The following is a 131,980-nucleotide window of genomic DNA, read 5'->3' as shown; positions in this document are numbered from 1 at the left end:
TTTTTAGTAGAGATGGGGTTTTGCCATGTTGGCCAGGCTGCTCTTGAGCTCCTGACCTCAGGTGATCTGCCTGCCTCAGCCTCCCAAAGTGCTGGGATTACAGGCATGAGCCACCGTGCCCAGCAAATAGTCCTTATCTTAAAGGGGTTTTATGGAGATTGAATGCGATGACTCATGTGAAGTGTTTAACCTCGAACCAGCACATAGTAGGTGCTTGATGCAGTTTAGCTTTCACTGTGATTTATGGATAACTGTTTTACTAGGTTGGCATCCAATGTGGGGAAGCTGGCCACAGGCAGAACTGCTGAAATGATGAACCTAGTTGGAGCTAGAAAAGTCCAGCTCCACGGGGCGTGTTAGCAAAGGGTTCTGGACTTTGAAAGGTTGTCCTGGAGTTGAGTTTGGGAGAAAGAACTTGAGAGAATGTAATTATTCTGCCTAACAGAGTGAAGAATTTGAAGTTTGTAGGAAGATGAGAGCAGGAGGAGGAGGATGTAAGAGAGGGATGGTAGGCATTGCTTGGGGGTGGGTGGGGTAAATCTGTAAAGGATTTTTGGAAATGGGATGTCCAAATTTAATTTTAAGTTGTTAGTTTCACATCATTTATCTCTTCATCTTTTGTGGCTAACCACAAAGAAGGCCTTGTATGAGTAAGTTTTATTTTGTGTGTGGAAATTATGGAAAGGGGATGAGATTCACAGTCTGGACAGCACACATTGGTGTATTTTTTTTTTTTTTTTGAGACGGAGTCTCACTCTGTCATCGGGGCTGGAGTGCAGTGGCGGATCTCAGCTCACTGCAAGCTCCGCCTCCTGGGTTCACGCCATTCTCCTGCCTCAGCCTCCCAAGTAGCTGGGACTACAGGCACCCGCCACCTCGCCCAGCTAGTTTTTTGTATTTTTTAGCAGAGACGGGGTTTCACAGTGTTAGCCAGGATGGTCTCGATCTCCTGACCTCGTGATCCGCCCATCTTGGCATTCCAAAGTGCTGGGATTACAGGCTTGAGCCACCGCGCCCAGCTACATTGGTGTATTAATTACCTGTTGTACCATAACAAATTACCCTAACATTCAGCAGCTTAAAATGACAATTTCTTTGGATTAGGAATTCGGGAGTGGCTCTGCTGGTTCAGTCTGGCTTGGGGTCTGTTATGAGGTCACAGTCAGATGGTGGCTGGGCCTGATGTCACCTAGAAGGCTTCTTAACTCACACGTCTGATGTCTGTACTGGGATGCCTTCAACCGCTGGGGCTGGAACAGCTGGAGTTGCTTGGACAGTTCTCTCCTTTATCCCTTTGTGGGCTTTCCATAAAGTCTCTCCAACATGGTGGTTTCAAGGTAGCTGAACATCCTCTATAGCAGCTCAGAGGCAGTAGGAGAGCACCAGACTGAAGAGAATTGCCTCTCAGGACCTGTCCTTGGAAGTCATGCAGTGGCACCTTCACTACATTGTTACTGTTGAGGCAATTACAAAGGTCTGCCCAGGATCAAGGGGAGGGAACAAAGACCCCACCTCTTCAAGGATGAGTGTTAATGTCACTTTTTTTTTTTTTTTTTTGAGATGGAATATTTCCCTGTTACCCAGGCTGGAGTGCAGTGGCACGATCTCAGCTCACTGCAACCTGCTCCTCCTGGATTCAAGTGATTCTCCTGCCACAACCTCCTGAGTAGCTGGGATTACTGGTGTGCACCACCACACCCGGCTAATTTTTGTATTTTTAGTAGACACGGGCTTTCACCATGTTGGTCAGTCTGGTCTTTAACTCCTGACCTCGTGATCCGCCCACCTCGGCCTCCCAAAGTGCTGGGATTACAGGTGTGAGCCACCGCGCCCGGCCAATGTCACATTTTAAGAGAATGAGGGATAAAATTTATTTATGTATTTATTTATTTCTTTTGAGACAAGGTCTCCTCTGTCACCTAGGCTGAAGTGCAATGGTGGAATCTCTGCTCACTGTAGCCTCAACTTCCTGGGCTCCTGATCCTCCCACTTCAGCCTCCTGAATAGCTGGGACTACAGGCATGCACTGCTGCACCCAGCTAATTTTTTATTTTATTTTATTTTTGAGACAGAGTCTTGCTCTGTCGCCCAGGCTGGAGTGCAGTGGTGTGATCTCGGCTCACTGCAACCTCCATCTCCTGGGTTCAAGCAATTCTCTTACCTCAGCCTCCTGAGTAGCTGGGATTCCAGGCGCCTGCCACCACGCCTGGCTAATTTTTGTATTTTTAGTAAAGACAGGGTTTCACCACGTTGGCCAGGCTGGTCTTGAACTCCTGACTTCAAGTGATCCGCCCATCTTGGCCTCCCAAAGTGCTGGGATTACAGGCGTGAGCTACCGCGCCCAGCCGTGCACCCAGCTAATTTTTTATATTTTGTAGACACAGGGTCTTGTCATGTTTCCCAGGTTGTCTTGAACTCCTGGACTCAAGCAATCCTTCTGCCTCGGACTCCCAAAGTGCTGGGATTACAGGTGTGGGCCACTGCACCCAGCCTGGGGATACAATTTTTATTATTGATGCAACCACCTTTGGAAAATACATCCTGCCACATTTGGGGTTATAAACTGAACCAAACCAGTTTACAGCTGGTTTGTAGCTGAAGCTTAAAGCTGGAGCCAATCAAGATAAATTTCAGGCCGGGCGCGGTGGCTCACGCCTGTAATCCCAGCACTCTGGGAGGCCGAAGCGGGCAGATCATCTGAGGTCGGGAGTTCGAGACCAGCCTGACTAACATGGAGAAACCCCATCTCTACTAAAAATACAAAATTAGCCGGGCATGGTGGTGCATGCCTGTAATCCCAGCACTCAGGAAGCCTGAGGCAGGAGAATAGCTTGAACCTGGGAGGCAGAGGTTGTGGTGAGCCGAGATCACGCCATTGCACTCCAGCCTGGGCAACAAGAGCCAAACTCTGTTTCAAAAAAAAAAAAAAAAGATAAATTTTAGGGAAGACTTTGGACCACAAGACATGGACTGGAGGTTCCAGCCAATTGCATATAGGTGTTTGTTTGTTTTTGGAAACAGGCTGGAGTGCAGTGGCACAATCTCAGCTCACTGCAGCCTTGACCTCCCAGCCTCAAGCGATCCTCCCACTTCAGCCTCCTCAGTATGTACTTGGTGCATAGGACTCTTAAGGCACAGGGAGACCCTGAATAAGTGGAGGGTCATGTATCTACATTTCTGTATAATAAAACTCCATGTTGGCTGGGTGTGATGGCTCATACCTGTAATCTCAGTACTCTGGAAAGCTCAGGCAGGAGAATCACTTGAGGTTAGGAGTTTAAGACTAGCCGGGGCAACACAGTGAGACCCCTTTCTCTACACACACAAAAAAAATTAGCAGGGCAGTGGTGTCTCCCAGCTACTTGAGAGGCTGAGGTGGAAGGATCACTTGAGCCCTGGACTTTGAGGCTGCAGTGAGCTATGATAGAGCTATGGCATCCTAGCCTGGGTGACAGAACAAGACGCTGTCTCTAAAAACACAAAAAATAAAAGTAAAAACGTAAAAACAAATGGTCAGTCATGGTGGCTCAGGCTTGTAATCCCACCACTTTGGGAGGCCAAGATGGGAAGATCCATTGAGCTCAAGATTTCAAGACTGGGCAACATAGATGTAGATATATAATATTTGAAATCTATGAAAATAGATTTGAAAAGTATCTATTTTGAATAAAATAATCTATTTTGAAGTAAATATTTGAAAAGTATATATAGTTAGTTTATGATAAAGGTTAAATTCAAGAGCAGTGAGGAAGGGGTAGACTAGATGTTGAGGTAATTGGCCATATATTCAGAAAAAAATTCAACTCAGATTTCTGTATCAGCATACCAAAATTATATTCTTGAATAAATTAATTGAGGGCCTATATATAAAGATAGCAAATTATAAAATGCCTAAAAGAAACTTTATTTTTACTATTATTATTTTTTGAGACGGAGTTTTGCTCTTGTTGCCCAGGCTGGAGTGCAGTGGCGTGATCTTGGCTCACTGTAACCTCCGCCTCCCAGGTTCAAGCAATTCTCCTGCCTCAGCCTCCAAAGTAGCTGGGATTACAGGCGTGTGCCACCACTCCTGGCTAATTTTTGTATATATATGTGGTTTTTTTAGTAGAGATGGGTTTTCTCCATGTTGGCCAGGCTGGTCTCGAATTCCCAGCCTCAGGTGGTCCGCCCACCTCCACCTCCCAAAGTGCTAGGATTACAAATGTGAGCCACTGTGCCTGGCCAAGAAATTTTAAAAATAATTTTTTTGTCATGGAAAAAACACTTCTGGGCAGTACACAAAACCTAAAAAAGATCAGAAAAAATGCTTAAAGTACACTTTATCACACTGTTTTTACACTTTATCACACTTTTTTAGGTTTTTTACAATAAAAATTACAGATAAAATTAAAAGTCAGAAAAGTGGAGAGTCATATATCTACATTTCTGTATAAGGAAACTCCATGTTGGCCGTGTGGTGACTCACACCTGTATTGTTATGTATATGTACAATTACATATATATTACATATACAATTACATATATAAATAAATATGTATTTATATAGTATATATGATCTAAATTATATAATTTACAGTATACATTACAAGACAAAGCATTAATATGGAAAATATACAAAGAACTCTTATAAATCAATAAGACAAGCTCTATGAAACATTTAAAAGAATATCTGGCCGGGCACGGTGCCTCACGCCTGCAATCCCAGCACTTTGGGAGGCCAAGGCGGGCAGATCACCTGAGGTCAGGAGTTTGAGACCAGCCTGCCCAACATGGCAAAACCATGTCTCTAGTAAAAATACAAAAAATTAACTGGGCGTGGTGGCGGGTGCCTGTAGTCCCAGCTACATGGGAGGCTGAGGCAGGAGAATGGCATGAATCCGGGAGGCAGAGCTTGCAATGAGCTGAGACCACGCCACTGCACTCCAGCCTGGGTGACAGAGCCAGACTCTGTCTCAAAAAAAAAAAAAAAATTCTAATTCAAATATTCTACAAACTTTTTAGAGAATAGAAAAATAAAGAACCTTCTCAAACTCATTTATGGGGCTGATATAAACTTGATACCCAAACCAGTGATAGGCAGTAAGACAAAGGAATATTAAAGGCCAGTCTATTTTATGAACATAGATGCAAAAATCCCATATAAAATATTAACAGATTGGGCTGGGCGCGGTGGCTCACGCCTGTAATCCTAGCACTTTGGGAGGCTGAGGCAGGTGGATCACCTGAGGTCAGGAGTTCAAGACCAGCCTGGCCAACATGGTGAAACCCTGTCTCTACCAAAAATACAAAAATTAGCTGGGCATAATGGTACACATCGGTAGTCCCAGCTATTCAGGACACTGAGGCAGGAGAATTGCTTGAACCTGGGAGGCAGAGGTTGCAGTGAGCCAAGATCACACCACTGTTCTCCAACAGCAGCAGAGCAAGGACAGAATGGTTTGAAATGAGAAAATCTATTAATGCAAAGAGTTTAAGATCATATCAAGGACACACACAAAAAAGCAACTCAAATGTCTGTTTTTGCTCCACCTACCGTAGTAATTTTTTTCCTGTAGGAACAAGCCTGAAAATGAGGGCCTAAGAGGCCAGGTCCTGGACCAGGAGTGAGCATAGACACGGTGCCCTCCCTAGCCTCATCCCTTCTCCCAAGCAACAATTTACAGAGCCTGGACATACCCTCCTACGGACTAGAGCAAAAAATAGGAAGAAGATAAATGTCCCTTCTATTTCCTTTTCATTAGAATTAACTCAGGATTTCTTTTCTTTCAATACAATTTTAAGTTGTAGTCATAGAGATACTTTATATTTGAACAGAGACCGAATCTGTTTCATCCCCTGTGCTCCCCAATTACAGAAGTCCTTTGATTTTGTTTTAAAGAGACAGGATCTCATTATGTTGCTCAGGCCAGACTGGAACTCCTCGGCTTAAGCAATCCTCCCACTTCAGGCCCCTGAGTAGCTGGGACTACAGGTGTGTGCCACAGAATCAGCAAGTAACAGATTTCACTGAATCAACCCCCAGCACACACTAGGCTAAGCCTTACTTAAGGACCTTCCCTAACTGCGCCCTTCTCTCTCTGGGACAGGTTCTCAGAGCTCAGTTTGGAGCTCATGGACTAAATCCTCTTACACCTTGCCAAATGCACCAGGCTTACATCATTTCCTTGATCATCTTCCAGAATCTCTCTCCTTGCTGTTCTGTTTTCCCTCCCCTGACCCAGGATCCAAGTTCTCTGCCAGTCTTCCATCCAAACCTTCCCATGGTGTCTTCTGGGACATGGGTTCGACAATCAGCCAGCCTCCTTACTGTTCTCAATCTCCAGGAGCGTGTCCTCTGCCTCCAAGCCACAGAACTCAACATGATCCCTGACAACAGTCCTCCCCTGCAGCCCTCTTACCCAGAGGCTGATTATCCTCTCACACCACATTCCTCAGGGACAGGGGGTGGAATCAGTGTCCACATTGATTCTTGTTAAAAATTCTATAGTTATTTATTTTGAGACAGGATTTCACCCTGTCACCCTGGCTGCAGTCCAGTGGTGCCATCAGGGCTCACCACAGCCTCAACTTCCTGGGCTCAGGCCTCCCAAGTAGCTGGGACCACAGGTGTACACCACCACACCGGGCTATTTTTTATTTTTTGTAGTGGGGCTGGGGGCAGTCTCCCTATGTTTCTCAGGTTGTCCTCAAATTCCCGGACTCAAGCCATCCTCCTGCCTCGGCCTTCCAAAGTGCTTGGATCATAGGCGTGGGCCGGACTGCACCCAGTCTCCATATTGTGTCTTTAGATATTTTTCCAGACACCTGATTATAGAAAGCCCTACTTGCTTAGGCATATACCAACTGGTTCTTTTTTTATTTTTATTTTTATTTTTTGAGACAGAGTCTCGCTCTGTCGCCCAGGCTGGAGTGCGGTGGCACAATCTCAGCTCACTGCAACCTCTGCCTCCCAGGTTCAAGCGATTCTCCTGCCTCAGCCTCCTGAGTAGCTGGGATTACAGGCATGTGCCACCATGCCCAGCCAATTTTTGTATTTTTAGTAGAGACGGGGTTTCACCATGTTGGTCAGGCTGGTCTCGAACTCCTGACCTCAAGATCTGTTTGCCTTGGCCTCCCAAAGTGTTGGGGTTACAGGAGTGAGCCACCGCGCCCTCCATTATACCAACTGATTCTATCATCCCTCCTCCTTGTTGCCATCATCCTCTTTTCCCTGGGTCACTGTTTCTCACTCACTAGTGATTTGGGTGCTTGGATCATATCTTCCCCTCCTCTCAGAATCCTGCCATCACCTGGTGCACTTCAACAACTTCTTTTTTTTTTTTTGAGACAGCATAGTGGCATGATCTCAGCTCACTGCAACCTCCACCTCCTGGGCTCAAACAATCCTCCCACCTCAGCCTCCCAAGTAACTGGGACTACAGGTATGCACCACCATGCCCAGCTAATTTTGGTATTATTAGTAGAGAGGGGTTTTCTGCTGTGTTGCCCAGGCTGGCCTCAAACTCTTGGACTCAAGTGATCCACTCACCATGGCCTCCTGAAGTGTTGGGATTAAAAGTGTGAACCACCACACCCAGGCTCAACCACTTCTTTTTTTTTTGAGACAGAATTTTGCTCTTGTTGTCCAGGCTATAGTGCGATGGCGTGATCTCGGCTCACCGCAACCTCCACCTCCCGGGTTCAAGCAATTCTTCTGCTTCAGCCTCCTGAGTAGCTGTAATTACAGGCATGCCCCACCATGCCTCGCTAAGTTTTTGTATTTTTAATAGAGTAAGGGTTTCTCCATGTTGGTCAGACTGGTCTCGAACTCCCAGTCTCAGGTGATTTCGTTCACCTTGGCCTCCCAAAGAGCTGGGATTACAGGCGTGAGATACCGTGTGCGGCCATCAACAACTTCTTTAACCACCCATTCAACAGCCTGTGTTCTCAGTCTGTTTCTTGACGACTTACTTTCTAGGGACCATCTCCTTAACTCTTCTTCAGCAGTGATTTTTTTTTTTTTTGAGACGGAGTCTCACTCTGTCACCCAGGCTGGAGTGCAGTGGCACAATCTCGGCTCATTGCAACCTCCACCTCCCTGTTTCATGCCATTCTCCTGCCTCAGCCTCCTGAGTAGCTGCGACTACAGGCGCCCACCACCACGCTCGGCTAATTTTTTTTGTAGTTTTAGTAGAGACGGAGTTTCATCTTGTTAGCCAGGATGCTCTCGATCTCCTGACCTCGTGATCCGCTCACCTCAGCCTCCCAAAGTGCTGGGATTACAGGGGTGAGCCACTGTGCACAGCCCAGCAGTATTTTTAAGGAAAGCTGGGCCTGGGTTTGGTTTCCTCCAGAAGTGTCTCACCTCTGAAATATTAAAATCAAACAAGAGCCACCATGTAAGACGTCTGACAACCGTGTCGGGGAAAGCACATGGAGAGGCCCTGAGACTACACAGAGAGGGAGAGAGGCCAAGCTGAGCCCAGCCTTCCAGCTGTCCCCACCAAGGCACTAGCCATTTGACTAAAGCCATTTTGAACCTTCCAGATGGAGCAGCATCACCAGCTAAATACCTCCGAAAGCCCGAGTTGACACCACATGGAGAGAAAGAATCACCCAGCCAAAACTTGCCTAAATTCCTGATCCACAGAATAGTGAGGTATTAAAAGATGTTTTTAAGTTTTTATTTTGAACTAATTATAGATTCATAGGAAGTTTCAAAAATAGTACAGAAAGGTGCTACAGACCTTTTATCCAATTTGTCTCAGTGATAGCATCTTTCGTAACTGTAGAGCAATTACAAAACCAGGAAATTGACAATACAATCCACAGACTGTATTCAGATGTCACCAGTGTTACATACATTCGTATGTGCTCTCATGCATGTACAGTTCTAAGCAATTTTATCACATGTGACATTAGTGTAGCCACCACCACAATCAAGACACAAAACTACTCCATTTCCACAAAGATCCCCCATGCTACCTTTTTCTGGTGGCACCTCTTTCTCCCCCACTTGCCCCTTAAACCTTGGTGACCAGTGCTTTGTTTCTATCTCTATAATTTTGTCCACTATGATAATATTACAGAGATGGAACTGTGCAGTACACATCCTTTTGAGATTGGCTTTTTTCACTCACCATACTTCCCTTGAGAAACACCTACCTGTTGAGTGTATCGATAGTTTGTACCTTTTTACTGCTGAGTAGTATTCCGTGGCATGGATGTACCACAGTCTGTTTAACCATTCACCCACTGAAGGATATGTGGGTTGTTTCGAATTTGGGGCTGTTAAGAATCAAGTAGCTATGAACATTCATGTACATATTTTTGTGTGGACGTACATTTTCATTTCTCTGGAATAAATGCCTGGAAGTGCAATTGTTGGATCACATGGTAAGTATATATTACGTTTGTTTCTTTTCTTTTGTTTTTTTTTTTTAGACAGGGTCTTGCCCTGTCACCCAGATTGGAGTGCAGTGGTGCAAATACAGCTCACTGCAACCTTGACCTCCCAGGCTCAAACAATCCTCTCACCTCAGCTTCCTGAATAGCTGAGACCACAGGCATGCACCATCATGGCCAACTACTTTTTAAAAGTTTTTTCTGTAGAGATAGGGTCTCACCATATTGCCCAGGCTGGTCTTGAACTCCTGGGCTCAAGTGATCCTCCAGACTAGTCTTGAATTCCTGGGCTCTAGTGATCCTCCAGCCTTGGCCTCCCAAAGTGCTAGGATTATAGGCATGAACCACCATGCCCAGCCTATATTAAGTTTGTTTTTTTTTTTTTTTTTTTTTTTTTGAGATGGAGTCTCACTCTGTCACCCAGGCTGGAATGCAGTGGTGCAATCTTGACTCACTGCAACCTCTGCCTCCTGGGTTCAAGTGATTCTCCTGCCTCAGCCTCCCAAGTAGCTGGGATTACAGGCCTGTGCCACTACGTCCACCTAATTTTTGTAGTTTTAGTAGAGATGGGGTTTCACCATGTTGGCTAGTCTGGTCTTGAACTCCCAACCTTAGGTGATCTGCTCGCCTTGGCCTCCCAAAGTACTGGGATTACAGGTGTGAGCCACCATGCCTGGCCTATATTAAGTGTGTAAAGAAACTGCCAAAATGTTTTCCAGAGTAGTTGTGCTATTTAATATTCCCGCCAATAATGTATAAGAGATCCAGTTTCTCTATATACTTGCCAGCATTTGCTGTTCTTACTGTTTTTACTTTAGCTGTTCTATTATTTTATTTTATTATATTATTCTATTATTTTATTTTATTTTATTATTGAGACAGGGTCTGGCTCTGTCACCCTGGCTGGAGTGCGGTAGTGTGATCTTGACTCACTGCAACCTCTACCTCCTCTGTTCAAGCTATTCTCCTGTCTCAGCTTCCCGAGTAGCTGGGACTACAGCTACGCCACTATGCCCAGCTGATCTTTGTATTTTTAGTAGAGATGGGGTTTCACCATGTTGGCTAGTCTGGTCTTGAACTCCCAACCTTAGGTGATCTGCTCGCCTTGGCCTCCCAAAGTACTGGGATTACAGGTGTGAGCCACCATGCCTGGCCTATATTAAGTGTGTAAAGAAACTGCCAAAATGTTTTCCAGAGTAGTTGTGCTATTTAATATTCCCGCCAATAATGTATAAGAGATCCAGTTTCTCTATATACTTGCCAGCATTTGCTGTTCTTACTGTTTTTACTTTAGCTGTTCTATTATTTTATTTTATTATATTATTCTATTATTTTATTTTATTTTATTATTGAGACAGGGTCTGGCTCTGTCACCCTGGCTGGAGTGCGGTAGTGTGATCTTGACTCACTGCAACCTCTACCTCCTCTGTTCAAGCTATTCTCCTGTCTCAGCTTCCCGAGTAGCTGGGACTACAGCTACGCCACTATGCCCAGCTGATCTTTGTATTTTTAGTAGAGATGGGGTTTCGCCATGTTGGCCAGGCTGGTCTTGAACTCCCGACCTCAGGTGATCCCCCTGCCTTGACCTCCCAAAGTGCTGGGATTACAGGCATGAGCCACTGTGCCTGGCCTTGTTCTATTATTTTAAATGTGTGATAATGTCTTGCCATGATATGAACTTGCATTCTCCTAATGGCTATTAATACTAAACATCTTTACAAGTGCTTATTTTCCATCTGTATATCCTCTTTGTTTGAAATGTCTGTTTATGTCTTTTGCCTATTTTCTAATTGGATGCATTTGCGAATTCTTTATATATTCTAGATATGAGTCCTTTGTTAGATGTATAGTTTGCAAATATTTTCTCCTATTCTGTAACTTGGCTTTTTATACTCTTAAAATCAGGCCTTTGGCAAAACAAAAGATTTTAATCTTGATGAATTCCAATGTATTGACTTTTTTCTTTTACATGTTTTGGTTTTGGTGTCATGTCTAAGAACTTGCTGAGCCCTATGTCCAGAAGATATTCTCTGTCTTAATAATTCATAGTTTTAGGCCGGGTGCAGTGGCTCACACCTGTAATCCCAGCACTTTGGGAGGCCAAGGCAGGCAGATCACCTGAGGTCAGGAGTTTGAGACCAGCCTGATCAACATGGTGAAACCCTGTCTCTACTAAAAATAGAAAATTAGCCAGGTGTGGTGGCGCATGCTTGTAATCCCAGCTACTCAGGAGATTGAAGCAGGAGAATCGCTTGAACCAGAGAGGCAGAGGTTGAGGTGAGCCGAGATTGCGCCGTTGCACCCCAGCCTAGGCAACAAGAGTGAAACTTCATCTCAATAATAATAATAATAATCTACAGTTTTATGCTTTGCATTTGAATTATGATCCTTTTTAGGTAAATTTTGTATAAAATGTGAGGTTTATGCCATGGTTCATTTTTTTGCCTATGGATATCCAATTATCCTTCAATCACTAAATTATTTTTCAATTTAAATGGATCCCAGTGGTAGATGGATCTCAAGGTAGGCGATTCCTCCACTTTATTATTTTCCAACTGGCTTTAGATATTCTTTTTTTAATTATTCTTTTTTGTTTTGTGGTTCTTTTTTTTTTTTTTGGTTTTAGATATTCTAGTTCCTTTTTGCCTTCCTATGTAAATTTTAGAACAACCTTGTCTGTGTTTACAAACAAAATCTTGTCTTGATTTTTGATAGGAATTGTGTTAAAACTGTAGCTCAACTGGCATCTTTACTATATTGAGTCTCCCAATTCATGGACATGGTAGGTCTACTTATGTAGATTTTCTTTGATTTCTCTCATCAGCATTTTGTAGTTTTCAACATATCAGTCCTGGACATTTTTTTGTTAGTTTTGTCCCTAAGTATAACATTTTCAGTGATTATGATGGTATTTAAAATTTTGTTTTCCACATGTTTATTGCTAATATACAGCAATAAAATTGATTTTTGTATGTTGATCTTGTGAGGTTTTTGTTTTGTTTCGTTTTGTTTTGCCTTTTTTTTTTTGAGACAGGGTCTCATTCTGTCACCCAGGCTGGAGTACAGTGGTGCAATCACAGCTCACTGCATCCTCAACCTTTCAGGCTCAGGTGGTCCTCCCACCTCAGCCTCCTAGGTAGCTAGGACTACAGGTGAGCACCACCATGTCCAGCTAATTTTTTTTTTTTGTATTTTTTAGTAGAAATGGGGTCTCACTATGTTGCTAGGGTAGACTCTGCCAACTCCTGGGCTCAAGCAATCCATCTGCCTTGGCCTCCCAAAATGCTGGTCTAACAGATGTGAACCACGACACCTGGCCATTTCCTGTTTTTTTGATAGCAGCCATCCTAATGGGTGTGAGATGGTATGTCATCATAGTTTTGATTTACATTTCCCTGACAGTCTACCTAGAAGTAATATTATGCCACCTGATATATAATGTAAGAACCTTACAACAGTACTATTCCATTGCCACTCCTCTTGTTCATTGCACTGTTTCGGTCATATATTTTATTTCTCCGTATGCTTTCGAGCCTACAATACAGTATTAATATTTCTGCTTTAAAGAGTTCATTGACTATTTTTAAAGAGAAATAAACAAAAATGCTTTATTTTCATAGGAATCTATAACACTTGTATTTTAAGAATTATATCCCAATAACACATTTAACACTGTCTTCTATTCCCATTTCAGCATGGCTACTATTGGTTTTGTGCTTGCCTGGAATACCATGACTCCTTAAGTTGTTTCTGGAGTCCTCATAAAGGCTTTTTGGGCTACATGTTTTTGTTAACTCAGTATCTCTATGGGAGAATGAAGCCTGGAGCTTCCTATTCCACCATCTTGCTGACACTATTCCCCAAGAGCCCACTGACTTTTAAAGAATTTAAGAAAGTAAAGAATAATATCTTTCACATCAACCTATGTACTATTTCCAGTGTTATTCCTTCTTTCCTGGAAATCCAAAGTGCTATTTGGTGTAATTTTCCTTTAAACTGAAGTCCTTTCTTCATCATTTCATACATTTGGTTCTGCTGGTGACAAATTCAACTTTAATTTATTTGAAATTTCTTCATTTTGCCTCATTTTTGAAATACATTTTCACTGGATATTAAATTCTAGGTTTGCAGGTTTTTGTGTTTGTGTGTGTGTGTATGCTTTTACTTGAGCACTTTATTTTATTTTATTTTTTTGAGAGAGAGTCTTGCTGTGTCACCCAGGATGGAGTGCTGTGCTGCAATCTTGGCTCACTGCAGCCTCTGCCTCCCAGATTCAAGCAATTCTCATGCCTCAGCCTCCTGAGAAGCTGGGATTATGGATGTGCACCACCATGCCCAGCTCATTTTTATATTTTTAGTAGAGACAGAGTTTTGTCATGTTGGCCAGGCTGGTCTCAAACTCCTGGTCTCAAGTGATCCTCCTGCCTCAGCCTCCCAAAGTGCTGAGATTACAGGTGTGAGCCACTGTGCCCAGCCTACTTGAGCACTTTAAAGAAGTTGTTCCAGTGTTGGCTGGGCTCCACTGCTTCTAGTGACAAGTCAGCTATTATTCATACATTTGGTTCCCTGTAGGTCTTTTATCTCTGGCAACTTTAAAGTTTTTCTTTGTTTTCTGAGACTGAGTTTTGCTCTGTCACCCAGGCTGGACTGCAGTGGCGTGATCTCGGTTCACTGCAACCTCCGCCTCCTGGATTCAAGCAATTCTCCTGCCTCAGTCTCCTGAGTAGCTGCGATTACAGGACCACACCACCACGCCCAGCTAATTTTTGCATTTTTAGTAGAGATGGGGTTTCACCATGTTGGTCAGACTGGTCTCAAACTCCTGACCTCGTGATTCACCCGCCTCAGTCTTCTAAAGTGCTGGGATTACAGGTGTGAGCCACTGCAGCCAGCCTAAAGTTTTTCTTTATCCATAGCAGTTTGACTATTACGTGCCCCAATGTGGTGTTATTTGTACTTATCAAATTGTAGGTTTCTTTTTTTTCTTGAGACAGAGTCTGGCTCTGTTGCCCAGGGTGGAGTGCAGTGGCGTGATCTCGGCTTACTGCAAGCTCCACCTCCCGGGTTCACACCATTCTCCTGCCTCAGCCTCCTTAGTAGCTGGGACTACAGGTGGTGGTGCCCGCCACCAAGCCCGGCTAACTTTTTGTATTTTCAGTAGAGACGGGGTTTCACCGTGTTAGCCAGGATGGTCTCGATCTTCTGACCCTGTGATCCACCCGTCTTGGCCTCCCAAAGTGCTGGGATTATAGGCGTGAGCCACCATGCCTGGCAAATTGTGGGTTTCTAATCTTCTGGTCTATAGATTGCTGCTTAGAAAAAATCAAAATTGGAAAATTTCAGCTAGTATTTCCTCAAATATTTGTTGTTCTCCACAATCTCTCTCTCTTATCTTTGTGGAACTCCAATTATACATATATTAGATCTTTTAACAGTGTCCATTAGGCCATAAAGATTGTGATCACTTTTTTTTTTCAATTTTTTCTCCCTCTTTGCTTCAGTTTGGTTGATCCTATTAACTTGTATTTACACTTATGGGTTATTTCTTCAATTATGTCAAATCTACTCAATACATCCAACACATTTTAAATTTCAGATATTGGCTGGGTGCGGTCGCTCATGCCTGTAATCCCAGCACTTTGGGAGGCTGAGGCAGGCAGATCACAAGGTCAGGAGATCGAGAGCAGCCTGGCCAACATGGTGAAACCTTGTCTCTACTAAAAATACAAAAATCAGCTGGGTGTGGTGGTGGGTGCCTGTAATCTCAGCTACTTGGGAGGCTGAGGCAGGAGAATCATTTGAACCCAGGAGGCGGAGGTTGCAGTGAGCCAAGATTGTGCCATTGCACTCCAGCCTGGGCGACAGGGCGAGACTCCATCTAAAAATAAACAAATAAATAAATTTTAGATATTATATTTTTCCTTTTTAGAATTTTCATTTGGTTCTTTTCTACTACTTTCAAGCCTCTCTTGATAGTCTTCATTTTTTTTTTTTTTTTTTTTGAGGCGGAGTCTCGCTCTGCCACCCAGGCTGGAGTGCAGTGGCGTGATCTCGGCTCACTGCAAGCTCCGCCTCCCGGGTTCACGCCATTTTCCTGCCTCAGCCTCCTGAGTAGCTGGGACTACAGGCGCCCGCAACCGCGCCCGGCTAATTTTTTTTTTTTGTATTTTTAGTAGAGACGGGGTTTCACCATGGTCTCGATCTCCTGACCTTGTGATCTGCCCGCTTCGGCCTCCCAAAGTGCTGGGATTACAGGCATGAGCCACCGTGCCCGGCCGATAGTCTTCATTTTTTAAAATTTTTATAAATTATTTTATTTCTTCCTTGATGATTTAGAGGTACTATCTTCAAACCAGTAGATATATTTCATACATAATACCTGGCCATTTTCTAACCAACTGAGTAACTTGTTGCACAATAAGCTACCTCACATCTTTCAGCAAGAAATACATTAAATTTGAATAGTAAAGACATTGCATAATGAGTTAGGACACAATTAAAATTTGCTTTAAATATTTATTTGGGGGAAAGGACACCACACTTCTACTCAGTGAAGAGAAACATTTTTTACAGTCCAGAGGTCTTCTATTTTTTTAACACCTACTATGCCACGAATTCATAGGGAATAGTTTCCAGCAGCTCAGGCTCCTTCTCGTTGGTTCTCACAAAGTGTGCTTCTCTGGGTGGAGCAGGCTGGTGCTTCAGTTCAAGCCAGGTACCTTTCTCTTTGGCTTCTTTCTTTTTCTGATCATTTTTCTTCACATGTTTCAGGAAGCTATCTTGGCTTTTAGAGTGCTTAATGTGCTCAATACACACATTAATTCTCTTGGCAAGAATCTTGCCCTTAACTTGTTTGTTTACAACAATACCAGCAACATGCTGGGGAACATTGTAGACTCTTCCAGTTTTGCCATGGTCACACTTGTGGGACATTCCTTTTTGAACAGTACCCATTCCCTTGATGTCTACAATATCACCTTTCTTATAGATTTGCCTATACGTGGCCAAAGGAACAACTCCATGTTTTCTAAAAGGCCTGGAGAACATATGTCAGGTGCCTCTCTTCTTTCCCTTTATGTTCGTCATTTTGGCGAATTACTGGAAGATGGCAGTTCCGGCCGAAAGGCTTATATTCTTCATTGTTTAACCCAATATAACCATCCTTTCCTGTAGACTCTTAAGGACATTTGTCATGGTTACTTTAAAGTTTTTGATTCTGAATTCTGATATTTGAATTGTCTGTGGCTCTGTTTCTATTGACTTTTTTTCTCTTGCCTAAGGACCACATTTTTTTTTTTTTGTGGTTGTTGTTGTTTTGCATGTCTAATAGTTATTATTGCAAATTGACCATGAATGATACATTACAGAGATAATTAATTCTGTTATGCTCCTCTGAATAGTGTTTTTTGTTTGTTTGTTTGTTTTGTTTTGTTTTTGCCAGCAGTTTAATTACTGGTGGATCATCTCAAATTTGTGGGTATTTGATTTTACTCTTTGTTAAAATAAGTCTACTTTATTTATTAATTTTTTTTTTGAGACAAAGTTTCGCTATTGTTGCCCAGGCTGGAGCACAATGGTGTGATCTCGGCTCATGGCAATCTCTGCCCCCTGGGTTCAAGCAATTCTCCTGCCTCAGCCTCCCAAGTAGCTGGGATGACAGGCACCCACCGCTATGCTCAGTTAATTTTGTATTTTTAGTAGAGATGGGGTTTCACTATGTTGGGCCAGGCTAGTCTTGAATTCCAGACCTCAAGTGAACCACCTGCCTTGGCTTCCCAAAGTGCTTGGATTACAGGAGTGAGCCACCGCGTCTGGCCTAAGTCTAGTTTTTATTTTGCTCCTAGTCATATGCTATATCTCTCAATCTCAGGATACAGGGTTTTCTTCTTAGGTATAGTCCTTTCGGGGTTTTGATGGACTGTCTTTTACCAAGCCCTGATAATTTGGCAGAATTTCAACTTCAAATTGTCTTCCTTGCAGTGAGCAGCAGCTAAAATCTTTGCTCAGTATTTTCATCCTTCCAGCTATTGGTTTCCCTGCTGGAGTCTTATTTGTGTATGTTCGATTCAAGGCTTAGCTGAGGATTTGAGGAAGTTTACGTGCAGATTTTTGGTTATTTTCTCTGGATCTTTTGTTTTTGGGGTTTCTCCCTCAATTTTCAGTCACTGTAACAGCCTGAACTCTATCCTCTTATTTTTTTTTTTTAATTTTTTATTTTTGAGACGGAGTCTCGCTGTGTCGCCCAGGCTGGAGTGCAGTGGCGCGATCTTGGCTCGCTGCAAGCTCCGCCTCCCGGGTTCACGCCATTCTCCCACCTCAGCCTCGAGTAGCTGGGACTACAGGCGGCCGCCACTACGCCCGACTAGTTTTTGTATTTTTAGTAGAGACGGGGTTTCACCGTGTTAGCCAGGATGGTGTTGATCTCCTGACCACCTGAGCCACCCGCCTCGGCCTCCCAAAGTGCTGGGATTACAGGCTTGAGCCACCGCGTCCGGCTTCTATCCTCTGATTTAATGGATAAATTAAGTTCTGAATATCTGCTCGAATTCTAGCTTTCTGTGCTGTGAAAACCGAAGAATTTTCCTTGGTGGAAAATCCATATAAATGTGGATCATACTCAGTGTGGTTGCCTTATTTTAAACACTGAATCTCCTTCCAGCTTATGCCTGGTTTTGGTCACTTTACTATTGGGGAAAACCCCACCCCCAATATTTATCATGGGTTCTTTTCTATCTCCCTAAGCGTCTCGGCTGTTTTAAGAAATAAAGGGAAAGAGTACAAAAGAGAAAAATTTTAAAGCTGGGTGTCGGGGGAGATATCACATGTCAGCAGGATCTGTGATGTTCCCCAAGCCATAAAACCAGTAAGTTTTTATTAACGATTTTCAAAAGGGGAGGGAGTGCACGAATAGGGTGTGGGTCACAGAGATCACATACTTCACAAGGTAATAAAATATCACAAAGCAAGTGGAGGCAGGGTGAGATCACAGGACCACAGGATAGGGCAAAATTAAAATTGCTAATGAAGTTTCGGGCACGCATTGTCATTGATAATATCCTATCAGGAGACAGGGTTTGAGAGCAGACAACCTTTCTGACCAAAATTTATTAGGCAGGAATTTCCTCGTCCTAATAAGCCTGGGAGCGCTACAGGAGACCGGGGCTCATTTCATCCCTTTGGCTTCAACCTTAAAAGGCGGCCACCTCAAGAGGGCTGTCTGTAGACCTACCCTCAGGGCGCATTCTCTTTCTCAGGGATGTTCCTTGCTGAGAAAAATAATTCAGCGATATTTCTCCTATTTGCTTTTGAAAGAAGAGAAATATGACCCTGTTCTGCCTGGCTTACTGGCAGTCAGACTCCAAGTCTTATCTCCCTTGTTCCCTGAAGATTGCTGTTATCCTGTTCTTTTTTCGAGGTGCCCAGATTTCATATTGTTCAAACACACATGCTCTACAAACAATTTGTGCATTTTTTTGTTTTGTTTTTGTTTTTGTTTTGTTTTGTTTTGTTGTTGAGACGGAGTCTTGCTCTGTCACCCAGGCTGGAGTGCAGTGGCCGGATCTCAGCTCACTGCAAGCTCCACCTCCCGGGTTTACGCCATTCTCCTGCCTCAGCCTCCTAAGTAGCTGGGACTACAGGCACCTGCCACCTCGCCTGGCTAGTTTTTTGTATTTTTTAGTAGAAACGGGGTTTCACCATGTTAGCCAGGATGGTCTCGATCTCCTGACCTCATGATCTGCCCATCTCGGCCTCCCAAAGTGCTGGGATTACAGGCTTGAGCGACCGCGCCTAGCCACAATTTGTGCAGTTAACGCAATCATCACAGGGTCCTGAGGCGACATTCATCCTCCTCAGTTTACGAAGATGACGGGATTAAGAGATTAAAGACAAGACAGGCATAGGAAATCACAAGGGTATTGATTGGGGAAGTGATAAGTGTCCATGAAATCTTTACAATTTATGTTCAGAGATTGCAGTAAAGACAGGCATAAGAAATTATAAAAGTATTAATTTGGGGAACTAATAAATGTCCATGAAATCCTCACAATTTATGTTCTTCAGCTGGTCCCTCCGTTTGGGGTCCCTGACTTCCCCCAACACTTTACTGTACCTTAATTCAGTTTTTTATTTTTTATCATTGCCAAATATTTTTACCAGAAATGATAATTGTTATCTATGGAAGGGTTAGTCAGATACAATCTACTCTGCCATTACCAGAACTAGAACTGAGCCTAATTTAGGAACTTAACAAAATTTAGTGAGCACCTTCTTTGTACTACATATGTACAACATTGGACAAAATAGATACAGTCCCTGCCTTCACAGAGCTCACGCTTGGGGTAGGGGTTCAGACAAGACAGAAGTGTACTGACAGCTACATTAGAGGAAACCTGTGGGACTACCGGGACCTAAAGTATATTGATATCAACTCTCTAAGAAACATTTTGGGCCAGGTGCGGTGGCTCACGCCTGTAATCCCAGCACTTTGTGAGGCTGAGGCGGGCAGATCACCTGAGGTCAGGAGTTCAAGTTCAGCCTGGCCAACATGGTGAAATTCCATCTCTACTAAAAATACGAAAATTAACCGGGAGTGGTAGTGCATACCTGTAATCCCAGCTATTCAGGAGGGCGAGAGAGGAAAATCACTTGAACCTAGGAGACGAAGGTTGCGGTGAGCTGAGATTGTGCCATTGCACTCCAGCCTGGGCGATAAGAGTGAAACTCCATCTCAAAAAAAAAAAAAAAAAGAAAAGAAAAAAGAGAAACATTTTGCTAGAGATCCTATTTGCAGCCTATCTCAGAGATCCTTAGCTCAAATAAAAAACCTCCTTGATGAGTTTCAAGTCAAGGCTAAGTTTTAAAAGAAAAAAACCTTCTTAAGGTTTTTGTTGTTGTTTTGTGTCTTTTTCCTTTTTTTTTTTTTCGGTAGAGATAGGACCCCACTATGCTGCTCAGGCTGATCTTGAACTCCTGGGTTCACGTGATTCTCCTGCCTTGGCCTTCATTCCAAAATGTGGGGACTACAGGAGTGAGCCACTGTGTCAGGTCCTTCTTGAGCTTTTCTTTCATTCCTCTCTTCTTCCTCTTCCTTCTTTTCTCTCTTCTCTCTTTCCTTTCTTCCTCTTTCTCTTTCTTCTTTCCAAAATATTTACCAAACACTTTCTCTGTATCTAGGCACTGTTCTGTTTAATATAGAAGGTGCAATTATCCTCAGCAAACTCCTGTTCATCCTTATAGACACCACCTCCAGAAAGTCTCTTCAGGATCAACAAGCTGGATTAACACAGAGAACATGACTGAAAACTATTTTTATTTTTTTATCCTACAAATATTTGTTGAGGACGTTATGTGTCAGGCCTGTAGTGTGAGAAGATAATTAAATGACATCATCATGAAGGCAGCCGCTAAGAACTACCATTTATTATTATTATTTTCATTATTTGGGGACCAAATCTCACTCTGTTGCCCAGGCTGGAGGGCAATGGCATGATCTCGGCTTACTGCAGCCTCCACCTCCTGGGTTCAAGCGATTCTCTGCCTTAGCCTCCCAAGCAGCTGGGACTATAGGCCCACACCACCATGCCTGGATAATTTTTGTATTTTTAGAAGAGATGGGGTTTCACCATGTTGGTCAGTCTGGTCTTGACCTCCTGACCTCAGGTAATCCACCCACCTCGGCCTCCCAAAGTGTTGGGAGGCAACCTCCTCCTCTCAGGTTCAAGCGATTCTCCTGCCACAGCCTTCCAAGTAGCTGGAATTACAGGCACCCGCCACCATGCCCAGCTAGTTTTTTTGTATTTTTAGTAGAGACGAGGTTTCACCATGTTGGCCAGGCTGGTCTCGAACTCCTGACCTCAGGTGATCCTCCCGCCTCAGCCTCCCGAAATTTTGGGATTACAGGCATGAGCCACCACGCCTGCAGTGACTGTTAATTTTGTGTACTGATTTTATATGTCAACTTGACTGGACTAAGGGATATTAGGTGGTAAAACATTATTTCTGGGTGTGCCTTTGAGGGTGTTTCTGGAAGAGTTAACATTTAAATCAGTAGACTGACAGCAAAGAAGATCCACCTTCATCTATTTGAGTGGGCAGCATCCAATCCACTGAGTGCTTGAATAAAAAGGCAGAGGAAGGGTGAATTCTCTGTCCTTGAGCTAGGACATCTATTTTCTCCTCCCCTTGGACATCAGAGCTCCTGGTTCTTGAACAAGTTTCCCTCCCCAACCCCACTTTCAGGCCTTCCACTGGGGACTAAATTACACTACCGGCTTTCCTGGTTCTCAGCTTGCAGACGGTTTATCATTGCACTTCTTGGCCTTTGTAATTGCATGAGCCAATGCCCATAATAAATTTCCTCTTATGTATCTATATATATCCTATTGGTTCTGTTTCTCTGGAGAATCCTGACAAATACGACAATAATGTTTACATGTAAATATTTATATTATAATTATTGTTCATAATAATATTTATTAAGCACTTGCTATATGACAGATATTGTATCAGTGTGGTACATGCATTTTGTGTTTAACTCCTCACAACCACTCAACGAGGTAGGTCCCTTGATTATCCTCATTTTATTTATTTATTTTTAATAGAGATGAGATCTCACTATGTTGTCCAGGCTGGTCTTGAACTCCTGGGCTCAAGTGATCCTCCCACCTTGGCCTCCCAAAGTGCTGGGATTACAGGTGTGAGCCACTGTGCCCAGCCTATTATCCTCATTTTATTTACAAGAAGATTGAAGCTTAGAGGCGTGAAGTGATTTCCGCAAGGACACACAGCTGTTTCCCACAGTTTCTAGCGCTGGATAGGTCTCAGTAACATACATTTCACCCGTTTTCCACTAAGGCCACAGCATAGGGTTGTGCATTTTAGGATCTGCACAAAAAGGGAGGACAGAGGAGTGGGGCTGAGACCCAGCCTGGCGACGTTTGCCACAACATTTTATTTTGTTGTTTCTAGCTTTTCTCAGAGAAGTCTTAGGATCTTCTGTTTAACTTTAGCCCTGGGCTGCTCCAGTTTACACTCCTCAGATCTCTAAATTTATTTGTTTATTTACTTATTTATTTATTTTTGAGACTGGCTCTGACTGTTGCCCAGGCTGGAGTGCAGTGGTGCCATCTCGGCTCACTGCAACCTCCGCTTCCTGGGTTCAAACCTCAGCTCCTGCCTCAGCCTCCTGAGTAGCTGGGATTATAGGAGCTCACCAGCATGCCTGGCTAATTTTTGTATTTTTAGTAGAGATGGGGTTTCACTGTGTTGGCCAGGCTGATCTCGAACCCCAGGCCTCATGTGATCCACCTGCCTCTGGCCCCCAAAGTGTTGGGATTACAGGCGTGAGCCACCACGCCCGGCCAGATCTCTAATTTCTAGCCTTCCAATCTCCCAATCCTTTCTTCCCACCTCCGACAGGAAGGAGAGGTGGGCTGGAGGGCAAGAAGAAAAGGCCCGGCTCCCTTCCCCACCAGCTACTCCTTTAGTCACTCCAGGTGAGCAGTAAACTAGGCTGGTTGGTGCTCTCGCGGCACCTAGTGGTCTTCTGCGGCGGCACACCATGATGACTGCTTGACAAGACGAATTAAAAGCCCCTTTCTCCGGGAGCTCCTAGCGAGATGAAACGCGGATAGAGGCTGATAAAGCACTATAGGAACCCAACGAGGGAGCAATCGTGGTTTCTGGGGAATTAGAATTTAGAATTTGGATTTACCTAGACTTGGATCCATGTTCTACCACATACTGACTGTGACCTTGGGCAAGTTATTTCACCTCTTTAAGCCTCGGTTTCCTCAGTTGTAAGATGGGAGAATATCAGTGCCTCTCGATGACCATGAAGTGCTTAGCACGGTGCTCAGAACGCTTTGGATATTCGTTTTGGGCAGAAGGAACTTTGTTTTGTTTGTTTGTTTGGGACGTAGTTTCGCTCTTTCGCCCAGGCTGGAGTGCAGTGTGGCAATCTCTGCTTACTGCAACCTCTGCCTTCCGGTTTCAAGCGATCCTTCTGCCTCAGCCTCCCGAGTAGCTGGGATTACACGCGCCTGCCACCACACCAGGTTAACTGGTAGAAGGAACTTTGTAAGAAAGGCAGGGAGTGGGATGAATGTTCAGAAAACAGAGTAGGTGACAGATGATCCGCCTTCCCTGCTAGAGAAGAGCAAACACAGCTGGTCAGTCCCGTGGAGCAAGTCGGGGCAGGGGCTGAGTCTCTTAATTACAGCACAGTGAGAGGACCTGGAACCCCTTCCTGGGAACAGCTGCCCATTCTGGGCTGAGCTGGAATCCTAAACAGGTTTGCTCACCTGGACTCCGGCTGCCCTCATATGCCTGGGCAGAAAATACCAACCATCAGTTTCCCACAAGTGCTTCTTTCTCCAGGTAGAACAGAGCTCCTCCAAACTCCTCAGAACTGCCAATCCTGACCCTGGTTTCATCTGACCTCCCACTTGTTCCATCTGATTCCTTCCCAGTGCTGGTCCAACACTGATAAGCTTTAGTGTCAGCTTACATGAACTACACTCTCCTGGCTTTCCTCTTACCTCTCCAGCTGTTCTTTCTCAGGCCCCTTGTAGATTTCTTTTCTTTGCATACCCTTACTTAGCACTCTACAAGGTCCGGTCCTGTCTTCTTATTCTTCATACTCTTCCTGGGCCATCTTATCCATCGGGTTGACTTTACTGCCTATATGTTTTCCCGAGTCTCAGGCCTGCTTATCCAACTGCTTCTCGGATATTCCACAAGCACCACCAACCTGACATGTCCCAAATAAAATTATCTTCTTGCCCACAAACCTGTTCCTCTTCCTGTGTGGCCTACACAGCCAGTGGTCCCACCGTCTGTCCTATTGCATAAGCCAAAACTATGGATGTCATCCTGGAGAAGAGACTTCCCTCTCTCCTCCCTGAGAAATATTATCGCCTTATCCCAATGACTATACCTCATAGGTGTTTAATCCATCCACCTATCTCCATCCCCACTGCACCTGCCTCATTCAGCATACCATCCTCTTTTGCTTGGGGTATTGCAACTGCCTCTTATTTTAACTCCTTGCTTCCAGTTTTGCTCCATTGTTTTCCCTCTGTGTTCCTTTCTGGAGGCTCAAGGAGATAATTCATGCCCAGCCTTTCCCACCTTCTAGAGGCTTCCCACTTTTCTTGGTTTCCTCTTCTTCCATCTTCAAAATCAACAAAGTTATGTCTTACTGACCATACTATAGTAAAATCTCCCTGTGCTTCTCTCTTCTGTCTTCCCCTTCCACTTTTTTTTTTTTTTTTTTGACAGAGTTTCACTCTTATTGCCCAGGCTGAACTACAATGGCACGATCTCGGCTCACTGCAACCTCTGCCTCCCAGGTTCAAGTGATTCCCCTGCCTCAGCCTCCTGACTACCTGGGATTACAAGTGCTCGCCACTACGTCTGGCTAATTTTGTATTTTTAGTAGAGACGGGGTTTCACCATGTTGGCCAAGCTGGTCTCGAACTCCTGACCTCAAGTGATCTGCCTGCATCGGCCTCCCAAAGTGCAGGAATTACAGGCATGAGCCACCGTACCTGGCCCCCTTTCCACTTTTAAGAACCCCTGTGATTATATTGGGCCTATTAGGTAATGTAGGATAATCTCCCTGTCTCATAATCCTTAGTTTAATCAATTCTTCAAAGTCCCTTTTTGCCATGTAATGTAACAGATTCACAGGTTCTGGAGGAATCTTTGGTGGGTCATTATTCTGCCTACCACAGACCATTCTCTGGTCCCAGTACTCATATCTGTCTCACATACAAAATGCATTCACCTTATTCCAAGGTCCCTGAAAGTCTCAGCCCATTACAGTATCAACTCAAAGGTCACAGTCTCATTTACATCTCATTAGCTCAAGAGTTTCAAATTTATCATAGATATTATCTAAATTAGGTATTGGATGAGACTCAGCATAATCTATTCTGGGACAAAGTTTCTCTCCATCTATGGACATGTGAAACTAGAAAATAAGCTTCTGCTTCCAAAATATGATAATGGGTCTAGCGGAGGATAACACTTATAGACATTCCCATGTAAAAGGAGAGAAAGGAAGAGATAGACGGGTCACCAGTCCCAAGCAATTTCAAAATTAAGTTAGACAAACTCCATTAGGTTTCCAAGCCTGGAAATAATACTTTGAGGCTCAGGACTCTGCCCTCTGGTCTCCCAGCTCTGTCCTCTGAGTCATTCTTCCTTTTTCTTTCTTTCTTTTTTTTTTTTTTGAGACGGAGTCTCGCTCTGCCGCCCAGGCTGGAGTACAGTGGCCGGATCTCAGCTCACTGCAAGCTCCGCCTCCTGGGTTTACGCCATTCTCCTGCCTCAGCCTCCCGAGTAGCTGGGACTACAGGCGCCTGCCACCTCGCCCGGCTAGTTTTTTGTATTTTTTAGTAGAAATGGGGTTTCACCATGTTAGCCAGGATGGTCTCGATCTCCTGACCTCGTGATCCGCCCGTCTCGGCCTCCCAAAGTGCTGGGATTACAGGCTTGAGCCACCGCGCCCAGCCCATTCTTCCTTTTTCATGAAAGATTCAGCAGATGGTTGCAGCTGGGTGGTTTTATCAACTTGTTTCCTGCCTGTTGATCTTGGGGGATCTTATAGCCTTCTTTCATTTCATACCCTCTCTATCCCGTTCAGTCCAAGCTCCAGTGTTTCTGCTGGTATAAAATTCTCAAGAACCCTGTGGGTCTCTCATGTATGTCACTCCATTAGACAAAATGCTCCTTTGCAGATCTTCACTTGATAAGCCCATTTCTATTTCTGTCTTCTGTTGAGGTAGCTGAGGGGATATATGAGTCTCACACTTAATCTCTTCAAAAAACCTCTTATGTGACAGAAGACTCTGAACTTTTTTGTTGTTGTTGTTTTTTGATAGGGTCTTGCTCTGTTGCCCAGGATGGAGTTCAGTGGTGCAATCACAGTTCACTGCAGCCTTGATTCTCCAGGCTCAAACAGTCCTCCCACCTCAGCCTCCCAAATGGCTGAGACTACAGGTATGCACCACCTACCCAGCTAATTTTGTTGTTGTTGTTGTTGTTTTCTGTAGAGCTGAGGTCTCCCTATGTTTCCCCAGGCTGATCTTGAGCTCCTGGGCTTAAGCAATCCTCCCATCTCAGCCTTCCAAAGTGCTGGGATTACAGGCATAGTACTCTGATCTTTTGATCTTTCTGAGGTTGTCCAGCCATGTCCTTGGCTTTTTCTCTAAAGCACACTTTCCTGACAGTGAATTTCATCGTCTTAACATCTTTTACAATCTGAATAGGCTGAGAATTCCCCCAATCATCGAGTTCTGGTTCATTTTCTGTTGAACATTTCTCTCAAATCATCTATTTCCTCTCACATTTTACTAGAAGCAGCAAGAAGAAACCAGACCACACCCTTCAACACTGCCTTATTAGCTAACTACCCAATTTCACTGTTTTTTTTTTTTTTTTTTTTTGTTGTTGTTGTTGTTGTTTTCTTTTGTTTTGTTTTTGAGACAGGGCCCCACTCTGTCGCCCAGTTTGGAGTACAGTGGCACGATCTCGGCTCACTGCAACCTCTGCCTCCTGGGTTCAAACAATTCTCCTGCCTCAGCCTCCCTAGTAGCTGAAACTACAGGTGTCTGTCACCATGCCCAGCTAATTTTGTATTTTTAGTGGAGATGTGATTTCACCATGTTGGCCAGGTTAGTCTTGAGCTCCTGACCTTAGGTGATCCGCTCGCCTCGGCCTGCCAAAGTGCTGGGATTACAGGCATGAGCCACCATGCCCAGCCTCAAGTCCATTGTTTATAAGTTCTGTGTTTCACATAACTTCAAGGCATTGGCTAAGCTTTTTGTCACTATGTACCAAGGATCCCCTTTCCTCCAGTTTCCCCCAAAATATTCCCCATTTCCTTCTCAGCCATTACCCATAGCATCTTTAACAGCCATATTTCTTCCAAGCCTGTTCATGTTCTCTAAATTGGTTCATATTTCCTTGACTCTGCTCCTCACTGATTTCGGAGTCCTCCCTGTCCAAGCTGTTAGCGTCCACATTTCTCCTGGCAGTCTATTCAAGGCCATACAGGCTTTTCCCATCATGCCCCTCAGTATTTTTCCTGCCTCTTCCCAAAGTTCAGTTCCAAAGCTACTTCTACATGTTTAGGTATTTGTTACAGCAGTAACATAATCTGTATCCATTTTCTCTTACTGCTGTAAGAAATTACTACAAAATTAGTGGCTTAAAACAATACAAATTTCTGGCCAGGCGTGGTGGCTCACACCTGTAATCCTGGCACTTTGGGAGGCCAAGGCAGGTGGATCACAAGGTCAAGAGATCGAGATCATCCTGGCCAACATGTTGAAACCGTGTCTCTACTAAGTATACAAAAATCAGCTGGGCATGGTGGCGGGCATCTGTAATCCCAGCTACTCGGGAGGCTGAGGCAAGAAAATTGCTTGAACCCAGGAGGCAGAGGTTTCAGTGAGCCGAGATCGCGCCACTGCACTCCAGCCTGGTGACAGAGTGAGACTCTGTCTCAAAAAACAAACAAACAAACAAACAAAAAAACACAATACAAATTTGTTACTTCTAGCTCAGTAGGTAAGAAGTCCGAATGACACCGGGCTAAAATCAAGACGTGAGCAGGGCTGCATCCCTTTCCTGAGGCTCTAGGGAAGAGTCTATTACCTTTCCTTTTCTGTCTTCTAGAGGCTTTCTGCATTCTTTGGCTTGTGGCTCTCTTCCTCCATCTTCAAAGTTAACAATGTGATATCTCCCTGACCACTCTTGCGCAGTAAAATCTCCTTTGCCTCTCTCTTCTGTCCCCACCTTCCACTTTAAAGGACGTTTGTGATTACATTGGGCCAATCTAGTTAATCCAGGATAAACACCTTCTCTCAAACTCCTTAACAACACCTGCAACATCTCCTTTGCCATGTAAAGTAGCATATTTGTAGGTTCCAGGGATTAGGATGTGGTCATCTTTGGGGGGTCATATTTCTGCTTACCACACCCCTCTAAATCTTGTAGTCAATGTGGTCTGTCCAAGCAAACTCAGTCTCGTTAGCCTGCTGCTTAAAACTCTCCAATGGCTTTCCATCGACTCTCGGATGCAGACCAAATTCTTACCCTGGCTGTTATAAAGCAATGTTTGTGTGTTGGCCCTTCTTTCCTGTGGAGCATCATATCTCTCCTTTCTCCTCTCTCCTGCCTCCAGCATCCTACATTGCAGGCATACTAAACTGCCTGCAGCCTCACGGTGTCAAGGCTGCCATCACCTATCCTTTCTAATATTGTTCCTACTTGCTCTTCATCTAGTTCTCTCTTACTTGTTCTTAGATGACATCTAAACTAGACATCCAAGCTAGACATCTAAACTCTTCTGGAATCCTGCCCTGTCAATCTCCCCCAGACCCTCTGGTCCCAGTCTAGCTATGTGCCCCCTCCAATGTGCTCCTGTCAGGGTGTATTGTATGCTACCGGAACGACCCATTTATTTTTCAGTCTCATCTACTAGATTGTAAACTTCAAGAGGGCAAGGACTGTATCTGCCTCACTGCTGTATCCTCAGTTGCTTAACAAAGGGTCCAGTGTGAAATAGAAGCTGAGTATTTGCTGAGAAAATGAATGGGCACGATTCCTTTGAGCTCACACAGTCCGTTCTGTGAACCCTCATTGCATGATTTGCTGGAGGATGATGGCAGAGACGTCCAATGCAAACATCATGATAGAGGAAGTGACTTGGAGCTCAGGGTGGCGGCGGCAGAGGGAGAGAGTCAGGTAGCCGGACCATTGCCTCACTAGTGAATGGCAGTGATTGCAGTTCATTCCTAGCTCAGAAGGCAATGCTTTGAGCCACAACTGTCACAACTACAGGTTACTCCCTAAGGAGATCTTTCCTTCCTTCCTTCCTTTCTTTCTTTCTTTCTTTCTTTCTTTCTTTCTTTCTTTCTTTCTTTCTTTCTTTCTTTCTTTCTTTCCTTCCTTCCTTCCTTCCTTCCTTCCTTCCTTCTTCCTTCTTTCTTTCTTTCTTTCTTTCCTTTTCTTTCTTTCTTTCTTTCTTTCTTTCTTTCTTTCTTTCTTCTTTCTTTCATAAGGTGTGGTTGTGGGAGGAGTTTCTTTTCTATTGATGCAAAACAGACAACTCAGCTCTAAAGACTGACATTTATTTGCTTTTATTTTTTGTTGTCATTTGTAAAAAGCAAAATAGGGGCTGGGCATAGTGGCTTACACCTGTAATCCCATTGCTTTGGGAGGCCAAGGCAGGAGGATCACTTGAGACCAGGAGTTTGACACGAGCCTGGGAAACATAGCAGGCTCCATCTCTACAAAAAATTTAAAAATGTGTCTGGGCATGGTGGCGCACACCTGTAGTCCTAGCTACTCCCTGGAGGCTGAGGAGGGTGGAACAGTTTGAGACTGCAGTGAGCCATGATCGTGCCACTGCACTCCAGACTAGGCAACAGAGCAAGACCCTGTCTCTAAGGAAAAAAAAAAAAAAGTAAACAGTATCTACACTTCCACCTGTTAAAAACACTCTATCAATTTATCCACACACACCCCCACCACACACATGCACAATTTTCTTTTTTCTTTCTTTTTTCTTTTTTTAGGGTAGGGTCTCACTATGTTGCCCCAATGCCCAGGCTGGTTTTGAAATCCTGGGCTCAAGCAATCCTCCCACCTCAGCCTCCCAAAGTGCTAGTATTATAGGCATGAGCCACTCCACCCAACCTTTTATTTTCATTTTTAAATCTTTCTTCACAATTTTTTCTTCTTCAACATATCGTGAATTTATTTTTGATCAGTATATAAAGATCTCTCTCATTGTTTTTTAATATTTTATTTAGAATACATCTATTGTGTATTATAATATAATGTTAAATTTGCATCTGGCTGGAGGAGAAAGGAGGGGAAAGTATTATGCTGGAATTTCTTTCTTTTCTCTTATATATTATATTATATTATACTATATTAGAAAGTAGTCTTCAGACCAGGTATTTCTATCACCCTTTTTTTTTTTTTAAAGAGATAGGTCTTGCTATGTTGAGACCCAGACTGGTCTCAAATTCCTGAAGTCAAGCAATCCCATCTAGGCCTTCCAAAGTGCTGAAATTGCAAGTGTGAATCACTGCATCTGGCCACAATATACTTTTAAAGTCACTTTTATATCTGTGAGTAGCTGATGTGCCCACCAGAATCAAGGAACTAGATGATGAAAATGCAGTTGCTTTCCCTGCTGTCACCCTTCACCCCTATATAAATACATTATTTAACCAGCCCCTATGTTTACAAAAATATGAATAATGCTGTGAAGAAAGTTACAACACATAATGCTTTGTGCGTTTATTAAATCGTGCCCTTTGGATTTTGGATACTGCTAGAATAGGTTCTCAAAGACAAGAATAGGATTTTTTTTTTTTTTTTTGAAACAAAGTCTAGCTTTGTTGCCCAGACTGGAGTGCAGTGGCATGATGACAGCTCATTGCAGCCTCAACCTCCTGGCCTCAGGTGATCTTCCTGCCTCTGTCTCCCGAGTATCTGGGACTACAGGTGTGCACGACCACACCTGGCTAACTTTTTAATTTTTTGTAGCCATGGAGTCTTGCTATGTTGCCCAGGCTAGTCTCAAACTCCTGGCCTCAAGAGATCCTCCAGTCTCAGCCTCCCAGAGTGCTGGGATTACAGCCATGAGCCACTGCACATAACCAAAAGTGTGATTTTTAAAAAAATCATTTAATATATTGCTGGTGTTTTTCAGAAAATAATTTTTAACCAATTTAAACTTCCAAGTAAATGAAAATCCGTAGTTCCTTGTATACTCCACAACATTAGGTATCATAATTAAACTTATTTTGCTGGTTTGATAAGTTTTTTAAAATATCGTTTCACTTATTTTTAATTTTTTTAAAGAGACAAAGTCTTGCTCTGTTGCCCAGGCTGGAGCGTACAATCATAGCTCACTGCAGTCTGGAACACCTGGGCTCAGGTGATCCTCCTGCCTCAACCTCCCAAAGTTCTGAGACTACAGGCGTGAGCCACCTGGCCTGGCTTAAAAATCTATTTATTTATTTATTTATTTATTTATTTAATTTTTGAGACACAGTCTCACTCTGTTGCCCAGGCTGGAGTGCAGTGGCGCGATCTCGGCTCACTGCAGCCTCCGTGTCCTAAGTTCAAGCCATTCTCCAGCCTCAGCCTCCCAAGTAGCTGGGACCACAGGTGCACCACCACACCTGGCTGATTTGTGTGTGTGGTGTGTGTGTGTGTGTGTGTGTGTGTGTGTTTTAAAGCAAAGACGGAGTTTCACCATGTTGGCCAGGCTGGTCTCAAACTCTTTTTTTTTTTTTTTTTTTTTTTTTTTTGAGGCGGAGTCTCACTCTGTCGCCCGGACTGGAGTGCAGTGGCCGGATCTCAGCTCACTGCAAGCTCCGCCTCCCGGGTTTACGCCATTCTCCTGCCTCAGCCTCCCGAGTAGCTGGGACTACAGGCGCCCGCCACCTCGCCCGGCTAGTTTTTGTATTTTTAGTAGAGACGGGGTTTCACTGTGTTAGCCAGGATGGTCTCGAGCTCCTGACCTCGTGATCCGCCCGTCTCGGCCTCCCAAAGTGCTGGGATTACAGGCTTGAGCCACCGCGCCCGGCTCAAACTCTTGACCTTAGGTGATTTGCCAGCCTTGACCTCCCAAAGTGCTGGGATTACAGGCATGGCTCCTGGCCAAATCTCATTTTCATATGTATTTCTTTCATTGGTAACAAGGCTGAATATTTTTCTTACGTTTATTAACGACTTACACTTTTACACTTTTTCTGTGAATTGTCTTCAGATGATTCTTGGGTTTTTGTTGTTGTTTGTATTTTGAGACAGGGTCTTGCTCTGTCACCCAGGCTGGAGTGCAGTGGCACAATCTCAGCTCACTGCAGCCTCCGCCTCCCAGGTTCAAGTGGTTCTCCTGGCTCAGCCTCCTGAGTAGCTGGGATTACAGGCATGAACCACTGTGCCTGGCCTGTCTTCAGGTAATTCTTTGTTTATTTTTTTGTTGGAGGGCATTTTTATTGATTTATAGTATAGCATACACATTTTTAGCGTAGTGTTTTAGGATATTAACAATTCGGCATATTTGTGGTACATATTCTTCCAGCTAGTTGCTTTCCTTTAAATATAATTTATGATCTTTAAAAACATACATTAAGTGTGTGTGTGTGTGTGAGAGAGAGAGAGAGAGAGAGAGAGAGAGAGATTTATTCCATTCCATGGATTTTACGCTTAGAAAAATTTTTGGTCATTTCTTCTACATACTCATCTATTTTTTTCAAATTTATTTTGGTGTGTTTTCAATTTCTCACTATTATAAATAATGTTTTAAAAATCCTAGCTTGGTGCAGTGGCTCACACCTTTAATCCCAGCACTTCGGGAGGTCGAGGCAGGCAGATTGCTTGAGCTCACAAGTTCAAGACCAGCTTGGGCAACATAGCATGACCTCATCTCTGCAAAAGAAAAATAATTTTTTAAAATAAATAAAACACTTAAAAAATCCTTGTATTGAACTATAATTATTGCTTTAGGATAAATTCTTGAAAGTAAAATAGCAAGACAGAGCACACAATATTCTAAGACATTTGATATGTATTTCTGAATTGTTCTCCAGAATTGTGTTAACAAATTACAACCCCCTCCCTGCCAGCATTATACAAGGTTGCCTGCTTTCTACTTCCCAGCCCAGGAAGTATTATAGTTTAAAAATCTTTGCCAACATGGAGGTTGAAATATAATTTTAGGCCAGGTGCAGTGGCTCATGCCTGTAATCCTAGCACTTTGGGAGGCTGAGGCGGGTGGATCACCAGAGATCAGTAGTTTGAGACCAGCCTGGCCAACATGGTGAAGCCCCACCTCCACTAAAAATACAAAAATCAGCTGGGCATGGTGGCATGCACCAGAGAATGAGGCAGGAGAATCGCTTGAACTTGGGAGGCAGAGGTTACAGTGAGCAGAGATCACACTACTTCACTCAAGCCTGGGTGACAGAGCGAGACTGTCCCTCCTCGAAAAAAAATTAATAAACTTATGAAAAAATTTGCTCTCACTAGAAATCAAAGAAATACAAATCAATAGAAGAATAAAATACTATTTCTTTTTCTTTTTTTTTTTTTTTTGAGATGGAGTCTTGCTCTGTTGCCTAGGCTGGAGTACAGAGGTGCAATCTTGGCTCACTGCAACCTCTGCTACCTGGGTTCAAGCAATTCTCCTGCCTCATCCTCCTGAGTAGCTGGGACTACAGGCACATGCCACCACACCCAGCTAATTTTTGTATTTTTAGTAGAGGCAGGGCTTCACCATGTTGGCCAGGCTGGTCTCGAACTCCTGACATCGGGTGATCCACCTGCCTTGGCTTCCCAAAGTGCTGGGATTACAGACATAAGCCACTGCACCTGGCCTCATTTTTGTTTTTCTTTAAAGTGCTTGCTCATATTATCTTCTCTATTTTCCTATTGGGATGTTTAATTTATTAAATTCTCTCACAATTTCATTTCTGTGAATTTTTCTTAGATTATTCTTTTTGCTTTTGGTTGCTGATGTTGCGAAGTTTTGTAACGTTAATGATAAAGCTGGGGTCAAAAATAGGCCTGCTGTTCATAGTCAATAATAACGATAGGTACCCCTTGTTGAGCACGTACAGTATCCCAGGTACTTCTCAGAAACTTCTCATCTGTATAGTTTCTAATTTTCACAACCACCTTTTTATCCACGTGTTACAGATGAGGAAACTGCGGCACATAGAGGTTAAGTATCTTGCCTGAGGTCACACAGCTAGTAAGTGGCACAGCTTTTTATTATTTTGAATCCTCATAACAGCTGGTACTAAATTATATTCTTTTTCCTTTTTTTTTTTTTAGATGGAATCTCACTCTGTTGCCAGGCTGGAGTGTAGTGGTGCCATCTCGGCTCACTGCAACCTCCACCTCCTGGGTTCAAGTGATTCTCAGATTCTCATGCCTCAGCCTCCTGAGTAGCTGGATTTACAGGTACGTGTCACCACACCTGGCTATTTTTTTTGTATTTTTAGTAGAGACAGGGTTTCACTGTGTTGGCCAGGATGGTCTGGATCTCTTGACCTCGTGATCTGCCTGCCTCAGGCTCCCAAAGTGCTTGGCTTACAGGCGTGAGCCACTGTGCCCAGCCACAAAATTATTTTCTCTGCAATCCCAGCATCAGTGTTCCATTCCTTCTAAGCTGACTTGCAGAAGCACCTTGTCCAACATGTTATCTCCAACACTGAGTCAGTTGGAAATGGCAGAGAACAGGCAAGTCAGACAGAAGGCAAAAATCATCTCCCACCTTTCCACAGAGTCAAGGTTGGCTGGGGGGACAGTACTCCCAGGCCTCTCGGAGGCTGTGAGGTTGAATCTCCCACCAGTGAGGAGGGCAGGTGTGTGACCATGTGTTCCCAGTATCAAGAAGCTATGGAGTAGCTGCCCAGCAGAGTACTCTGAGGTCATGGAATAGGTCATAAGATGAAGCCAACAGCTAGACAGCATCAGTGCCAGAGACTAGGCCAGGTGAGCCAACAGAGAGGCAGCTGCTGGTTTCCTGAGTCATGGCCTTCAGCAGGGGTCAGTAGAATACCCAAACAGAACAAACAGGACATCCTCGGGTGTGCCTCAGGGTATACAAGTACCAGACACAGGAATCAGATCAGACCCACCAGATCTTGTTGGGGATTAACAAAGGGTGCACGAGGCAGAGTGCACACCTGAGGTCCCTACTGCATGACACCGTAAAAGCATGATCAGAAGAGGTTCAGGAATCAGTGAGAACTTCCAGGACAGAAGAGGGTGGGCTGGCAATGATGGGTGACCCATCTGTTTCTCAGTAAGAGACAAAACCGGGAGGAAACTGTATTATTGGTGCAAAACTGAATTTGTGTGGTGATTTGCAAATCTGGGCTACTTTCTGTTCAGGATCCAGTTATGTAAATCATATATTTGGGTAAGTAGGGCCCCAACCAGTGAATTCAGGGAAGTTGCCACCTAAATCAACGGCCCTAGCAAGGGCCTATTGTGTCTATTTGGATGAAGATTTCAGGTATGTGGCACCTAAAGGCTTCTTAAACTCAGGAATTAATTGGAAGGAACCAAAACAATACCATTAGTAAGAGGTTTAGTCATGTGAAGAACATTTCTGTATCTTTTTCTAAAGCAAACATTTTAAAATTCTGTTGTTTACTGGGATTTTTACAAAATCATTCCTCTTTGGATTAAGAAACCTGCGATACTATTTTGCCCCATTCTGCTCACTAACTCGTTACAAATAATAATTATAAGCCTCCAGAGTGGAGACTCTGAAGACTCAAAGTCAGGAGCAGATCCAAACAATCTCCCTCCTTACCCAGAATCACAAGGACCTGTCGCAGACAAGAAGTTCCCTTGTGCTTGTCCTACTCTCCTTGGAAAAGAATCCTCTCTTGTTCCATTTTCTGGCGGCTTCTGGAATGCCCCAGCTTTGATGGGGAGCTGGTGGGTCTCTCTTCACAGATGTCCCACTCCCTCCTTTCTCATTATTTGGGAGTGGTGACAGACAGCAAGGCTGAGAGGTTATTGGAGAGAGGAGGGACTCTGTGGCCTGACAAGGAGGGGAAAAGGAGACACTCATCTCTCTTGGCACTTGTTGGAGATTGTCCATTGCAGACATTGCACAAGGAAGGCTGTGGACAAAAAGATAGAATCCCAACTCTGGTCTGAACTCTGTCTTTTCTAGTTAACCTGGATCTAGAGTCTGCTCTGAGTATAAATTTATTCTGGTGATGAATACAGAATACAATGATTAACTCCTTGACTCCTTAAAGAAGTGATTCTTTTATTTATTTATTTATTTATTTATTTATTTATTTATTTATTTATTGAGACAGAGTTTCACTCTTGTTGTCCAGGTTGGCGTGCAATGGCACAATCTTGGCTCACTGCAACCTCCGCCTCCTGGGTTCAAGTGATTCTCATGCCTCAGCCTCCGGAGTAGCTGGGATTACAGGCATGCACCACCACGCCTGGCTAATTTTGTATTTTTCATAGAGATGGGGTTTTACCGTGTTGGTCAGGCTGGACTTGAACTCGTGACCTCAGGTGATCCACCTACCTTGGCCTCTCAAATAGCTGGGATTACAGGGGTGAGCCACCACGCTCAGCCTACTTTCTTTTTTTTTTTTTTTTTTTTTTTAATAGTGACATGGCTTTACCATGTTGGCCAGGCTGATCTCAAACTCTTGGCCTCAAGCGATCTGCCCGCCTCGGCCTCCCAAAGTGCTGGAATTACAGGTGTGAGCCACTGCGCCCAGCCAGATTCTTAAACTTCTTTGGATTATGCACATCCCTGTAAATCTGGGGCCCTCTCTCCAGAAGACTGCACACACCCACACATCCATGAATTTTTATTCTTTTTGTAAAGTGAAAGCAAGTTTATTAAGACAGTAAAGAAACAAAAGAATGGCTACTCCATAGGCAGAGCAGCCCATGAAATTTTTCATACAATTTCAGAGGGTTGATATTATAAATAATACTTACAATAAATAGTGTTGATAAGGTACCAAAGTCCATCTGTGGACCCAGGATAAGATGCCCTCCAAGCTTTAATGATATTTGGAACAGGGTGGAGTTCAACCTCCTCAACACAGCATACAAGGCCTTTCATGATCGGGCCCTCACCCTCTGTCCAACTTCTCCTAATGCTTGCCACACGTAGCCTCTCTAGGCAGCTCACAGTTCTTTCTCACTTCTGCATTTTCATTCATATTAATCTCTCTGCCTGTAATGTTCTCCTCCCTGATTGCTCGGAAAAGAACTCAACTCTGTCAAGGCAGAGTTCATCACTTCTTTCTCTTCTTCCTTCTTTGTTGTTTCCCCTACTCATTTTTAAATATTTTAATTTAAAAATATATATATTTTTGCTTTTAAAGACAGGGTCTTGCTCTGTCATCCAAGCTGGAGTGCAGTGGCATGATCGTAGCTCACTGCAACCTTGAACTCCCTGGCTCAAGCAATCCTCCCACCTTAGCTAGGACTACAGGAGCAAGCCACCATTCTCTGCTAATTTTTTAAAAAGTTTGACAGTGCCTTGCTATTTGCCCAGGCTGGTCTCAAACTCCTGGCCTCAAACAATCCTCCCTCCTTGACCTCCTAAAGCTCTAAGATTACAGGTGTGAGCCACCACACATGGCGCCTCCTGCTCATTTTTGATGGGAAAGGATTCTTTTAGCATGATGAGTGATAATCTCGACCACAATTGATAGATATTAACAATAATGAAATTTCTATGTCTAGGTACTCCCATCTGAAGAATCTGAAAGTTCAAAGACTATGTTTGCAGATGGAGTCAGGCATTTTCCTTGGTCCTGACCACCATGGACTCCATGGCAGACATTGTCCCGGGCTGCCCACAGCCATGTCTAGCACCCACCTCTCTTGCTGCCTCCTGCCATAAGGGCTTTCCTGGTGTCCTTTGCAGTTAGAGGCTGAGTCATGCAACCCGGTTTTGGCCAAGGAGTCTTAAGGGAAAGACTGCTGGGAGCTTTCTGTTTTCCTGATAAAAGAAACAGCTAAGATTGGGGACATTCCTTTTCTCTTCTTCCTTCACTGGAAGATGATGCAATGTTTAGAGCTGTGGTGACTGTCTTGTGACCATGAGGTGATTTGCATGAGCAGCAGTTCTCAAACTTGAATGTGCACCAGAATAATCACCCAGAGGGCTTCTTTATTTTTTTGAGATGGAGTTTTGCTCTTGTCACCCAGGCTGGAGTGCAATGGCACGATCTTGGCTCACAGCAACCTCCGCCTCCCAGGTTCAAGTGATTCTCCTGCCTCAGCCTCCCGAGTGGCTGGGACTACAGGCATTTGCCACCATGCTGGGCTAATTTTTTGTATTTTTAATAGAGATGGGTTTTCACCATGTTGGCCAGGCTGGTCTCAAGTCCCTAATCTCAGGTGATCCACCCTCCTTGGCCTCCCAAAGTGCTGGGATTACAGGTCACTGCACCTGACCCAGAGGGCTTCTTAAAAGAGACTGCTGAGCCCTATCCTCAGAGGTTCTGATTTATACATCTAGAGTGGGCTGAGAATTTGCATTTCTTTCTTTCTTTCTTTTTTTTTAAACAGACAAGGATCTTGCTATGTTGGCTAGGGTGGTCTTGAACATCTGACCTCAAGCAGTCCTCCCGCCTCAGCCTCCCAGAGTGAGCCACTGTGCCTGGCCAGAATGTGCACTTCTAACAAGTTGCCAGGTGACATTGATGCTGTTTGTCTGGAGACCACACTTTGAGAACCATTGAATATCAGGATAAAAATACAATAGGTTGAGGATGGCAAAGCAGAATGATAAAGCCTAGGTGTTGACGGCCTTGTCCAGTAACTGAATCAATGTGAACCACTCCCTTGCCTCTGGATTTCTTGTTCAGTGATAAAATAAACCACTCTTCAAGCACTGTTAGTTGGGTTTCTCTTGATTCTCATTCAAAGGCCTTCTGAACTTACAGAGAGCTGTGCTCTGTAGGAAGGGCACAAGCAGAGAAAAATCCAGTGGGATGCTCATCCGAGGATGACTTCAAATGGAATAAAGACTGCCTCAACAGGAAATGTCTCAAATTGTCTCCTAGAGTCCATGGGGGTTGATAATAGTAAGATTGTGAGGTTTTTTTGGTTGTTGTTTGTTTTGTTTTTCTTTTGAGATGGAGTCACGATGTCGCCGAGGCTGGAGTGCAGTGGCGTGATCTCGGCTTACTGATCTCCACCTTCCAGGTTCAAGTGATTCTCCTGCCTCAGCCTCCCAAGTAGCTGGGACTACAGGCGCCCATCACTACACCCGGCTAATTTTTGTATTTTTAGTAGAGACGGGGTTTCACCATATTGGCCAGGCTGGTCTCAAACTCCTGACCTTGGGATCCGCCTGCCTTGATCTCCCAAAGTGCTTGGATTACAGGCATGAGCCACTGCACCCAGCCAAGTTTTTTTTATATAAGGTTAGTTAATTTTTTTTTAATGAGAATTGTTTTGGATTTTATTAGCTTTAGTAATATAACTTGTGACCAACTAGGTTGGCATATCAGAGCAGTGAAATGAACCAAAACATTGAATAATTTTTTTTTTTTTTGAGACAGAGTCTCACTCTGTCACCCAGGCTGGAGTACAGTGCCGTGATCTCGGCCCTCAGCTCACTCCAACCTCCACCTCCCAGGTTCAAGTGATTCTCCTGCCTCAGTCTCCCGAGTAGCTGGGATTATAGGCACCCACCACCAAACCCAGCTAATTTTTGTATTTTTGGTAGAGACGGGGTTTCGCCATGTTTGTCAGGCTGGTCTCAAACTCCTGGCCTCAAGTGATCTGCCCGCCTCACCCTCCCAAAGTGAGGCCTGAGGTGCACCTGGCCTCATTTGAAGGTTTTACAGATCACCCTTATGCTGATACTGATAAAGAGATTTGTCTCATGCAGTTATGTTTTCCATACTGAAGTAGAATATAAAAACAGTTGGGGAAAATGTTGCTGAGTTAAACATAGTAATATTAGGTTAATGCAAAAGTAAGTGTGGTTTTTGCCATTACAATTAATGGCCATTAATAGAAACGGAACAGAGTTCTATTCTTGCTTTGCCACCTTCAACACTCTTCCGGCCTCCACTCAGCGTATGATAGTGGTGCTTTTGCCTCTGACTAGTTTTCAGAGATAATGATGAGTATCAGTGCCTGTTTACTAAGCATTTTTGTTTTGGTCTTTTTTTTGCTTATTCCTCGTTATCACTATACTATTATACTTTCAATATGTATTCATAATTGTTTATTTTTAATTTTTAATTTTTGTGGGTACATAGTAGGTGTATGTACTTATGGGGTATGCGAGATATTTTGATACAGGCATACAATGCATAATAATCACATCAGGGTAAATGAGGTGTCCAAGCATTTATTCTTCATGTTACAAACAATTCAATTACACTCTTTAAGCTATTTTAAAATATACAATAATTTATTTTTACTATAGTCACCCTGTTGCGCTATCTAATACTAGATTTTTTTTTTTTTTTGCGATAGAGTCTCACTTTGTTGCCCAGGCTGGAGTGCAGTGGCACCGTCAGGGCTCACTGTGCACCCTTGACCTCCCAGGCTCAAGTGATCCTCCCTTCTCAGCCCCCCAAGCAGCTGGAACTATAAGCATGTGCTAATTTTTAAATTTTTTTGGACAGATGAGGTCTCACTATGTTGCCAAGGTTGCTCTAGAACTCCTGGGCTCAAACGACCCACCTGCCTCAGCCTCCCAAAATGCTGGGGTTATAGGTGTGAGCCATGGCACCCAGCAAATACTAGACCTAATTCATTCTATCTAACTATATTTTTATACCCATTAACCATTCCCACTTTCCCCCACCCCCACTACCCTTCCTTGTTTCTGGTAACCATCATTCTACTCTCTATCTCCATGAGTTCAATTGTTTTAATTTTTAGCTGCCAGAAATTAGTGAGAAAACGTGAAGTTTGTCTTTCTGTGCCTGGCTTATTTCACTAACATAATGACCTCCAGTTCCATTCTTGTTGCAAACTAGAGGATCTCACTCTTTCTTATGGCTGAATAGTACTCCATTGTATGTATGTGCCACATTTTCTCTATCCTTTTGTCTGTTGACAGACACTTAGGTTGCTTCTAAGTCCTGGCTATAGTGAACAGCGCTGCAATAAACATGACAGTGCAGATATCCCCTCGATATACTGATTTCCTTTCTTGATTGCTGGATCATATGGCTGTTCTATTTTTAGTTCTTTTTTTTTTTTTGAGATGGAGTCTTGCTCTGTCGCCCAGGCTGGAGTGCACTGGTGCAATCTCGGCTCACTGCAACCTCCACCTCCCAGGTTCTCACCATTCTCCTGCCTCAGCCTCCCGAGTAGCTGGGATTACAGGTGCCCGCCACCACGCCTGGCTAATTTTTTGTATTTTTAGTAGAGACGGGGTTTCACCGTGTTAGCCAGGATGGTCTCTATCTCCTGACATTGTGAGCTGCCCACCTCGGCCTCCCAAAGTGCTGGGATTACAGGTGTGAGCCACCATGCCCAGCCTCTATTTTTAGTTTTTTGAGAAACCTCCAAACTGTTCTCCATAGTGGCTGTCTTAATTTACATTCCCAACAACAGTGTGCGAGGGTTCCCTTTTCTTCACATCCTCTTTAGTGTTTGTTATTGCCTGTCTTTTGGATAAAAGCCATTTTAACTGGGGTGAGATAATATCTCATTGTAGTTTTGATTTGCATTTCTCTTATGATCAATGGTGTTGAGCAACTTTTCATATACCTATTTGACTTTTGTGTGTCTTCTTTGGAGAAATGTCTGTTCAGATTTTTTGCCCATTTTTAAATCAGATTATTAGACTTTTTCCTATTGAGTTATTTGAGCTCCTTATATATTCTGTTTATTAAGCGCTTGTCAGAGGAATGGTTTCCACATTTTTTCTCTCATTCTGTGGGTTGTCTCTTCATTTTGTTGATTATTTCCTTTGGATTGTTGAGTATTTCCAATGGACCCCGTTGTCCATTTTTGCTTTGGTTTCCTGTGCTTGTGAGGTATTACTTAAGAACTTTTGGATCACCTGAGGTCAGGAGTTTGAGACCAGCCTGGCCAACATGGTGAAACCCCATCTCTACTTAAAATACAAATATTAGCCAGGCATGGTGACGTGTGCCTGTAGTCCTAGCTACTCAGGAGACTGAGGCAGGAGAATTCCTTGAACCTGGGAGGCAGAGGTTGCAGTGAGCCAAGATCACACCACTGCACTCCAGCCTGGGCCACAGAGTGAGATTCTGTCTCAAAAACAAAAAAACAACAACAACAACAAAATAAAAATAAAAAAAAGAAGGAAATCTTTGCCCAGTCCAATGTCCCAGAGAGTTTCCCCAGTGTTTTCTTTTAGTAGTTTCATAGTTTGAAGTCTTAGATTTAAGTCTTAGATCAAATTTTGGTTTGATTTTCATATATGGTGAGAAGGGTCTAGTTTCATTCTTCTACATGTAGATATGCAGCTTTCCTAGCACCATTTATTGAAGAGACTGTTTTTTCCCCAGTGAATATTCTTGGCATCTTTGCTCAAAAAGAGTTCACTGTAGGTGTATGGATTTGTTTCAGGGGTCTTCATTTTGTTCCATTTGTCTATATGTCTATTTTTGTGCCAATGCCATGCTGTTTTGGTTACTATAGCTCTGTAGTATAATTTAAAGTCAGGTAATGTGATTCCTCCAGCTTTGTTCTTTTTGCTCAGGATAGCTTTAGCTATTCTGGGTCTTTTGTGGTTTCATATAAATTTTAGGATTGTTTTTCCTATTTCTGTGAGGAATTTTTTTTTATAGGGATTGCATTAAATCTGTACATTGCTTTGGGCAATATGAATATTTTAACAATATTTATTCTTCCAATCGATGAACATGGAATACGTTTCCATTTTTTGTGTCCTCTTGATTTATTTCATCAATGTTTTATACTTTTTATTGTTGAAATCTTTCACTTCTTTTTTTTTTTTTTTTTTTTTTTTTTTTTTGTTGAGACGGAGTCTCGCTCTGTCGCCCAGGCTGGAGTGCAGTGGCCGGATCTCAGCTCACTGCAAGCTCCGCCTCCCGGGTTTACGCCATTCTCCTGCCTCAGCCTCCCGAGTAGCTGGGACTACAGGCGCCCGCCACCTCGCCCGGCTAGTTTTTTGTATTTTTAGTAGAGACGGGGTTTCACCGTGTTAGCCAGGATGGTCTCGATCTCCTGACCTCGTGATCCGCCCGTCTCGGCCTCCCAAAGTGCTGGGATTACAGGCTTGAGCCACCGCGCCCGGCCGAAATCTTTCACTTCTTTGGCTAATTCTTATGTATTTTACTTTATTTGTAGCTATTGTAAATGGGATTACTTTCTTGCTTTCTTTTTCAGATTGTTTGCTGTTGACATACAGAAATGCTACTGATTTTTGGCTGGGTGCAATGGCTCACACCTGTTATCCCAGCACTTTGGGAGACCAAAGTAGGCAGATTACTTGAGGTCAGGAGTTCAAGACCAGCCTGGCCAACATGGTGAAACCCTGTCTCTGCTAAAAACACAAAAAATTAGCTGGGCGTGGTGGTGGACACCTGTAATCCCAGCTATCTGGGAGGCTGAGGCAGGAGAATTGCTTGAACCCAGGGGGCAGAGGTTGTAGTAAGCCAAGATTGTACCATTGCACTCCAGCCTGGGTGACAGAGCAAGACTCCTTCTCAAAACAAAACAAAACAAAAAAACACACACAAAGTGCTCGAATTATAGGCATGAGCCACTGCACCTGGTCTTGAATTTTTAAAGACTTATTTTATGGCCTAACATGTGCTCTATCCTTGAGAATGATCCGGGTGCTGAGGAGAAGAATATGTATTCTACAGCTGTTGTATGAAATGTTTTGTATCTATTAGGTTCATTTGATCTTTAGTGCATATTAAGTCTGATGTTTCTTTGTTGATTTTCTATCTGGATGATCTGTCCAACGTTGAAAGTAGGGTGTTGAAGTCTCCAGCTATTAATGTATTGGGGTCTATTTCTCTCTTTAGCTCTAATAATATTTCCTTTATATATTTAGGTGCTCCAGTGTTGGATGCAGATACATACATCTTCTTGCTGAATTGATTCCTTTATCATTATATAATGACCTTCTTTATCTCTTTTTATAGTTTGTGTCTTGAAATCTATGTTGTCTGTTATAAATATAGTTACTTCTGTTCTTTTTTGTTTTCATTGACATGGAGTATCTTTTTCCATTCCTTTATTTTCAGTCTTTGTGTATCTTTTTTTGTTTGTTTGTTTGAGATGAAACCTTGCTTTGTTGCCCAGGTTGGAGTGCAGTGGCACAATCTCAGCTCACTGCAACCTCTGCCTCCCAGGTTCAAGCATTCTCCTGCCTTAGCCTCCCAAGTAGCTGGAAGTACAAGTGTGTGCCACCATGCCCAGTTAATTTTTGTATTTTTAGTAGAGACAGGGTTTCCCCATGTCCATGCTGGTCTCGAACTCCTGACCTCAGGTGACCCACCCACCTCGGCCTCCCAAATTGCTGGGATTACAAGCATGAGCCACTGCACCCCTATGTGTGTCTTTATAAGTAAGTTTCTTGTATGCAACAGATCACCGGGTCTTGTTTTTTCATCCGTTCAGCCACTCTATGTCTTTTCATGGAGAGTTTAGTCCATTTACATTCAGTGTTACTATTGGTAAGTAAGGACCTATGCCTGCCACTTTGTTATTTGTTTTCTGGTTGTTTTGTGGTCTTCTCTTCCTTCTTTCCTTTCTACTTGTCTTCCTTTTAGTGAAGGTGGTTTTCTCTGGTGGTACACTTTACTTTTTTGCTTTTTATTTTTTGTTTATCTGCTGTTTGTTTTTTATTTGAGGTTACCATGAGGACTGCAAATCATCTCTTGTAACCCATTATTTGAAACTGATGACAACTTAACACTGATTGCATAAACAAACAAGCAAAGAAAAAACTAATACAAACTCAACATTTTATTCTCCTCCTTTTTAAATTTTTGTTGTTTCTGTCTATATCTCATTGGACTGTCTACGTCTTGAAAAGTTGTAGTTATCGGTAAACAATCACAGTACGTGCTTTTAACTTTGTATTACAGAAAGAGGCACTGAACAAAGTACAAAAGACAGGTCTTCTTCTCCTTCTTCTTCTCCTTCTCTTTCTCCTTCTCCTTCTTCCTCTTCTTCTTTTTGAGATAAAGTCTTACTCTGTTGCCCAGGCTGGAGCGCAGTGGCAAGATCTTGGCTCACTGCAACCTCTGCCTCCCAGGTTCAAGTGACTCTCCTGCCTCAGCCTCCTGAGTAGCTGGGATTACAGGTACCCACTACCACACCTGGCTAATTTTTGTATTTTTAGTAGAGTCAACGTTTTGCCATGTTGACCAGGCTGGTCTCAAACTCCTGACCTCAGGTGATCCGCCTGCCTTGGCCTCCCAAAGTGCTGGAATTGTAGGCATGAGCCACTGCACCCAGTTCAAAGGACAGTCTTGAATTGCTGATGGCACTGCTCCCCCATTCCCCAGCAGCAGCTGTGTGATTCAGAGAGAGAATCAGTGTGCTTAGGGGAAGGAGAGCACAGTGATTGTGGGACTTTGCATTAGAACTCAGTGCTGCCTTGTCACAGTGGAAAACAACCCTGAACAGAACTCAGCCAGTGCCCCAGAGGGAGCATTTAGATCAACCCTTGCCAGAGGGGAATTGTCCATACCAGTGGTTGGAAACAGTTCACAGTAGTCTCAACACCCCAGGCCAAAGTGTTCTGGAATTCTAAGTAAACTTGAAAGGCAGTCAAGGCCATGAGGACTGCAATTCTGGGGAAAATCCTGATGCTATACTGGGCTTGAAGCCAGTGGACATGGGGGACACATGACCCAGTGAGACACCAGCTGGGACTGCCAAGGTAGTGCTTGTGCCATCCCTTCCCCAACTGCAGGCAGCATAGCTTGCAGTTCCGGGAGAAAGTCTTGTCTTCCACAGGAGAGGAGAGAGAAAAGAGGGCTTTGTCTTGCAACTTGGGTACCAGTTCAGCCACAGTAGGACAGGGCACCAGGCAGAGTCTTGAGGCCCCTATTCCAGGCTCTAGGTTTTGGATGATATTTCTAGACCCACCGTGGGTCAGAAGGGAGCCCACTGCCTTGAATGGAAGAACCCAGTTCACTCAAGAGCACTTGGGCCCCGAATAATCAGAAGCAGTACCCAGGCAGGACTCACCATGGGCCTTGCATGAGACTCAGAGATGTGCTGGCTTAATGTGTGACCCAGCACATTCCCAGCTGTGGTGGCTACAGGAATGGACTCCTTCTGCTTGAAAAAAAGAGGGAAGAATAAAGGGAACTTTGTCCTGCAGCTTAGGTACCAGATTGACCAAGTGGGCCCTTGAGGTCCTCAATTCCAGACCTTGGCTCTTAGACGGCATTTCGGAACCTTCCCTGGGCCAGAGGGAAGCCCATTGCCCTGAAGGGAGAGTCCCACACCTCGCAGCATTCACCACAAGCTGACTGAAGAGCCCTTAGGCCTTGAATGAACATCAACAGAAGCCAGGGAGTACTTGCCGTGGGCCTGGGGCACTGGTGACCACAGGGAGAGACTCCTCTGCTTGAGCAAAGGGAAAGGAAGAGGGGGAAGGACTTTGTCTTGTGGCTTGGGTGCCAGCTTAGCTGCTATAGAAGACAGCACCAGGTAGATTCCTAAGGCTTCTAACTCCCAGCTTGATTATGCTGTCATTTTTGACAAAGTGTCCATGGGAGATGAACTGGTTAGGATTCCAATAGGAAGCCTGTGGCCAATGCAAAAGAGGCCAGTGAGGAGAGTTTAAAGAAGGGACCATTTTGTAAAGTGTGGGAAGGGTGAAAGAAAATCAACCGAGGGCATGATGTACCTTGGGGCGAGCAAGTGCAGATGGCTGTTGCCCTCAAAGCCTGAAGAGGCCATGGGAGAGAGTATGACCAGAATGTGATGTGAACCCTTGCTGTAGGAGAGGGCCACCATCACAGGCACAAGGGCCACTGTTGCAGACACTTCTGCTGTCCCTGGAGGGGGGCAGTAGCTCTGCCAGTAGGGAGAAAGAGGAGAAAATAAATAATTCAACTTCTCTCTCCTCCTGCCCTCTGATTTCCCACTGTTCTTCCCATTGGTTGAGCACAACCAGAAGCTGGTGTGCAGAGGATCCAGGTTGATGCCGCCCATCAAAGTTGTCTCTTGGACCTCAGAGCCAGGTGAAGGGCCGAGAGAGGACATGGAAGCCAATGGAACACAACCAGCACAGGAGGAAAGATTTTGAAATCTACAGTATGTGAAACTGTCTTTATTCAACACTGCCTCTAGAATAGCAGTTTGGCTGGTACAGAATTCTGGGTTGGCAACTCTTTTTTTTTTTCTCAGAATTTTGGAGGCAAAATTTCATTGCCCTCTGGCTTCCAGTGCTACTGTTGAGAACTCCATGCTATTCTCATTCCTGATTCTTTTTCATGTGATTTGTTTTTCCTCTCTGGAAACTTCAGATCTTGCCTTTTCCCCCAGTGTTCTGCAATTTCACATTGATATGCTCTGGTGTGGGGCAATTTCCTATCATTATACTACAGAGTTCTTGCAGTAGGCCTTGGTCAGTTATACTTGCTCAGTCCCTCGTAAGCACCAAATCCAGAAAACAGAGCATTCAATACAGGAAAAAGAGGAAGGCTATTCCCAGGATAATAGTGAAGGGGAATTTCAGGGTGATGATTAAGCAGCAGGAGCCTCCTCCAGCTTGGAGCGGCAGGGCAGAAGTTTCAGGATGGACAGTGCCAAGAATAATGAAATTTATAGCTTAGCTGATGTGTTAGAACTTACTAAGAGGAAATTCTCTTATGTCAGAGGATTAGATGAATTAATCATAGATTCATAGAAAATTACGCACTCCAAAGTGGAGCAACTATTGACTCCAGGAAAAACAAAAAGTTTAACCGGGGAAAAAATGTAATTAATGAGTACAAAGCACAACATTCAATAATATTAAGTCATAATATCAAACATTGAGCATTAATTTAACAAAATATTGTTATTTAACTATACTAGGAGAATGTGGGAAAGGAAATCTGGGGGAGTATATATAAAGAAATCTAAATTCTCATCTTCCATATCAGGAAGTGAATAAACAAAGCTGGGAAGGTAAATCATGGTGGTATAAGCATGTTATCTGGGCAATACATAAATTGTAGAAGAAACAGCTATAAGAGTGGAAAATGGTTGTCTCAGAGGAGTAGGGACCAGTGTGGGCAGAGATGGGGCAGAAGATTACTGTTTGTCATTATACACCTTGTATAATTACTTGACTTTTGAAACTATGTGCATGTTTTACTTTGATTTAAAACTTAAAAAAAAAAATCTAACATTGGAAGGCAGAGCAAGATGGCCAAAAACAGAAGACCTCACCAATTGTCCTGACAGGAACACCAAATTGAACAACTATCCACTCAAAAAATCATCTTCCTATGAATCAAAAGCACGGTGAGTAATCACAGTAGTTGGTTTTAATTTCATATTACAGAAAGAGACACTGAAGAGAGTACAAAAGAGTCTTGAATTGCTGATGCCACTACTCCTCCATTCCCCACCAGTAGCTGTGTTGATCAGAGAGAGAACTGGAGTGCTTGGGGGAAGGAGAGTGCAATAATTGTGGGACTTTGCATTAGAACTCAGTGCTGCCTTGTCACAGTGGAAAGCAACCCTGGGCAGAACTCAGCCGGTGCCGCCAGAGGCAGCATTTAGACCAGCCATAGCCAGAGGAGGAATCATAAAGCTCACTAAGCTTAGTCTCACTAAGCTCATTTGCATGTGATGAATAACACAGAGCTCACAGTAAAACAGGGAGCATAATTATCCAGTTTTCTAAATGAACAAGTCATTCTATGAATGTTATCCGGAATAGGTAAAGTGACTGGCCAGTGAATCAGAAACTGATTAACATATGGCTTAAGAGATTTTGATCTCTTAGCTATAAGATACACTAATGAGAGTTTCCTGTGGCAATAGTCCAAAAATATTCACCATACCTCTTTCTTGATAGTAATCTGGGCATTTTGCTACTGTGGCTTCTCTAATATAACGGGTTTTATTTTGTTCTTATTTATGTGAGTTGGGGTTTCAAAATACTCTGATTTAAAGAAAAAAAAGAGGCCGAGCATGGTGGCTCACACCTGTAATCCTAGCACTTAGAGAGGCCGAGTGGGGAGGATTGTTTGAGGCCAGGAGTTTGAGACCAGCTTGGGCAACATAGCCAGATCCTATTTCTACAAACAGAAAATAATTCTTTAAAGAAAAATAAGATGGACCAGGCACCAGTGATTCACGCCTGTAATCCCAGCACTTTGGGAGGCCAAGGTAGGAGGATCGCTTGATTCTAGGAGCTCAGGACCAACCTGGGCAACATGGTGAAACCCTGTCTTTACAAAAAATACCCAAAATTAGCTGGACATGGTGGCGTACGCCTGTAGTCCCAGCTACTCAGGAGGCTGAGGCGGGAGGACTGCTTGAGCCTGGGAAGTTGAGGTTGCAGTGAGCTATGTTGGAACCACTGCACTCCAGCCTGGGTGACAAAGTGAGACCCTGTCTCCAAAACAAACAACCAAAAAAATGGTCCAAGACTGTGGATATCCTCCACAGGGACATCAAGGTGCTGAAAAGCTCAATAAGAATAATAACTGGTCAAACAGCTGTCAAAGAAGTATGACGTCTTTTTAGCCTCAGAGTCTCTGATTAAGCAGATCCCATGAATCCTTGGCCCAGGCCTAAATAAGGTGGGTAAGTTCCCTTCCCTGCTGACACACAACAAAAACATGGTGGCCAGAGTGGATGAGGTGAAGTCCACAACCAAGTTTCAGATGAAGAAGGTGCTATGTCTGGCTGTGGCTGTTGGCCATGTGAAGATGACAGACGATGAGCTTGTACATAACATTCACCTGGCTGTCAACTTCCTAGTGTCATTACTCAAGAAAAATTGCCAAGACATTCGAGCTTTATATATTAAGAGCACTGTAGGCAAGTCCAGGAGCCTGTATTAAGCCACATTCTAGGCTCATGCCTGTAACCTCATCACTTTGGGAGGCCAAGGTGTGAGGATCACCTTAGGCTATGAATTCAAGACCATCCCAAGCAACAAAGCAAGACTCCATCTCTGTTTCAAATAATTCTTTAAAAGGCACATTCTAATAAATTCTACTGCTACCAAAACAAAAAACAAAAACAAAACAAAACAAAAACAATAAAGAAGAGAAATTATCTGGAAGCTGACTATGAAATGTGATGTCAGGATTCTTCAAGTCCTTCCAATTTTCTGAAATCCATTAGATACAGTGCAACCAAACTGTGCTCAGTAGCCACTGGGACAGATAGAAAATTCTATAACTGGTCGGGCACGGTGGCTCATGCCTGTAATCCTAGCACTTTGGGAGGCGGAGGTGGGCAGATCACAAGGTCAGAAGATTGAGACCATCCTGGCTAACAGGGTGAAACCCCGTCTCTTTTAAAATACAAAAAGTTAGCCGGGCATGGTGGCACGTGCCTGTAGTCCCAGCTACTTGGGAGGCTGAGGCAGGAGAATTGCTTGAACCTGGGAGGCAGAGGTTTCAGTGAGGCAGGATCGCACCACTGCACTCCAGCCTGGTGACAGAGCGAGACTCAGTCTCAAAAAAAAAAAAAAAAAGGAAAATTCTATAACTAATGTGAAACCGTTTTATGATAAGATAACATGTGCATGATGGAACAGAGTGAACATTTTTGCAAGACTTGTCAAAGCAAAATTCAAGATTTCAAACAAAAATGTGTACTTGCGAAGAGCAATTTGCTTTGTTTATATCCTCAGACCCTGGGCTATGCTCTCACTTTACTCTGCTATTAGTAATGATAATAAAAAAAGCTAATACTTGATGTATCTGTTAGGATAGGCTAGCTTATACAGTGGTAAACAAACAAACAAAACTCAATGGCAACACAATGTTTATTTCTTGCTTATGCTAAGTTATCCTCTATGGGCTGGCAGAGAGCTCTTGTTTATCAGCTACACAGAAATCCAGGCTAATAGAGCAACCAACATCTTCAGCATCGATGGTTGCCATGGCAGAGGGAAAGAGAAGCAGAAGAGTCTCAAAGCAGCAAATAAATGCTTTAGAGACAAAGCAATCCATTCTTTCTGCTCAAACTCATTGGTCTTTCCCAATCACTTGAAAACCAGGAAATAAAATCCTACCATGTGCTCAGAAGGCAAAACGCCAGAAATATTTAGTGAAGAGCACTAATCGTCTATCATTCACTATGTGCCAAGGGCTGTTCTAATTATATTACAGGAATTATCTCAGCTAAGTCTCATAATAATCTTGTGAAATAGGTACTATTAATGTTATCATCATTCCCATTTTATAGATGAAATAACTGAGGCACCGAGAGGCTGAGTAACCTCCTCAAAGTCACATAGATAATAGATGGGAAAAGCTGAGGATTTAAACCTAAGCATTCTTGCCCCAGAGTCTGTGTGCTTAACCACAAAGCCATGATATCTCTCACTAGGTGGAAAAATTTGAGAAACACTGCCACAGGCAATGGAGAGCCACTAAATGATTTTTTAAGCAGGAGAGTGTGAGTCAATCAGATTTGGCATTTAAAAGCTCCCTCTAGAGAGCACAGTGAAGGATTAATTTAACCAGATTTAGACTAAGGCCAGAAGGCTATTTGCAGAGCGAGGAGATGAAGATGGGGAGGGCTTGAACTAAGGTACAATCACCATTCACCGCAATTAACTGTTTTTTTTTGTTGTTGTTGTTTTGAGACAGGGTAACAGGGTACATTGGAGGTTGGAGGGGTGGTTCTTACTGTGTTGCCCAGGCTGGATTCCAACTCCTGGGCTCAAGTGATGCTCTGGCTTCGGCATCCTGAGTAGCTAGGACTACAGGTATGTGCCACCACACCCAGTAACTGGTTAATCTTGACTGTTTCAACTGAAAAATTGTTATGGTAATACCTATTTGGATGGGTTTTCTCAGGAAAAACACCCCAATGAACTTGTGTGTTTTTAAAAGTCAAGTCCCCTAGGCATGGCTACAAGGGAAGAGACTTAGCCAGAAAATTTAATTGTTGTGATTAATAAAGTAATAGAAATGTTTAATTTTCCTCTGATGAGATGAAAGCTTTGAGGGGATCCTGGTCTTGGGAGAAAGTAAAGAAATGGAGGAGAGGGTTTCACTAGAGTTTAGATAACTCTTAGCATCTGCTTACCATCTTCCCCGATTAATTATTTCCATGGCAGCCAGAGTGACCTTTTAAAACCACAAATCGGATCATGGTGTTTCCTTCTCCCCTAGTACAGTGCCTGATACTTAGAAATTTCTCATTAACATTGTGCTTAGTGAATGAATGAATAAGTGAATGAAAACACAAGCCAGATGGCAGGTGGATCCCTAAGGAAAAGGACAGCCAATGAGAAATTATCTGTAGCAAGGGTGGCTTTGTACAACGATGTTTAATAATCATTTTTAAGGAGTTGCCTGTTCTGTGCTATGCTTTAATCGCTGTCCTCCACCCTTCCCAAATAACATTCAGTAAAAGTCTGCCACACAAAGCTCGCTGTTTTGTGAGAGTTTAAGAAATGGAAGAAGACAGCAATGTCTGGGCACCAGGCCAAACAATATCCAAAAAGGCAGGAGTCACAGAGGAGAGCTAATGAGTATTAGTGGGAGCATGTATTCCAAGTGAGAGGTGACCAGAGTCCTCTGAAAATTTGGGGAGGGGGTGACGTTCTTATATCCTGGGTTAGGGGCTTGGACTCTTTTATTTGGCTGTTGGAAAAAACAAGCTGGAGGCCTTTGGAGTATCCACAACGCTTAGGTTACATAAGGATGATAAGTAATTCATAGGGTTGTTGTGAGGATTATATTGGGATAATTCATGTAAAGTGCTTAACACAGTGCCTAGCGCATAGTAAGAGCTCAGTAAATGTTAGTTGTTGTCTTCCTTCACTTTCTTCTATTCCCTCCACTGCCTTTCTACCAGGCTCCATTCATTCTCTTCCAAGGACCTGCAGGAGGCGTGCCCAACCCTTCCCTCCGCCCCCACCAAGCCCCGCCCCCCGCTTCTCCACCGATTGGTTGCCGAGAGGCGGAGCTGAAGGAAGAGCCCAGTGCGGCGCGGTGGGGGCGGGGCGCATGCGCGGGCTGGGCAGGGTGGAGGTGGGGAGGAAGAGCTGCCGGAAGTAGGCGGCGGAGGTGGTAGAGGAGCTGACGGCAGCTGCCAGGGAAACCGAGGCGCGGGACGCAAGGCCAGCAGACAGGCCGGCCAGAGGGTCATTTCTGCGTCCGGCACCCAGGAGGCTCGTGGTCTGCCTTTTTCTGGGCTGAGGGTCTCTAGCCCCGCAGCCTCTCCTGGACGCGGGCCTGTCCCTAAGCCCGCCAAGGGGCTGCGGAGTGGGGGACGGACGCCGCCGACCCGGGAAGGGGCGTCCGGCGGGGCCAGAGGAGAGGGCTCTCCCCGCTCAGGATTTGCCCCTGGGCGGGGGACCGGGAGTCCTCACCCCCGGACTGAGGCAGGGGTCTCTGGGGGCGAGGAGGGCGCGTCGCCCTCTGCCCCCGCCGGCACCCTGGCCATGACGGGCAAGTCGGTGAAGGACGTGGATCGGTACCAGGCTGTCCTGGCCAACCTGCTGCTGGAGGAGGATAACAAGTTTTGTGCGGATTGCCAGTCCAAAGGTAGCGCATCCCACCTGGCGGGCCAGGGGTCCGGCCGCGTCGGGGTGGTGGGGGTGGGCTGCGTGAAGAGGAGGTTTCTGGAGCTTAGGCCGCCCAACTCGGCTTGTAAGTGGTAACGCGTGCTGCGCTTGCAATGAGCCTGCTGGGCTTTCTGCTGCTCGGGGATTGGTGTGGGGAGAGCTTGCGAGGGCGACTGTGTGTGTGTCGGGGAGGGTGGAAGTGATGGTGCAGGTGGAAGTTGCCTGGCGTGTTCAGGTGAGAATGTCTGTATTTGAGGGCTCTGAATGAGTTCTGGGCCGGCTGTCAGTCCAGAGCTCCCAGCATGTCACTTGCAAAGCTGGGGATGAACTGCAGTGCATGCGTGTGTGTGTGTGTGTGTGTGTGTGTGTGTGTGTGAGAGAGAGAGGAGAGAGAGAGAGAGAGAGAGGAGAGAGAATGACGAGGAGGAGGAGGAGGGAAGTGAGATGGCGGAGAGGAAAACTGCTTAAATGATTTTTAAAGGTGGTGATTGTTGCTGCCTGCTCTTTAGTTAGCAACTCCTGTCATTTTGCAGCCTTGCTAAGATCTGACAAGAGTGCTTAGGTGGTTTTATTCCTCCTGGATATGTGCAGTGGGAAACTGCCTTATGCAGTGACACAGTGCGGATTTCTAGACAGCCTAGCCCTGGCTTGTAGAGTGCTTTGGAGGCCTATGTGTGAGTGGTGGCAGAAACTAGCCGATTATGCCTGTAGTGCAGGATCCGTTTAATCGGTGGAGACAGAAAGATGAATTCGATGAATTCGTTGCTTCTATGGTGATTACACTTCTAAAGGTGAAATATGATCATTGTAAATTGGCAGAACCATTTAGTCTTTGTTTTCTGTGCCCTAGAAGATTCATGATTTGATACAATTAAAAGTCTGTACAATAGGAAATCTTGGTTATTAGTGAAATGTTGGCACTTGACACTTATACAAGCTTCTGTGAATCTTTTTTTTCCTGTATTTTCTAATTCTTTTGGCATATAATTGGAGGAGTTGGGAAAATTATTTTCCCTTGGGTTGGGGAGAAATGAATAGTTATAATTTGAGGGCGACTATGCAGTGGATTTGCCAGGGTTGTTTGCCGTATAGCGTAGTGGGCACATACTATAAAACAAAAGATTCAGTTATATTTGTATTTATCTGTTTTGAGAAAGGAAGGAAATACTTAATTGATGCTTTCACATAATTACCTTTTATTTTTGAAGAATAAGGTTATAAAAGGAGAACAGGGGAATGATACAATGTGACACCTAGTAATGTGTTTTAGTGACCTCTACCAATATATAAATGGAAGTGCCATTAGGAAAACAAATTCCTAGACTTATTTCCTGACTTTTTGCGTTAGCAATAATTCATTTTAAAAAGTATTTTAGAATCAATTTATGTTGAGTATGTTAGTGTCTTATAGGTTGATTACTGTTAGATCTTCTGTTAAATCTATTGGAAGAGTCTGTTGATTTTAGGAGCGTATCTTGGCTTTATTCAAATTCCCTTATGTCCTCATTTGACAGATCTTGAGTCACAGTGAAGCACCCACTGGAATGAGCATTGCTGCATTTGGAGAGTCAGATGCCATTTTGGTGACTAGAAGTCCCCCCCCATTTCTCATATTACCCTTGTACTTACTCATATTCCAATAAAATACAGCATATAGAAGAGAGAAGCTGATTCACTACTTCTTCCTCCACATTTCCATTGCTTTTTATTTATTTTATTTTTTATTTTTATTTTTTTGAGACAGATTTTCACTCTTGTCGCCCAGGGTGGAGTGCAATGGCGCAATCTCGACTCACTGCAACCTCCGCCTCACAGGTTCAAGGGATTCTCCTGCCTGAGCCTCCTGAGTACCTGGGATTACAGGTGCCCACCACCATGCCCAGCTGATTTTTGTATTTTTAGTAGAGACAGGGTTTCACCATGTTGGTCAGGCTGGTCTCAAACTCCTGACCTCAGGTGATCTACCTGTCTCGGCCTCCCAAAGTGTTGGGATTACAGGCTTGAGCCACCGCGCCCGGCCGGCCATTGCTTTTTATTAATAAGCTTACTGGGGATCAGGTTATGAAATATCAGTTAATTCTTAATGAGAACTAGTAACTGCTGGCTTGTAAACTTTATTAACTACTGTTGATGGTAGACTCCTGGATCCTCACACAATTTCTTTTCAAAAGTTCGTTTTACATTTTACCAGGTGGCTTCAGTGACTTGGTCATTGTATTGAGATGACAATGGGTCAGTCATCTTTCGATTATGACAGGCATTTGTTGAGGCCTCTGTTTATCCAGTTTATGAATTATCTATCCCATTCCACCCCTCGAAGCCCTCTCACTCTTTTTCCCCTACTATTTTCTAATTTTGGTTGTCATAATGATCATTTGGACAACTATCAGATTGTTGAAGGAAAAGATGTTTGGATCAATAAATTGTTACCTGTTAGTGCTGATAAAAAAACACATTTCATTGGAGGAAGAATTTAAAAAGTGTTGGCTAAAATGAGAATTGGGTTTCAGTTTATTTACCTGTATTCCTGTGTCCTTTCCTAAAAAATTGGAAGTTAACTGTATAGGATATGGTGAGTGATTGCTCATCTATTAATATCCAGTTAGACGATGTGGCGTAGACTGTAGACCTATGAGCAGGTATTTTTGCAGTGTTCCAAAATATAACTCTTTGGCAATGACTTTTATTTTTAAATTCTTATACTTATTTAGAAACATTTATTAGTTGACTTTTAAAGTATGTGATTTAAACTTCAGAATAGAGGCTGGGTGTGGTGGCTCAAACCTGTAATCCCAGCACTTTGAGAGGCCGAGGAAGGAGGATCAGTTGAATCCAGGAGTTCAAGACCAGTCTGGGCAACACAGTGTGACCTTGTGGCTACAAATAATTTAGAAATTAGTTGGGTATGGTGGTGCGCATCTGTGGTCCCGGCTACTCAGGAGGCTGAGGCAGGAGGATCACCTGGGCACCTGAGCCCAGGAGGTCGAAGCTGCAGTGAGTCATGATCGAGTGCCACTGCGCTCCAGCCTGGGAAAGAGAGCAAGACCCCGTCTCAAAAATAAAACAAAACAAATAAACATCAGAATAGAGAATAAGCATGTGTTCTTTTTACTTTGTACAAGTTTTGTTGATCCTGGGGTTTTTAACTCGCTTGGGCACGAGTCTCACCAGTTTCTGGGGCCACGAAGCCATTCCAGTAATTTCAGTGTGGGAAAGGAAACTTCTTTGGTGCTGCCTTTTTAAGAAATGGTATGATTTGCTCTAGGCTCAAGATGTGATTTCTTCATTACCCAAAGCCCTGGGGTTAATGTGACTTTTAGGGTGAACTTTTGGATTGACTTAGGTAGTGATAGAACAGAGGACAAAACTACTGAAAATTCCAGCTATGTGAATGGTAACTCTGGCTGATTTATTGAGGCTGGCTTCCATTTTTGGATATGGGTCATATTTCCTTTGCACTTAGGGTCATACTGGTCCAAGATTTAACTTCTAGCTCTGCAGTTCCAGATTTTATCGGTGTGTCAGAAATAACTGCTAAGCCACCCCTTCAGAGACTATGTTTTAAACTGGACACTATCTTATTTACTATGAAAGGATCTACAGTTGTCCTTTGGTATCCATGGGGGATTGGTTCCAGGAACCTTCTGGGGTACTAAAATCCACAGATGCTCGAGTCCCTGATACAAATGGCGTAGTGCTTGCATATAACTTTTATACATCCTCCATTATACTTTAAATCATCTCTAGGTTACTTATAATACCTAATACAATGTTAATGCTATGCCAGTAGTTGTTACTCTGTATCATTTAGGGAATAATGACAAGGAAAAAAGTCTGCACATGTTCTGTACAGATGCAACCATCCATTGTTTACTGAATATTTTCTTTTTTTTTTTTTGAGACAGGGTCTTGCTCTGCCGCCTAGACTGGAGTGCAGTGGTGCAATTATAGCTCACTATAGCCTCAGACTCAATCTGTCCTCCCGCTTAGCCTTCCAAAGTGCTGGGACTACAGGCATGTGCCATAGGACCCAGCCATGTTTTCGAATATTTTCAATCTGCAGTTGGTTGAATCCACAGATGCAGAATCCATTTCTAACAGAGGGCTGACTATACCTTTCTGATGACCTAAATATTTGTGTCCACTATTGGGACACTCCTTTCTTAGTGTCAAGGTTTGTGAGAAATTAAGAGCTGTTTGATGGGCAAAGATGTATTTATTCATTTACTGGATTATCTACAATTGAGACAGGGTCTCACTATGTTTCTCAGGCTGGTTCTAACTCCTGGGCTCAAGGAGTCTTCCCGTCTCAGCCTCCCAAAGTGTTGGGATTACAGGTGTGACACATCATACCCAGCAGAACAAGGAGTTAAAAAGTACAAGACGTTTGATCATCTTGAGGAATATTTACCTCAGACTGAAACACCAGATGAAATTCTAGAGTCTGACAGAAAGTGTAATAATTTTTTGCTTTTCCCTTCTTCTGCTATATCCCATCTCTGAAATGTTTCACCCCACCCAACACTGCCTGCGTTCCAACTCCTATTGTATATTTTTAAATTTACATTTAAATTTACTTTCTGAAAAAGGTAGCACTTTCATGTAGTTCAAAATTCAAAAGGTCCAAAGGGGAATATATACAGTATAAAATCATTCTCCTGTCCCTCATCTCTGAGCCACCATTTTCCCTCCCTGGAAGTAACCATTGTTGGCAATTTCTTTTCTTTTCTTTTTTTTTTTTTGTGAGACAGAGTTTTGCTTTTGTCGCCCAGGCTGGAGTGCAATGGCGAGATCTTGGCTCCCTGTAACCTCTCCCTCCCGGGTTCAAGTGATTCTCCTGCCTCAGCCTCCCAAGTAGCTGGGCACCCTCTATTTTTAGTAGAGATGGGGTTTCACCATGTTGGTCAGGCTGGCCTCGAACTCCTGACCTTGGGTGATCGACTTGCCTCGGCCTCCCAAAGTGCTGGGATTACAGGTGTGAACCACCATACCTAGCCCATTGTTGGCAATTTCTTACGTGACTTTTAAGAGATAATATATGCGTAGACAAACAACAACATTTAAATATATTTCTTTGCAGTGCTTTTATGCAAACGGTAGCATATTGCCCACAGCTCTTGACATCTGCATTTTTCAATCAACAGAACATGGAGAGCATTCACTTTCCATGCACATTGAGGAGTGCTTTGTTCTTTGAAGGTGTTTTCTAAGGCTATGACCAAGTTATCTTGATTAAGTTGAAAGATATTCTTAAATGATTTGGAAGACACTGCTCTTTTTTTTTTTTTTTTTTTTTAAGACAGAGTCTCGCTCTGTCACCCAGGCTGGAGTGCAGTGGCCAGATCTCAGCTCACTGCAAGCTCCGCCTCCCGGGTTCACGCCATTCTCCTGCCTCAGCCTCCCGAGTAGCTGGGACTACAGGCGCCGCCACCTCGCCCGGCTAGTTTTTTTTGTATTTTTAGTAGAGACAGGGTTTCACCGTGTTAGCCAGGATGGTCTCGATCTCCTGACCTCGTGATCCGCCCGTCTCGGCCTCCCAAAGTGCTGGGATTACAGGCTTGAGCCACCGCGCCCGGCCTGACATTGCTCTTTCTCTCTCTTTTTTTTGAGACGGAGTCTTGCTAAGTGCAATGGTGCTATCTTGGCTCACTGCAAACTCCACCTCCTGGGGTCAAGTTCTCCTGCCTCAGCCTCCTGAGTAGTGGGGATTACAGGCACCTGACTAACTTTTATATTTTTAGCAGAGACAAGGTTTGACCATGTTGTCAAGGCTGGTCTCGAACTCCTGAGCTCAAGTGATCTGCCCACCTTGGCCTCCCAAAATGTTGGGATTACAGGCACAAGCCACCACGCCCAGTGGACTCTGCTCTCTTTGAAGGCATCTTAGAAAGTGTCCTAGGCCCATAGACACATATAAGCCTACCGTTAAGATGGCAGAGAGGCAGAATAATGGAAGAGTCTGTAGACTTGGTGTTGGAACAGCTAAACTCCTTTACTTTGCTTATTGCAGCTTGGTGACCTGATTCCACATACACCTAACTTTCTCAGTTTAATTTTCCTAGTTTGAAAAACGAAAGTGCTTTGTAAGCTAATGTGTTACACAAATGTCTGCATTATTTATTTTCACCATTGCTGATAATAAATTTTTTTATCTTGATTTTATTAGCTTTACTTTTGACTTTATTCCCTTAAGATAGTCTGGTTACTGGAAGCCACAGTTAGAATGACTCACCCAGTAATTCCCTAGTCTTTAAGCCAAAACCATTTTCTATATATGGAGTTCTGGCATTTTTGCAAATGTGCTTTATGGTACCCTTGAGGATGGTCTCTGGATATTTCCTGATTTCAAACTCGTATGAAAGATTAGACCAGGGAATTTCTTTGGGTAGAAATTTTCTCATAGTTGCCTTAAATTTCAACTCATGTACATTAATCTTTAGCTTTGCTTTACATTTGTTTTCTGTTGATAGCCAAGTCACTGCTTGTTAAATATTCCTTAGAAATGAACTTTCCTATCAATTTTAAATTATTTTAGCTGTATCTGTGGCACTTTTTTTTTCTTTTGAGATGGAGTCTCACTCTGTTGCCCAGACTGGAGTTCAGTGGTGCAGTCTTGGCTCACTGCAGCCTCCGCTTTCCGGGTTCAAGGGATTCTCCTGCCTCAGCCTCCCGAGTAGCTGGGATTACAGGCTCCTTCCACCACACCCAGCTAATATTTTGTATTTTTAGTAGAGACAGAGTTTCATCATATTGGCCAGACTGGTCTTGAACCCCTGACCTCAGGTGATCCGCCCACCTTAGCCTCTCAAAGTGCTGGGATTACAGGTGTGAGCCACCACGTCGTCTGTGGCACCTTTTAAAAAGTAAAAATTCCAATGGAGCTAAACAACAGAAGGAGTTCTGCTTCCATTTCTAGTTGTTAAATGCCTTTCTCTAGCCAAGATCACATACATTTCTGGGTTTTTACAGCTAGTGCACTGTAACTCTGACAGTCATGGGTAGATTGATACAGTTTTACTGAAAGTGATTTATCAAAATCCCCATTAGATTGTCTTTTAATGTCAACATATTAAACCTGTTCCCTGAGAGATACTTTCCTATTTGTTCTCCTTGCCCTTTAAATATCATTTGGTGCCAGTGAGATGAAGAATAGAAAATGTAATATCTTTTAGGGGAACTTTGCAAGCCTGAGATCCCCTACTACATATAGTCATTCAGAAAATGTTTCTTAAGCACTTACTACCTACTTTTTCTCAGACATTGTACCAGGATATATAGATTAAAAGAAAGGGTTTTTGGTCTCAAGGATTTTATGGTCTAATGGGGAAGCAGATGTGTACAAATATAAATGATGCAATATAGAAATTATTGTGACATGGTATACAGGGAGAAATGAAAGCACTGAAGAAGGCAAAGAAGTCTTCCTCAGGAAGTCATGGCTTCAAAGAGAAAAGTAGGCTGTGTCTTAAAGGATAAGCATGATTTGCCAAGTGAATTTAGGGAACTTTGCATTCTAGGAAGAGGGAACAGAATGTGCAAAGCCTCCGAGGTGCACTGTTTTGTATGTGTGTGTGTGTGGGGGGGGGGGATTCTTTAGTATATTTTGACTGCATTTTGAGGAGTGATGAGGAGTAGAGTTTGATAGGTAGTTAGGATCCTGTAAGGTTAAAACCTGAGCTCTGTGGTTGACTTGCTCCGTGACATTGAGATTTTGAATATGAACTATGCTTTAGACTTCCTGTTGTGTAAGAAGCCCATAGTATTGTAGGTCTACCTGCTATTCACATGGGGTTATAAATATTGCAGGCATGAAACACTGCCTAATCGCTGAATAGTAAGAAAGGTCTGAGCACGGTGCCCATAAATTCTCCTTTGAAATGTACCTTTGTGGTTACATTAAATTATTTTAGCATAAGTCTAGTGAAGTGCCAGAAGTAGATATTATGTTATTTCTGGAGCTCGTGATGTTGATTTTTGAGGCTGAACATGCTCTTAGGCTCAAGCAGGTCATATTTGGAATACCTGATGTGTGCTCCTGGTTGCTCAGTGCTTAGGATGCATGAACAGGTAGCAGCAGTCTCATCTCTCAGTATATATACTTTTCAGCAAATCTTTTTTTTTCTAGATAAATTAGAAAACTACCTTCTTTCTGCATTTTTCATCTGATGTCATTATGGTATGTAGGTGGCAGCTTTCTTGGGCACAGTTGTCTATATAACTCTTCACCACATGAGTCATTGTCTGTTTCTGTTCTTCTGCCTGAAAATTCCATCTTGGAAATTGTGTCATGCAATCAGTGACTGTAACATTCTACTTGTTATGTACATTGCCACTGGCTTTATATGTTGATGGACTCTACCTGCGCTACAGAGAAGGGATATTGCCACTGGCTTTATATATTATGTTGATGGACTCTACCTGCGCTACAGAGAAGGGATAAAGTGACTTATTAAATTGAGTCAGACTCAGTTCCTCCAAATGGTATTTCCTGTAAAAATGATGCCAAGCAAGAATCTGCATACAACATACATATGCTTTACACTGTACGCACACAGTGCCTATCTTTTGTTATTGTGTCTGTTTAAATCCTTATCACAGTTGTACTCCTGTTTGATCAAGTGGCCAGTTTAACTAGATACTAGCTTTGAAGAAGTTCTGTCTTGGCCCCTGGAATGTGACAGTTCCTACCACATTGAAAAGGTAAGAACCAAGTCTTTGTAGAGTAGAACACCTTAAAGTTAATCCACTTTTATCAAATTCCTCTATTGTTAAAGCAACAGTCCTGTATTGGCTAATTTTAAAAATCGTAATGTGCCACACTTTACCCGTCCCTAGAATGTAAGCTAGGGGACAGGGGTCTATGCCTGGTTTGTTCACTGTAGTATTCCCAGCACCTAGAACAGTGCTTGGCACAGACCAAGCTCTCAGTAAATATTTGTTTGAATGCATGAATTGATTTTGTCATCTGTAAATGTTTTGTTTCATATTAGAAGATACCTTTTCTAGGTTATCTGAATAATTGTTTTAATTCTTAGGAAAGCTATTAATTTTCTGAAAAATAAGTTTTAAAATATGTTTGGAAGGTCCTATGTCAGTCAAGGACCAGTCGGGAACAGAAGCCACTGTTGGTCTTATAAGCAGAGGGAATTTAAAATAGGGAATAGGTTACACAGCTGCTAGAAAAGCCAAGGAGCTAAACAGGCTGGTGAGGCACCCCATCGATTAGCAATGCCTGGGAACTACTGTGCCCACAAGGAAAATAGATGGTACACTGGTGTCACCAAGGGCTGGAAGCCCCTGTGGTCTGGTGTGAGCTGAAGCATGGAAAGAGGAGCTGTCTGGTGACAGCTGGAACTCGGCCGAGTGAGAGAGTGTGTTACCCTGGCTGCTCCCTGCTCCTGCCTCTTATCCTCGTCAGTGCCTCCCATTGATGAAACTTATCCCGAAATCATTTGGCAAAGGGAGCCTGGGAGATGTAGTTCCCTGTGATCCCAGCGCAAACAGGCAAAGACACAAAGGCACTGAATTCTCCAAGATGTAATTTCTTTCCCCTTATAGTATTTGAATTATTTTGGACAAGAGAACAGAAGGTTTTCTGGCAGATACAACGTTGAGTGCTTCTAAAGGATCTTGACTGTTGGTGAAACAATTATTAGTCCCAGGAAGTAATGTAACAACTCATAGTTTATATACTTAGGGGGTATGACTAGGCAAATTGGCTCCTATATTGAAATGTATTTGACTGTTGGCTGCTGCCAGGAGCAACTTAGGTTACTCAGAAAATAAGTTCCCACCCTGTCAATTCTGAGAAGTCTTAGGTATGGTGTATCCACATTGAGTACATCTACAACTGGACAGCTTGAATTAATAACAAAGAAGCCATACACAGAGAATGCTGAGGATTGCAGCCTTAAAACATGGTACAGCTCACTCTTTTTTTTTTTTTCTTTTTTTCTTTCGTTTTTTGGAGACAGAGTCTTGCTCTGTTGCCCAGGCTGGAGTGCTTTGATGCCGTCTCAGCTCACTGCCATCTCTGACTCCCGGGTTCAAGTGATTCTCATGCCTCAGCCTTCCACGTAGCTGGGATTATAGGTGTGTGCCTCCATGCTCAGCTAATTTGTATTTTTGGAGTAGAGACAGGGTCTCACCACATTGGCCCGGCTGGTCTCAAACTCCTGGTCTCAAGTGATCCACCCTCCTTGGCCTCCCAAAGTGCTGGGATTGCAGACATGAGCCACCAAGCCCGGGCCTCAGCTCAGTCTTTTCTTTATAGTTAAGGTGACTGCAGTGTGGCTGTTTTATCTTGTGCTGCATGTCAGTTTGACTAGTCTTACTGATTTGTTTGTTTTACCCCACAACTTCAGATAAGTTTGCACTGGGTGAGGCAGGCAAGATCACTGGGTCTGTTTTCTTCTACCCTGACCTGAAAAAATATTTTGTCTTGTAAGGAATGTTGCTGCTGCTGCATTTAAGGGCAGAGCTTTCCAAGTTGTGGCTACTTGTTTTCTTCTTGATTATAAAAGTGTCTAATGAGTTATATGAGACAAGTTCAGCCCTTTCTAGAAGTGCTTTTTTTGTCAATCAGGTCACCTGCATTTGGGCCTTTGCTGTATTAATGGAATTGGTGGAACTAGGCCAGCAGAGTTTTCAGTGCAGTGTGAGTATGTTTGCTTTTAGGCTGTTACTTCCCACAGAGGCCACAGATAAAGGACTCTCATTGTTTGAGTGAAGTCACCAACTGTAACAATTGCATAGGTTTCCTTGTTTCTTTCTTTTCTCCAAAAAACTCATTTCCTCTTGGCAGGCAGTTACTATAATTCACAGGTGTAATGAAAATGTAATTTGGGATTTGAAAAAGCGTATCAGACTGCTTTCCAGAGTACCGGTTCTTTTCAACTGGTCCATTTCAACTTAAGAGATCCATCTGGCTCAAGCCTGTAATCCCAGCACTTTGGGAGGCCGAGACGGGCGGATCACAAGGTCAGGAGATCGAGACCATCCTGGCTAACACGGTGAAACCCCGTCTCTATTAAAAAAAAAAAATACAAAAAAACTAGCCGGGTGAGGTGGTGGGCGCCTGTAGTCCCAGCTACTCGGGAGGCTGAGGCAGGAGAATGGCGTAAACCCGGGAGGCGGAGCTTTCAGTGAGCTGAGATCCGGCCACTGCACTCCAGCCTGGGCGACAGAGCAAGACTCCGTCTCCAAAAAAAAAAAAAAAATCCATCTATGCATTTTTGAAGCTTCATATTTAATACATATAGTATTTCACTGCTGTGTTTGACTATTCCGTTTCCTACACTTTCTCCTTCCCTACCCTATTCTTCTGGATCCTGTGTTTCCCCACAGGCTTTGTGAATTCCGGTCCACTGATGGCTGAACTGCAGGTCTCTCCCCAGTGGACAGCCCCAGAGATGAGCCAGATCTGCCTCAGCTGTGGCCATCCGTCAGCGTAAGGTTGCTCTGGTGGTCGTCTTCAGTTTGTCCAGCTCTTCCCCTTATCTCCCATCCTCCCTCATGTGTGGCTGAAGCTTGCCCTGGAATCCCTCCTTTGTAGCATGTCACTGGGTAGTAGTAGAATTTTATTATTGTTGCTTTTTTTCATTTTCAATTAACGTTAAGTGATTCTCTGACAAATTTTGTGGACCATAGCCCTCTTTTCCCCTCAGTTTACAGATTTCCTGTAGGAATTCTGGTTTGCTTTTAAATACATATAGAATACAGTTTATTTAAGTTCTGGATTTCATAAGCTCACTTGGAAACTACTTTTTTTAAAAAAAATTTCAGGTCAAAGCTTCCAAGAAGAAATTTCTTAATCTGAAACAATGAGAACTGGGTTCCTCAGGCCTCATGTCATTTCCCCTCACCCACAAACCAAATGTGTAATGCTCTTATTTTATGATGTGTTGCAACAGTGAAGCAAATGCGAGAGGGGGAGAGACCTACTCTCAGCTGTAGCTGATAAGCGTGTCCTAGCATGGTGATTTGAGCAAATAGAGCACCTTTTCTTTTCCTTTTCTTCAAATAGCCGTGCTGTCTTTTGCAGCAGTTGCTGGTGATGGAAGACCATAAATCGCCAGGCTCTGTCTACCACAGAGCTTACATCTTTAGATGTGGGGTTACATGTTAATCCTGCAGTGTTACTTCACCTCATTGGTCCAAAGTGCACACACAGTATATTTTGTCGTTTAACTTCCTCTTTTCTTGTCTAACTGGAAGTCCCCAAATGTGTGGATTTAGAAAATGGTTCTATAGTGTTTCTAGTTTTGAGTTAAGGAAATTTTGTCTGAATATTACTTAGGTGGTTGTTTTTGTTCTATGCCTTCAAAAATAATTTCATACAGAATTTTCTGTGTGAACTGGTGACGTCATATGCTGTAGTGTAAAGCTTGTAGAGAAGGGGCATTGGTGTATTTTTGTTGTTGTTGACACTTTATCACTCCTTGTAACTGACACAAACCCTGAGAAGAGAAACAGGAAGGAAACTCCCTGTTCTTACCATGATGCTTTTGTTCAAAATAGCTGAAAACAGCAGAGCTGACGGAAACCAATTTGAGTGTGACAGCTGATTTAAGAAGGAATGAATTAAGAGATGCAGGCTCTTCTGCTATGATGAAATCATTTTTACTGAAAGATTAGCTGTTTGGAACAGGGATTGACTTTGTCTCTCTGAAAGTAGGCATGAAGAGTTCGGTTAGAGGAACTGTTACAGATGGAGGAGAAACTTGAGGAAAGGTCTTTCCTGTAGTGTGACTACAGTATTAACATTCCCAGATTATATGAAAGAGAGAGGAAGCTTCATTAAATGCAACATTGGAATCAGGAAGACTCCAGCTTGGCTCCTCTGAGCATTCTAACTTGTTCTGAGTCTCGTCTCAACAGAAGTAGCCTGACACAAGTGGCTCAGATCAAGGGTCCATATTATGGGCAGAGTAAAAATAGGTCCCAGTTTCATTAGACTTCTCATACATTTAAGGAAAGAAAGATTTGTTGCCATAGTTTTCTGTCTTACGGGATTTTAGGAGCTGGGGAGATGGGAGGATCCCTGCGCTTATAATCAGTAAATGCTGTTTGTTTTTTTTAAACAACAACAACAACTTTATCTTTTATGATTATGAAACCTATCCCCCATGATAAAAATCATTGGAAAGTGTGAAAAATATAATGATGCTGAAGATATTTTTCATAATTCTTTTTTTTTTTTTTTTTTGAGACAAGGTCTCTCGCTCCGTCACCCAAGCTGGAGTACAGTGGCACAATCTCAGCTCACTGCAACCTCTGTCTACCAGGCTCAAGCAGTTCTTCTGTCTAAGCCTTCCGAGTAGCTGGGACTACAGGTGCACACCACCACGCCCAGCTAACTTTTGTATTTTTAGTACAGACAGGGTTTTGCCATGTTGCCCAGGCTAGTCTTGAACTCCTGAGCTCACATCATCTGCCTGCCTTGGCCTGCCAGAGTGCCGGGATTACAGGCATCAACCATCACACCCAGCCTTATTTTTCATAATTTTTATCACCCATTTACTTGAGCTTATACCATAATGATTTTATATCATTTGTTTTTGCTTAACATTTATTATAAGCTTATTTCATGATGTTAAAAACATTTTTTGTATCCCATCATTAGAATATGTCATTATCTCTTGCCCAATTGTTAATATTTGAGTTTTCAACTTTTCAACAATACAAATAAGGAAGTATAAATTTTTGTGTTGTTGTTAGAGTGATGGGTTATTTATGTGTTCAGATTTGAGTAGTCAAGTGGGCCCTCTAATTGAAAAAGTTACCAGGGGGATTCTCAGAAAAGTTATTCTGAACTGCTTCATTGCAGTAGATGTCTGCTAAGGCAAGGAATGGGGAACTTGGGAGAACCCTGGTTTCTACATAAGGGACATAAGGAACATAAGGGACATAAGGAACATAAAGAACATATCACAGCATATCATATGAACATATCATGACAGCATATGCTGTCATATCACAGCAAGATGGGCCGGCACTTTCACCTTGTATACCTGATGTGCGGAAATACGCTTGTGCCAATGACTAGCATCTTAGATTGTTCATATAGTCCTCATTCACTTAAACTTAGTCCTCTAGGAAGATGGATTAGAGGTTCTACATTAGTAGAAATGAGGTAACAGCTACTGCATTATTATTTTTTTTGAAGAAGGGCCTTAGACTGGAAATGAGGACAAGGACTGTGTTTTCACATCTATGTGCATACCTCATGCACAGTGTCTGGCACAGAGTGTCTGTGTCCCTGTTATGAGCAGCGTTATTCTATTAATATGTGTTCAGGTCATATACTTTGTTTTGTTTTTTGATAGTCACCCTCATACTGTTAGCCCAGATAGCTGAAGATCTGTGACAGGCCAAGAAGCTGAGCAGGTGAATCTCATGGTTGCTTTGTGGTAATTGCTTCTTTGTGCCATTTCATTTCTGTGCTTCTGCCACCTGTGCTGCTTTGAAAGCTGGAGCTAGACATGAAGCGAATCCTCTGCCCTCTCAGTAGGAGGTTTTGGTGTGACACATTGTCTTGGGAAAAATGTAGCATGAAGTGTGAAACAGGAGGCTGAAATAGCAGCCCTTTAGCCCTTTTGTGGGATGGGAGTAAATATTTAGACATTGTTCTCAGGTGCTGTAGAATTTAATAGCCTTGCAGCAGTTTTAGAAACTCTCCTTGTGCCCAATGAAACAGGTTTGCTTAATTTAAAGAATCTTACTTGTGCTTTTTTGAAATTGTGATACCCCTCCCCCCGCCTTTCCCCTGCCCTGCCCCGCCAGACCTTCCCTGGGTTCATCTGCCTAATGTTCCCTTTGCAGGATCTTTCTATTCACATGGCTGGTATCTTTGCCCCACCCCCTTGTGCCATATCTTTGACCTCTACCTCGTTGTATTTTATTCTGAAACACCTAGGTTTTGAAACGTCGTGGTGAATGTTTTCCTTTTCAAAGGGCAAATCTCCATCTTTGGCTCTCCTCCCTTAAGCCAGGGCTGTTTTGATGACTGATATTCAGCACCCACTGGACTAACCAACCATCTGTACTTTGATCCCAGAATTCATTTTGATTCTGCTGTTTGTTTAGAACTGAAAGCTCTCTAGGTTGTTTGGATGTGGTTGTGATTCAGGGAAACTGGCACTGATTTTCCATCTGTTTGCCGTTGGTTGGGACTTCCCCAGTGTGTTAGGAAAGCTGCTGTGCTGAGTTGCGAAGAGAAATTCGCATGTCCATGGTCTTGCACAAGGGCTCATTTGCTCACTTAGAAGGTTTTGTGTAGAGCCTCTGCCTGGGTGAAAGACGTGAGCTTCCCTGGAAACAATTGAAAAACATTTTCTGCCTGGCCACTCTGTCTTGAGCTCTAGTACGTTACACTATTTTTCCCTTCTGGGCTTTTTTTTGAGGAAGGGGAGTGTGGATGGGAAGAACTTCGTCTTCACAAACAGTCTCAGGTTCCCAGGAGCAGAGAGTGAATTGTATGTTGTAACTTAAAAAAAAGAAAAAAAAAAAAAAAAGGAACACCTAAAGAACAAGATATCAATTTAGTGACCATTATTGAGCATCTACTATGTATAACACACATTTGGGTGTGTAAAGGTGATTCTAAGTTCAGTCCAGCGGATCCTTTCTTCTGTGAACTTGGGCAAATGACTTGACCTCTCTAGGCCTTAGCGTCTCCAACTGTGCTTAGACTAGATCATTCCTAAGGTTTGTTACAATTTTAGAATTTTATACTCTAAATGTGTATCTGTTTGTTACAGAACAAGAGAAGAGGCCTTTCCACAAAACTGACATATTCTTATGTCTCACTTCAAACTAAATGGCTTAAAAATGGTTCAAAAATGGTTCCTCTAGAGCACGATTTCTCAACCTCAGACTATTGACATTTTGGGTGATTCCTTGTTGTGGGCACTGTCCAGGACATTTTAGAATGTTTAGAAGCCAGCATTCCTGTCCTCTACCCACTAGATGCCAGTAGCACTTCCCCACCCCTCTGCTAGTTGTGACAACCAGAAGTGTCTCTAGACATCAGCATTGCCCCTTGAGGGGAAATTGTTTCTGTTGGGAGCCATTGGTCTAGAGGGACAAAGATGAGACTATTTGAATATGGGCTGTTTTTAATATCAGTTTTCATATTGTTCCACTATTGCTTATTCCCTGTTTAATCAGTAAGCATGTATCAAGTGTATACTATACACAGATGAATGCTGACACTTGATTATGAGCGACTTTAATGACCATGTTAAATTTATAAATGTTGAGTCCACCTGGCCAACTTTGAAATGATTGCCCAGCTGTTAGCTCTGCAGTCCCTATATGCCTACACCCCCCAGCCTGCTGTTAGGCTTGGTCAGGGTAATAATTGAAATGTATGAAAGCATTTACTCGCAAAGGCTATCAGGTAGCAACTTAGGAAGGCCCTGGGATTGTGAGTTATGGATTGGGACTGGGTCTTGTGCCTCCAGAACCTAGTATTATGATAGTTATCCCTTCAGCTTTCTAGGGGAAAAAAATCCCTTGTCAATGTGGTGGTGTGGGGAGTCTATCCTAGGGATGGAGGTTGAAGAGCAATCTCACTGGACAATGACCATATCACCCTTTTGAGTAGCTTCTTCTAAACACAGGCCCCTTCCCTCCCGCAGCAGGCAGGCTCACTTTGCAGCTTTAGTTTTTTGTTTTGTTTTTATTTTTAAATATATGAGTAGATACTGGTTGTTGCAAAGAGGAAGTTAACCTGAAGTAACCTAAAAATGTAAGAACTAAATGTCCCCAGGAGATGAAGACAGTAACTTGAGAACCAAGTTTGCATATATTACCTGAAGTGAGGTCACTAGGAAATTGGTTTAGTTATAATATCAAGTTTTAAAATATCAGGTCCACCTGGCTGACTTTGAAATGATTTGCCCAGCTGTTAGCTCAGCAGTCCCTCCCTGCACACCAACTCCACCCAGCCTGTTGTTAGCCATTGAAGTGGTGATTGAAATGCATTAGATTTCCCAACAAATCTAATCTTTGGACTTGCTACATATTTGCTATAAAATATCAGTTTAGTTTTAATAACTTTGAATTTGCTCCCAGTAACCCCAGTTTTTCTCATCTGTTTTACATTCACATTCTTCACTCGGTTGGGTGCAGAATGGTGCTTCTCGCTGATTGGGGTGAGCATCTTTGCTGGGATGCTCTGGGATTCCAAAGCCATGATTCAGACATTTAAGCCTGTGTCAGTCCCTATCCTTAGGTCCTGGCAGGCTCCGTGTTCCATTCCAGCTGAGCCTTTGCTGGAGTAATTACCCACATGGAGTCTTCAAGCCAAACAATTGTTTGTACTGAGATAGTCTCACTGTTTGGCTCCTAATGAAATAATCTCTTTCCTGCCCTCAATGAAAGCAGCTATTTTTTGTGTCCTCCCTCCCCTATTCAGAGAAGCCATGTCTCATCCACCACTCTTCCAGCTTATTCATAAATGCTTTAAGCAGGGTCTTTGTGTAAAGGAAATTGGCTAGAGCTGAAATATCATAGGCTAACCAGGAGACAAGGAGCATTAAGGACACCCTTTCCCTTGACTTTCTATTTAGGGTATTTAAATTACCTTTGTGTGATTTTCTGTAATAAGCGATCTAAAAACTTAAATCCACATAAGCAAAATACTCATACTAGGTTTTTAAAAAGTATACTAAATTAGGCCGGGCACCGTGGTTCACGCCTGTAATCCCAGCACTTGGGGAGGCTGAGGTGAGCGCATCACTAGGTCAGGAGATCAAGACTATCCTGACTAACATGGTGAAACCCCGCCGTCTCTACTAAAAATACAAAAAATTAGCCAGGCGTGGTAGGCATGTGCCTGTAGTCCCAGGTACTCGGGAGGCTGAGGCAGGAGAATGGCGTGAACCCTGGAGGCGGAGGTTGCAGTGAGCCAAGATTATACCACTGCACTCCAACCTGGGCGACAGAGCGTGAATCCGTCTTAAAAAAAAAAACAAGTATACTAAATTAGTATACTTTTATTTGTTGTTGTTACCTAAAGGAGCTCTCAAAAATAAAAGCTGGCCAGGCGTGGTAGCACATGCCTGTAGTCCCAGCTACTCAAGAAGCTGAGGTGGGAGGATTGCTTGAGCGCAGGAGTTTGAGGCTGCACTGCACTCTCGCTTGGGCAACAAAGCAAAACCCTATCTTAGAAGAACAAACAACCCAACAATAGAACAACCACAAATCATTGAGTGCAGCAGGAGAGGCAGCAGAGTGCTGTGGGAGTTGGAATAGGAAGGAGAAAAAGCTTCATGGGGAAAGTGGGCAGAGCAAGATTTGCACAAAAAGATGTTTTGCAAATAGAGGAAATAGGCCTTGTAAAGCTATTTGTGAGAGATTGTAAGTTGATCAACAAAGTGTAAGTAGTTCTTCTCCCTTTTTTGGGGTGGGGGGGGACAGAGTCTTGCTCTGTCACCCAAGCTGGAGTGCAGTGGCTCAATCTTAGCTCACTGCAACCTCCACATCCCAGGTTCAAGCAACTCCCCTGCCTCAGCCTCCCAAATAGCTAGAATTACAGGCGTGAGCCACAATGCCTGGCTAATTTTTGTATTTTTAGTAGAGATGGGGTTTTAGCATGTTGGCTAGGCTGGTTTTGAACCCCTGACCTCAGGTGATCCACCGGCCTTAGCATCCCAAAGTGCTGGCATTACAGGCATGATGTACCACGCCCGGCCTCTTCTAACCTTTTTAAGGAGTATTTGCATGAACAGAATCAATGAGTTTCTTCAAGTTGACTTCTGACAATAGTCTAAGTGGTCTCCATTTCTGATTCACCCTTTTTTCCAATTCCAAATTGCCATTATCCATGTAATTGACTCTAAAGAGAGCAAGCAAATCTATCTTCTCCAGCAGTTTTGGTCATAGATTTTTAGCTGGCTCTCTTTATCATTTGCAACTGAGTTCATTCATATGTTCCAGCATTCAGTAATTTTTTCCTTCAGTTCTAGAACTCTTTGCTTCCATCCTGTGCTTTCTTGGGAGCACAGTTCTAAGCTTTCTTAAGATAAGTGTTTCAATCACACCATCTACCATTTCCCTCAGAAGTTGTTCTCTCTTATGGGATGTGTTTAGGGTGTTTGGGGCACGAGTCACTAGGGATTGGAAGGATTTTGATGGGTCTTCAAGTGACCGTGTCTTGAAGGTTAGCCATCATCAGTTCACTCCATGAAATGAAAGCTTAAGGGAGTCCACTTTTGCTCTTTTTTGAAAAAGTCTATTGTCCTCAAAGAAAGAGGTGAACCTGATCAGATTTTTAAGTTTTGTCTTATTCAGTGTTTGTAGCATCAAGGGACTGGCCTCTAATGGAAGCCACTGGGGGGCCTCATTGGCTTATGTAATCAATCTCATCTCACTGACTTTACAGGGTTCTTCATTACTGTCAGAAAATCTCTTGGCTAGCTCTTTCTCCCTCCTTAAAATATGTTGGCTCTTTACTATAAAAACAATCATAGCAGCACATACCAGAATCTCCTAGGGAAACCCCCAAAGACTTGGGCCTTGTCTCTGCTCTGAGACATAACTACCAAGATCTCTGCATAGCTTTCCCAGGACCAACTGGAAATAAATTTTTTTTATGATGATATAATTGACAAATGAAAATTATGTATGTTTAGAGTATACAATGTGGTGTTTTGACATATGTGTACGTTGATTTTTGTGGCAGTCAGGAGGTCCTCTAGTTGGAACAGGGACTCACCATGTCCAAGAGTCCCTCTGTCTGTATCCCATCCCCAAATCAGAAAAAGGCCTGTGGGTCTCTGTGGGTAGGATTCACTCTCTCAGATTTCTCTGTGAGTCAGGAACATGACCAGTGGCATCTCTACACACAGTTTTAAGAGGAAGTGATGTCATTGTTGGTATATAGAAGTGAGAAGAGGAGTAATGAGAATTAAAGAAAGACTCAGATCACGGGAGAATTTAAGCCATACTTTGAAGTTTGGAGTTCAGTTGATGGTGGGGGGGTCCAGTGGCATAGCTTTGAATGAGGTGATGACATTATCAGAACATATGTTGGCAGAATGTCCTTTTTGGAGCCAACAAGGTCCAAACTAGGATCCCATTCTTTCCCTCCTGAAGTCACCTGGGGAATTGAGTTGATAATAATGATACGGGATGACTGATAGTTCTTTATTCCCAGAAACATCACCCAAGTAGAAACTAGTTACCTTCCACTGGTGGGAGAGACAACAAGGAAGAGTGACAGTAAATCCCTACCTGTTAATAATAAACCAATGGCCAGGCCCAGTGGCTCATTGCCTGTAATCCCAGTACTTTGGGAAGCCAAGGTGGGAAGATCACTTGAGCCCAGGAGTTCAAAACATAGCAAGACCTCACCTCTACAAAATAATAATAATAATAAACTAAGGCAGTAAGATTATGTGGAGCCAGATTTACTAAAAGTTAATTGCCTTCCCTTCAACCTTTTTGGAGTAGTTTAATGAATTTTTGAGATAAAGTTACTGTCTTTCAGAAGAGGTAGATTTGAGATAATCTGGTTAAGGTATATTGACTTGTCAGAGAGGTGTATTGACTTGTCTAAAGTCACACAGGAAATTAGTGCTGTAGTTTAGATAATCCGTATCTTTAGCTCTGTAGATAAGAAGGGCCACTTAAATAATACGAGAAAGATGAAGAATGCCTCCTTCCTTTCTCCTAGTAGACCTCAGTCTGCTTCCCTGTTGATTTCTTTGTGTTACAGGCTTTAATGTTTTTTGAGAAAAGCCATTTTAAGTTAACTACTGAATTAGCTTTAGATATAGATTGACTAATCATTTCATTAGTGAGTACTTAGCAGTGTTCTACTTCCCTTAACCTCCTTTTTCTGGTTACCTGTTAGGAAGATAATGTTGCTTTGCTTCATCTCCATTGATAATCACAGCAGTCTGTCTAATTGCTACGTCTGTTCTATCATTGAGCTCCTGGATCAAGCTGGTTCAGCGGGCTTGTATTTTGGTTGAGTATATAAGTGGCTGCCTTCTTCTGCCAGAATCTCCAAACCTCCATCTTTATCTTGCATACTTTGATATATAAGTATGGGGGGAGTAAAAAGCAGCACCAGGATATCAAAATGGTAGGAAGACAGATTAATCGGACTCAGTATAAGGAAGGCCTTTCTACTAGTCGATGCTGTCTAATGGACAAACCGACTATCTTTTGAAATGGTACATAACTGACTTAGCGTTGGACAAGCCAGGTGGTCACCCGTAGAAGGAGGGTGCATTCTGGCCGGGTGCGGTGGCTCAAGCCTGTAATCCCAGCACTTTGGGAGGCCGAGAAGGGCGGATCACAAGGTCAGGAGATCAAGACCATCCTGGCTAACACGGTGAAACCCCGTCTCTACTAAAAAAAATACAAAAATCTAGCCGGGCGAGGTGGCGGGCGCCTGTAGTCCCAGCTATTCGGGAGGCTGAGGCGGGAGAATGGCGTCAACCCGGGAGGCGGAGCTTGCAGTGAGCTGAGATCCGGCCACTGCACTCCAGCCTGGGCGACAGAGCCAGACTCCGTCTCAAAAAAAAAGAAGGAGGGTGCATTCAGTGGGAGGTTGGACCCAAGAAGACTTCTAAAGTTCTTTCCACCTCTGACGTTCTCATTGTAAATTTCTTGGTGTAGGATTTACCTTTATTCTCTAATCAGTCTCAGACATGTTTTAATTTTGTCTTAGACATTTTTAAGCTTAACTTACGCTCTTTTTTCAACTGTACAAATGTGGACAGTGTTTCTTTTTGACAAACGGAAACAACATTCTTGCAAGATGGCCCAGATGGAAAGGGACTTCTCTTGCAAGTGTTCTGAAAGCAGAGGTTGATTGCATAAGCCTTTATTTTGGTCTCATGGTTCCTTAAAATGTTTGTACTTACAGAAGTTCAAAGTTACTGTTTATTGTTGTTTTGGAATAAGGAACTTGATGAACTCTGTTTTGTGTAGATGAAAACATAGAGGTAAACATACCTCTCAGCAGCTCTACATAATTTTTCCAAGATCCCACTGGTGTTTCTGTGTATTCTTCCTTTTCAGTGAATCAGAGAATGGAAGGATATAATGAGTGGAACTGAGGTAACTGGCACTAGATTTGTTCTTAAAACAAATACTGCTGCTTTTTTACTTTGACTTCCAAATTTTAGGTCAGAGTTAATGACAAGCTACGTCATGTAGAATTAATGTCTTATAAAATCCAAGTTTGTTGATTTAGGTTCTTCCTCATGTGTATGTTGCATTTAACCAGTTTTCAGTGCCTATTGTAGGCTCCAGGAACTGAATTTGATTTGTGTTTTAGGTTCCTCAAGACCTAACATCTTCATAAATTGTTTATTTCATTTTACATTTTCAGAACCATTGAATGGTAAGCAGGAAGGGACCTAAAAATTACTGCAAACCATCTACTGTAGTAGTAGGACTGTAGTAGTAGAAAGAACTGTAGGGCTCATTGTTCACCCAATGCACCACATGGGGACCATTTCTCTACCATCCCTGAGAACTGATTACCAAGCCTCTGTTTGAACACTGCACTAACTGGGATTTTACAGTTTCTGGATATGCTGCATTTGTTTTTACCCAACCTTAATTGTTAGAAAATTTTTCCCCAGAGTGTGCTAAAATCAACTTCTACTCCTTAGTGCCAGTTCTGCTTTTGAAGCCTCTCCAAAGTAGCCTAATCCGTTTTCTGTGTTATACCCTATCCTTTAAGGCATGTGAAAACTTCTTCTCCTTTCATTTTGCAAAACAGGAAGAATATATACATTTATGTTGCTTGTTGGTTAACTCATTCAACACACATTTATTGTGTACTATCTTCTGTTTGCTAGCATTGTGTCAAGTGTTTGGGATAAACGATGAAGGAACATGGTCCTTGCCTTCCAGAGCTCATAGTCTGTTGAGGACAAGAGAGACCTGTAAGCAACTCGAACAAGATATTAAGTATTAGAAGAACAAAGCTATTATCTGGGCTATTAGCGATAGAGGGAGTTAAGGTTTATTCCACTGGAGGGTGTCATAGGTGAACTGGATTTTTAACTTTGTCAAGCAGGGAATGAGGGAGAAAGCCATTCCAGGTAGAAAGAATGGTGTAGTCAAAGAGATTTGAGTGTGTCGCATATTTCAGAATTATGACTTCCTCAGCACATGTAAAGCACAAGGCTCTCAACAGACTTTATATATCATGTTAAGGAGTTTCAACTTATCCTACAGCCAGTAAGGAGCCCTGGATGCTCGCGTTGTTTTATTTTTATGATGTCTGTACTGGTTTTTCCCACTGCAAAATTAATAGAAAGCTCATTGCAAACAATTCAGAGAGTATATATAGAGAAGAAAATAGATGTTTCACAATCCCATTATCCAGATATAGTAATAATTTACATACATCCTTCTAGATGTTTTTTCTGTGCATACCTGTACATTTATTCTTTTTTCTTTTCTTTTTTTCTTTTTTACAAGGTCTTGCTCTGTTCCCTAGGATGGAGTGCCATGGTGCAATCATAGCTCATTGCAGTCTTTAATCCTTGGGCTCAAGCAATACTCCCACCTCAGCCTCCCAAGTAGCTAGGACTACAGAGGCATGCCACCACACCCAGCTCATTTATTCATATTTTAAACAAAAATGGAATTGTTTCATGTATACTCTTTTTTTTTTTTTTTTTTTTTTTGTTGAGACGGAGTCTTGCTCTGTCGCCCAGGCTGGAGTGCAGTGGCCGGATCTCAGCTCACTGCAAGCTCCGCCTCCCGGGTTTACGCCATTCTCCTGCCTCAGCCTCCCGAGTAGCTGGGACTACAGGCGCCCGCCACCTCGCCCGGCTAGTTTTTTTTTTTTTTTTGTATTTTTAGTAGAGACGGGGTTTCACTGTGTTCGCCAGGATGGTCTCGATCTCCTGACCTCGTGATCCGCCCGTCTCGGCCTCCCAAAGTGCTGGGATTACAGGCTTGAGCCACCGCGCCCGGCCTCATGTATACTCTTTTAATACTGGATTTTAAAAATTACTATATCATGGAGATACTTTTGTATCAAATAGAGGCTCCAAAATTTTTCCCCATTAAATGGTGATACCATAATTCCTTAATATAACCTATTGATGTTTCTAATTTTTATAAAGATGTAATAATGAACATTCTTAACATATTTGTGTACTTGACCTCTTTTTTCCCTGATGAATTCTTACAAGTGGGGTCAAAGGATTTACTTAGTTCTTTTGTTTTTTTGAGTTAGAGTGTCAATATGTTGCCCAGGCTGGCCTCAAACTCCTGGGTTCAAGTGATTCTCCACCCTCAGCCTCCTGAATAGCTGGGACTACAGACATGTTCCACTGCACCTAGCACACTTAGTTTTAATTAATTTTTTAAAAAATGTTGCCTCCCTGCTATGTTGAAGGAATCGTGCTATGCTGTGGGTATATGATAGTGAATGTCACAGGTCTGGTGTCAGCTCTTGTGGCACACATTAGTGGGAAAGAATCTTAATCAAATAATTAGATAGTAACAAAATGTGGTATGATTTAGAAAAAGTAAAGGGTGGCCAGGTACAGGGGCTCACTCCTGTAATCTTAGTGCTTTGGGAGGCCAAAGTAGGAAAATCGTTTGAGGCCAGGAGTTCAAGACCAGCCTGGGCAACATAGTGAGACCCTGCCTCTTTTTTATTTCATTTATTTATTTTTAGTTTATTTTTTTCAGATGGAGCCTTGCTTTGTCACCCTGGCTGGAGTGCAGTGGTGGGATCTCGGCTCACTGTAACCTCTGCTTCCTGGGCTCATGTGATTCTCCTGCCTCAGCCTCCCAAGTAGCTGGGAGTACAGGCACATGCCATCATGTCTGGCTATTTTTTTTTTTTTTCGTATTTTTAGTAGAGATGGAGTTTCACCATGTTGGCCAGGCTGGTCTCAAACTCCTGACCTCAGGTGATCCGCCCACCTCGGCCTCCCAAAGTGTTGGGATTACAGGCGTGAGCCATCACACCTGGCCTATTTCTTTTTTTTTTCTTCACTTTTTTTTCCCCCTGACTCTTAACAGCACTCAGTGACCCATCTCTACAAAAATAAAAAATTCAGCTGAGCGTGGTGGCTCATGCCTGTGGTCCCAGCTACTTGGGAGACTGAGATGGGAGGATTGCCTGAGCCCAACAGCCCAAGGCTGCTATGAGTTATGATTGTGCCACTGCACTCCAGCCTGGGTGACAGAGCAAGACCCTGTCTCAAAAAAAAAAAAAAGAGAAAAAAAAAGAAAGGAAAGAAAGAGTAAAGGGTAAATGAAAGTTCATTGCCTTTAAAAAAAGTCCTTATCTTTTAGAGATATATGCTGAAGTATACACAGATGAAATGGTATGATGTTTAGGATTTGCTCCAGAATAATCCAAGGTTGGAGTCAAGGGGCAGTGGGTAGGAGTATAGCTGAAACAAAATTGGCCAGGACTTGATAATTGCTGAAGCTCGTGGTTAATTATGCTCTGCTTTTGTTTGTTTGAAATTTTCTATAAGGTAAAAACCAAAAGAAAGGGTAGAAGAGAGATTACAGTCGTGTTTAGACTGGGGAGCTAAGGAAAGACTCCTTTGAGGAAGAAGCATTTCAGCTGAGACCCTCGTGATGTATAGGAGTTGGCCAGGCTGCAAGGGGCATTTGGCAGTTAGGGAGTTTTTTTAGGCAGCAGGAGCAGCATGTTCAAAGGCCAGCAAGCCCTGAGGAAGGAACATGTTGGTGCCTTGAGGAAATGAAAGAAGGCTGCTGTTATAGGAATTGAGAGGCTGCGGAAGGAGGCATGGGCTAGACCTTTAAGACCTTGGAAACCATGTTAAGGATTTTGTTCTTTAATCCAATAGTAATAGAAGAATTTTAAGTAGCAGAAGGTGGCTCTGCTTCTTTAAGAGCTCAAGTTGGCTGTTTGGTGGAGAATGGTTTTGGTTTGGGCTCGAGGGAGAAGAGAATGTAAAAGTGGAGAGAGAGCTATTAGGAGGTTATTGCAGTGGTCCAAAAGAGTCTGGTAGTTTTAGATTACAGAAATAGTTATACAGATGGAGAGAAGAGATACTGATGTGACAGATATTTTTGGCTTGGTGATGTGGGGGCTGAAGGAGAGAGAGGTTTTATGATGCATAAATTTCTGGCTGACGCAATGGAATGGATGGAGGTATAGTTGACTAAGATGAAGGAAAAAGGAAGAGATTTTGTAGCAAGAGATTGAGAGCTTAGTTTGGAATATACTATTCAGAAAATGTGCACCAATTTACATATTTACCTCTGTGTATAAGACTACATGGAAGGTATTTATATTTAGAGGTCTGATCTGTACAGATTTGTGTTTTAGAAAGGTTATTCTAGTGGGATTCTGGAGACTAATTGCTTGTTAGTCTGTGAGTTTTTTGAATTGAGGAATCTCATCTTTATTTTCTCTGCCTTTGTATCCCTAGTACTTAGCAGACAAAGTGCTTGGCACATAGGTACACAATAAATAATGTTAAGAGAATGAATGCTGGCCAGGCGCGGTGGCTCACTCCTGTAATCCCAGCACTTTGGGAGGCCGAGGCGGGCGGATCACAAGGTCAGGAGATGAGACCATCCTGGCTACCACAGTGAAACCCCGTCTCTACTAAAAATACAAAAACAAAATTAGCCGGGCAGGGTAGTGGGCGCCTGTAGTCCCAGCTACTTGGGAGGCTGAGGTAGGAGAATGGCGTGAACTCGGGAGGTGGAGCTTGCAGTGAGTCGAGATCGCGCCACTGCACTCCAGCCTGAGCGACAGAGGGAGACTCCTTCTCAAAACAAAAACAAAAACAAAAAGACGAATGCTTATAGGTGAGAGATGAGAAGGTCTAGGTAGAAATGGATAGATTCTGGAAAAGTTTCCAAGATAGATTCAACAGGATTTGGTTGGAAGATGGGAGAGATTTTTCTCTCCCTTCTCTTACCCTGCCCATTGAACTTTTTGACAGGTCCATTATGCCAGCAGGTCTAAATATAGGTAGCCATCAATTTATCAATTTTTTTCTCCTCAACATTTATTTGTTTGGAACTCCATAGATTAGAACTCAATGAGGTAATTATTATAATATTAATACTAGCTTGAAGCCCTCCATCACTCTAGTTCCCGTTTTCTGTCTGCTGAGTTTTCTGTCTTCCAGAGCCTTTCTAATCCTGGCAGCATTGATGGTGGGGAAAGTTTCAGCAGCAAGAGGAATTTGTAGCAGTAGTTACTTAGTATGTAGAAGCTGTCCAGAAGTTGAATATAAGTTGGATATTACCTATATGCTTTCCATTTTACAAATGGAGACATAAGCCCTAGAGAAACTTGTCAAATTACATGCAACACGTCCATGTAAACCCAGGTTTTTCCGATACTGAGCTGGTACTTAGGAGAGTTGATTTCTTGACTGATCAACCAAATCCATTTCCATCTACTTTTTTCATTTTCCCCGATCCCTTATTACAGAGTGATTCTATGTTAGTTTTAGTATTGCTTAATGCTGCCCAAGCCTGCTCTTAGGCTCCTGTTGAATATGTTCACTTATCTGTGACCTTGTTCTTGTGTTGTGTCAATCACTACCAGTTTACATCACTTGTCTATCCTCTTCGCTTTCAAAATTGTTTGGCATATTGCCTCTCAGCATCTCTTTTCATTTTAAATTTCAAAATGGTATCTTTTATATTTTTTTCTTGATTACCATGACCAATGTGTATTGAACAATTGGTTTATCTCTCTTTATTGATGCGTAATAGATATACATGTTTTCATGATTATTTTGATACATTCACATAATGTGTAATAACCAAATCATGATAATGGTATATCCATCACCTTAAAGATTTATCTTTTCTTTATGCTGGAAACATTTGAATTATTCTTTTCTACCTATTTTGAGATATATGGTAGATTATTGTCTGCTATAGTCACTCTACTGATTTATTGAACACTAGGTCTTATTTCTTCTAACTGTATTTTTGTATTTTGGGGTTTTTTGAGACAGGGTCTTGCTCTGTCGCCCAGGCTGGAGTGCAGTGGTGTGATCTCGGCTCGTCGCAACCTCTGACTCCTGGATTCAAGCAATTCTCCTGCCTCAGCCTCCCCAGTAGTTGGGATTACAGACGTGCCACCATGCCCGGCTAATCTTTTGTATTTTTAGTAGAGATGGGGTTTCACCATGTTGGCCAGGCTAGCTAGCTATATTTTTGTACCCATTAATCAACCTCACTTCATCCTCCGTCACCCTACCCTTTCTGGCTTCTAGAACACCAATTTACTCTCTCTCCCTGAGATCCACCTTTTTTTAACTCACTGACATTTGCAGCAACATAGACGGAATTGGAGGTCATTATGTTAAAACAATTGGTTTCACTTGCATTTTTGCAAGTTTACCAGATTAAAGTAGGCTGGCCTTGCAGCAGCAATACCAGGTACTGTGGAATCCAAGTACCCACCACTTAGGCTGACAGCCTTGGGCCTTCTTTTTTTTCCTGTGTAATGGGGGCATATGCAAGCACAAGGGCATGGTGGGGGTGTGTAGCAGAGAAAGGGAACAGGCGAGGGTTTAAAAAGTGCATTTTGAAGAAATATTTTAAGATCAATAAAGGAAGCTGCTTAAAATTTCATGTTTTCTAGAAGACTTCGAAATTGGGTCTAGGGTAAATTTCTTCTCTCTGATATTCAGTTCATTTTGGTTCTGGTATTTTAGGACCAGAACTCATATTCCTTTCCAAAAAGAAGCACTCTGGCTGAGTGCGGTCGTTCACACCTGTAATCCCAGCCCTTTGGGAGGCCAAGGCGAGTGGATCACCAGAGATCTGGAGTTCGAGACCAGCCTGGCCAATGTGGCGAAACCCTGTCTCTATTAAAATATAGTTAGCTGGGTGTGGTGGCATGTACCTATAGTCCCAGCTACTCGGGAAGCTGAGGGAACAGAATTGCTTAAACCCAGGAGGCAGAGGTTGCAGTGAGCCAAAATCACACCAGTGCACTCCAGCCTGGGTGACAGAGTGAGACTGTCTCAAAAAAATAAAATTAAAATAAAAAGAAGCACTCCGTGGTGTTGCACAGAGTGTAGGTATATATTACATATATGAATGAGTTAACTGGCCCATATCAGGAAGATGAATGGGAAGTGGGTTCTGGAAACCTCATTCGATACCACGTCCTTATATATAGTCCTCAGTTATTGTCCCTCTGTGTTTTAGGCACTGTGAGGTGAATGCTATGGTACACATTTTATAGATGAGGAAACTAAGGCTCAGTCTCTCAGAAGGTCACACAGGTAATCACTGAAGGAGCTGCGCTCAAACCTAAGTCCTTACTAGCAGCAAAGATTATACTTTTAATAACTACAACTGGCAGAGCATGGTTGCTGACACCTATAATCCCAGTGCTTTGGGAGGCTGAGGTGAGAGGATTCCTTGAGGCCAGGAGTTCACAACCAGCCTAAGCAACATAGGGAGACCTTGTCTTTAAAAAAATTTAAAATTCAGCCAGGCATGGTGGTGCATGCCTGTAGTCCCAGCTACATGGGAGGCTGAGGTGGAAGAATCGCATGAGGCCAGGAGTTTGAGGTTACAGTGAGCCATGATCTTGCCTCTGCACTCCAGCCTGGGCAACAGAGTGAGAGACCCTGTCTGTAAAAAATAAAATAAAATAAAAGTAACTACACCATTTCCCCATGTTTTCAGCCATATAAGTAACATTTGTCTCTTTTATTTTTGTTTTCTCTAGTTTCAGAATCTTTTGTGGAACATGTAGTTATTCACTAATCTAGTGTCTCAAAACTAAAAGAGACTGAGTATCTGGGATATAACTATCCCTATATTCACTGGGAAAAGGTTTCAGAAGGGATGTCAGTTGGGGATCTGCGGGGGAGAAGAGGCTCTTCTCTGGCTTTCCATGAAAATACAGTTGCCTGTATTTCTGTACTGAGGTCTTGTCAGTGGCTTCAGAGTCACCCCAAGGCTCAAAGTCTTAGCCTTGCATTCCTCAGAAGCAAAACGACTTTAAGTACTCTGGAGTGCGAGCTGTGACAGTGGCTTAGATGACTGGGAATTGCCTTTTCCCATCTTAAGGCCAGGAAGCAAACAGTGTAACGTTTCACAGCTGACTTTCAATTTTTAATGAATGCGTTTGGCTTCTGACTTTGTTAGTAAACAAATACATCTTAACTGTCTTATGAGTTCTAGACTCTGGAATCTAGAGCAAAGGAAAAATGCTTTAAGAAACATGAAATATTAACTTGGTGCCATTTTAAATCTTATATAACTTAGATCTTATTGAAGTTCCTTTATGAAAACTGTAACCTAAAATGGATATACAGCATGCTAAGAAACCCGATTTACATCAGTTTAGGGTTTTCATTTTGTGTTTGACGTGACACTCTCCCACCTGAAACAAGTGTGCAGATCGTTTTTGTGTTTATAAGATACATTGCGGACCAACTATGTAAATCCATCTGGGAATGTGAAGGGACTAAATATCTTTTTAGAAGATAAATCTGAGCTTGTGATAACAATAAGGCATTGGGATAAAATTTCAGGCAGAGAGCACCACCTGGTGGTAATAAGGAGAATGTGAGCCTTCTGTTGCAGTATTTGCCATAGTAAATAAGTGATATCTTTGTCAAAAAATTACATTCTTATTTGTAATAATCATGTATTCAAATTTCTAAAACTAATTTTCTGCCACATGATTGTAGCATTCCTTCATTAAAACTGCTGTCAAAACCTTCAGGCTGGCCAGGCGCAGTGACTCACACCTGTAATCCCAGCACTTTGGGAGGCTGAAGTGGGAGAAGTGTTTGAGGCCAGGAGTTCAAGACCAGCCTGGGCAACATAGTGAGACCTTGTCTCTACAGTAAATAAACATATTAGCCAGGCAGAATGGCACATGCCTATAGTCCCAGCTACTCCAGAGGCTGAGGCAGGAGGATCACCTGAGCCCAGGAAGACGAGGCTGCAGTGAGCTATGATGGTGCCACAGCACTCCCTGTCTAGGTGACAGCGAGACTGCCTCTAAAAATAAAAATTAAAAATTGAAAAACCTGCTGGCTAACCAAATAATTGTCTGTGTCCTAAAGAACTGAAGTCTTGTGCTCCTTGTCGTTCCAAGCGTAGGTCCTGTTTATAGAAAATCAGTGTCTTTTCACCTCTTTGTTGCATCCTCTAATTTTTATGTCATGCTTATTTTATGTGGTAAGTTTCTGCCAAGTGGGATAATGGAGAAGGAAATATTTCTGATTTTTCAGTAAGTTTTTGGCAGGTTTCATATGAGTCATTTTTTTTTCCTGGGTGAAAATTATGAAGAGGAGTGTGATAATTTTTCAGAGTGATTATTAGGATGAGTAAAGCTGGCAGGGGATGGGAGCTTCTGTAACAGTTTTGAATTAAAATTCATATTTGAGATTTCTTTTTGTTACTATAAGCATCTTTATTATTTGGCAGTCTAGAAATGAGATATTTCAGTAGTTGAGTAAAGTAAGGACATCAGCCTAAGGGGAAAGGATCCTATTAAGTTAATGCGAATGCATATTTTATAGGCCTGGGGTTGGGGGGAGGATAAACACAGTTTCAATTACAGGTTGAGCCATGGACAATCATGCCTTATCTATCTTTCTTCCTGGTAGGAAAACCGAATATAGGCCACCACTAAAAAGTGGTGAATACAGGCCCATCACCACTAAAACGTCTCTTGGGAGAGGACTGTTTATATAAGGTGCTCAGCCAAATAGCATATGATATGGCTTTGCACTCCTGGGATTTTTCTTAATATAAGTAACAGTCTTATAACATCCGCGTTTCAACACTTGTATTAGCAGACACTGTAAAAAAAATTGTACCATGCACAAATGCCCACATATTATATAATTATGTTTATATTAAATGTCCAGAATTGGCAATCCATAGAGATAAAAAGTAGATTCATAATTGCCAGGGGCTGGGAGGGAAGAGTTGGGAGAAAATGGGTAGTGCCTGATAATGGGTTGGGATTTCTTTTGGAGTAATGAAAATGTTCTGGAATTAGATAATAGTAATCATTGCACAACTATGTGAATACACTAAAAACCACTGAATTTTAAACACTTAAAAATTTTAAACTAAAGAAAAGCTGACACGTGGAGCAATGAGCAGAGTCAATAAACAGGTGGTTATGGTAAAAATTCTTTCACTTATGTTCTAGCAGAAATGTCTGATAATCTAATACTGTAGTTTAGGCCTTGAATGTTGTAATTTGTACTTTATTGCCCTGTTCCTGACTTTCACAGGGCCGCGATGGGCCTCTTGGAACATTGGTGTGTTCATCTGCATTCGATGTGCTGGAATCCACAGGAATCTGGGGGTGCACATATCCAGGGTAAAGTCAGTTAACCTCGACCAGTGGACTCAAGAACAGATTCAGGTACTTAGCCCAAGAGTGAGTCAGCTGCTCCCATATATCCATGTAAAAGGAATTCCAGATGAATTTCAGTCAAACCGGGCACAAAGGCAAAGATAAAGGAAAATTTAGTTGTTAAACACTTACGTCAAATTCTTGTACCTTAACAGAAATTTTTATTTTTTCTATTTAAGATACAAGTTATTCTACCTATATTTTACCTCCTTAAAAACAGAAATAGTCTATGGTCTAGGACTCCATGGGTCCACAAAAGTATTAAGAGGGATCTTTGGGTGATTTCTAAGACTCTTAGCACTTGCAGGTCTAAAATTTATAGTTTCGAATATTCACTTTTGGTCGGGCACAGTGGCTCAATCCCAGCACTTTGTAAGACCAAGGTGGGTGGATCGCTTGACTCCAGGAGTTCAAGACCAGCCGGGGCAACAGAGTGAGACACCTGTCTCTGCAAAATACAGAATTAAAAAGTTAGCTGGGACTGGTGGTATGTACCTGTAATCCCAGCAGTTTGAGAAGCTAAAGTGGAAGGATTGCTTGAGCCCAGAAGTTGAGGCTGCAGTTAGCCATGATCATGCCATTGCACTCTAGGCTTAGAAATAGAGTGAGACCCTGTCTCAAAAAAAAAAAGAAATCACTTTTTAAAAAAACCTCCAAATCATAGACTTATGGAAATATTTTATTGCTAAAATGCATACATGAATCTTTGTTTTAGACATGGAAAATATTTTAATGGTACATAATATTAAAAATATATCATTTGGCCGGGCGCGGTGGCTCAAGCCTGTAATCCCAGCACTTTGGGAGGCCCAGACGGGTGGATCACGAGGTCAGGAGATCAAGACCATCCTGGCCTACACGGTGAAACCCCGTCTCTACTAAAAAATACAAAAAAAAAAAAAAAACTAGCCGGGCGAGATGGCGGGCGCCTGTAGTCCCAGCTACTCGGAGGCTGAGGCAGGAGAATGGCGTAAACCCGGGAGGCGGAGCTTGCAGTGAGCCGAGATTGCGCCACTGCACTCCAGCCTGGGCGACAGAGCGAGACTCCGTCTCAAAAAAAAAAATCATTTTTGTGAACTCATCTTTTCTGTGATTGTTAATATATCTTTAGACACATACAGACATGGAATTAAATGATAACATTTCAAATTTCAAAAATTTTAAATAAGGCCGGGCGCGGTGGCTCAAGCCTGTAATCCCAGCACTTTGGAGGCCGAGACGGGCGGATCACGAGGTCAGGAGATCGAGACCATCCTGGCTAACACGGTGAAACCCCGTCTCTACTAAAAAAGACAACTAGCCGGGCGAGGTGGGGGACGCCTGTAGTCCCAGCTACTCGGGAGGCTGAGGCAGGAGAATGGTGTAAACCCGGGAGGCGGAGCTTGTAGTGAGCTGAGATCTGGCCACTGCACTCGAGCCTGGGCCACAGAGCAAGACTCCGTCTCAAAAAAAAAAAAAAAAATTAAATAAATTTAAACATAATTAACCTTAAAAGTATATTAAATAAGACAATGTATATATTATATTTATTGTCATCATCTTAAAAAGCTGTAACAGCTGGAATGCATACATGAATCTTGCATGCTGTTAGCTTGATGGCTTGGAGTGAGACTCCTAAGTTAATGAGTCTGGCTGACCTAAGAGCTGTACCTTGATATAGCTTCATTATTTTTTATTCTCTTCCTACATTGAAATGCTTTAATTTTAATTTTTTCTTTCTTGGGAGTAAAAGGGAAGCCCCTCCGCCTCCCAAATCCAGTTGCTAAAGTTGGTAATGGAAATAAGAGGTTACTCTTAACGAGAAAATGACTTTAGAAATTGCTTTAGACTGTATTTATAGATGTATTAAAGTTCTAAAAAGGTGAGTTACATTTTTCAGTTACACTTTACTCTGTCTTATGAAGGAAATTATATGCCATGAAGATATTTGGGGATTTGGAGACTTAAAAAGCTCTTGGGATTTATCCCTCACAAGTGTTAAGGAGTCTACTTAAAAGCTAATGGGAAACACATTTATTGGAATTGATTAATAGTATAAACTCAGAATGGTAACACTGATCATTGCCTGCCAAGTAGACATTTTAATTGGTAGCTGTGTATCTAAGACTGTCAAATGAGATCTTGATTTATTACTGAATTAAATGTATCTTGGTACACAGATATTTCAGTAAAAGGAACCTATGGAGTAGGGGGAAAGACAGCTTGGGGCAAATAATTGGGAATTCATAGTAAGGTAGAGAGAATCATGAATTGGAAATCAGAATCTTGGTTCTGACACTCTCTAGGTTGGTTCTTCAATTGTACAGTAGTGGAATTGGGTGGGAAGTTTTTCAGTTCTTTCTTGATCTCACATGCCATGTTTCTACATTCTCTTTGGTCACAGTGCATGCAAGAGATGGGAAATGGAAAGGCAAACCGACTTTATGAAGCCTATCTTCCTGAGACTTTCCGGCGACCTCAGATAGACCCGTATCTTTTCTGGAGCAACTTAGAAGGCTGAGTGGTATTCTGATGTTTGGGGAGAGTCAAACAAGACTCCAGTCCTGTAATGTGACTGGGTCATCTCTATGTGGATTAGTCAGTGTCCTTGCTTGTCCTCTGTCCTGCAACCAACATGCACAAAAAGCATATGTATTTGCGAATGTCAGAATTGTCATATGGTGTCACTTGAAGAAGACTCACTCTGGAATTAAGATTGCAGTAATTTCACTGTGAATTCTTCCATAAAGTTACATCTCCACTAGTTTATTTTGGATCTCTGAAACTATTGTTTGATTAAAAATAGTAGTTTATTGTGCTCTGTTAACCCTGGCAGTCAGCAAAATGGCCATTCATTTTTATCATCTTTTTATGTCTTGGGTGAAAGAATTAACTGTTGTTTACCAGTTTATCAATAACCAATAACTTTCTTCCACCATCTGTTCAACAGAGATAGCACCTAGGACACAAAACCAAATCCCCTAAAGGCAGTGCTTCTCAAAATGTAGTTTGTAGATCATCTTGTTAAAGTTCTTTTTTTTTTTTTTTAATGGATTCAGGTGGAGCCTGTTAAATGCAGATCTGGGGCCTTGCAGAAGACCCACTGGTCAGAATTTGGCAGTGGGGCACAAGAGTTTATGTTTTCAAGGGGTACTTATGTGCCTTTGTTTGAGGCCTATTGACCTAAGTGCTTTAAAATAGACATTTGACTGCTTTACCTATTCTAGAACAGCCACAGATGTATAGCCACCTCCAATGTCAATTTGTAGATTAATTCCACTTGCTGCTATCATTATACTGAAGGAAAAGCATAGGAAGTAAGGATTCCCTGCTGTAACTGTGAAGGAAACATTTTAAGGCTTTGGTCAGAGAAATTGCATATGAACAGGCAGGAGCCACGTGGGGAAACCAGGCAAGAGGGAAGGAGGAGAACAATGCTCCATGGAACACAATTGACCTTTTATCTTCTTACTGTTTGAGAGGCTAGTTGGATTCATCCTTAATAAGCTTTTTGCAGAGCTGTCGAAGGATTTATTCGAGACAAATATGAGAAGAAGAAATACATGGACCGAAGTCTGGACATCAATGCCTTTAGGGTTGGTTATACATCTTTCAAGTTTTGTCCATAATAAGTAATTTGCTTATTAAATCAGGCCAGAGAACACTTTGAAGAACTGCTACCAAAATACTCCAAAACCATCTGTTAAAAAATGCAAAAGTAGACCAAGTGTGGTGGCTCATCCCCTAATCCCATCACTTTGGGAGGCTGAGGTGGGAGGATCACTTGAGCCTAGGAGTTTAAGAACAGCCTGGGCAACAAAGCAAGACCCCCATTTCTACAAAAAATTTAAAAATTAGCCAGGCATGGTGGTATACATGCCTGTAGTAACGAGCTACTTGGGAGGCTGAAGTGGGAGGATCACGTGAGCCAGGGAGGTTGAGGCTGCAGTGAGCTATGATTGCACCACTTCACTCCCACCTAGGCAACGGAGTTTGACTCTGTCTCAAAATAAATTTTTAAGCAAAAGTAAAAAGTGCCAGTTACTGAATCAAGACCATGAGATATCATGAAAAAAATTTCTGCCTATCAGTGAATTCTTTGCCTTAACCTGTAGTTAGAAGGTGTTACTGATGATTCCCAGTTTTGAATTATTTCTTGAGATGGACATGTTGCATATAGTAGATCAAATAAAACAATATATGTATATATGTACTACACATATATCTATCTATATAGATATATACACACATATATACTTTTTTCCTGTAAATGAAATCAACAAAAGTAGGTGTAATTAAATCACCAGTTTCCTTCAGTGTGACCAATGTATATTTCCAGCATTACCTGCGGATAACCAGTGTGTTGGTGGACTGATTGCCAATGTGACCCTTGTTTCTGAGAAGGGCTTCAGAAGGAGGCTGACTACCAGTTGCCAAGAACACATTCCACCCTAGGCATGTTTAGAATCTGCAATACAGTATATGATAACTAGGACAAATATAACACACAGGGGGACAGACAGCGACAGCATGATTTCTGAAAGAGGAAAATACGCCTAACTAATGACAACTAATGGAGAACCAATAGATAGGACTATTTAGACCTTTAAATAACCTTTAACAAGATTCTACAGAAAATTCTCTTAGGAATAATTGGCTATTTCTCTAGTCACAGAATTATTGAGAGTAAGGGATTCTTCACTTCCAGCACAGGTCCTACCTATCTATCATCTATTCTAGTTTTGTAATAATGATATCATAGACAGTGAAGTCACTGTTTGCGTGGAGCTCTAAGCCCTTCTGGGTAATTAAAAGTTAAGCTAATTGGAATCCGCTTCAGATTGATCTTATGAAGCTGTGTGAAAGGGGCATTTAACTGGTAGGTGAATTTCAACACAGGCAAGTAAATGTAAGGTAATACATACAGTTAGGTAAAAATGATTCGTTCTCAACTTTGTATGAAGGACTCTTATCTTGCAGTCATCCAGAAAAGGGACTTGTCAGTATCATATCTGTGCCAAGAAAGAATTAACCCAGTGTGCAGCTACAGCTTGGATGGCATCATCAAAAACAGAACCCAAGCACACACATTTCCTTTTATTTGTAGAAAACTGTGGTCTGTCTGCCCAGCTCTGTTCATTGTGCCTAAAGATATGAACTCAGATGAGGTCAGCAAAGGGTATCTGAGATAATTCAGATGATGAAGGAGTAGAGTTGCTATTTGTACACAGCTATTGTAGAAACAGCAGCTCTGCCCTCAGGGTATTCATGATTACGATGCTGATGTCCTGTACCCATGAAAGCAAGCGCGGTTACTGGATGTTTTTCTTAGGAAGGAAATAACCTCCCATTTACCAAAAAGCTATTTCAGAATTTGTTATTTAATATACTTAGATTTTTTTCATATTCTTGTGAAGATTTTTATGCCAATAATTAATATTTGCTAAGTGAAGACATTTAATATCAAATGAAAAGAAACTGGCTTTGTTAAAAACTATTCTTTTCATTTTTAACTTAAATGAAATGTCTGTATTAAAGACATACACTTCATATGAAAAAGCTGCATGTATTGATTGTAAGATTATTTTAGAGAAAATGAAAATTAAAGTGAAATATTCATGCATACTCTCACTATCTTTGCTAATAATTATCTTCTTGGTGTGTTCCCCTTTCTTTCTATATAGTTTCTTTTTGGAGGCATAATTATAATACAGTTATATAGACTTCTCCTGCCTTCATTCCACTTAACATATATTTCTATGTTGCTTATATGGTATTTATAATTTTTAATTGTTGCATCATCTTTCAGTGAGTAGCTAAATCACTGAAAGTAATAATTTATTTTACCATTTCCCCTCTGTGGCATAAGTGTTATTTAAGGTTTTTTTAGCATAAATAATTCTGGGGTGAACTTCTTGGTGCATTTAACCTTTTTCATATTTTGGACTATTTTCGTAAGATACATTACAAGATATGGTATCATCTAGGTCAAAGGATTTCAACATTTGTCTCTTCCTAGTTTTGCCAATATGCTTTGCAGAAGTTGTACCATTTGACTCTCTCTCCTCAGCATTGTATAAGAGTACTGGTTTCACTTCATCCCTACCAACATTATAGAAAGATCTTTTGCTCTGCATAAAGTGCATTTTAAATTGCATTTTTTATCACTGGCAAGACCAAACATGTTTTTCATATGTATGCTGTACTCTGTATTCTTAAGGTTACTTTGTGGTTTTGTTTTACATTTAGATGTTTATTTGACTTTAAAACTTAATTTTTGTTCTTCTAATCTGTAAACTTGAAATTAAGGTTTATTTTCTGACTGTTAAAAAAAGAAATGACTATTGAGAGGACCTATGATTGAATTTATGATATCACAAAGGACATAAGCTGAGTAAGATGAACTTATTCGCTAGTATACCAAGATGAGGGGAGACCTCTCAAAGCATGGGCAAATTAAATTTGGGGCACAGATGGGTAGCATACTGGTAAAATGTTTTAGCGTCTGTACAGAGCCTCGACTGCAAATATCGAGAGTCCTGAGTGGGTTAGGAGGGCGGGTGCCTAAGGTGTTTGGAAGACACCTCGTACAGCATTGAGGCTAATGTGGAAGAGGTCAACTCTCATGCTCCACACCAAGACACCGCCTCTCAAGCTTGCATCAGAATCAATAGGGATTTGGGGTGTCCTTTTCGGACACTTGGAATTATAATTTATCAAACTATTAGTCACCTTGAGCCCTGTGTTCTTTGTCTTGTTAAATCATTACAGAAAGAAAAAGATGACAAGTGGAAAAGAGGGAGCGAACCAGTTCCAGAAAAAAAGTTGGAACCTGTTGTTTTCGAGAAGGTGAAAATGGTAAGTTGGGAAGTATTTGCACTGAATGGACAGCCTAAGGTATGTGTATATTTGTGAAAGGGAGAGTAGGAGGCCTCGTGGTGAGTACCATTGCACCATCACAGCTGGGGCTAGAGGGTTCTGCATCTGGATTCGATCACCTGCTGTCATCTCTGCTCTCCCGTTACCAGTTGCTGCCTAAATCTGCTCTGTAAGAGCTTCTCTTTGGGGTCAGATGGGAACTCAGGAAATGCATCTGTTCCGTCTAAGCAAGAGGCACGTTCCAAGCCAGAATGCCAAGGCTGTGGGACACCTTCTGAGCAGATGCTATTTCCACATTAGTCCTCTTGTTAGACCTTCTGTACCCCATTTTCCGATTTCAATGAAGAACAGTCCAGAAGTGAGGCCATACTAGACCATTTTAAATGATCCCTTCTTATATTCTTGCTTTGTCATGTTGAAACAGACACCCTTCTTTTTCCACAGGACATTTTGTGGCTGTAGTAGTAGAATCTCTAATATAAAAGCTTGGAATCTTGGGAGAGAGGACTTTACTTACTATTGCTTAAGGAAGAGTCTTTTATCATCATTCTGAATCACATTGTCTATGGACACAGTCGCTAGTGATATTGGCAGAGTGAATTAGGTAATCTTTAAACCGACCTCCCTTTCGGTGTTAAAGTAAAAGGTTTTCTAACCACTGGGAGATTTGTTGGCTCTTGGCTCTTGTACCATCAGATACCTCCCTTTATTCTTGGCTTTTCCTGGGACCAAAAACTGCTGCTTCTGTTGGATCCCCTGTTCTGTGGTTGTCTTGGTTTCAGAAAGATCTGTCTCTTCAGGACGCCAGACAATCACAGGCGATATCTTTGTTTTTCGCTTCAGGTTTGGTTTATGCACTTCTGCCTCCTGACTTGATTCTTTCACCTGACACTTCCTGAGTTTCGTTTCTTTGGTAACTCTTTTTGAATAACAGTAGCCCTACCCACAAGAACACCATGGCTTTACAGTGGAGATGGGAATAAGGAGTTCAAAAACACCTGCTTATTTCTGTACCATATTTTCACCTTAGCCACAGAAAAAAGAAGACCCACAGCTACCTCGGAAAAGCTCCCCAAAATCCACAGCGCCTGTCATGGATTTGTTGGGCCTTGGTAAGAGTTGGACTTTCAGCTTCCATGTTCTTACAAATTTTAATGAATTCTCAGTGACCCTGGAAGATAGGTAGAGATTTGATTCTCCAGTTTTGTCTTCATTGGTAAGACTGTTCTCTCGCACTCTTCCTGACCTGTTTTATATCTGAACAGTTGCTCTAAGGAAGTGTTTACCATGACACTTTTCAGAGTGACAGTATGGTGTAGTGGTTAAGAGCATGGCCTTTGGAGCCAGTGTCCTGCTGTCTGTGACCTTGGGTAGTTTACTTAACCTCTAATATTGCTTTCCTACTCTGTGCAGTGAGAATGAGTCTCTACTTCAAAGGTGTTATTGGAAGGATTAAATGAGATAATGCCTCTAAAGCTCTTAGCCCCATGCCTGGTACATACTGAACCCTCCATAAATGTTAGCAATTTTGCTAAACCGCACCTTTGAACCTCATGTCACTTCCCTGTACTCCACTCCCTGCCTGCATTCCTTTCATTTTTCAGATGCAGCCTGTTTCTGAGATGGCCTGTGGTCATTTTTCTCTAAACCTTTGAAATCCTGAACTAGTGATTCTACCGTTTCAGAAAGAAAGCCTGTTGTTTGCCTTTCACAGCACTGATGGTTGCACTTTGTTTCTATCCGCTTCTGCTGACTTAGGTTATTGGCTACTTAGGTTTCTAATAGCCAAAAGGGAGCCAGCCAGCCCCCTACTGCGGTGCTGAAATAGCTTTCAGGCCTGGGCTTCTGCTGCCCTGTGCCTGATAGCTGGGCTACAGGCTTCCCCAGAGCACTCTGGGAATGTGGGGTAAAGCCTCTTTTGAGAAGCCCCATCCATGCTAGGTGGTTCCAGAAGTCTAGATTTCTAGGTCCATGAGCTTATGGGCCACTTTTGCTTTTTGTCTAGAATAGAATGAAGGCATGGGCTTAATAAGCAGTGCTGCATCTTAACTTCGATCTCTCTTTCTAGATGCTCCCGTGTCCTGCTCCATTGCAAATAGTAAGACCGGCAATACCCTAGAGAAGGATTTAGATCTCTTGGCCTCTGTTCCATCCCCTTCGTCTTCAGGTTCCAGAAAGGTGAGTCTTGTGGGCTCCTCGGGATTAAAGAACATTCTGAAATGGGTGATTTTGATATATCTTAATCATAGAACTAAGTCATGCTTCCTTGGTGGAGTTGGACTTTGGTTTTCTTTATTCTTCATTCTTCCCTTAATATTGTGTCATTTCTGTCACAGTCTAAGATTGCTGTTCATGCCATTTTTTTCTCCTGCTCAAAAAGAGTGGGCCCTTTGAGTTGCTTCTACGGAAAGTGTGTGATATTGTGAAGGCTGATACTTGAGGCTAGCTCCTAGGCCTGAGTTACTGCCAGAGAATTGTGGGTAGGAAGACTTGAAACCTTTAATGGCTACCATTCGTGAAATGCCTGCAATGTCTCAGGCATAGTGTGAGGTGGTTTTTGTATATCATTTTGTGTATTTCATTAATAATTTCACATCTTCACCACAAACCTGCAAAGTGGGAATTTTACAGATGTAGAAATATTAGTTCATAAAAGTTATGTGACTAGCCTCTGGTTATACTAGTAAATGACTACACTGGGATCTAAACTCAGTTCCCCCTGCTGCATCATTTGTGGGTTGTTTTGTTTGTTTGTTCCTACCAAATCACATTATTTTGGTGAAAGGAAAGAATTGTAACAGAGCTTAATTATCAGGTGTTTTCAGATATTTCAATAGTAAAAATGTCAGGAAGCTATTAACTTGAACCATGAATTCTTATTGCAGATGTTAGGAACAGCAGAGAGGGAAGGGAGATCCTTAAGGAGACCCCCATGAGAACCATTTCAATTCTTCCCCTGCCCTCTTTGCCCTAAGGCTGTAGGTTCCATGCCAACTGCAGGGAGTGCTGGCTCTGTTCCTGAAAACCTGAACCTGTTTCCGGAGCCAGGGAGCAAATCAGAAGAAATAGGCAAGAAACAGCTCTCTAAAGACTCCATTCTTTCACTGTATGGATCCCAGACGCCTCAAATGCCTACTCAAGGTAGACTTCCTGGGTATCATGGCCATGTGCCAGATAGAGACATGAGGGCTTCCATGCAGGAATTATTTACTGTGACAGAGGACAGTTACTTTGGGGACCAGGATGTCATACAGCAAACAAACCTGAACATGACCAAAGTATCAGCAGATAGAAATTAATGTAACTCAGAGTCATACTTCTGTGGAGTCTGGGGTCACACTTTGGTGAAGTCTAACTCAAGGTCTGGATCTGGACCCTAAAGGGAAAATGACTCAGTCAGCAGCCCATTGGTAAGCCATAGCAGGCCTTGTAGAGACTCTAACTACTTTGCTGCGTAAAGAGCATTGTGAGTAGAGTAATCCTGAGAAATTCCAGCTGGAAAGGGGTAGCCAGGGAGAGTTTGGGCTGACTATGTTTTTCACTCTTTAACAGACCTGTATATGTGTTTCCTTGACAGCAATGTTCGTGGCTCCTGCTCAGATGGCATATCCCCCAGCCTACCCCAGCTTCCCCGGGGTTACACCTCCTAACAGCATAATGGGGAGCATGATGCCTCCACCAGTAGGCATGGTAGCTCAGCCAGGAGCTTCTGGGATGGTTGCCCCCATGGCCATGCCTGCAGGCTATATGGGTGGCATGCAGGCATCAATGATGGGTGTGCCGAATGGAATGATGACCACCCAGCAGGCTGGCTACATGGCAGGTATGGCAGCTATGCCCCAGACTGTGTATGGGGTCCAGCCAGCTCAGCAGCTGCAGTGGAACCTTACTCAGGTAAGATATCCCCATTTTACTTGTAGCAAGAGTTTTGAGCCTTCCTCAAGTTTGTTTCTCCACTTTGTACCTCTCCACTATCCTTTGAGTCCTTTCCATGTAAATGAGATAGTGCCAGAGACATTGTTAGGTTTGCTTTTTGTTTTTTTTCCCTAGAAGGTCTGTCTAAAGTCATCCTTTCTGAGGAAGAACTCCTCAGTTCTGTAGAATAAGCGCAACTGCCTAAATCTGAATCTCTCCACACATTCTCAAAAGCAAAAACAAACATACAAAAAAACCCTATACAAACAATGAATGCAGATATTCTCACAACAATCTCATTTGGTAGACAAGGTTCAAATGACATGGCAATGGGCATATAAACACCGAATCTAGCAGAGCCAGCATCACAGAGGAGACTGTAAAAACAGAAGATGGAGCAGGGGCCTAGCAGTGATACCACAGATAAAGTAACTCCCCAGAAGGAGAAGGACCTACCCTCATCAAAGACATATTGAGAACAGGTCTGAGGTGTGGCAGATTAGAACTCTGTTTACTTGGAGGATCAAAAATAAGAGACTTGAGATATATAGGAGTATAGATAGTAACCTTGGGAAAGCATTGCTTCTCGGGGAGATGGGCATGGCCTAAAAGGAGGAGGTACCCTTTGGAGGACTGGTGGTGAAGGGAAAGAAAGACACGAGAAATGGAAATGAGAATCACAAAATCAAATATATACCTTCTTCTCTCTTCCAAAATAACCACTTCACTAATAAAAGATGGTGCTCTTAATCTAAGAAATTTAGTAAGCCTCCCCAAACCCTCACACCTATTATTGCTGATTGAGAAAAAAAATAAGACCTTACAAAATAAACCAAACATGGCAGCTGACATTTGTGCAAAACTACTACAAGAAGAAAATAGAAAATGAAAATCAAAACATTTTACATAATGACTATTCTCCCTCAAAAAGCAGTCATGAAGCAGAAGAAAATCGTTACACTATTTATCAACCTGAATTAAATGTCCTTAAACAAATTTTTGCAGATAAGACAAAACACCTTAAATCAGAAATTCAAAAACTTAAAGCCAAAATGAATAAAAAACTGAATGTTGTGAAATGAAAGTTTACTGAACTCAGAAAAGAAATTGAAGAAAAAGCCAAAATGTTCTTATAAAGACTGAGTTACAAGTTAGCCAAAGAACAATAGATTGAACTGAAACTATATTTGGCATTGAGGAAAGGCATGAAACAGCGAAGAGAATAAAAACTAAATATAGAAAGGAGTAAGAAGAATCAGATGGAAATTAATATGGAAGTCAGGCAAAGAAAACCTAACATACATATTTGGAGATGCCCAAAGAAATAAAGACAAAATAAATAAAATATGGGACAGAATTAATGTACTTAAAACTACAACACCAGAAAACTTTCTAGTAATAAAAGACTTGGATATAATAGGGGAAGAGCCCATTGTGTATCAGGGAAAATTGACCCAGAACAGTAAACTCTAAAATATATCCCAGTTACTACAGATTTTAAAGAACATTAAAAATATTTAGGGTGGCTGCGCACAGTGGCCTACACCTGTAATCCCAACACTTTGGGAGGCCAGGGCAGGCAGATCACAAGGTCAGGAGATCGAGACCATCCTGGCTAACACGGTGAAACCCTGTCGCTACTAAAAATACAAAAAAATTAGCCAGGTGTGGTGGTGGGCGCCTGTAGACCCAGCTACCCGGGAGGCTGAGGCAGGAGAATGGTGTGAACCCGGGAGGCGGAGCTTGTAGTGAGCCAAGATTGTGCCACTGCACTCCAGCCTGGGCGACAGAGTGAGACTCCATCTCAAAAAAAAAAAAAAAAAAAAAAAATATGTTTAGGGCTCCAACCTTTTCCATATCTCCTTCTCACAAAAATCTGTCACAACAAACAGAAAATACCCAGGCTGACATCAGACTTTCTAATAGCAAAATACAAAAAGAACAACAAGGAGAGTAGTAGTTTAAAGACGCTCAAGTATATGCAAGACAAGACAAGCATTTTACAGCCAAGCCAGCCAAGCTAGCCTTCAGGTATCAAGGCTGTAAAAAATAAATATGCAAGAACTCAGGGAATATCACACTTATAAGACTCTCCTGGGGAATCTAACAGAAGATAAACTTCATCCACCTAAGAGGTGACTGGGGTCATTTTCATTTTTGTCAAAAGAACTGATGGTGAGAATTGAATGTTTGAGAATCTAAGACTAAAACAAAGGTAGTGACCAGAATATACATTATATTCTGACAAACAGATACAACTAAAAATAATGGAAGGAGAAGGGAGAAAAGTTGAATAATAAATATTGTATGGGAAATAAGTACAAGTCAAAGGATGTAATAAGCTGACAAACCAAAACATGGAAGCTTGAATAAGGAAAAAGCAGACCAAGGACATTGCTAAAAAGTATTAATATAAAGGTAATCACTAAAACATGTGGGATGTTCTGAATACCAAGATAATTTTCCCTTCCCTTCCCTTTCCCCTTCCGCTTCCCCTTCCCCTTCCCTTCCCTTTCCCTTCCCTTCCCTCCCCCTCCCCTCCCCTTCCCTCCCCTCCCCTTCCCTCCCCTCTCCCCTCTCCCCTTTCCCCTCTCCCCTCTCCCCTCTCCCCTTTCCCCTCTCCCCTCTCCCCTCTCCCTTCTCCCATCTCCCCTCTCCCTTCTCCCATCTCCCCTCTCCCTTTTTCCCATCTCCCTTCTCCCATCTCCCCTCTCCCATCTCCCCTCTCCCTTTTTCTTTTCTTTTCTTTTTTTTTTTTTTTTTGAGGCGGAGTCTCGCTCTGTCGCCCGGACTGGAGTGCAGTGGCCAGATCTCAGCTCACTGCAAGCTCCGCCTCCCGGGTTTACGCCATTCTCCTGCCTCAGCCTCCCGAGTAGCTGGGACTACAGGCGCCCGCCACCTCGCCCGGCTAGTTTTTGTATTTTTAGTAGAGACGGGGTTTCACCGTGTTAGCCAGGATGGTCTCGATCTCCTGACCTCGTGATCCGCCCGTCTCGGCCTCCCAAAGTGCTGGGATTACAGGCTTGAGCCACCGCGCCCGGCCAACCTTTTTCTTTTCTTTTCTGAGACAGAGTCTCACTCTGTCACCCAGGCTGGAGTCCAGTGGCACAATCTCAGCTCACTGCAACCTCCACCTCCCGGGTTCAAGTGATTCTCCTGCCTCAGCCTCCCAAGTAGGTGGGATTACAGGCACCCACTACCACACCTGGCTAATATTTTTGTATTTTTTAGTGGAGATGGGGTTTCACCATTATGGCCAGGCTAGTCTCAAACTTCTGACCTGAAGTGATCCACCCGCATTGGCCTCTCAAAGTGCTGGGATTACAGGCATGAGCCACTGCACCCCGCTGAGAATTTTTAAAAACAGACTACAAAGTGCAGCAAATACAATAAACACAGTTAAAATATAATATGATGGAATAAAGACCAAACATACCAGTCATATCAGTAGGCAACTCTTCTATCAAAAGAAAATGATGTTCAAATTGGCTCACAATGCAACACTAGTTTTGTACTAGGTACAAAGAAATACAAAGTGATTTAACGTGAAAACCAAGAGACGGGCAAAGGAATACCAGAGAAGTGGTATGGTGCATGTGTACTGCACATGTGCATGTATATGCTATCTTTATCAGGGTTATACTTATTTATAAAAAGTATTTTTATGTTTTTGTTTCTCTGTGGTCCGGAATAATTTATGTAGTACTGGTCTTTGAAGGTTTTGTGGAATTCCTGTGTGAAGTTTGTGGTCCCTATTGCTTTCCTTTGTAGCAAATCTTTGATACATTTCTCTGTTTCTTCTATGGAAGTCAATTTTGGAAAACTGTATTTACCTAGATTTTCCATTTCACCGAGGTTTTCAAATTTATCAAAAGTTATGCCAAGCAGTCTCATTAATTTTTTTCAAAGAACCAGGATTTTGATTTATTGGTGCTACATTTTTCTGTTTTCTACCTCAATTTTTGGTGTCTCTTTCCATATGCTTTCTATGGGTTTACTTTGTTATTTTCTAGCTTTCATAGTGGAGATTTTAATTCACTTATTTTCATTGTTTCGTTTTTATTTACATAAGTAATGGAATGCTGTAAGTCTGATGGGAATATGTCAGAGGGACACATGAGCCAACTTCCAGTGGCTCTGACTGGCCAAATGTGAGACAATTTGAACATCAAAAAGACTAACAACAGTAATGGATTATGACACACTGAATGGAAAAAAAACAAAACAAAAACCCATGAGTCCATGGTGATATTTTTTAAAAACCGGATGTGGAATGGAAGGAGAAAAAGCCTTCTTTACAGAAGAATGATAGTAATTGTAAAAAGAACAAAGGATTCCCACATTTGCAAAGAAATGCCCTTCAGATTATTTATGAATTATAATGAAAGAAATATAGCCACTACCTTAGCCAGGTGACCAAATTACTGGCAATGGAACAAAGTAATATCATGTGCTTCCTGATACTTTGTACTAAGAAAGACATCGTATCTCCTCCATAGAATCTTGCCAAAAATATTTAACCTGGATCCAATTATGAGAAGATGAATCCAAATTGTGGGATATGCTACAAAATAACTGTCCTGGATTTTTAAAAATGTCAGTGTCAGGAAGAAATGGGAGGAAGTGGTAGGGAAGCTGTTCTAGATTAAAGGAAACTACAGAGATCTGAAAATGAAATGCCATGTACATTAGAATATTGTGTTAATGTTAAAATTCTGGAGTGTGTTCATGGTTTTGTGGTTCTGTGAAAGTGTTTGTTCTTACGAAGCGCCTCCTGACTTAGGAGTGAAATGTCGCGATAGCTGCAGCTTTTTTTTTTTTTTAATCTGTGGCTTTTGATGCTCATCCAAAAAATGTAAGTTTTTATATAAGGAGAGAGAGAAAATATGGCAAATGTTAACAGTTGGTGAATTTAAGGAAGAAGATATATGGGTTTTATTGTACTATTCTTTCAACTTTTATGTAAGTTTGAAATTTACTTTAAAAGTTGGTAAAGAAAAAGAATTTATATAGCAAATGTACTAGGCTCAGGAAATTCAAGGCATTTTTCTCCATAAAGTATTTTTCTGTTCACTGCTAGGGGGCCAGTCTTTCCATCAAATTCATGAAGGACCCCTGCCCTATCCTGCCCGAGGCCTTATTCCACTGACTTTTCTTCCAGCTCCTTCCCTTCTCATACACTGAAGCCACATTAGTCTTTTTTACCCCCTGCCTTTGTTCATTGCGAACAGTCCAGTTCCTTTTTCTCCCCTTCTGCAAATGAAAGAGCCTGCCCAAGCGCTTTCCCTGACACTGACAGTAATAGCTGTGCTGAAGATGAGGCGGGAGCGCTGGGGAGGGGGCTTTCCTTTCAGCTTTTAGGATTGGCCAGGCAAGTTAACAATAGGCCCCTTTTATTTACGATGAGGGACTGGAAAGGAAAAAGAGAGGAACTCATGCTGATTTTCTGTCAACTAGATCCAGATGCCAGGATGCCTTCTTTCCCTCCCTGAGCTTTAGTCTCTGTCAACATTGCACTCCCAAAAAGTCATTCATGTACATGGCCTTGAAATGATCTGACTGCTAAGGTCCAGGGTTTACTTCCATTAACAGAGTTTCCCTGTGTCTCATTCTCCCCATCCTGGCAGAGAAAGGAACTCCCACTCTGCCTTTTGCACTAATTGGTAGAATGCCCACAGCCTGGTCTGAAAGTCTCCTCTCTCCCTTTCAGATGACCCAGCAGATGGCTGGGATGAACTTCTATGGAGCCAATGGCATGATGAACTATGGACAGTCAATGAGCGGCGGAAGTGGACAGGCAGCAAATCAGACTCTAAGTCCTCAGATGTGGAAATAAAAACAAAACACCTGTATGGCTGCCATTCTCTTCAGCCCTCGCTCTCCCCTTTCCACAGCCTCCACCCCTGACCCCCATCCTCTTTTCCTACCTCTCTGTTTGGTTTAGAAATTGCTCAATAAGTCATTTGGGGTTTGGCATCCTGCCCAGCCACTTCCCAAACATGAAGACCTCTCTGTTGCTTTATGTTGTACATGCCCCATAGCCATCCCAGCGTCCTCCCCAGTCCTCTCCTGGCACCAACACCTTAGAAGTTGTTGGCAGAAGGCACTTAAACTGTGGGAGAAACGTGCACACCTTTGAGTACCTTCCCTCAAGGTTAAAGCTCCTCAGACTCTCAGAAGGGTCTGTAGGTGTTGTGTATTAGGCAAACAGGGGAAAGCTTAGAGGTCCTTCTGTATGTGTTAATAAGCTGTTTCTAAGTGTTTAAATTTGAAGGAGAAGCATCATGTTCTCATGATTTATGGGAATGAAGCAAGTACTGAAATCAAATTAAATACTCCCTGGGTCCTGGGTCAGTTTGACCCTAGCCCTGGGGTGAGGCAAGCCCCCTCCTATGAGGATGAGCAAAAATACTACTCTCTTCACCCTGAGTTGCTTTCCGGATCTGGGGCTTCAGGACTTGCTGCTTCAGTCAGCCTTTATTAGCACCAAAGACTTTATGAAGATCCCACACACAGACACACATCCCTTCCCGCCTCCCACCTGCCTTCAGTAGGATCTGGCTCCGTGGCTGGAGGACAAACCCCTAGAGTGGGAATGCAGAGCTTAACGTGTACTGCTTGTGTGTGCACGTGAGAGTGTGTGTGTGTGTGTGTGTGTGTGTGTGTGTGTGTGTGTGTTTGTGTGTTCCGCCTCCCATCCTCTCCCCATCTGCTCTGGGTATTTTTGTTTTTGTTTAGTTTTAGGTTTACAACAGAGAGGAGTTAATTTATCAGCAGCCTAAAACTGTTGTGTTTTTCTTACGGTTAAAAAATGCCATGTCATTGATAACTCCCTTTCTCCCTTCCCTTCTCCCAGTCTGCTGATCACTCTTTCATGCCTGTGTATCCAGGGTGCTCTGTTTCCCCACCATTCCCAGGTGTACGAGGCAGAGGGCCGGGACAGCTTTCCTCTCAGTCATTGTTCACCCCACTTGAAAATTCAGACAAGAAAACTTTGCTTAAGAGATTTCATGTGTGGGAACTACAGTTCCTGGCTGCCTTTCTCCTGTGTATGTGTAAATTCCTTAATAAATATTGCAGGGAAGGACTGTGTGCTTGGCCATTACTGTGCGTCACTCTTGGAGGAGGGTGCGTTACACTCAGGTTTTCTGTTTTCCAAAGGCAATTCTTTCACTTACTGTATTTTGGAAAATTCTGTACTTCTCATACCCAAGGGCGAGGCCCAGGCTCCAGCAGTCAGAAAGGGGGCCTCTCTCCACTGGCATCTAGAGCTGTGAGCTGAGGGAACTCCGAAGATGGGCACCTGCTAGAGTCACAGAACATCAGAGCGGCATGCCTTTCCCCCACAGATGGAGAAACTGAGACACGGAGAAAGGACATGGTTGGCTGATGTCCACTAGAGAACCCTGGGCAGAGCCGGCAGTAGCCTCCAAGTGTCTGGATTTCCAGCCCCTTGTTCTTTCCCTATGCCATGGCAATTAAGTAGTGAGTTGAAATTCCTCTCTGCCGAGAGAGCAGTAGCTTTGGCTGGTAAAGGTAACTCACCCCTCTCTGAGCTATCGGAACTGGGCCTTCCAAATCAGTGTCAGGAATCAGAAACAGGACACTCATTCCTGGGGGCAGTACGAAATACAAAGGGAAGAAGACCGTCTTTAGTCTGTTTCCTTCTCCCTTTGACTCCCTTTCTGCTCTCAACAGATGTGATCTTTGGACCCTTCCTCCCTTCTTTCCTTTGAGTACACGCTTTGAGTCCTTACAGATGTAAGTGGGAGGACAGTTCAGTGACTAGGAAAGTCGGCTCTGGGTCAGGCTGCCAGTGTTCCTATCCCTTCCTATGCTGAGCAAACTACTGAACTCCTGTGTCTCCGGGTAAAATAGGGACGATGGTAATAGGATAATAAGCAGTTCCTGTGATATATTTAGCACACTATTGGGCACTTAGTAAGCACTCAGGTATTAGCAGGTATTGCATGCCAGATCTGTGTTAGGCAGTAGCTCATTTGACAAACATTTAATAAGTGTCAGTAATGTGCCAAACATTGTTTTAGGCTCTAGAGACAAAGCAGTGAATAAAAACTCTCCAATCTCATAGGGTAGTGTGGTAGGAGAAATGGATAATAAACAAATAGATTTAATTCAGACAGTATAAGACAAGGGGAGAGAGTGGGTATGGGGCCATTTGGACGGAGTGGTCAGGAGAAGGTTACATTTGGACTGAGACCTGAAGACGCAGCCAGTCTGTAGAGATCTGGAAAGAGTTGGAAATAGTTCGGGGGCATTAGTTTGGGAGTCGTGAGGATACGGGTGTTATGTAAAGCCATGAGAGCGGTTGAAGTCACTTGAGAAAATAGAAGAGAACCGAGTCTGGGAACCCATCAGCATTTAGAGGTTGAGAAGGATGAATAAGATGAATCTGAGATAGTTTCTGCTTTTAAGAAGCTCATGGTCTCATGGGGCAGCAAATTTATAATTTCTTTTTTCTGTTTTTGTTTTTGAGACAGTCTCGCTCTGTCACCCAAGCTGGAGTGCAGTGGTGTGATCATGGCTCACTGCAGCCTTGACCTCCTGGGCTTACACAATCCTCCCAACTTCAGCCTCCCCAAGTAGCTGGGACCAAAGGTGTGCACCACCACACTGGGCTAATTTTATTTTATTTTTTTCGTAGAGACAAGTTGCCCAGGCGAGTTCCTGTGATCCTCCCACATCGTCCTCTCATAGTGCTGGGATTACAAGCGTGGGCCACTGTGTCCAGCCTGTAATTTCCTATACAGGTGGATAATGGGAGCTGAGGTGAGGGGGGACTTAGCCCAGTCAGGAAACCTTCCTGAAGAGAGTGGCCCTTGAGCTGAGTCTTAAAGGGAGAAGTAGCAGTTAACCAATGAATTGGTGTGGAGAAGAATATTCCAGACAAATAGTGTCATGTGAATAAGGATATAGAAACCTACAAGAGCATGGAACATTTTGAGAGGTACAAACATATTTCTAGGGTATGAAGTGAGTGTGGTGTGCTGTGGGAGAGGTGGAGCTGGACCAGGTTGGGGGGGCCTTTCCACACCCTATGAAGGAGTTTAGCCCGAAGTATGAGTGGTGGAGAGACTTGGTAGATTTGAGTTTTAGATAGCTCACTCTTGCATCACTGTAAACAGCACATTTGAGGAAACAAGACCAGAGGTAGGGAACCAGAAATGGCAAGAGCTGACCTAGGGCTGTGGTGTTGGGGGTAGGGGAGAATGGAGGGGCTTAGAGTAGCAGTTAATGATTGATCATGAGGCATGTGAGATGCTAAAAGGTGTTCCACAAAAATGCTAAAATAAGCATAAAAAAGACTAGATTATATCGCTTCATATCTAGAATATAGTATCTACAAAGTAATCTCTTTGAAAAGTCCTGTAGTAGACCTTTTTCGTAGTTTTCTAGCACTTACCAACACTTACTTTACCATGGAGTCAATTTCTCTGGTATATCTAATAACCATAGAATACTATTTGGGGAAAAGCAACCAGAAGAATACTTTAGGACAGGAGTATCCTATCTTTTGGCTTCCCTGGGCCACATTGGAAGAATTGTCTTGGGCCACATGTAAAATACTGATAAAATGTGATATCTGATGAGCTAAAAAAAAAAAAAAACAAACATAATTTTTTGTTCTTGTTGTTTTGTTTGTTTGTTTTGTAGAGATGGAGTCTCACTCTGTCGCCCAGGCTGACTCTCGGCTCACTGCAGCCTCTGCCTCCCTGGTTCCAGCAATTCTCCTGCCTCAGCCTCCCGAGTAGCTGGGACTACAGGCGCATGCCGCCACACCTGGCTAATTTCTTTTGTGTTTTAGTAGAGATGGGGTTTCACTGTGTTGCCCAGGCTGGTTTTGAACTCCTGAGCTCAGGCAATCCACCCACCTCAGCCTCCCAAAGTGTTAGGATTACAGGCGTGAGCCACCAAGCCCGGCCCTCATAATGTTTTATGAATTTGTGTTGGGCCTCATTCAAAGCCATCCTGGGCCGCATGCGGACTGTGGGCCCAGGGCTAGACAAGGTGCTTTAGGAGGTAGAGTTGGGAGGTGTCAGTATTGGATAAGATGTGGGATGGAGAGGGAGGAAGCAGTCAAATCTCCCATGTTTCTAGATTATGTGAAAGAATTTACAGAAGGAAGAGAAGTTGGCTTTTCTCTAGGAAGGGAGAAGTAGATAATTAGGAGTTTGGTTTTGGGCTTGTTGAAATTGTGTTGCCTATGTTATATCCAGGTCTGGCTGACCTGGATTTAAATTGGATTTAAGAGTCTGAAGTTCAAGGAAGAGGTCAGGCTGGAGAAATTAATTTGTGAGTTAGCCCATGGAGGTGGTAACTGATACCATAGGAGATGGATGGGAATCACCTAAGGTGGGTTTGTAAAATAACAGCAGTGGGCTGGGACAATTTGTGGGGAAATATTTATTTTTCATAGAAGTTAAGGAGGAAAGGCCCAAGAAGGAGAGGGGGTGGAATGGGGATGAGGAGGAATAGTCAGAAAGTTATGCAAAACAAAACAAAACTGTAGGAAAGCACAATGCCAAGGAACCCTAGGAACTATACTATCTAGAAAAAGGGATGATCACAAACATCAAATCAGCAGGAAGATCTAGAGAGAGAAGGATTGGTAAAAGGACTACTGAATTTAGCATTTGGAAACGGTAAACTTCAGTTGGAATGGTAGGGCCGGAAACCAGATTATAGCGAGTTGAAGGGTGAATTGAAGCAGTTGTAAAGTAGAGAAACAGGCTCTATAAAATTAAATAAACCTGGTAAGATTTAAGAATAGAAACAGAGCATGTAAATTCCAAGCCAATAAAGAGGGAAAAATTAGAAAATGCAAATAAGCAAAAATATCAACCATCCTCTTGTCCCCCAAGAGAAAGGCAGGGTAAGATTTTTTTTTTTTTTTAAAGCTCAGAAAAGTGGACCAAACTGAATTAAAAAGTAGTATGATTGAAACAAGTCTAAATACAAAAAATACAATGTAAATGGAATAAATACATTTGGAATACTGACATTGTTAGATTGCACTTTTAAAATCCATTCCTAGCCGTGTGCAGTGGGTCACACCTGTTCTCCCAGCACTTTGGGAGACCGAGGCGGGTGGATCATGAGGTCAGAGGTTTGAGACCATCCTGGCCAAGATGATGAAACCCTGTCTCTACTAAAAATACAAAAATGAGCCGGGCGTGGTGGCAGGCACCTGTAGTCCCAGTTACTCAGGACGCTGAGAAAGGAGAATCGCTTGAACCCATGAGGCGAAGGTTGCAGTGAGCCGAGATCGCGCCATCGCACTCCAGCCTGGGCAACAAGAGCGAAACTCCATCTTAAATAAAAAAATAAATAAATGTAAATAAATAAAAAAGGCCGGGCCAGTAATCCCAGACTTTGGGAGGCCGAGGTGGGTAAATCACGAGGTCAGGAGATCGAGACCATCCTGGCTAACACGGTGAAACCCCGTCTCTACTAAAAAAGTACAAAAAACTAGCTGGGCGAGGTGGCGGGCGCCTGTAGTCCCAGCTACTCGGGAGGCTGAGGCAGGAGAATGGTGTGAACCTGGGAGGCGGAGCTTGCAGTGAGCTGAGATCCGGCCACTGCACTCCAGCCTGGGCGACAGAGCAAGGCTCCGTCTCAAAAAAAAAAAAAAAAAAAATTCGCTATGCGGGGTGGCGTTCGCCTGTAGTCCCAGTTACTCGGGAGGCTGAGGCAGGAGAATCGCTTGAACCTGGAGGCAAAGGTTGCAGTTAGCCAAGATCTCGCCACTGCACTCCAGCCTGGGTGACAGAGCGAGACTCTGTCCCAAAATAAAATAAAATTAAATTAAATTAAAAAACCCATTCCTAGCCAGATGCAGTGGTTCACACCTGTAGTCCCAGCACTTTGGGGAGCTGTGGCAGGCCAATCACTTGAGTCTTAGGAGTTTGAGACCAGCCTGGGCATCGTGGCAAAAACCATTCTCTAAAAAAATTAGCTGAATGTGGTGGCGTGTGCCTTGGTCCCAGCTCCTTGGGAGGCTAAGGCGGGAGGATTGCTTGAGCCCAGAGGTTGTGGTTTCAATGAGCCGAGATCTCCCCACTGCATTCCAGCCTGAGTGAAAGAGTGAGACCCTATCTCAAATAAATAAAATAAAATAAAAAATAGTAAAATAAAGTAAAATCCATTCCTTCTGGTATCTCGACCTTTCTTTAAGATCACTTTCCTTCACCTGAAGTAGATCCTTTGGAAGCTTCTTTAGTGAAAGTCTCTTTGAGTCGTTCCTGAAGCATAAGGATAGGAAAATGTTTAAAATAAAGGAATGGAAAAAAAAAATAAAAAATAAAAAGGAATGGAACAAGCAAGATCAGGCAAATGCAAAACCAAAAGTTAATGGGGATCCTTTATATCATTTATATTTATATTTTCAAAATAGACTTTCAGACAAAAAGCATTACAGGTTGAGCATCCTAACCTGAAAACTCAAAATCCGAAATGCTCTAAAATATCAGCACTGACACGACACCACAAGTGAAAAATTCCACACCTGACCTCATGTGATGGGGTCACAGTCAAAACTTTGTTTCTTGCACAAAATTATTTAAAACATTGTGTAAAATTACCTTCAGTTGGCCGGGCCTGGTGGCTCAAGCCTGTAATCCCAGCACTTTTGGGAGGCTGAGACAGGCAGATCACGAGGTCAGGAGATCAAGACCATCCTGTCTAATACGGTGAAACCCCGTCTCTACTAAAAAATACAAAAAACTAGCCGGGCGAGGTGGCGGGCGCCTGTAGTCCCAGCTACTCGGGAGGCTGAAGCAGGAGAATGGCGTAAACCCGGGAGGCAGAGCTTGCAATGAGCTGAGATCCGGCCACTGCACCCCAGCCTGGGCGACAGAGCAAGACTCCGTTTCAAAAAAAAAAAGTTCCTTCAGTCTATGTGTATAGGATGTATATGAAATAAATGAATTTTATATTTAGACTTGTGTCCTGTTCCCAAGATATCTCATTATCATTATGTATATGTAAATATTCTTAAATATGAAAAAATCCAAAATCTGAAACACTTCTGGTCAAGCATTTTGGATAAGGGATACTCATCCTGTATTAGAAAGAGAAAAGAACTCTATGTAGTAATAAAAGGTTCAATGCACAAGGAAAATATTACAGTTCTAAACCAGTATGCATTCTTAAAGCCTCATAGTACAAATTTGTAGAACTTCATGGAAAAAGAATCCATCATAATTGTGTGAAAATTCTCCACCAGGTTTTTTTTTTTTTTTTTTGTGGAAATTCAAAAGCTGATTCAAAAATTTATGTGGAAATGCAAAGGATCTAGAATAGCCATGACAATCTTGGAAAAAGAATAAATTTGGGCGGGACACAGTGGCTCACACCTCTAATCCCAGCACTTTGGGAGGTTGAGGCGGGTGGATCACCTGAGGTCGGGAGTTTGAGATTAGCCTGACCAACATGGAGAAACCTCATCTCTACTAAAAATACAAAATTAGCCAGGCATGGTGGCACATGCCTGTAATCCCAGCTACTCGGGAGGCTGAGGTAAGAGAATCGCTTGAACCTGGGAGGCAGAGGTTGTGGTGAGCCAAGATGGTACCATTGCACTCCAGCCTGGGCAACGAGAGTGAAACTCCATCTAAAAATAAATAAATACGTAAATAAATAAAAGAATAAATTTGAAAGGATTACACTACCAGATTTTAAGATTTCTTATGAAACTACAGTAATTAAGACAATGTGGAATCAGTGCAGGATAGACATATTAACCACTGGAATAGAATACAGGACCCAGAAACAGCCCCAGGCACATATTGATTTATGAAGGGGGCAATGCAATGCAATGGATTAAGGGTAGTCTTTTTAAGAACAGACACTGGGACATTAGATAAGCATAGAGAAAAAGTGAAAGTTGACCCCTACCTCATACCATAACAATAAATGAATTCTAGGCCGGGCACAGTGGCTCACAGTTGTAATCCCAGCACTTTGGGAGGCCAAGGAGGATGGATCACTTGAGGCCAGGAATTCGAGACCAATCTGGCCAACATGGTGAAACCACATCTCTACTAAAAATACAAAAATTAGCCAGGTGTGGTAGCACGTGCCTGTTATCCTAGCTACTCAGGAGGCTGAAGCGAGAGGATCGTTTAAACCCAGGAAGCAGAGGTTGCAGTGAGCTGAGATCACACCACTGCACTCCACCCTGGGCGAGAGAGCAGGACGCCATCTCAATACATCAATAAAGTACATAAATAAATAAATTCTACATAGATTGTAGATCTAGTGTGAAACTTTAAAAAATTAAGCTCCTAAAAGATAATAGGAGAGACTATCATCACGCCCGTGTGGAGAAGCCTTAGGAGTTAAAAAGCACTAATCATAAAGGTAAGATTGATAAAGTTGATTAGATTAAAATTAAGAACATTTATGATTCCACTAAGAGAGCAGAAAGGCTTGCCACAGAGTAAGATAAGATATTTGAAACACATATGATAAAGGCATTGTATCCAGAATATATGAAGAATGCCAGCAGAATAAGAAAAAGACAGTTTATTAGAAAAGTATGCAATAGAGACCAGAATAGGCACTTCAAGAAGACTAACATTGAAGACTTTGAAGAATGACTAACATTGAAGAAATGCTGAATCTCATTAGTAGTTAGGGAAATTAAAACAAAACAAAACAAAACACGAGACATCATGAAATACCTACCAGAATGGCTAAAATAAAAGATCATTCTAAGTGTTGGCAAGAATGTGGAGCAACAGAAACTAGTAGGAGTGTAAATTGACATGATTACTTGGAGAATGGTTTAATTGTATCATTGGCTAGATAGACAACCCTATGACCCAACAATTCTGCTCCTAGGTATATACCAAGTGGAAATAGATGTACTTGAGCATTAAAAGACATGCACAAGAATGTTCTGGAAGCATTCATAATAGCTCCAAATTGGAAACAATCTAGATGCCCAGCAGCAGGAAAATGGATAGATTATAGTATATTCCTGCAATAGAACACTATACAGTAATGGGAATGATCAAACTACAGTTGGCCGGACACAGTGGCTAAACATAGGACAATAAATCCAAAATCTGTGGTAGGTGCATTCGTATCAGTAAATACCACCAGACCTTAAATGACATATTTCCCTTCTTGATTGAGCACTCAATATTTTCCTAAGAATTCCTCATGTTTTTTTCCGATGACTATGTAAGTCTCCTCCTGTGTGTGCTTCCTGTTTGCTTCCTAGTGTGATATGTTGTACCCAAAATAAACTGTGACATTCTTAACAAAAATATTTAACCTCAACCTAATCAAGTTTCTAGACCTAACTTCCAGCTTCTAGGAAGATTGAAAAACATTTTTCTTTTCTTTTCTTTTCTTTTTTTTTGAGACAGAGTTTCGCTCTGGGGCCCAGGCTGGAGTGCAGCGGGGCGATCTCAATTCATTGCAACCTCTGCCTCCCAGGTTCAAGCAATTCTCCTGCCTCAGCCTCCTGGGTAGCTGGCACTACAGGTGTGTGCCACCATGTCCAGCTAATTTTTGTATTTTTAGTAGAGACCAGGTTTCACCATGTTGGCCAGGCTGGTCTCAAACTCCTGACCTCAAGCAATCCACCCACCTCAGCCTCCCAAAGTGCTGGGATTACAGGCGTGAGCCGCCACGCCCAGCCTGCACCCTTACATTTTATATCACCTAAAATCTGTCCATTTTCAATTTTGCCATTTATCCCAAGAATGTCTTTTGATGCTTTTCTTTTTAAACCAAGATACAGTCTAGATTTCTGCATTGCATGTGGTTATTATGTCTATTCGGTTTCCTTTAGTTTCGAACAGTGTCTCTCCCTTTTTTTTTTTTTTTTTCTCGTGAGAATGACTTTTTGAGGGGCTCAAGCCAATTAGTTGGTAGAAAGTTCTATGTTTTTTAATCTTCCTGGAAGCTGGAAGTTAGGTCTAGAAACTTGATTAGGTTGAAGTTAAATATTTTTCTCAATAATTTATCAGTTTATTTTGGGTACATCATATCACACTAGGAAGCAAACAGGAAGCACACAGAGGAGGAGACTTACACAGTCATCAGAAAAAAAAAACATGAGGAATTCTTATGAAAATACTGAGTGTTCAATTAAGAAGAGAAAGGTGTCATTTAAGGTCTGGCGGTATTTATTGATACGAATGCACCTACCACAGATTTTGGATTTCATGTCCTATGTTTAGCAGCTGGGCATGTTTTTCATAGAGAAAGCTGAACATAATATTGGCCTATCTATTCTAAAAGCTGAGATGACAGAAATGCCTTTGTATAATGTGGAGAAAGGAATTTAAGAATAATTCTGGAACAAATTACCAAATATGTTTATGTTATCCCTTTTCCCAACCCATTCCTGCCTGGCAGGATCCTGAAGACATTCCCTTTACCAAAGTCTTGAGGCATACTTTGTTCACAAGAGTACTGGGATCATTACAACATGATTTAGTAGGAGTTCATACAATGTTGGTGAAGTATATTTCCTTCTTGTGTTTTTTTTTTTTTTGACAGGGTCTCACTCTGTTACCCAGGCTGAAGTGCAGTAACTCACTGCATCCTCAAACTCCTGAGGCTTAAGGGATCCTCCCACTTCAGTCTCCTGAGTAGCTGAGACTACAGGTGTGGGACTACGTGCCCATGCCCATGTAATTCCTATTTTTAGCGTAGTTGTAATGATTCCAACAGTAGCCTTTAACGATGACCCTCGTGCAATTTATGGTATTCAAAATGGATACCAAGATCTTTGGAGGTGGTTAACTGGAGATAGGGTCCTAGATAAATGGCAGATCACTGAGGCCCTACTTGATCTGTATAGGCAAAAATTTATCCAGATTTGGAGGCAGATATCAAGACAGAAATGCAGCTCCGTATTCTCTTGCGAGACTTAAGCTAGTTTGCAGATTCAGAGCCTATTCAATAATGGAGAGGCCATGTATTCTGAGGAGGGAGCTGGTAAAAGTGCTGTCAGTACAGAATGTGTATCATTACCATTTTCTTGATAAATGTGTATTACTATTTTTGTCTGGATAGCTGTACACTAGGGAAACTATACAAACACTTGGGCAACAAGTGGACACTAGCTGTTAGCTATTACTAATTCCCAGATACCCATGATGTTATTGTCTGCTTCTCAGAGCTCATATGGGGACCAGGTAATGATGGAGTTTTGTTTTGTTTTGTTTTGTTTGTTTTGAGACGGAGTCTCCCACTGTCGCCCAAGCTAGAATGCAGTGATGCATTCTCGGCTCACTGCAATCTCTGCCTCCCAGGTTCAAGTGATTTTCCTGCCTCAACCTCACCAGTAGCTGGGATTACAGGCGTGTACCACCATGCCTGGCTAATTTTTGTAGTTTTAGTAGAGACTGGGTTTTGCCATGTTGGCCAGGTTGGTCTCGCCATTCTCCTGCCTCAGCCTCCCAAGTAGCTGGGACTACAGGCGACCGCCACCGCGCCCAGCTAGTTTGTTGTATTTTTTAGTAGAGACGGGGTTTCACCGGGTTAGCCAGGATGGTCTCCATCTCCCAACCTCGTGATCCGCCCATCTCGGCCTCCCAAAGTGCTGGGATTACAGGCTTGAGCCACCGCGCCCGGCCGGCTAATTTTTTGTGTGTGTGGTTTTGTTGTTGTTGTTGTTGTTTGTTTGTTTGTTTGTTTTGAGATGGAGTCTGGCTCTGTCACCCAGGCTGGAGTGCAGTGGCAATCTCAGTCCACTGCAAACTCCACCTCCCAGGTTCACACCATTCTCCTGCCTCAGCCTCGGGAGTAGCTGGGACTACAGGCGCCTGCCACCACGCCTGGCTAATTTTTTGTGTGTTTTTAGTAGAGACAGGGTTTCACTGTGTTAGCCAGGATGGTCTCAATCTCCTGACCTCGTGATCTGCCCACCTTGGCCTCCCAAAGTGCTGGGATTACAGGTGTGAGCCACCGCGCCCGGCCATTTTTTGTGTTTTTAGTAGAGATGGGGTTTTGCCATGTTGCCCAGGCTGGTCTCAATCTCCTGACCTCCTGATCCACCCGCCTCGGCCTCCCAGAGTGTTGGGATTACAGGCGTGAGCCACCGCGCCTGGCCTGTGTTCTATTTGCAGCATTGCTTTCACTCCGCATTTTTAGGGGATACTTCAGGCAACCTATTTCTCTGCTTTTCAGGATTCTGCAAGGGAAGTTGGGTTCCTCTTGTCTTTCTCCTCTGCCCACTTAGGATTCAGCCCTTTCAGGACTCATAAGTCCGTCACCATTCATCTATTTGTTTTCCAGTTTCCAAAAGTTTTTGTTATTTTTCTTCTCCTCCACTCGATGTGTCCCTGTGGGTTCATGCCTCTGGCTTTAAATCCCTTTTTCTATAGTAATGATTTTTGATGAGGGAGCTAAATGCGTATGTTCCAACTACTCCCTTTAAATAGAATTTAAGACAGAGAATAAAGAGGAATAAAGGCCAGGGGAGGAGGCCCTTCTTTTGAGAAGGAATTCAGTTTTCCAGGGAGGGGAATTGTAGACTGAAAGTCTCTCAAAGAAAAGGGCACCTGTGGGATGACGGTGGGGACTGTTGTCCTTGTGAAGCCCTACATTGTTGGGTACTTTCTCTTTAGGAAAGTCCAAGTTAACTACAGCTTTAATTCTGAATTTCCCTGACTCTCTCCTAAAATTAGCATAACAACTGCAGTCTGGTTTATTAATTTTGTGGGAGCTTAAGGCAAGAAAGATGAGTGTGGCTTTGTTCTGTCCCATTGTCTCCCAGGAGAGAGAAGGGGCATTAGCTTTGAGTACCCATTCCAAGTGAAACCAGTAGCTGAAAAGTGACCCAAGATCCTGGAGGATTGTTCCAGAGAGGAGGACAAGAGAAAAGCAATAACTTTCTGTTTGCCCTTGTGTGTTAGTGAAGGTTGTTCTTTGAAGAGAAAGGATTCCAGCAAAATCCTAGATGAAGTGGGGTGGCAAGATGACCTATAAACTGAATGAACTCACTAGAAGCAGAAGCTCAGAACCAGAGGTGACTGTGACTCTGAAAGATGATTTCAATTATTGTGTATTTATGTCTTTAACTGTGTAATTGAAGTGTATTCTACATAAAGGAAAGTATACAAATTATAAATGTATACCTTGATGAATTGTCTGTTTATTCATTTTTATTACTAAGAGAAATGTAACTGGCACATTAAAGATGAAATGTCAAGGATGTCATTCCTTGGGATGAGGGTGGTATAGGCTGGTAAGACATGATAACTCACCTTACAAGAACTCCATAACTTACAGGCTTATTGTTCATGCATTCAGTGACTGCCTGGTTTATGTTATCTCAGAAGCAGACCCTAAGGATTGCAGTGCAAGTAGTTTATTTAGGAAACACAGGAAATATCAATAGGGAGAGGGGGAAATGAGACAGGAAAAGGAAGATAACCAATAAAGGATACACTTTGAAGTTAGCTACTATCGCAGGAGACTGGAGCTTAATCTCAGTGAAACTGGGAAACTGCAAAATACAATATTCAGAATTATGCCACCTAGTGGTGAGCAGACCAGGCATTCTCATACCAACTCCCAAATGTCATTGGTTGAGGGCTGTTGGTGGGACTGTGGTGGAATGGTCAGTATTAATTCTCAGATATTCGGGGCAGCCCAGCTTCTGGCAGAGAGATGCAGATACTGGCCTCTGGCATTTGCTGGAGGCACTGGAAGTTCTCAAGGATATGCACAGGACAGAAACAGCATTGGCTACTGTAACTAAACCTTCCATGATACATCTCAGGAGTATGGATAGTACAGATGATGCCGAGTGCTAGTGTGAATTCCTCCTATATTGTTTTCAGCATTCTTCTGCTGGAAGTTGATGATCATTATTCATAGAAAATATGTAGGAGGATATATAATTGCAAATTGGAACTGGACCTCACTGTCAGTCTTGATAATGTTAATTTCCTTTTGATTCTATCATGAATCAGTGATGAAAATGGCATTTCTAAAGGGTAAGGCTGGAGATTGTAATGGAAATGTGAACAGTGGTAGTGATTTGAATAAAGTTTACTGATTGTGCACAGGAAGAACCTGGGCATGAAGGTTTAAAACAAATACCTAACAAAGCTGTTAAAATTGACAATCATATAAGAGCCGGTCACTGAATTCTCTGTTTCGCAGTTCTGTGATGAGATGGGCAATGATTTCAAGCAGCTTCTCATTTTGTTCAGAAGCTCATTGGTTTTCCCTCAGAAGAATCTCTATTTATCTCTTCAAGATGCTAAACCATCTTTATCTTTCTGGATTACATACTTTTTGTAACAGCACGTGCCTAACTGGCACTGGCTATATCACGTGAACAATCTAAATTCAGTCCTGCAAGACAAGGTTTAAACCAGTTTTCCACTTGAGAGATCAAGTGCATTAAATTATAGTGTTGTGTAACTGGAGTTGTGGGGTATGCCTCTTTATAATGGTGAGTCAGTTTCCTTTTGCTTGAATGATATGGTTATTAACTCATCTGAACTGAAATGATACGGTTATTAACTCCGTGAAATTGTATTGTTGAAGATTATGAAGAGACACTTAAATGACTTGATAAAATGTCTTCATTGGGCTGGGCATGGTGGCTCACGCCTGTAATTCCAACACTTTGGGAGGCCGAGGTGGGTGGATCATGAGGTCAAAAGATCGAGACCATCCTGGCCAACATGGTGAAACCCGTCTCTACTAAAAATACAAAAATTAGCTGGGCATGGTGGTGTGTGCCTATAGTCCCAGCTACTCAGGAGGCTGAGGCAGGAGAATCGCTTGAACCCGGGAGGCAGAGGTTGCAGTGAGCCAAGATTGCGCCATTGCACTCCAACCTGCTGACAGAGCGAGACTCTGTCTCAAAAAAAAAAAGAAAAAGTCTTCACTCGGGTTTTCAGAATCCGATGGCAGAGATGAATAGATAAGGAACCCTCTCCTCACCATCTTTGGAGACATGACCAAATAACTTGACACATTTTGAAGAACAGATTCTAGATATTGTATTAGATGTCCTATTGAAATACAGTTTGTTAAACAAAAATTTCTCGTAATTTTGGTTAGTTTATAATTCCATCAGAGAATATAGTTAAGTATGTTGCCTTTACACACTATGCATACTTATAAATTAGGGTTTCCAGTCGTGAAAAATAGAAACACAGAAGCTCATCTTTTTTTTTTTTTTTTTTTTTTGAAACAGGGTCTTGCCCAGGCTAGAGTGCAGTGGCATGGTCTTGACTCACTGCAGCCTAGGCCTCTTGGGCTCAGGCGATCCTCCCACCTCAACCTTCTGAGTAGCTGGGACTACAGGCATGCACCACCATGCCTGGCTAATTTTGTTTATTTTTAAAATTTAATTTAATTTTTTTTGAGACAAAGTTTTGCTCTTGTTGCTCAGGCTGGAGTACAATGGTGCAATCTCAGCTCACTGCAACCTCCGCCTCCTGGGTTCAAGCAATTCTCCTGCCTCAGCCTCCTGAGTAGCTGGGATTACAGACATGCGCCACCATGCCAGGCTAATTTTGTATTTTTGGTAGAGATGGGGTTTCTCCATGTTGGTCAGGCTGGTCTCGAACTCCCGACCTCAGGTGATCCACCCGCCTCGGCCTCCCAAAGTCCTGGGATTACAGGTGTGAGTCACTGTGCCTGGCCTTGTTTATTTATTTTTTTTAACATGGAGTCTCCCAATGTTGCTCAGGCTGATCTCAAACTCTTGGGCTCAAGCAATCCTCTCACCTCAGCTTGAGCCCATCTTTTTTTTTTTTTTAATAAGGCCTTTTTTTTTTTTAATAACTGATAATAAGCCAGCTATCTCTCCCTTTTTAAACTGATAAAGATTTTTTTTGTTTTGAGATGGAGTCTCGCTCTGTCGTCCAAGCTGGAGTACAGTATAGAGGCATGATCTCGGCTCACTGCAACCTCCACTTCCCAGGTTCAAGCGATTCTCTTGCCTCAGTCTCCCGAGTAGCTAGGATTACAGGCACCCATCACCACGCCCAGCTAAGTTTTTGTATTTTTAGTAAAGATGGGGTTTCACTGTGTTGGCCAGGGTGGTCTTGAACTCCTGACCTCATGATCTGCCCAACTCGGCCTCCTAAAGTGTTGGGATTACATATGTGAGCCACCGTGTCTGGCCCTACTAATTTCTACGTGCTCATTTCTAAAGCAAGGAAGATATTTGTTTTGTGTGTATTTCTTATGAAGCAACTATCTTACATCAATTCTCCTCTTAATTCTAGCAGTCTTTATTAGAGACTTTTTCTAGATATTGTATCATGTCATCAGCAAAAAAGATATAGCTCTACCTCTCCTTTTCCAATATTTGTGCCAGTTTTCTTATTTTATTTGACAAATACTCTAAGACAGTGTTACAAACTAATATGATGCAAGTTTCTGATTTTATTTGAAACTGTTTTATTGTTACACTATTTAGGGTGCCATTTACAATTTTTATTTTTATAAATAGTCTTTCTTAGAAGTAAAATCTTAGTCTGTTTGGACTGCTATTACAGAAGACCATAGACTGAGTGTCCTATAAACAACAGAAATCTATTTCTCACAGTTCTGAAATCTGGGAAGTCTAAGATCAAGGTTTGAGCAGATGGTTCCCAGAGGCCATCTTGTGGGTGTGTCCTTATATGGCAGAAGGAAGGGACAGGGAGCTCTCTGGGGCCTCTTTTATAAGGTGTCAGATACAAAAGAAGTTCCTCTTCAAAGGTTTGACTTGCTCAACATCCCGTTCTTTGTTCCCTACTTCCAAGGCCAAACCAACTTCCTTATCCTTTGTGCCTCCTTATCTTAGTTTCAATAAATAAGTTTCCCACTGGTCCTTATCTACAGAGACCACATCTGCTACCCACTCTGTAAATTACTCCTGCCGTCGCAACAGCTCTTCCTTTGGAAACTGCCTTTCTCACCAGTGTCACCACATTCCAAATTAGCCAATTGGGTTCAGCTTAGATTGTGCGGTCCAACTCCAGCCAATGGAGGCAGGACACAGTGACAGGAACAAGCTGCATTAGGGATAAAAGCCCCTTCCCTCCTTTGTTTGGTGTGCTCTCATGGTGGCCAAACCTGCAAACAGCACCCTTCTACAGAAGTAAATTTTGCCTTGCTAAGAAATTCTTTAAGTGCTCATTTTCTTTGCGACTTCAAGCTTTACTTCTAACATAAGGGTAGCAGTCCCACTCATGAAGCCTCCACCCTCATGACCTAATCACCTCCAAATACCATCACATTGGGAGTTAGGGTTTGACATAGGAATTTTGTGGGGATGAAACATTCAGTCTATACCAAGTAATCTCCTTCTATTCCTATTTACTTTTTCAGTATATGAGTTTACTTTTTTAGTATATGAGTTTTTAGTATATGAATTAGAACAATGGTTGGCAAACCGTAAATGCTCTTTACTTGTTAAGCAGATAATGATGTACCAGAAATGACTGCTAAAGTTTATTAAAGTCTTTTTCACTGACTATTAACATGACCATACAGTTTTTCCTCTTGAATTTGATGTTTTAGGTTATGTTAATATGCTTTCTGGTATTGGAACACCCTTATATTCCTGGGAAAAACTTGGTTGGTCATATCTATTTTTAGAAATTCATCACTAGTTCTATTTGTGAATATTTTATTTAGAATATTTGTACTCACAGTCATAAATTAATCATAGTTTTCTTTTTTGTAAATGAAAAATCATGGTTTAGTATTAAAGTTCTACTTCTGTTATTAAAGAATTAAGGAACATTCATCTTTTTCCTTAGTCTGAAACATTTCCCCTTTGTTGGGAACTGCTAACTGTTCATGGGGTGGCTGCCCAGAAGCCAAGTCTTTCTACCATGACACTCGCTGGCCCCTGGTCAAAGCTGAATGATCAAATGATACTGCCCAAATTTGGAATTCTGAACTGAGTAACACAACTGAAAGTTGCCAGAACTGAATCATATTAAGGGTGGTGGTTTAGAGGGCATCTCTCTAGGCATTTGCTTTGTGGTGCTCAGAAATCCTCTGGTTCCTAAACTTCCACAGACGAGGCTTACCAGTTCTTCCTCGAATTCCTGAAGACTCCAGAATCCTTCCAACAACAACAATAATAATAATCATTTTAACTTAGAAAGCAATTCTGGTGAGCTAGTTACTTGCAAATAATGGAGCCTTAATCACAAAACTACGTATAGAATAGTTTCTTATCCCAAAACTATGTCTAGAATCACCTTTATGTGAACATACTAACAGCTCTGCTTTTACTTTAAAACAAAAGTTTACTTTGACTAGGATATGGGGTAATCGAAAAAATTAAAAAGTGAAAAAGAAAACAAAACTTTCCGAGACGGGCGGATCACGAGGTCAGGAGATCGAGACCATCCTGGCTAACACGGTGAAACCCCGTCTCTACTAAAAAATACAAAAAAACTAGCCGGGCGAGGTGGCGGGCGCCTGTAGTCCCAGCTACTCGGGAGGCTGAGGCAGGAGAATGGCGTGAACCCGGGAGGCGGAGCTTGCAGTGAGCCGAGATCCGGCCACTGCACTCCAGCCTGGGTGACAGAGCGAGACTCCGTCTCAAAAAAAAAAAAAAAAAAAGAAAACAAAACTTTCTTGAAATTATGTGATGTGTAACACGTACAGCAGGAACCCAACTTGATTTGTTCTTGCTATGGGCTGAATGTTTGTATTCCCCCAGAAACGAATATGTCGAAGCCCTAACCCCCAAAGTGACTGTATTTGGAGATGGGGCCTTTATAGAAGTAATACATTTAAATGAGGTCACAGGGGTGGGTCCCTGATCTGGTAGGATTAGTGTCCTTAAAAGAAGAGACATCAGAGAGCTCACTCTCCTCAAGCACACAAGAAGAGGTCTTGTGAGCATACAAGGAGATGGTGGCTGCCTACAAGCCAAGAGAAGAGGCCTCGGAAGGAAACCTATCTTGTTCACACCTTGACCTTGATCTTGGACTTCCCAGCCTCCAAAACTATAAGAAAATTAATTTCTGTTGGTTAAGCCACCCAGTCTATGGTATTTTGTTGTCCACCAGAGAAGACTCATACTGTTCCCCAAATGGCTAACTAGTTGTCCTAATGATACTTGTTGAATAATCCATCATTACCCAGCTGTTTTGAAATGCCGGCTTTACAATATACTAAATTTAAATAAAGTGTCAAGTCTGTTTCTGAGTTTCCAATTTCATCTCACTGATTTACGAACATATTTTGGCACTAGTTTTATTTTGATTATTTTGCCTCCATAATACAAGGTAATATCTGGTAGGGCAAGTCTGCCTTCATTATGGTTGGAAAACATTATTGGCCATTCTGGGACATTTGCCATACTAGCTAAATTTTAGAATCATTTAGTTTAGTAAAAAGAAAAGCTGATTTTATTTTTATTTTTATTTATTTATTTTTTTGAGATGGAGTCTTGCTCTGTCACCCAGGCTAGAATGCAGTGGCGCGATCTTGGCTCCCTACAACCTCCACCTCTCGGGTTCAAGCGATTCTCTTGCCTCAGCCTCCTGAGTAGCTGGGATTACAGACACATACCACCACACCCAACTAATTTTTGTATTTTTAGTAGAGACGAGGTTTCGCCATGTTGGCCAAGCTGGTCTCGAACTCCTGAGCTCAGGTGATCCACCCGCCTTGGCCTCCTAAAGTGCTGAGATTACAGGCGTGAGCCACCATGTCTGGCCAAAAAAGTTGAAATTTTGATTGGGATGCATCACAGTTTATGTGAACTGGAGGAAAAGTGACATGCTTAGAATGTTCTATTCCAACTCGTGAATATGTTATATCACTATTCTCACCATTTAAACAAAAAAAATGGAGTTTTATTTATAATTTCCTGCATAATTCTTGTTTATTCTTAGCTGTATTTTTCTGATATTTTATTATGAAAACATACACATATACAGAAAAATTGAAAGAATTTTACTGTACGGCATCCCTATACCACTACTTAGATTCTACCATTAACATTTTATTTTATTTTATGCTGTATTTTTGTTGAGTAGCAGATAGGAACATAGACTACCTGTGTTCACCACTTGTAAGCTACATGATCTTGGGCAAGTTATTCAACTTCTCCAAACCTCAGTTTTCTTATCTGTAAAGTGGGAATAATAATAGTACTTACTTCAAGCGGTTGCTATGATGACAAAATCAGTTAAAATATGAAATGCACTTAGGACACAGCCTCATATTCTGTAACTATTATATGCTAGTGTGTTCATCAGCTTGGGCTGCTGTAACAAAATACTATTGACTGGGTGGCTTAAACCATGGAAGTTTGGCCGGGCGCAGTGGCTCATGCCTGTAATCCCAGCACTTTGGGAGGCTGAGGTGGGAGGATCATGAGGTCAGGAGTTTGAGACCAGCCTGGCCAACATAGTGGAACCCCATCTCTACTAAAAATACAAAAAATTAGCTGGGCGTGGTGGCGGGTGCCTGTAGTCCCAGCTGCGTGAGAGGCTGAGGCAGGAGAATCGGCTTGAAGCCGGGAGGTGGAGCTTGCAGTGAGTTGAGATTGCGCCACTGCACTCCAGCCTGGGCAACAGTGCGAGGCTCCATCAAAAAAAAAAAAAAAAAAAAAAAACCACAAAATTTATTTTCTCAGTGTGGAGACTAGAAGTCCCACATATGGTCCAGCTGGGTTCGTTTCTGACTAGGGCTATATTCCTGGCTTGGAGACAAAAGCCTTCTCCATAAGTCCTCACATGGCCTTTCCTGAGAGCCTGCAGCGCCTGGAGAGGAGAGGGGGAAAAAAAGGAGAAAGTGAGAGGGAGGGTGATAGCAAACTCTCTAATGTCTCTTCTTATGAGGACACTGATCCTGTCAGAGCAGGGTCCCACCCTTATTTATGACTTCATGTAACCTTAATGACTTCCATAAAGGCCCTATCTCTAAATACCCTCCAAATACAATAGGGGTTAGGGCTTCAAGATAAATTTTGGGGAACCCAAACATTCGGTTCATAACAGCTAGCAAGTACTATAATTGTATTCTATTTCCTAAGTTGTGGTTTTTGTAAACTATTGATGTAGAAATGTATTTGGAGTGATGTACTCCTATTTTGTTGGAGGGAAAAAACTCAGCAATAAAACAGCATTACAGTATAATTGCTTTTGTGGAAAATATATAACAATGCATGAAAAACGTTGTGTGTGTGTAGGAAAGGCTGTACACCAACTGTTAGCAAGGTTACCGCTGCTTGCTGAAATTATAGGCAATAATTTTTTGTGTGTGTATTTTCTGGCATTTCAGAAATACAAGGTAAGCAATAAACATGAGAACTTTTATTGAATACTAGAACAGAAAACTGTTGTGGTATTCTTTTAACAATACACCAGAATCCATTCAAGAGTCTGCTGATAATAAATAACTGTCATGTACATAATATTTAGGGAAAATGCTATGGATTATTTTACACCAGTGTCGTTTCACCAAAAAACGTGATGCCGATGGCTCTCTTTTGTCAAGGGTTTCAAAGGCTCACCCTAAACGTTCACGTGCATTTTCCCAGCGGAGGAAAGATGGTTGTTCTTCATCAGAGTCTGCGGCCCAAGAACGCAGGCTCCTCCCGCAGGAGCCAGGCTGATGATGCTCGCAGGGATCGGATCCTGGGAGACCCTGAAAGGAGCGAACCCGGCACGCACCGGTGGGGGCGTCTGCGCTCGCGGAGCGGCTCCCGGGGAGGACGCTGGGAACGATGCTCCGGACAGCCGCTGCGCAGGCGCACGGGGCCTCGGCTGCCCGCCGCGGCGCTACAAGGGAGCGTGGCGTCGCAGTGCCGGGACCTGGCGGCAACGGTGGGAAGGCGGGGCGTGCCGGCCCAGCCGGGAGAGGGTGAGCGGGTGGCTGTCCCGGGCTTGGGGAGCTGGGCGAGCTGGGAAGCGCGAGTTCCGCCCGCGGCCACCCCGTCGCGCGCGGTGCTCTCCGCAGTCCCGGAGTCGTGCTTAGACAAAGGCTGGGAGGGCAGGGCCGGGCAGGTCCCGCTCTAAGGGGAAGACTTAGCCTCTCATTTGGGGAGGAGGAGACGGGGTCTAGCGGTTTCGCGGTTTGCTACAGCCGACTAGGGAAAGAGCTGGGATTCCAAATCCCCGGCTATACACATAATTACTGCCCCAAACAAAGAATTGGGTTGTATTCATCTCTTTGCGCTTCCTGACACCTGCGCGGTGCTTTGAACTTTGTGGGCTGTGTCTGCCCACCGCCTCCGTGTATCGTTTGTAAACATTTTACAGTGATCCATATACGTTCTAGCGTTCTGCCCTATGACTGAGCCTCCTTGGTCCTTTGCTGATGCTAATGTCTTCTGCCCGGCATCTGCAGGGGCTGCTGAGAGTAAATACTTGGCGCCTCCAGCTGCTGGCCGAGGAGACAGATGGAGCTCAAGTTGGGAGATGCGCCCTGAGAGCTGATGACAGACACAAGTCCAGATCTCGGATTTTGATACTGTATGTTCTCTGGGTTCCTGAGAGAGGACATTGAGGAGTAGGAGTCGGCGATTAAAGGAGATCGGTACAATTGGGAAGCCTCCTGTCAGAGGTTCCAGGAATTTCCTCATCAGAGGTGGACAAGCCCTATGGGCTAAGACAGAGGGTCCTCAGAAAGGAGTACAGACGCCATCATGCTGCAGCAGCTCCTGATCACCCTGCCCACCGAGGCCAGCACCTGGGTGAAGTTGCATCATCCAAAGAAGGCCACGGAGGGGGTGGCCCTGTGGGAGGATGTGACTAAAATGTTTAAAGGAGAAGGTGAGAATAAACTGATGAGTGGGAGGGAGGAAAAGCAGTCCCCTCTAGTGTGAGACGGAATGAGTCACTTGAGTGGAAGCATCTCTTAGATGAATGGGTGGAAGGTTTCTGGAGTTCTTGATTGTGGCTCCTAGTCTGGGGTTTTCCTAAGTAGTAGTGGTCAGTTCAGCCTAGGACCAGTATTTCAGTGTCATGGTTATGTATATTATTTATTTTCATCTTTCCCATGGCCATGTGGGGCAGGATGTGGGGCAAAAATCACTTAACCTGATTTTTCTTATTCTAACAGTGGGGAAATGTAAATCAAATGAGAGGCCTGCCCAGGGTCACACAGGAGCTTAGTGGCTAGGTCAGAAGCAGCAGCAGCAGGGGAAGTACCAAGTAAGCCTGGAGTAACTTGTACTAGAAATCAAAGAAGAGCTTAAAGACTAATGGATATGTGTCAAAAGAGGCCAGGTTTAAGGGTCTGTCACTTGACAGATTTGGGAAAGCTTAAGTATCCAAACTGATGGTAACACCTTGAATAAGTAAAATTCCACATGATCAGTTTGACACTTAAAATAGAGAAAGATGGGGGGAATTTCATGTGCAAACATTGGAGGTAATTAATACACTGATTCCTTACTTTGAAAAATAGGTTATTATGGGAATGAATGATGCATTTACCTTGCCTTTTAGATCCTCTTCAGCTGGGGAGGGAAAGCTTTTTACAGAAAATGCCTGCCAATAATAAAGGTAGAAAGAGGCCAGGTATGGTGGCTCATGCCTGTAATCCCAGCAATTTGGGAGGCCGAGGCAGGCAGATTGCTTGAGACCAGGAATTTGAGGCCAAGAGTTTGAGACCAGCCTGGCCAACATGACGAAACCCTATCTCTACTAAAAATACAAATATTAACTGGGCGTGGTGGCGCATGCCTGTAATCCCAGCTATTCCTGAGACTGAGGCACGAGAATCGCTTGAACCAGGAAAGCGGAGGTTTCAGTGAGCTGAGATGGCGCCACTGCACTCCAGGCTGGGTGACAGAGCAAGACTTTGTCTCGGAAATAAATAAATAGATAAATAAATAAATGTAGAAAGAATGATAGAATCTTTTACCATAAATAAAATAATTGAAAGGTTCATGGGGAACAGATACTTACATGATATCAAAGTATTATTCCCTCAAATTACTTACTAAATGGCAAGGAATGAACAGAATTTTCCAGTGGTGAGGTGTGGTGGTCACAGTTTCAACTAAATGTCTCAGTAATGGGATAGCCGGGCATTTTATACTTTCCGGATACTGTAATATAAAGCACCTGGTACCACCTACAAGGTATTCTTACCAAAAATGTTTAACGTGATCCTAAATTAAATTTAAAGACTGAACTGCTGGTTTACAGAAAATACAGGGGATGGAGAAATAAGATAAATCCACCTTGAGGATACAGTCAGACTGTTCTTGTATCTTAAAAAGACAACGTCATGAAGAAAGGAGAAGTACTTATTCTAGAGTAAAAGAGACTAGAGGTAACAACCACTTTGAATGTGTGAGCCTTAATTAACTCCTGGTTTGGAAAAAATCCAGAATAAAAGTTGAGAAAACGGTTGAGGAAATGTGAATATGGACTGAATATTTAGATGATACTATGGAATTATTGTTAATTTTCATAGATGTAATAAATGGTATTGTAGTTATACAAGAGAAGATCCTTATTTGAAATCTTTAGGGATAAAGTATTATGATGCAGACAACTTTAAAATGCTTCAGAAAAAATGTAGATCAGTAAAGCAAATATGGTAAATATTAACAATTATTGAATCTAGATGTGGATGTATGGATGTTCAATAGTCATGATAAAAAGTTGGAGTAAAATACAAAGTTATTCACGTGCCTTAATTCCTAGTGCTTTTTTTTTTTTTTTTTTTGAGATGGAGTCTTGCTCTGTCACCCAAGCTGGAGTCCAATGGCGGGATCTTGGCTTACTGCAACCTCTGCCTCCCAGGTTCAAGTGATTCTCATGCCTCAGCCTCCTGAGTAGCTGGTATTACAGGTGTGCACCATGACACCCAGCTAAGTTTTTTGTATTTTTAGTAGAGATGGGGTTTCACCATGTTGGCCAGGCTGGTCTTGAACTCCTGATCTCAAGTGATCTGCCCACCTCGCCCGGCCTCTAGTGCGTTTTTTTTTTCTTTTTTTTTTTTTGAGACAAAGTCTTGCCTGCTCTGTCACCCAGGCTGGGGTGCAGTGGCGCGATCTCGCTCACTGCAACCTCCGCCTCCCGTGTTCAAGTGATTCTCCTGCCTCAGCCTCCCAAGTAGCTGGGATTACAGGCACCTGCCACCACACCCAGCTAATTTTTGTATTTTTAGTAGAGATGGGGTTATACTATCTTGGCCAGGCTAGTCACGAACTCCTGACCTTGGGATCCACCCACCTCAGCCTCCCAAAGTGCTGGGATTACAGGCGTGAGCCACTGCGGCCGGCCTGTAGTGCATATTTTTAATACCTCAAATTCAGCCAAAATTACTTAAATTCTAGAAAGCTGACAGTGTGTTATGTGTAGCACTTTAGCAGATGGAAAAAAATGAGCAAGATAGTTTCCATCCATACCCTCATTAATACTCAATTGAGAGAGATAATTATACAAATAAAGTAAAAAGCAGCCTGAGATAGATACTAGAACAGATATAAAAACCAAGCTTTTGGGAAGCATAGGAGAGAATAAACTTTCTTCTCATTAAGGGTGTCTGGGAAAACTTTACTTGAACTGGGCCTGAAGGATATCTCAGTTTTTCACCAAATAGGATTTGGGTGGGGTACTATCCAGCTGTGTTCAAAGAATGGTACTAGGATTGTGTGGGTAGGTGTGTCCAGTGAATGAAGGATAATGTTTAGAGAAGATAATACTTAGAGAAGCCATGGACTGGTTGTGGAGGATCTTGAAATCTATGTTGATTAGCTGGGCATAGTGGCAGACGCCTGTAATCCCAGCTACTCGGGAGGCCGAGGCACGAGAATCTCTTGAACCTGGGAGGTGGAAGTTGCAGTGAGCCAAGATTATGCCACTGCCCTCCAGCCTGGGTGACAGAGCAAGATTGTCTCAAAATAATAATAATAATAAAAAAATAACAAAAAGGAAATCTATATTGAAGTGTTTGCATTTTTCTTTCTTGTCTGTGGGGAAACCTTTGAGGATTTTTGAACAAAAGATTGGCCTGAGAGATCTCTAAGACCATTGGGAAATATTAATGGTGAAAGCAGCTTACAGCACGTCCTCCTTATTAAGGAGGCCCTTGAGTCGCTCTAAATGTCCCTGTTTGTGAACGTTTTTGGGAAGAAGCCACACTGAGTGGGTCTGTAGGCAGTTTCTCTGGGTGATATGGGGAGATACAAACCTCATGGCTCTTTTCCTTCCCCAGCTCTGCTGTCTGAGGATGCTGATGAGACCCAGGGAGAAAGTTTAGACAGTAGAGTGGCCCTTGGACCCCTGACAGCAGAATCCCAGGTGGGTTGGAGTTTCTGGTCACTCTCTTGACATTGGTTCTCAGATTTTAAGAACACTGGAATTTGATTTTCTTTGACTCAACTTCCTGGATTGGCCTTTCTTTTTTTTCTTTTTTTTTTTGAGACGGATAGTGGTGCGATCTCGGCTCACTGCAAGCTCTGCCTCCCAGGTTCACGCCATTCTCCTGCCTCAGCCTCCCAAGTAGCTGGGACTACAGGCGCCCGCCACCATGCCCGGCTAATTTTTTGTATTTTTAGTAGAGACGGGGTTTCACCGTGTTAGCCAGGATGGTCTCAATCTCCTGACCTCGTGATCCACCCACCTCAGCCTCCCAAAGTGCTGGGATTACAGGCGTGAACCACCACGCCCGGCTGATTGGCTTTTCTTAGCCTGTTCTTCCTTAGAAAACCAGGCCACATCAGTTGATTTCACAGGTAATTTCCCCACCAGTAGTAACCCTCCACAGGAAACCTCTTTTTTTGCCAACCTCTAGCCGTTTATCCAACAAATATATTGTGCTGAGGCCGCATGTGTGTTTGAGAGAGAAAAGGAGATAGAGAGGAGAAGAAGTATGTAATGTAGTCCTTGCCCATGAAATTCACGTATCATCTGGGAGAAAGACAAACATGAGTCATTTAAAGCAACATTTAAAAGTCAACAGAATCAGTTTCTGATATTCTTGGACATGTGTACACTTCATTGATGACCTTTAAGTGAGGATTTTTGGTCAAGTCCTAGAGCAGGACTGTAACTGAGAAAAGAAATGATTTTCTTTTCAGATTTCAGCTTTCAGAGAGGATACTGGCAGGTCATGAAGAGCATGAGCTAAATAGGCTAATCAGAAAAGGAGGGAAAACTTCTAAGAGCAGTTTAACAGTGTGCCGTGTGTCCTAAAGGAAGTAATCAGAAAACTGATAGCACGGGTGAAACTCTGCACTACCAAACCCCAGAGGCATAGGGAAGCTCAAGAAAATTAGAGAGTAGTCCGAGAAATAGAAGAGGGTATTATTAGAGAACAGAAGAGTTTTAAAGTGGAGTGATCTTAGCTCCCAAAATCACATGGTTTAATCATGTGTTTAAATCACAGGGTTTAATCCTATGTCTTTAACTTTTCTCAAATTCAGCTTTCTCATAGGGTTAAATGTGGGTGCTAACATCAGCCTAATAGGCCTGAAATGCATTTCAGAATTATTTACAATACAAAAAGCATTAAAATATTCTCTATACTTAGGGGATTTGTTGTTATTTCAGCCTTCCAGCATCTGAATTCTCTTAGCTTTTGGGAGGTTTTTTTTTTTTTTAATTATTATACTTGAAGTTCTGGGATACATGTGCAGAATGTGCAGGTTTATTACATAGGTATACACGTGCTATGCTGGTTTGCTGCACCCATCAACCCGTCATCTACGTTAGGTATTTCTGCTAATGCTATCCCTCCCCTAGCCCCCATCCCCTGACAGGCCCCAGTGTGTGATGTTCCCCTCCCTGTGTCCATGTGATCTCAGTGTTCAACTCCCACTTATGAGTGAGAACATGCAGTGTTTTGTTTTCTGTTCCTGTGTTAGTTTGCTGAGAATGATGGTTTCCAGCTTCATCCATGTCCCTGCAAAGGACATGAACTCATCATTTTTTATGGCTACATAGTATTCCATGGTGTATATGTGCCACATTTTCTTTATCCAGTCTATCATTGATGGGCATTTGGGTTGGTTCCAAAGTTTTGCTATTGTGAACAGTGCTGCAATACACATATATGTGCATGTGTCTTTATAGTAGAATTATTTATAATCCTTTGGGTATATACCCAGTAGTGGGATTGCTGGGTCAAATGGTATTGCTGGTTCTAGATCCTTGAGGAATCGCCACACTGTCTTGCACAATTGTTGAACTAATTTACACTCCCACCAACAGTGTAACAGCATTCCTATTTCTCCACATCCTCCCCAGCATCTGCTGTTCCCTGACTTTTTAATGATTGCTGTTCTAATTGGCATGAGATGGTATCTCATTGTGGTTTTGATTTGCATTTCTCTAACGGAGTATTTTTAAAAAATAATTGTCAAATGGTTATTTGTTTTTTGTAGATCATACATAATAGACCCGTATATTTCTTACCCCAGCATGTCTATCTCTGTCCAGATGTCTTCATTACTAGGCAGAATTCATGCTCCCTCCAAAAATGTGCTGTTCTCTCATACTTTTATTATTAACAGAAAAACCTAGGTAAGGTTATTTTACCCATGCTGAAGTATTCTCATTTTAACCAATTCTTTCAGCCCAAGAAAAGTCCCTGTCTTCTCTTGTGGCCTTAGCCCCTTCTGAACTCCCCACTTCCCCAAATACTCCTGAACTTTATTGTCTTTAATCAAAATTACTGTACACTGTACTGTGACCTTCTTTAATATTTCATGAATATTTTCCCTTCAGCCACATGTAAGTTGCAGAGGTAGCTTACACGTTTTATGCATTGTTTTATAAACCCCATTTTATGTAATCTATAATCATTATAATAAATTAAATGATTAGCAAGAGAGTATCCAGGAAAACTTGACTAGAATCTCTTAGCTTCTAGACAAGGTCAGAAAAACTTCCTGAAGTCTAGCTGAAAAGGAACGTATTTGATGTTCTAGGAACTATTAACCTTCAAGGACGTATCTGTGGACTTCACTCAGGAGGAGTGGGGGCAGCTGGCCCCTGCCCACCGGAATCTGTACCGGGAAGTGATGCTGGAGAACTATGGGAACCTGGTCTCAGTGGGTAAGGATGGGCTTCTCTTGAAAATAGAATGTACCTATTGGATGAAAACCTTTGTTTCTAAATTAAGTGCTTTGTTTGGGGTTTGGGTTGTATATTAGAGGTTTTCTGTTTCCTTCTGAACACCCAGTCAGGATTGCTATGCTCTCTTCTGCTCTGTTCTTTCTACTCTATTCTGCTTTCTTTAGAAGGCCTGAATACCAAAGAACCATATTT

General features: G+C 42.7%; 2 protein-coding genes and 1 long non-coding RNA gene across 5 annotated transcripts in view; all 3 read left to right on the top strand.

Annotated features, from left to right (window-relative positions):
• Positions 1–29,126: 29,126 nt before the first annotated feature.
• On the top strand, positions 29,127–51,831 carry LOC117092798. Its single transcript, XR_004440919.1, has 4 exons — positions 29,127–29,238; positions 47,054–47,193; positions 48,282–48,390; positions 51,708–51,831. It is a non-coding gene; the product is annotated as an uncharacterized LOC117092798 (long non-coding RNA).
• A 1,250-nt stretch (positions 51,832–53,081) lies between these two features.
• SMAP2 (small ArfGAP2) lies at positions 53,082–102,628 on the top strand. 3 transcript variants are annotated; one of them, XM_033226955.1, is made up of 10 exons: positions 53,082–53,615; positions 85,870–86,003; positions 88,378–88,463; positions 89,491–89,569; positions 92,745–92,831; positions 93,883–93,964; positions 94,921–95,030; positions 95,828–95,993; positions 96,430–96,746; positions 102,478–102,628. In XM_033226955.1, exons 1-10 carry the CDS (start codon positions 53,513–53,515, stop codon positions 102,601–102,603), a joined length of 1,290 nt encoding a protein of 429 aa, XP_033082846.1. In that variant the 5' UTR covers positions 53,082–53,512; the 3' UTR covers positions 102,604–102,628. The 3 variants fall into 3 exon arrangements, with proteins under 3 accessions (XP_033082846.1, XP_033082848.1, XP_033082847.1); XM_033226956.1 differs by lacking the exon at positions 53,082–53,615 and adding an exon at positions 75,603–75,715; XM_033226957.1 differs by lacking the exon at positions 85,870–86,003 and having other exon boundaries at positions 53,499–53,615.
• A 21,560-nt stretch (positions 102,629–124,188) lies between these two features.
• ZFP69B (ZFP69 zinc finger protein B) overlaps positions 124,189–131,980 on the top strand; it is a 14,265-nt gene continuing 6,473 nt past the window's right edge. The window contains exons 1-3 of the mRNA XM_033226954.1: positions 124,189–125,521; positions 128,925–129,010; positions 131,641–131,767. Of these exons, the coding sequence (XP_033082845.1) occupies positions 125,395–125,521; positions 128,925–129,010; positions 131,641–131,767 (340 nt within the window). The 5' untranslated portion in view covers positions 124,189–125,394. The remainder of the gene's footprint in view (positions 125,522–128,924; positions 129,011–131,640; positions 131,768–131,980) is intronic.

The sequence above is a fragment of the Trachypithecus francoisi genome, unplaced genomic scaffold (assembly GCF_009764315.1).
Source record: "Trachypithecus francoisi isolate TF-2019V2 unplaced genomic scaffold, Tfra_2.0 Lachesis_group12, whole genome shotgun sequence".
Taxonomy (NCBI): Eukaryota; Metazoa; Chordata; class Mammalia; order Primates; family Cercopithecidae; genus Trachypithecus; species Trachypithecus francoisi.
The sequence above is the reverse complement of the archived record's forward strand: the minus strand, read 5'-3'. Positions and strand labels throughout refer to the sequence as shown.

Excerpts from the sequence above, each read along its gene's own strand:
- SMAP2 (XM_033226955.1), top strand. The coding sequence starts at position 53,513 with ATGACGGGCAAGTCGGTGAAGGACGTGGATCGGTACCAGGCTGTCCTG. Across the intron at positions 53,616-85,869 it reads TGCGGATTGCCAGTCCAAAG|GGCCGCGATGGGCCTCTTGG; the intron begins GTAGCGCATCCC and ends TGACTTTCACAG. Across the intron at positions 92,832-93,882 it reads TTTTCGAGAAGGTGAAAATG|CCACAGAAAAAAGAAGACCC; the intron begins GTAAGTTGGGAA and ends TTTTCACCTTAG.